This window comes from Heloderma suspectum, chromosome 1, assembly GCF_057233095.1.
Source record: "Heloderma suspectum isolate Gila_16-S chromosome 1, 16-S_ref, whole genome shotgun sequence".
NCBI lineage: Eukaryota > Metazoa > Chordata > Lepidosauria > Squamata > Helodermatidae > Heloderma > Heloderma suspectum.
In genome coordinates this window covers 305,762,131-305,901,443 of record NC_139458.1, presented here as the reverse complement: position 1 = coordinate 305,901,443, position 139,313 = coordinate 305,762,131, and the positions used below count along the sequence as shown (strand labels likewise).

Sequence of the window (139,313 nt, the reverse complement as noted above, 5' to 3'; positions counted from 1 at the left end):
AGTGGATTCTGTTGTCAACCAGGCCAATTCCCCATCTGGCCTGGAACTCTTTATAGCCCTTCAAGGTCAGGCAAACTCAATGGCTGTTCTGGGTGGCAGGATAACTCTGGAGTCAAGGAACATGCCAACCCAATAGCTTGATGACTAACAGTCATCTCCTCTGACTTTAGACCAGCCATTAAAGTCATTGATTGACACTTCCTACATGGACATATTCATAATAAAGGTTTCTAAATACACACACATGCGTGCACATAAGAATTTTTTTTGTCCTGAACTAAAAATCTATCAGCGTCACGAGAGCACAATGATTACACATGTTGAGAGGGAGGCGAGACATTTATCACCCTCCATTACGTCTCTCCCCCTTCATGGATCACTGCCTTGTTGTGGCGAAGGTGCTTGTGTAACTCAGTGAAGCCATAAGCTATGCCGTGCAGGGCCACCTAAGACGGACAGGTCATGGCAGAGTTCTGACAAATGTGGTCCACTGGAGAAGGAAATGGCAACCCACTCCAGTATTCTTGCCAAGAAAACCCGATGGAACGTATCACAAGGCTAAAAGATATGACGCCGGAAGATGAGCCCCTCAGGTTGGAAGGCGTCCAATATACTACTGGGGAACAGCAGAGGGAATTTCCAAGTAGCACCAGAAAGAGTGAAGTGGCTGGGCCAAAGCCGAAAAGACACTCAACTGTGGATGTGTCTGGTGGTGAAAAGAAAATCCGATGCTGTAAAGAACAATATTGTTAGGAACCTGGAATGTAAGATCAATTAATCAAGGTAAGCTGGAGGTGGTCAACCATGAGATGGCAAGATTGAACTTCGACATCTTGGGAATCAGCGAACTAAAATGGACAGGCATGCGCAAATTTAATTCAGGTGACCATAGGGATGTACAAAAGTCACCTTTTTGCGGATTGTGTTCGCTGTGGGGGGGGAGGTGCTCCGTCCCTCCCCCCGGAATCCTCGATGAGGGGGGACACGATCCAGTCCTCCCCCCCCCGGAATCCTGCCCGGCCGGCTCCGCTCCACAGCCAGCCAGGCTCGTCCGCAGCTGAAGTTCTGGCCGCAGACGGGCTGCTGCAGGCACAATTTGCATCCTGCCAGGCAGCTGTGATAGGCTATGTAAGTATTTATGTAGCCTATCACGGCTGGGCAAAAAAACCAAAAACCAAAAACAGCATATGCAAATGGCGGCGGCTACGGCGGCCACCATTTGCACTCCCTATCTTTCACTGTTTTAGCCTACGTAAATATTTACGTAGGCTATTACGGCGAAAAAAAGGGGAATGCAAATAGCGTAGTGGGCGCTACTTGCGTTCCTTTTTTTTTCACCCTAATAGCTTACATAAATATTTACGTAGGCTAAAACGGCGAAAAATAGGGAACACAAATGGCGGCCACTGTAGCCGCCGCCATTTGCGTGCGCCTTTTTTTTTTTTTGCTTGGCTTGCCGTGATAGGCTACGTAAATACTTATGTAACCTATCACGGCAAAGACCAGGACGACAATGGCGGCAATGGCAGCCTGTCGAAAGACCAGCCGCCGCCGCCATCCGGAACATCCGCCCCAGGTAAGCTTCGTCCTGGGGGGAATCCGCGGTGGGGCAGGCCGTTCCACCACGGATTTTGGGGGGCCGAATGCCAGTGCATTTGGCCTCACTGACATCCATGGCAGAATTCTCCGCCATCCCTAGGTGACCATTATATTTACTACTGTGGTCAAGAATCCCTTAGAAGAAATGGAGTAGCACTCATAGTCAACAAAAGGGTGGGAATAGCAGTACTGGGGTACAATCTCAAGAACGATAGAATGATTTCAGTACGAATCCAAGGCAAACCATTCAACATCACAGTAATTCAAGTCTATGCCCCAACCACTGAGGCCGAAGAAGCTGAGGTTGATCGGTTCTATGAAGACCTACCACACCTTCTAGAACTAACACCAAAAAAAGATGTCCTCTTCATCATAGGGGATTGGAATGCTAAAGTAGGAAGTCAAGAAATCACCAGGATAACAGGCAAGCATAGCCTTGGTGTACAAAATGAAGCAGGACAAAGGCTAATTGAGTTGTGCCAAGAGAACACGCTGATCATAGCAAACACTCTTTTCCAACAGCACAAGAGGCAACTCTACACATGGACATCACCAGATGGTCAATATCGAAATCAGATTGATTATGTACTTTGCAGCCAAAGATGGAGAAGCTCTATACAGTCAGTCAAAACAAGACCTGGAGCTGACTATGGCTCAGATCATGAGCTTCTTATTGCAAAATTTTGGCTTAAATTGAAGAATGTAGGGAAAACCACTAAACCATTCAGGTACGAGCAAATTCATATCCCTTCTGAATATACAGTGGAGGTGAGGAATAGATTTCAGGGATTAGACCTGATAGACAGAGTGCCTGAGGAACTATGGACAGAGGTCCGTAACATTGTTCAGGAGGCAGCAACTCAATCCATCCCAAAGAAAAAGAAATGCAAGAAAGCCAAGTGGCTGTCTGATGAGGCTTTACAAGTAGCTGATGAAAGAAGGGAAGCGAAAAGCAAGGGAGAAAGGGGAAGATATATCCAACTGAATGCAGAGTTCCAGAGAACAGCAAGGAGAGACAAGAAGGCCTTCTTAAATGAACAATGCAAAGAAATCAAGGAAAACAATAGAATGGGAAAGACTAGAAATCGTTTCAAGAAAATTGGAGATCTCAAGGGAACGTTTTGTGCAAAGACGGGTATGATAAAGGACAAAGAAGGCAGGGACCTAACAGAAGCAGATGAGATTAAGAAGAGGTGGAAAGAATACACAGAAGAACTATACAGGAAAGATCTGAATGTCCCTGATAGCCATGATAGTGCGGTCACTGAACTTGAGCCGGACATCCTAGAGAGTGAAGTCAAGTGGGCCTTAGGAAGCATTAGTAACAACAAAGCTAGCAGAGATGACAGTATTCCAGCTGAGCTATTTAAAATCCTAAAAGATGATGCTGTTAAAGTGCTGCACTCAATATGCCAACAAATTTGGAACACTCAACAGTGGCCACAAGCCTGGAAACGGTCAGTTTACATTCCAATTCCAAAGAAGGGCAATGCCAAAGAGTGTTCAAACTACCGCACAATTGCGCTCATTTCACATGCCAGCAAGGTGATGCTCAAAATCCTACAAGCTAGGCTTCAGCAGCATGTGAACCGAGAACTACTGGAAGTACAAGCGGGGTTTCGAAGAGGCAGAGGAACTAGAGATCAAATTGCCAACATTCGCTGGATCATGGAGAAAGCAAGAGAATTACAGAAAAACGTCTATTTCTGCTTCATTGACTACGCTAAAGCCTTTGATTGTGTGGATCACAACAAACTGTGGCAAATTCTGAAAGTGATGGGAGTACCAGACCACCTTACCTGTCTCCTGAGAAACCAGTATGAGGGTCAAGAAGCAACAATAAGAACCGGATATGGAACAACTGATTGGTTCAAAATTGGGAAAGGAGTACGACAAGGCTGTATATTGTCGCCCTGCTTATTTAATTTATATGCAGAGTACATCATGAGAAACGCCGGGTTGGATGAATCACAGATCAGAATTAAGATTGCCGGGAGAATTATAAACAACCTCAGATACGCAGACGATACCACCCTAATGGCAGAAAGCAAAGAGGATCTAAAGAGCCTCTTGTTGAGGGTGAAAGTGGAGAGTGCAAAAGCTGGTTTGAAATTCAACATTAAAAAAAGTAAGATCATGGCATCTGGCCCCATCACTTCCTGGCATATAGAAGGGGAAGAAATGGAAGCAGTGACAGATTTTACTTTCTTGGGCTCCAAGATCACCGCAGACGGTGACTGTAGCCATGACATTAAAAGACGCTTGCTCCTTGGGAGGAAAGCTATGGCAAACCTAGACAGCATAGTAAGAAGCAGAGACATCACCTTGCCGACAAAGGTTCGTATAATCAAAGCTATGGTTTTCCCAGTAGTAATGTATGGCTGTGAGAGCTGGACTATAAGGAAGGCTGAGCGCTGAAGAAATGATGCTTTCGAACTGTGGTGCTAGAGAAGACTCTTACGAGTCCCCTGGACTGCAAGGAGGTCAAATCAGTCCATCCTAAAGGAAATCAACCCTGAGTGCTCATTGGAAGGACAGATACTGAAGCTGAAGCTCCAATATTTTGGCCACCTAATGCAAAGAGAAAACTCCCTGGAAAAGACCCTGATGCTGGGAAAGATTGAAGGCAAAAGGAGAAGGGGATGGCAGAGGATGAGATGGCTAGACAGCATCACCGATGCAATGAATATGAACTTGAGCACACTCCGGGAGAGAGCGGAGGACAGGAAGGCCTGGCGTGCTACGGTCCATGGGGTCACGAAGAGTCGGACATGACTTAACGACTGAACAACAATTACGTCTCTCACTTTTTCACCATTTTTGTGAGCTAAAAGCCCATCCTCCAATTGACTGTTTCCATAACAAAGGTAGTCTTTTCCCTAATCATGCTCATAGGGTTTCCCCCCACCCCAGTATGTTATCCAGTTTTACTCTATCCTGTTTTAAGGAGGGATAACTAGAATGCAAACACTTGTATGTACAGATACTGGTTTTATTGTCAGCTTTTATTGTTGCTTTTATTGCTATTTTACTGTGTTTTTTATAATTTTTAATATTTTAAGGGTGCAATCCAATGAGGATAGTCAGCTGCCTCTGAACTCAGAGGTGACTGACTATCCAAAGCAGGGCGGGCGGATCTTCTCCTCCACGCTCCAGCCCCCCTGCATTAGTGGCTAGACGGCGGAGTTTGGCTGTCTAGCCAGAGCAGGTCAGCACGTGCAGGGGTGGCCGCTTCCACCATGCACACCCCCAGGAACATCCCCCTTTCCCCCCACTCCGTGCTGCTCTTGTGTGTGGAGCCAGGGATGAACCATGCCTTCTATGAGGCGGCGGGGGCACTGGCTCTGAGGTGAGTTCCCAAAACCCAGATAAACTTATGGCTGTCTAGCCTCTGTTCTCATCTACACATGCCTTTTAGTCCAGGTTGGCTGCGAGTCAAGGTCCCTCAGACAGATGACACAGGCACCACCTCGCAGCCATCCGTGGTTTTCTCCTGGAAAATGCGGATTTCCAAGGAGGCATTTGGCTGCAATGTTTTTGGTTTGCTGCGGGTTTCCCGCGGTTGCGAGCCATCTGTCCCTTCCCCAAACCAACTTCACATTTTGCAGTGGCATGTTGTAGGCGTGCGTAGTGCTTGCGTCACTCTGTGATGCCCCTTTATCCCCCTGTCCCTTCACAGCTGCACAGTTAGAGACACAGAGAGGCGTTTTCAGTTACTTAATCACACTTTCGCACATTTTTGCAGCTTTGCATCTTTGCAACGGTTGCTTTTGGACACAGTGCCCAAGGGCGGGGGGAGGGGGTATTGCAGGAGGACCATCTTCGCTCCAGCCACCATTTCGGAGTGATGGGTAGGTACGTACCGCTCATGCTTGTGAGTACAACCCATGGCGAGAGTCTCAGGCCGGGGATCTGACAAACTGATGGTGTGGAAAGGAAGGGGCACAGAACCTCCTCTTTTTACTTAACAAGGGATGGAAAGACACAACAGAACCCCTACAATACAAAACAGCCACTGAAGTGTCGCACTCTCATGGCACAACTGTGCATTGAAGTATAATGGGCAAAAAAGGGCACGGCGGAGTCTGTTAGAGAAGCCCGCAGTAAATCACGAGTGTATCCCAGCAGAAGCCAATTCGAAGCTGAAATGCTGTGCGGTTGTGACAAGAGTGAAGGGTGAAAGCGGTGCCATGTAGACGGGGCCTCTGTCTAGCTGTCACAGGATTCTGCCCTGTTTTTATGCGTTTTATTGCTGTGAGCTGCCTCGGGAGGGCTTCTGCCCTGAAAGGTGGCCAAGAAATTTCTTAAATAAAAATTAAATAAATAAAAATACACTTTACATCAGCCATTGGAGCATAAGATACATGGATCTTTGTTGCGGATAGGCACAAATAATCTAGGAGACTAACTTACCCAGTATATCTTTGTGCGTATAATATCGAGTTTTGTAAGGCTTATATTCCCTGATCCGCTCAAAGGTTTCTCGTGTTGGAGGCGGTGGGATTAGCTTTGAACAAACAGCACAACAAACAAACGTGTCAAAATCTGGATTCCTAATCATGATTGTATTGAAGACTTCTCCTGCTCTGCAGATAAGGAAACCTTGTAACTGTGGTGTAGATGAGGAAGCAAAACCTTAGTTCTTGCAGCCAAAATTGAATTAATCTGATGTCTCCTTCAAATCTGTGCATGTCAGTGGAAGAGAGAGGAAGGTTTCACCATTGTATGGTTAGATGGTGTCTAAAGTATCTGCCTGTTTCTTTGGCAGCTCTGATGTTAAGGAGCTCTCCATATCATGTGGCCGTGAGGGAGTCTGAAGATGTAGCCTAGCTTCTCACCTGGTAACCGTTGCTAGGCAAGGTAAGCTTTGCTCACAAAAGCATTTCAGAGACCAGTTAGCATTAAACAGCATGCCGGAATACATTATAAATCAATAACTTTAAAGGGTTTCATCTGCTTTTCTAAAGCAGTTTATATAGGCTATTTAAGGACTTAGTAATGGCAAAGTATTTGTTTTCTTTAAACGAGTTTTGCCACAGCTGCTAAGCGGACTTGGTATACTTTCTAAGTAGTACTTATTCCAGCCTTCTCCAACATGGTTCCCTCCAGATGTGTTGGCCAGGGATGATGGGAGTTATTTTATTTATTTATTTATTTATTTATTTATTTATTTAATATTGATATACCACTTAATATTAAAAAACTCCAAGCAGTTCACATATTAAAAATCACATTTAAATACAATATTAAAACAAGATTAAAAGCAATTTCAACTAAAATAAAATGTATTTAAAATAACACTATTAAAAACAGTTTAAAAACTACAACAAAACAATACAAAAAGGAGTAAGATGGAGTAGCATATGATCAATTGCTGTTATTTACAAGTCAGAGATGGCTGGTGAACAAGTGCGTCTTCCAGAGGCATTTGAAACACATCATACAACCACAGTTGTATCTCCCCAACCTGGTGCCCTCCAGATGTGTTGAAGGCTGCCTTATTTCTTAAAAAATAGTTGTACAATATTGTTCTGCTGGAGATTACTAACACATGCTGAACACAAATATGGCTAGCAGACTATACTTTGTAAGAGGGAAAAGGAAAAATGCTTCCCCAGTTTGGCACACCGATGCTCTGAAAAGAGAACTAACTCTTCCAATTCACAAAAACTTTCATACTCTACCACTTGGAAATGGTTCTTACTTGCTACAGATGTACAGGGCTGCACCTACACAGGTGACTCTGTGGTGACTAAAATGCATTTGGGATGCAGTCAGAATGAGGAACCCCCAATCCCCACTCTGCTGAAACCCTTTTAACTCCCACCTCGTTGTCACATGTGCCATGCAACCATTTTGCTAGATGGCACCATAGCACTTTGGGCAACAATGATAAGAGTAGGGGCATCAATCTCACTAGGCAAGGGCCACAGATCAGTGGCAGAGCATTTTCTTTGCAAGCAGAAGGTCCCAGGTTCAATTGCCAGCACCATCTATTAAAAGGATCTGAGGTAGCAGGACTGGGAAAGTTCTCCACCTCAAAGCCACCGCCAATAGAAGAACCAATGGTCTGATTCGGCGTATGGCAGTTTTATATGTACTACGTGGCTGTGACCTCCTGACGTGGCTCGCAAAGCCAGTGCCCTATTTACACAAAGGACAAAGCTTGTTGGTACATTCTGCAAGTAGGAGGACAAAACTAGGTTTTAAAACATGGTCAAAAATTATTACTAAATATTTTGACTTAGGAAGCTACCTTATATTTGTCCATCTAGCCAATACAGGCCTCTCCAGGGTCTCAAGCAGAAGTCTCTCTCACCTGATACCTCATCCTTTTAACTGGAGATGCCAGGGATTGAACCTAGGACCTTCTGAATGCAAAGCAAGCACCCTACCTCTATGCTCCCTTGCTCTGTTTTTGCATACGCAAAAGCTGTAATGCCAGAATTCTGGGGTCTGCACCCTTATCAAACAACAGAACACTAGTTTTAAACTGGTTTATCAAGAAAGAGAGGTAGCAGAAGCTGAGCATCCGCCTGGTCACGAGTTACAACAGACTCCCCATCCACAATGCTGTTTTCTGATATTATAATCAGCCCCTTCCTAATCTGTCACACTGAGTCATCAACAGGCTGATGAGCTAGGACAGAAATTCTGAAGGCGCTTATTACCACAGTGTCTGCCACACAGAAAGTTACACATATTACAATACTTTCCTTAATAATGCTAGCTTTTATTCAGAATATGTACTGGCAATAGCATTTTATATTGGTGACTAAATTAGCGTTTAAAGAAAAACATCCATTATTACATAGAAAAATGTTGGCTCTCCACAAAAAATCCTGAAAGTCACAATTCAGAAAACCAACTAAGGGAGCAATCCTACAGACAGCGGCTAGACAGGCATAGGATATCGTGTTATCTGGGAACTGACTGCCCCTCACTTCCACGCTGCCTCGGAGGCACCGTGGAACAGCCCCATTCTCCACGCTCACAAGAGGAGCACGGAGCAGCCGAAAAGGGGCGTGGCTGGAGGTGTTCTGGGGCGGGGAGGGTGGAAATGCTTGTACAACACATCCTATGTGGCATGCAGCAGCCTCCTTCCCTGCTCCATCCTTCTGCGGCTAGACAGCCGCAATTGGCTGTCTAGCCAAAAATGCAGGGCAGGAGAAACACGGAGGGCACGATCCCCTCCATGCTTCTCCTGCCCTGCTTTAAATAGGCAGTCACCTCCGAGTTCGGCGGCAGCCACCTATCTGGATAGGATTGTGCCCTAAACCAATTATTTGTGTCTCCTTCCATGTTGGTACATACACACCCTGTGTTAGCCATCAGTTTCCTTAGTCCCATTTAGAAGTCTTCCGCGTCATATGTCTGTTTCCTTCACTGTCAATAGCTTCATAGAGATCCTTTTTATTCTCCTCTTGTGCATGCAAGTATCCAATATAGGCTATACAAAGAGTAACAGTTGCAAGCCCAAATGCCATAACTGCTTTGTTCTGTGAAGATAAAAAGGTACATATATGCTTTTAAATCCAAAATATTTTACTTAATCCATGCCATATACGATGCATCCCCACTTGCCAAAGACTCCTTGCCACGGCTCTTTTATTTTCTTATCCATCTTTATTTAGATTTCAGTGTAGGGAAATGAAAGAAGAATTAAGGCTGCAATCCTGTACACACTTACTTGGGATCAAGACACAGTGAACTCAGTAGGGCTTACTTCTGAGTAGACATGTACCTAGGATTGCACTGTAAACTGCTAAGAGTGCAATCCTATCCATGTTTAGACAGAGTAAAGGCCTACAACTCCCAGCATGCCCCAGCTGGCATAGGCTGGCTGGGGTATGCTGGGAATTGTAGGCCTTTTCTCTGTCTAAACATGCATAGGATTGCTACATCACTTTAGAATTAGCAGCCACCATGAGTATTAGGAAAAGGTTTATACAAGATTACAGTGTTACTCTTTGGAATGCGGCAAGTCAATAGTGTATATATTCTGCATTTAAGTTGTACTGTATGTATCCCATCCTAAAACGTTGATTGTTTGATGATTGCTGTTCAGATGGAAGTTTGCAAACTGTATTAAAATTGACTATGTATATAGAATGTGAACATTTTTACTGATTTGGCCTCTTTTATTCCCCAAGCCCTATAATTACTCTGACTGCATGCTACTTGAGGACAAAGTGTTTGCATTTGGGAAATACTGCTGTAACCTGTTCTGATGCCATAAAAATGAGATATAGAGCTAACAATCAGTCACTGGAAGCTATATTCCCCTTAATAGCACTCATTTTACAACTCTTTATATTATCTAGAAGTGGCTGGTTCCGTTACGCATATTACAATACATTAAGGCTGCAACCCTATATGAATGTAACTGGAAATAAGGTCCACTGAGCTCAACAGGGCTTACTTCTAAGTACACGTGTAGAGAATTGCAGTGTAAATTACATAAATATTTCAGCCACAATCCAAGTTAGCTAGATGCACTCAAGCTAGATGCACTTAACCTATATATTTGAAATAGAAGTGCTGAATTCTTCCCCCACCCCTTTTCTTCTTCTTTTCTTTCTTTAACAGTGTTGTGAATGGTTATTGTGAATATACTTTGTCATGTGCTTTCTTATTTCTTTTTATTCTGTTGCTGTTATGTTTTGTTTTCCCCCCTTTCCCTTTTTGTTTTTGTTATAATTGCGCATATAAGCCCATTGCTATTCTTTAACAAGCCTCTTACAGGTTTAATGAAAAGTTCTGGGTTCACAGCACGGAACAGGGTGGTGGTTTGAGCACTTCGAAGACCTGGAATTCGATAACCTTTCTCTTTGGGTGCTTCATGTTGTAAATCTGGAGGCTGAGGCGTCGAAGACATCTTACTGCGGCATAAAACATTTGGGTTAAGTAAGTGGATACTTAGGGGCTCTTCTGGAAAGAAGGTGCTCTAAAGAAAACATGTACATACACACAGTATATCAACAGTGGGACCCTACACTGGAGGAAGAGGATACCACACCACCTGAAAGTAGGACTTTATTCCGGCCATTCATCCCCTCCATTAGATAAATCTACCCAATTTTGCTTCTATTGACTTTTTCCCTAGCGCAGCATCTAAATCATCTCCAACTTAGTTAATATAAAAAGGTAAAGGTGTCCCCAACCAGTCGTGTCCGACTCTAGGGTGTGGTGCTCATCTCCATTTCTACGCTGAAGAGCCAGCGCTGTCCGAAGCCGCTTCCGTGGTCATGTGGCCGGCATGACTGAACACTGAGGTGCACGGAGCGCTGTTACCTTTCCCGCCAAAGCGGTACCTATTTATCTACTTGCAATTCCTTGCTTTCCAACTGCTAGGTTGGCAGAAGCTGGGACTGAAGACGGGAGCTCACTCCATCACGCAGCACTCGGGTCTCAAACTGCTGTCCTGCCGACCTTCCGGTCTGCAGTTCAGCGTCTTAACCACTAAGCCACCGCGGCCTATTTCGTCTGTTTTCACTGTGGACAAGCCTGTGTACTTCACCCCAGTGATGTTTCTGAGTAACCAGCTCGATTTTATATCAAGCTCTCCCCCCCACCCCCGCGACTTTTTTTTTTTTTAATGACATCTTGACTGCTGAAGAGATCTCAAAAGCTCGCACATTTTCGGTGAATTTTTGTTTGGCTTAATAAAGGTACGACACCAGTACGGGTTTCAGAGTTTTGCTTACGACCAACATGCCGGGCTTTCCTTTTGATATACGGAGCAGAATGCCCAAAGCAGCTGAAACTGCTAGGTGGTACAGAAAGCAGGGGATGGGGAAAAGAAATAGAGAAGTCCAAAAATTAAGCCAGATGTTGTGGCCATGAGGTCTGGGAAGGAAGTGATCAGTATAACGAAGCAAACATCGAGAGAGAAGGCGCTGGAAACAACGGAGGCGCTTCTTCCAAGACCGAGCGAAAGCAAAGCCGCTGCGCCTTTGTCGCACCGGAAGAAGGGGGCGCGCTCCGGGGGGCGCCCGCTCCCTTCGCTCACCTCCCTCGACGCTCCGCGGCAAACTGGGCTCCTCCTCGAGGGTTCCTGCTGCGCCGCGAACGAGCACGCAGGAAGGGAGACGCAACTTCGGGAGGCCCGCCCCCAGCGAAGCTCGCGTGCGCCCCCTGCCGCGCGGAGGCTACGGCGCTCGGGCTCTAGGCTGCCGCTCCCCTGATATAGTTCGCGTGGCTGTGCGTTTTAGGGCGCAGTCCTATGCAGGGTTAGACAGGAACAAAGTCTCACAACTCCCAGCATGGTTGGGGGGTTTCCCCCCCTGTCTAAACCTGCACCCTTAAATCTTCTGCTCTTCTGTTAACTGGCTGCTGCTAGGCTACAGGCGCTACTTACTGTTGCAGGGTTTTCTGGCAACAGTCTAGGCGGGCTTTCCCCGACTTGGTGCCCTGCAGCTGTTTTGGACTTCCACCTCCAGTCCGTCCGAACTAGCGCGGCCAATGGTCAGGAATCCAACACTTCTGGAGGCCCCCGCCCCCAGGTTGGGGAAGGCTGGCCTAGGCAACTTCGTCTGAATTTGATGAGGGGTCTGCAACTCCGGGAGAAAATTAAGGCCACAAGCCTCTGTACACTCACTGAGGGGCAAGTCCTATTGAAAACATCTGGATTTACTTCTGAGCAAGGATTGCGCTGTGAAAGTACTGAGTTTTAGAAAAACAAACAAAACCAAGATTGCTGGGCTGGTCCCTGAGGTGGGGAAAATAGGGCCAGCCAAAATGCCACAGAAGTGTATGTGTTTGAGTTCTCCAGAAGTCTTCATCAGGCTAGGTGGTACAAAAAGCAGGGGATGGGGAAAAGAAATAGAGAAGTCCAAAAATTAAGCCAGATGTTGTGGCCATGAGGTGTGCAGTTTAGACCCTGTCTCAACATGGGTTTGTTATCAGTGTGAAAGGTCTCTCTTTCAAGCCTGAAGTTAATGGGGGATACATAGTACAGTCTTCTTGTTGTTTTAGTTCCTCTCATTTTTAGAAAAAGTCAATTTAGGGCACAGTCCTATTACAATGATTCTAAGCCTCCGAACCCAGAGGCTTATAGTTATCCTATGTAGAGGGGCTGAGGCAATCTTTCTCTCCCTGTCCTGCTCTGCATTTTTGCTAGATGGGCTTTTTTGCCCGCCTACCTGGGGTATTTTTTTGGGGGGGGGGAGAAGCTGGAGGGTCCTCAGGATAGTACCTATCCTGGTGCCTCCAGTCTCTTCCCTTCTCCCCCCAGCAAAATGCCCCTTTTCCTCATCCTCCAAGGTTGAGTTGCGACCTCAGAGAGCAGCTGGTGTGGTTTTTCTGAACCAGCTGTGGAGGGGTGGTTCGAGTTCCAATTCCCCCTTCCAAGATCTGGGAATCCAAAATATCCTATGGCCGCTCAGACATTGTCTAAGGGCCATAGGATTGCTCCCCCCTTTTTAAAAAGGGGCTGTGGTAAAGGCCCACACATGCTGAACAAAGTACTGTACCAATGATGACTAAAAAGAATGTTCTTTCTCCCACAAAAGTTGTAGCAACATATAAGTCATTAAGAGCTGAAACCTAGGAGATACTTGACAGGAATTCTAGATGCACATGGGGGCATCTACGTGTTTATATATACATATCATAAGGTGGACTTTTATAGCAATTCAGCTCATCTTTTCATCTCATTTCTTTTCAAAGGAAACCGTTCAGCTGTAAATCACTGAGTACTGAATAATCCAGGGTGCTTCCAAATGGAGGGCTTTTAGCACTACTAATTAGAAGGCATTGTGCAGTTATTTCATCTGTTCTTTCTTCCATGGATTTTATGCAGTAAGAGAAAAGACTGAAAAAGCGGTGGAAAAACAGGAGGGTTGTGAGCTGAAGACAATGACATCCTGACTGCCCTCACAGGGCTTTTTTTAAAAAAGAATTTCCAGGGCAGGGGTGGGGATAAACTCAAAAGGGCATTTTAAAATAATGTGAATGGGCATTTTTAATCTTAATTTTAAATAATTAAACACATTTATTTAAATTAAAAATGTCTTGAAACGTATTTTAATAGTGAATGACTGCAATTTAAAGAAACTTGGCATTTAAAAATTAACGAAAAATGACAAGAACTACAAAATGATTTTTTTTTTTTTTTACAGATTCTCACTTAGCATAAATCTCTGGAACAGGCTGACATTGTCATCTGTCTCTGGCTGAAAGAAAATGGACAACAGAAGGTCGGGGTCATAATAGGCTATAGCAATCCCATTCAGAGCTATGTTTAGCCATGCAATAACTGTGTGCTGTCATACTTGTTCGTGTGTCATCCACTATAAGATTATGGAGGGACACAATTCTTTCAGTTTATACTGAGTGTAGTGAGAGAGTTGCACTTGCTGTCAGAAGTTTTTGCACCATGCCAGGAGTTACCCTGCACTAGGTTCCTTCCATGCTTTCCCTATGGGCAAGTACTATGTCTGGTATGATGCTTAATCAGCCCTTGTATGGTCTGTTAAGTAGAGTGGCTGGCCTCCACTCGCACTGTGCCTGATTGGGCTTCCAGTTGCCTAGGCTTGGACTGTACAAAAAGTGGCAACCCTACCCGGAATCAAAGTTTCAAGCATCCTTCAATGCAGACTTTTAAAGCTCTAACTAGACAGTCCAGAATGACAGCAGACTTCCCCAAGCCAAAGCCTTCTTCCGGCCATTCTTCTTCCATTTGCTTCTCCAAACCTCCTACCTCAAAAGCCAGGACTACTGGGAAAGGCGAAGAGTCCCAGCAGGGCAGCCTTATGGGAAATGGTGTTCCTGACTCACAGTTCTGTTATATTCTAGAGCCAAAAGTTATAACTAAAAACACTCACAAATTTCTTTTAAGTATGCTCCTCCCTCCATATGGATTTGAGAGACCCCAAGATAATAACTAGGTAAGTAAGAGCTCATCCTTTAAAATAACTAGGTAGGCCAGGCCTGACCTGGGAGCAATCTACACGAGCGATCTGGTGTGAAGGGAGAGCAGTTCGAGGTCCTTTGCAATACGTGATGTTGTGGCCAATCTGCAGCCAATCAGCCACATCCCTATTAAAAAGCCACATTTTCTAAAAGTCCTTTTACTCCATCTTTTTTTTACTTAAAGTGGCTCCCAGGCGGTTCTGCTGCCATATGCCCTGTCCCTCCACATTAATTCCTGGGCATGCGTCTGTGAGGTGGCTGTGACCTGGCACTGATGTAGTCAAGGTGTAGTAGCAATGTAGAGGGTCAGACGAAGTAGCCTCATGCCTCATGTTCTTGCTGAGCTCTTGCTCTCTTAAATATATGTTTGTAAGCTGACGAGACACAGGAATTTCTTGTCAACAAGGCTAAGGTCAACATAGAGTTGTATATCATGTTCCCTGCTTATCATGTCCTATAACCCATTTCCTGGGATATAAACAATGGTGCTAGGAGAGGAAATGTTGAGGACTGCAACCCCACACGGGAGGGAGAGGAGGAGCCGTTTCCTATGTGTCACAATATCTATAAAAACAATCCGCTGATGTAAATCAGGGCTTTTGGCGCTTTGGAAGTGATTCCAGCCATAAAGCCGGTGCGTTAATAAAGAAAAACTCTTTTTCCTTCACTCCGTGGTCTCTCTGACTCTGCCTTCTGCAACAAAGGGGTGCCCCCCCTTCATTCTTTCCCCCTATACGCATTACTGCCACCAGCCAGAGTAACTGCCCTGCCTTCCCCATTCATAAAAGTGCTGCAGCTTTAGCCAACCAGAGTAACTAGCCTGCCTTTTCCATTCATAAAAGCACCACAGTGGTGATGTTATGAATGGAAGAAGCAGGTAAGCTATCCTTCTAAAGCAGTAAGTGCGCTATTTCGAAGGGGAGTAAAATCGCTATAGCACTTTTATGAATGGGAAAGATGGGCTAGTTACTCCCACTGCCTTTTCCATTCATAAATGCGCTATAGCAATTTTACTTCCTATCAAAATTGCGATGGAGAGTAAAATCGCTATAGCGCGTTTATGAATGGAAAAGGCAGTGGGAGTAACTAGCTTGCCCTCCCCATTCATAAAAGCACTATAGCTGGCAGACGCAGAGAGAGTGAAGCTAGAGAGGTGCTGGGCTGCCAAAGGACCCTCACATGGCCAGACAAGGATGTGAGAGGGGGAGCCTGGGCAGCTGCTGCTGCCACCACCGCCACCCACCCCTCCATCCATGCTCGGATCACGGTGGAGCTCTTGCGCTTATCCTTGTGGAGGGCTGCGCTTGGAAGCTGCTTGTGGTGGATGCGGGGCCGGGGATGGGGCAGCCTGTGTTAATTTCTCCTGACTGCCCCTTGCTGAGAAGTGGTTCTGAGCTCCACTTTCTGCTTGCTGGAATTGGGTGAAATTGTGCTGGTGGGGTGCTCTCAGGGGGAGCTTTCAGATGCTGTACTGGATAATTGGGGGTTTCATCTTCTTCATTGAAAAGTGAGCATATTTGGAAAAAGGGTGGAAGCTATAACTCCCTGATTGTAACTCCCTGAAATGTAAACCAGGGAGAAGCAGAATTAAAAGGGCACTTCAGGGGTGGGGGCGGGGAATTCTGAGTCCACTGGAGGGGAATTCATGAGGGGTGGGTGGGGGATTTCCCCTGAACTTTATATGTTAAAAAAAGTGCCCTGTGCTCTCATGAATGAAGCAGAGTGATGGCACCATAAAAGTCTCATCTGGAAGCACCCTCAGTGAAGAGGTGAAGAACTAATGTGATACCTGTACGTGTATGAACCATCACTGTGTATATCTGAGATAGGCTGTGTTTTTGTATGTAGTAGTAGGATAGGTAAGTAATAGTAGGATTTCTTTTACCAAGAAGAGAGCTTTATGTATCTGGTAGAAGTAGCTAGCCTTTTCCGACCTCCAAATGTCCTGAATTCTTTGATTCACAATTTTGGCCTTCCTATCAGTATTGTATTCAGGTACAACGATTTAACGGTGCACTGTACATAGCCTTAGGCTTCCCCTGCTCTTTCTTCCCTTGTCTTGGGGAAGTCTTGCTGCAAAGCCCTACCAAGGAACTGTACAGAACTCTGTGTGATAAATCTGTTCCAGGGCCTGAATTCAGAGATCAAAGATTGACTGGTAGGGTTAGGTCAGTAGTAAACTGCCTCACCCTAATTTAAATGAAAGACACTTAGCCAGCGTGAATGCAGCTAACATGTGTTACTAGTCTGCAAATATCAGAGAGTGGAAAATGCCAAGGATCTACTTTGGTACCAGAGGATTCAATGGGCCATCTGTGTTTTGTGTCAATATTTAACTCACAACACATCATCTGCTTCACTAGTAGCTATTGTGGCAACAGCTTTTCTGTTGAATCCGCAGAGAAGAAAACAAAGAAATAGAATTAGCTGAGTTCCATTCTCTTTCTTATAACTTGAAAAGCTCCCATACGTAGCACCAGAGGAGTTGTTTCTGTTGAGGTGTGAGCTAGTGGGGAAGAGAGACCTTTATATAGTATCCCAGTGGGTGGGGTGTGATGAAGTTCAAGACCTTCTAACCAAAATGGCACAGTACTACAGGTGCATTCGGTACTGCAGGCACAGCTTTGCTAGGGCTCATGATTTTGGTGAGATCTGGGTATCCCTTTCGTAGACCAAGTGGATACAAAATGGGCATGGCATTATAGGGTTCATCACATTTGTTTATTTGCCAAAAAAAATGGGCGCTTTGATCATATCAATAGGCAGCTGTTGCAGCACAAATGGTAGCTTATATAGCTAAACCTGCATGAACATCCATCTCTGCCCCACCTTTCTTTCAGACCTGTTTCCAGTAAACAATTTTTTTTTAACAGAAGCTTGTTCGCCTTTCAGCTTACTCCCAGGCAGCCAGCCAAGCACCACCCATCTGTGCCACAGGGCAACACAGAAAACTCTTTGCATGCAGTTGTGTGCACGCAGTCTGCTCTTGCTGAATAGGATCTGGAGGATCCTGCACTGATCCAGCACTGGCATTAGACGTGGAATACATAATGACATATCTGCTTCCCTTCTAAAACAAGACAGAGAAAACACTAACACACAAACACACTTTTTAAAAAGTTTATTATTACATTTCCATTCTGCCTTTTTCCCTCTTGCAAGGAACCCAAGGCAGCTTACATTATCCTCCTCCTCTCCATATTATCCTCACAACAATCCTGTGAGGTAGGTTAGGCTGAGAGAGTGACTGCATCCCTTCTCAAATCAGGTTGGGAGCAAGGGTCCCCAATCTTTATGGGTCAGTGGGCAGATTGGGAATTAGTGTTGTGGGCACTCTCACAAAATGGCTGTCATGGGGGACTTGCCCATTCATGAAATAGTTGCCATGGTGGGCATGGCTGGTCACAAAACACTCATTTCCCAGAAGGCAGACTGGTGAGACTAAAAGAAAAATGTGTCCAAAAACTTAAATACATGGCAGAGGTGGAGTCTGAGCTCCAAAACACAAAATCTCTTTTAAACCGAAATAAAGATGACACTGGAGGGCAGCCCTTCACTTTGCAGCATGCCAGACTCCAAGTTAATTTTTTTTTACCAAAAAATCTTAAGACATAAAATGAAAATCAGGATGGTCAGGGAGCCTGGTGGGCATCAAGAGAGGTGTCTGTGGGCACATTGGTGCCCACGGGCAGTGTTGGAGACCCCGGGGTTAACGAGTCAGTGGAAGGTCAGGCTCAAGGGACATGATGGTGCTAGGTCCATCTTTTTAAACCAGAGGTGGACGACTGTGGGAGGTCTGGGGGCCATTTTTGCCCCCCAGATCGCCCCCTCAGCCACAGTTTGTGGAGCACCCCCAAAAGTTTTGTTTTTAAAGGAAAAACCTGCTCTGTTGAGCTACAGAGAACTCCAAGTGTTAAATTTAGCTTGTTTCCAAGCTAAATTTAACCCTTCTAGTGCCCTGTAGTGGCCATGGAGCACCACGTTTTCCATAATTTTTTTAATGGGGGGAGGAGGGGCAACAGGTTACCCACCTTGGTTTAAACCTAGATCTGCCTAGATAAACCTCTAGGCCTGACCTTTTTCTTTTCCTTGCCTCTGTAGGCCTCAAACCTTCACAGAGATATACAATACCATCCTATACTTGTCTACTCAGGAGGAGTAAGTCCCACTGAGTTCAATAGAACTTACTCTCAGGTAAGTGGTTATAGGACTGGAGCCTAAGGGAGTAATCCTATCAAGATCGACGGTCACCTCAGACTGCCGGGTGACCGCCTATCCAGTGCAGGGTGGAAGGAGCGGAGAGGAGTGAATCTCCTCCTCGCTTCCCCAGCCTTGCTTTTGTGGCTAGATAGCTGATTTCAGTTGTCTAGCCACGGGACCTCGGAGCATGGGAAGTGGCAGCCGATGACACACATAGGATGTATCATACCAGATTTCCGACTTCCCCGTCCCCAGGAACGCCCCGTTTTCACCGCTCCACACTGCTCTTACAAGCACAGAGCGTGGGAGCCAATCAGAGGGAGTGGGGGTCAGTTCTTCAGGAACCAACCTAGCCTGTGGCCATCTAGCCACTGACTAGTGGCCATAGGATTGCGCCCTATGTTTATTTTAAAAATAAATTAAGCCAGGAGCTTCTTGCTACATATAACAGATTTTTAGACAGCGAGATACTTTTTATCTATTGAGTTCATGTATCTGGCCCATCTCAAAAAACTTGACTGCTTTCTCATCGTATCTCTCCATTATCAAGAGTTTTGATATACAAAAGGACTAAGCTTTAAATATGTATTTTGAGGTCCAGGTGTTGTTGTTAAAAAGCTATTTTAGTGAATACTTACATTTTAAAATTAAAGATCTTATCAGAAATAAACCCCTGCTGTTTCCATGTTATTATCTGTTGTGAGAAGCAGTGGATTAAATTGCTAGGTCTTGCCTTTGCAAACAAAGATTAAAGCAATTGTTCACCTTAAAATACTGAACAAGCCGATAAATGAATCATTTCAGATGGGTAGAACATGTAAGGCAAACAGTGTTTTGTTCCATTCAGTGATGCCCAACAATGCTACTGAGTAGTGGGTGCACACCAAAGCCAAAAAGCTTCCTTAGAGCAGACTCAGATTTCTTTCAAACATGGGAAGCTGAGAGAGAGAGAGAGGGAGAGATGTTTTCACTGTATTCTCTGCAACAAGAATACAGCCACTCCTACATATCAGGGTTGGTACAGGATCCCATTTTGATGTTTTAAGGCACAAGGTCTGGATAGCTTTCAGCAATAGAGTTAGATCCAGACTTAGTCATACTTAGAATAGACCCAATTAAATCAATGACTTGGTTCACACAACACAACAGCCCACTATGTCTCAATTTACTCGTGGTGGCTGTTGCATTGTGCCGGGCGCCTGTGGGTGCCAGTTTTGCATGGCAACTGTTGAACCCTGGCTTACCATTGCTTGTCTTGTGAACCCAGGCATAAGTGGTTGTTGAAGGGTTAGACAGCCCTCGAATAACCCATGGCTCGTTTTAGGGTTGTTTGATGTCTAACCCTCAAACAACCCCTGCTGCCTGGGTTCACATGACACAACAGGCCATGGCAAGCTGGGCACCCTGCACAATACAACAGCCCCCACAAGTAAATTAAACCACGGAGGGCTGTCGTGTCCTGCAAACCAGGTCAATGGATCCAACCCATCATCTTCAACTTTTTCAGACCCAGCACCCGTTCTTTACCCTCCTTGCTACATGAGACTTATTTTTACTTTTCTTTAAAACCATGTATTTCTGTCTTCCTGCTATTTTCTTCTCCCTCCCTCCTCCCTTCTTATCTCTCTCCATGGCCTTCTAATTTTTCTGCTTTGCCCTCTCGTTCCCCTTCTCTTAACCCCACCCCACCCCATTAACGGAATGGAAAGAAAATGGTAATTGTGCTCCTGGTGTGACTCCCCTTGGTTTGGCTTGTATCGCTTTTGGCTCCTGACTCATTAGCTGAAGACCCATGGCTTGCAGCAGGATGTATAAATTGTGCATTGGTGAGGCCAGGGAGCATCTTGACTTATTTCTCCACTACTGTCTCCCAATCCTGGAGAGCTTATAAATACGGCAAACTCTACCAAACTTCTGTTAGTCTGTTGTGGGTATCAGCTTTCTCTTCAGAGTGTCTTGGTGAGGTAAATTAGGCAAAAGAGAGTGACTGGGCCAAGCTCACCGAGGGTATTTCCAGGTGAGGCTTTTATCATTGCTCTGCCTCGTTCACAGAATTTTACTGGGAGGGGGGCAGGGAGTCCAGACGATGGCATCTTCCACTTGTAACCCTCCCATGTTTTCCCACCACTTCTTCCTTCTTTCCACAAAAAAACCATTAAGGAAGGAAAGACGGAATAGCTGCACAATCTCTTTTAACTGGTAGCACTCGGCGGAGCCCTCCGTCTAGAAGCGGCCTTGCAAGTGAGCTCCACTGGAGACCAGGCATTGGCATGCAGGACTCTTAGATTCCAAGCCTAACACACTATCCACTAATAACCCTGGAGCTCAACTTGCCCTCTACCACAAGAGTTTCCAGATTATGCTTCGGCACTGGACATCCGGGTGTATTGCATACCAGACTTTTTAAAACAAAAAGAGAAAGTTCAGCAGTGATGTATGCCTTGAAACATTTGCTCTGAGTTTCTGTTTACCCTGATACTCCTCTGGACATCAGGAGACATGCTGTGTTTCTCATTTGAATAGTACACCAGAACAAATGATCAGGTTACACCTGTTTGGGTTACACTGCCTAGGAAACGGTTGGACTCCATTTTCAAGGCTTGACGCTGCAAAACTCCCTTTCTGGGAAAACGAATCATTAATTTTTAATGGTACCAGAAGCCTGCTTGTGTTCTTTGACAACCATCTGCTGCTTTGCAGGTAAGTCTACTTTCTATTTATGATAAAGAACATGTAGATGCATTTTTAAAAAAATAACATGGAAGTAAAATAACTTTTAAAATCGAACTACATCAACAGCAATGAAAAACAGCCTTGTGAAAGTGGTTTGCTAGAAAATGTACGCATTCTCATGAAATACAAGTGAAGCGAAAAGGGCTGGCTGTGGAAATGGGAGAATGCCATGCCATAGTAGAGGATACAAGTGGGCTATCTCTAATGGTTGTTGATGTGGGACTTTTAAGTTGGGACACCCCTGCCCCCGGTGTATTATATTTTTCTGCAATGGCTGTTTAAAAATGTTTTAGCACTTGTCCAAATGACACATTAGCACTTGTTCATCTGTCATCCCAGGGATCCTCTTAAATCTGACCAAAAGAGCACATCTTTCTGATCCAAGCAAACCAGAACATGTGGTGTGAAATAGGGATGACTAAACATATTTTTCCTGTTTGTAGAGCTGTATAACCAGACAATGTTGATGTTATAAAGGTGAATGTATTGCAGGGGGTTAAGCCTGCTAGCTTTAATATGGCCTTGGTCTTCATCTGGTGGGTCATTCACAATTACAACTGCATGGCCAACAACCTTACCTAGGATGAATCACCATGCCAATCTTTTGGAAGAAGGTGAAAGAGATATAATGGGAAAGAACAGGTAAAGGGATAGGAAAGAAGGAAAGAAAGAAAACTATCTAGGATGCATCCAGACAAGGCATTTATCATGCCATTACCCTGCCTCATTCACAGAGTTTTATGGGGGGGGGGTGTGGAGGGGGTCCAGATGTCATCGTCTTCCATTTGTAACCATCCTGTATTTTCCCACCACTTCTTCAGTCCTCTTGCTGCAGAAATTAAGAAAGAAAAAACAGAATGCCTGCACAACTGCCTTCTGATTGGTAGCACTAGGAGCCTTCCATCTGGAAGCACCCTAAAATAAGGGGAGGTGCCATAGTTCAGTGATAGAGCACCTGCTTTGCACACAGAAGGTCCCTGGTTCGATCCCCAGCATCTCCAGATAGGGCAGGAAATATTCATGCCTGAATTCCCGGAGAGCCGCTGCTAGTCAGGGTCAACAGTACTGGGCCAGATGGGCCCATGATCTGACTCAGTATAAGGCAGCTTCCCAAAATAAACAGTTTGAAGTGGGCCCCATATTGCCAGCTGGTGTGAAATGTGGGTCCTTCTGGTTCTGGCCATTGCAATATGGGGCAGAGCTTTTGTGCCTTTAGTAGTGGGTTAGAAGGGAATATTGTGGAAGGTGTCACTTCTCCTGTCAATACTGCATTATGACAGGAATAGTTGCATCTACTGGAATTCTCTTTATTATGAACCTACTAAAGATGCAGTGAACCAATGCAAGGGTGTAGATGCCTTAACACGAACAAGCCCTGACAACATGATTGTTAAAGCAACTAGAAAGATGTACAGACAATTAGTGCCTGACAAGACATTATACTGAACACCTGCTAAGTGATTAAGCCGTGCCTGTATCTTCTCAAATGGAAGTATGGTAGATTAGCGGGCTGGAACATCACCATTGGTAACTATAAAAAGATTGCCGAGGAAATGGTTAAGGTTATCACACATGTGAACATGTTTGGGGATTATGCTCTCTGAAACTTCAGCTACACAGGGCACTTTTGGTGGGGAAGGGCAGGGGGTATAGGCGAGGAAGGGTTTATATGTGATGGTTTATACCAGCTTTTCCCAGCTTGGTCCCCTCCAGTTGTTTTGGATTACAACCCCCACCATCTCTGACCTTTGGGAATTCTGGCTGGGGCTAATGGAAGTTGTAATCCAAAACATCTGGAGGGGACCAGGCTGGGGAAGGCTACTTTGTATTATAAACTTTATAAGGGAAAAATAGATCTCTCAGTGTTACAGGGCAGTGACATTAACATTTTAGGGGATGGAGGCCCGTGAGCAGAATTCTGTCATAAGCTGATACATAAACTCATAGCCAGTGTGGTGCAGTGGTTAGAGTGTTGGACTGGGACTTGGGAAATCTGGGTTCTAGTGCCCAGTTGGCCATGAGGCTCATGGGGTGACTTTGGGCCAGTCACCAACTCTCAGCCTAACCTACCTCACAGGGTTGTTGTGAGGATAAAATGAAGCAGAGCAGGGTGCTGTAAGCCGCCTTGAGTTCCTTGCAAGAGGGAAAAACCTGGGATATAAATGTAACAAGTGAATGAATAAATAAAAATAATAAATAGCGTTGGTCAGTATATCCTTAGCGCTCTAATGAAGGCATTTTACCTCCCTGTCAGACTTTTCCAACACTTCAGCCTTTCACCGCTGTGCCAGCCTGGTGCAGAAGTAGCAGCCGCTCCCTCACTTGCAATGTTGCTTTGCCGAGAAAGCAAAATGCCCACTGCACGTCCTGCTCTGACTCTCGCCCCCCTCTGGAACGTGGCTCAGCATTCCACAGCTTGCACTGCAAGTTGCAGTGGCAAATACGATTGCCCATAAAGCCGAGGGCAGCGGTCTGAATCGCCACCACCTGGCATATCTCCACTTCCCCACTTGATGGCAGTGGTAGCTCTTGTGGAACATTCATGGCTTAATTCATTCTACGCCACCCATCAATATTTCCCTTTTCCCCCTTTTCCTTAACATATGTTACATAGGCAGTGTTGTTTTTGATTCACAGTTTCAAGGAGACCCAGGTAGTAGTTAGCTGAACACCCCTCAAGTGATCCTGAACAACTTGGGGGGAAGTTTGCCTTCTCTAAGTTGGAGCAGTTTGGTCCAAGTTCCATCCACACTGTCCGTTTAGTCATCATGATCACACAGGCAGTATCGTGTAGTGGTTAGAGTGTCAGCCTAGAACAGCAGAGGACATGGTTCAAACCCCTGCTCTGCTAGAAGTCTCACCGGGTGACTTTGGGTAATTCACAATCTCTCAGCCTAACCTATCCCATTTGGTTCTTGTGCGGTAGCAGTGGCAGGGAGAAGAATCATGAATGCTACCTGGAGCTTCTTGGAGGAGGGGCATGCTAAAAATCTAATAAGTAAACAAATACATACATACATGACCTTTGATAGAAAAGCATCCAAAGAGGTCTGTACTGCCTTCCACAAACAGTCTGTTTTATGTGGAAACTTGTGGTTTATTAAAGAGGTACAAACCTTGCAATGGGTTGAAACAGGTCCGGTACCGTCCTGCTTCCTGACTGTTCTGCAGCACCTTTTGCATCATTGGAGATATTTTTTAAAGAGATTTTAAAGAATGTATGCAGAGATCTAGTCCCTGATAACCTTGCAATCCCCCCCCCCCCCCGGCTAATTTTTCTTAGCAGAAGATAAGCTCTGGCTACTACACTGTGCTGAGACCCAGTAATTTCATCAGGTACCTTTTTTGGTACACTTAATCAAAGTATTAGGTACATGGACACAATTGTGCAAAAGGAGCTATATATAAGAAAAGAAACACAAACTACAGAACTCAAGCTGAATTCCGGATGGAGGAAGTATGAAGATTTGGGGTACATCCGACAATGAATACTGGAGCAGTAAGGAGCAAAACTAAAATGAAATGCAGCATGACAAGGAAGCTGATCTGTCCACATAGGGTGGCTAGCTGTCCAGCTTTACAGAAGACGGTCCTCTATTTTGGAGAGCTGGCACAGGACAGTGCACTCATTGGAGTCCAAGTCTACATATGCACAGAAGTGTAAGACACTGGTCTCTAGTCTACTTCAATTGTGCAATGTTGGTGTAGACCAGGGGTGCGGGCCGTGAGGCCTGGAGTCCAAATCTGGCCCTTTGGAGTTCTCCAGATGGCTGCATCCCCGTGCCCCTTCCCGTTATCATCATCATCATCATCACATTTATATCCCACCTTTCTTCCATTGTGGAAGTCAAGGTGGCTCCCAGGTGTTCTCCCCTCCAAGCACTGACCAGACCCAGACCTGCTTAGCTTCAGCAAGGCAGCTGCCTCATGTGCCTTCAGGCCATGCCCTGGGCCTTTCCCCTAACCACCGATCATTTGGTGGTTTCCCAGCTTTTGTGCAGTTTTTTCCCCATTCTAAAAAGTTGAAATACTTCTCCTAAAGCTTACTGGCAGGAAGAACCTTCAGCAAACATATGCTGGTATTCTTGGCCCTTTTGTCTTCAGCCCCACCCACCACTGGAATGTGCCCCCCCCTGCATCTCTGAAATGGAAAATCTTGGCTGAAAGAGAATCAACACCCCTCGTATAAACATTCAGATCCACTACATCTAAAAGGGCCCCTGACCCCAGCACTAGCTTTGGTTCACTGGCACAGAGCCAGGGTAATTAATAGTAGGAAAGTATAGGGTGGAGGAAAGGCTTCGTATCCTCCCGCCAAGGGACTCTTACGAACTGTGGTGCAGTTAGGCAACTTTAGACTCTGGACCCAATGGTCTCCCCCCCGCCCCCAATGGTAATGTGTATTACTTCACATACTTCAAAATGGGATACTGGGGTTGTGGCGCCTTCCGCTCTTTATGCCAAGCTGGACCCTTGACAACTGCTGCAAAGTCCTGCCCAGAATGCACCACTGCAATCACAGCATGGCTTTCCTTATAATAAGGCCCACATTTCCCTGGCAGAAAAGTAGAGCTAGATTAGGATTAAGGCCCACAGGACCATCCTACCTCTCATTGCTGTCTCTAGCATAAATTATTCATTTTTGTCTGGTATAAAACAGCTGCCTGTACCATGAATATACACTCCAGAAGCAGTATGCATGGAATTTAATAAGTAAAGGTAATTGGGTGGAATCCAAACCACCCTGTGCACTAATTGAAAGCACACCCATGCATGCACAGTGTGGGTCAATTTCTTCCCCCCAGCTGCATCACCTCCTGCATCTCCGTGTGTGTGTGTGTGTGTGTGTGTATATAACTATGGCAAGATGGGGGGGGCTGGAAAAGCTGTAGATGCATGTAGCATTCTGTGTATGACTTTTTGAACTTCGGACAATGTCTTTAAAGCTGTAGGACAGCATCTCCTACACAAGTGTGTGTGTGTGTTTTTAAAGTATCCATACTTTGGAGCGCATGTAAAAAAATAAAGATTAACTTAATGAGTAACCAGAACATAAATGGTTCCTGAACTTAATTAAGTTCTTAGGCTGTGCTTGACTGGTTATATATCCAGTTCTCTATCTATGCGTGATGCTTATTGTGTAACTAAGATTTAGAAAGTTCCACTCCATTGGTGCAAGAACCTCCGTGTGCTCTGGGCTTTACGCAACCCACCACTGTAATGTCTCTCCTCATGCTTGATGCCCCCTTTATTATTTGGAGCAGTATGTCATAGATCAAGGATATGACTGCACAGTACATGATTGGGCAGGAGTGTTGGAATGGTGCTATGGCATAGATTTCTAACACTCACATCTCATTTATTCTGCCATCAAATGCCGAGAACCTGTATATCCTACAGGAGAGATGGGCAACCCTGGTGTTCTCCAGATATCTTGGACTACAACCCATCTGCCCCAGCCAGCATGGCAAAAGGTCAGGGATGATGGGAGTTGCAGTTCAAAACATCTGGAAGGACCCCGGTTGGTTACCCCTGTCTTACAGGAATTACCCACAAAGATAGTGGATGCTCTCATCAGAGTTCATGTACAAATGCACATAGAACATGCTGTGGAATCAGCTGCAGACATGGGTGAAGCTCTAGCTGGTCAATTATATGCTCATACAGTATAAGGAATTTATATAAGGAATTATATGGAATTAAGGAATTATATGCTCATATAAGGAATTTCCTAGCTAAACTGCCGTTTGGGGCTGCTTCCAGTCAGGATTGGCAGGAGTGACTGTAGGTCTGACCGATTATGCAATCCAGCCAATTTCCCTATGTGCCAAGGCAAGTATGTACTTTGATTCTTTTCTATCCAGTCCTTAATTTCTAAATTAAGAGGTGCAAGTGCCTGGAAAGCCCATCTTCTAACCTGCAACCCCTTCCTTCTAATCCCAGAAGCTTGGAGGCTGCTTGCAGTGATTCAGCTGGGAGAGAAGAGACTCCCACATTCCCCTGCTCCACATAACATTAAAACATGCATTTGAGCCTTTCTCATGCTCTCTGTGCCTCATGTGGCTGTTGTTAATGTGCAGTAGAACACAGAACAGTAAATGAACATTATTCTAGCTAGTGCCAGTCTTATATTTGTGCTATAGACTGATTTATGCCCTCAAATAAAAATGACCAAAGGCCGTCTCCTCTTCACGTTTCCCTGGGTGAAACTGCTGGCACTGGAGCAACTTAAGTTTGGGATCAAATTAAGCCCTTTTTCTCTCTGATTCTCCAATAGTATCTGACACCTTTGAACACCTGAATCCTGGGTCAATTTCACCACATAGAGCAGGGTTGGGAAATGTGTAGCCCTCCTGAGGTTAGACTGTAACTCCCATCATCCTTCATCATTGGCTATACTGGTTAGGGCTGATGGGAGTTGTAGGCTAAAACATCTGGAGGGCCACAGGTTCCCCACCCCTGACATAGAGGCATGACATTTTGCATCCTAGCATAATCCCTTTGCTTCACCTCATACCACCAGAATGGTTTAGCAATATATAAAGCCATGAAGCCAAACATTTTAAATAGTTTAAAGCCACTCAGATACTTTAAAAAAGTAGGATTGTAATTGGTAAATTGCATTTCATGATATCAGCAGAAGAGATACTCGAATACTTTTATTGTGATGCAAGGAGAGCACTATAGAGTAGTGAGTGATGAAGTTCTGTCTGTTGAGAAAACAGTGCCACCTACCAGCAAAAAAGTTGAATTGAAAGTTGGTCTCCTTTGTAGGATTACAGTGTAATCCTTGGCATGTATTGTTGGAAGTTCTACTGAGTTCCGTGGAACCTACTCCAAGCCAGTTTTTCATAGGATTGCAGCCCAAGGAAACCACTGTGAGTGTGATCTAGGCCCATAATCATCCACAGAAGGTTTCGTTTTACTCTATGAAGCAGATGCTTCAATGTGATATGAATTTCACCCCACTAGTATTATTATTTGGTAAATTATTTGACTGTCTAGTATTCTTTCATAAATAATACTTTTCAGACACTTGGATGTTTTAATCTGTATTTATATAAGAGTAAGTACTTTAGGACATTTAAGACTTAAGAAGTCCAGTATGTATGGATTCCGATTAGTACTGTATGTACCTACTATATTGAACACTGTCATATCTGCTCTGTTCTGAGCATTGCTGTAGGATTGCAGTGGACAACTTGTGACCCTCCAGATGTTTTGGCCTACAACTTCCATCAGCCCTAGTCAGCATAGCCACAAGTAGCCCACCCCTGCACCAGGAGCTAAATCAAAAGATTTTCATTCTCAGTCTATAACCTCCAAAGCTAAAGAATTGGATTTTGCTACTACAGTGCAAACAGCAAAGTTCTTAGAATGCCATATAAGGAGCTATCTCAACCGTTCTCCTGTCTCAGCCCTTGCTCTCTTCCTGTCTGCCTTGAAAAATATCCCTGTGTGGCAATGCTAGGGATGGAAGAGAGCGGCCATGGCACTTTCAATGACTGGTTCTAAGTCCCGTGCTTGGTCTAGGTCAGCCTTTCTCAACTACCTCTGCCCCCCATGTGCCCTCAAAATCTGCGTTGGAGGGCTGGGAGCAGATGGGGGCTGCAAGCAGGAGGAGAAAGTCCCATTGCACGAGTGGAAGTCTGCTCATTTGACATTCGATGTAGCCCAGAATGATTATGATTAAACTCCAGAAGAAACAGCTATGGGTACAAAGTGAACATCGGAAGCTGCCTTATACCGAGTCAGACCATGGGTCCATCTAGCCCAGTCCTGTCTACGCTGACTGGAAGCAGCTCTCCAGGGTTTCAGGCAGGGATTTTTCTAGCTCTACCTGGAGATGATGGGGATTGAGGCTGGAACCATCTGCATGCCAAGCAGGTGCCCTGGCCCTGAGCCACAGCCCCTCCTCCCCATGGAATAGCATAGCATCATCATACCTTCAGCACTCAGCACCCCCGGCAGCTGCTGGGGCTCCAGCAACCTGGCTGGGTCCACTTGCACTGATACCTGCCAGAAGACCCTTGTATAAGGGGAGCGGCAAGCAGCCATTTTAATTTCTCAGCATGCCCCCAGTGGAGCCATCCTGCCAGGGCACTGTGGGGGATTAGAATGGCTGCCCACCACTATTGGTGCTAGGTAAGCCTGCAGCCAGGGTCCCATCGATATAGGAAGGGGCCCACGTGAGGGCATTATGCTGAAGGCACCGTCAAACCTGCAGCTCGCCCTGCATGCCATTGTAACCCTCGGTAAACCCAACTGTAACCCTTGGTGAGCCCAATCGTTAGATTGTGTGTCCGATCTAAGCAAATACTGGGAAACTGTTTGATACAGTTTGGTTTGGAAATGTGTTTCAAGCAATCACAAGAACAGGTTACTATACTGGCTAAATTTAGAATGAACAAAGGGTGAGGGATAGCACCTGAAGAGTTAGGGGTAGGACTAAGTGATAACTGCACCCCATTTTATTCATTCAAATTGCCCCTCACACAAAGAGATACTTCATGCATGACAAGAGTGGTATGGCTGCTGCTTCCTGAGGCCCCATCCCACCTTAGCCCAACTAAGGCTTTTCCCATGTGATCCCACATAGTTAACTTCCCATGCTAGGACCATCTATCCTAACTTCAAGCATTACAGAAAGTGTAGGATAGACGGTGCTCCTGTTGGGGCTGGACCTTCGTGCAGGCTGGTCACATTTGAATCATCATCATCATAAAAAAAGAGAAGAAAATGCATCATTAGATGAGGACAAAAGAGGGCACCAAATGGCATAAAATTCGCACATACTAATATGTATGTATAGATGGAAATTTAGAATTCTTATAATTTCCCTAGAAATACATCCCTCCATACTGCGGAAGCCTGTGACCCGGTGCCCTGTGTGCTTTGCTCAGCCTGCTGTCCCGGTGCAGTTGATTGGCAGCTTCAAGGCCCAGCTCTGCCTTCTGATGGGTCTTTATCTTTATACCAGACTTGGACTGGACAGCCCTTCAAGGAGAGGGGGCCTTCAAAACGGAGGACTGTCCTCTGTAAAAGAGGTCACATAGCCAGCCTAGCAGCAGCAGGAGATAGAGGCACTAACAGGCCCCACATGTGCACCTGGGTCAGCGCGGGCATGAAGGGGCCCACCAGGCCGGACGCTGCTTGCCACAGAATATTCTAAAAATCGTATTAGAGTTGGGGGGTAGCTGACTGGGCTTGTGCATGGTTACAGATGCTTATTTTATTATTTTTCTTTAAAATATATATATTAGCCGTTTCTACAACAAATAAGTGCTTACTCACACATAAACATGTTTAGTGCCAGGATAACAGAAGCAAACTCCATTTTATTCTTGTAGTCGTGGTGTTTTTGTTTCTTTGCTCTAACATATCAGGAACGTAGATAGTTGTGAAGCATGGAATGGTGGGAAGGGGATAAATGTTAGCTGTGCGCTTCACAACTGAAGTGATACATATGGCTATCTAAAGGATCCACTCATAAGACCATTATGTCCAAGGTCTAGGATTACCTAGCTGCACTACTGAGGACAGAGCCATGATGGAGGAGCTCCCCACACAGTTCCTGTACTGTAAGAGCTGGCAGGGCTATTTCGGGCCCTTTTTGGTATATATGTTTTCTTACACTGAATAAAAAAGAACTGTCCCCAGTGACTAAGAATATCCATTGGTATCCTAATTTCCAAGGCATCTGAATGAGCTAATGGGAAGAAAGGTTCTATTATTTCTAGCTTACAAATAGGATGAAAATAATTTGAATTTAAAACCAACACTCTGTCCCATTGGAAAAGACACTTATTGTGAGAATGATTCAATTGTCACTTTATGATCCAACCTGTAATGTAATTCAATCTGGATGTCCTATGTCTCATGTTTAAAAAGGGCATTATATTGTATATTTGTTTTGTTATAGCTCCTCACCCTTCCTGAAGCAATGAGTTGGGGATTCCTCCGAGATCTCCTAAGTGGAGTGAATAAATATTCAACTGGACTTGGCAGAATCTGGCTGGCTATTGTATTCATATTCCGCCTGCTTGTGTATGTTGTGGCTGCAGAACATGTCTGGAAAGATGAACAGAAGGAGTTTGAATGTAATATTAAGCAACCTGGCTGTGAAAATGTCTGCTTTGATCACTTCTTCCCAGTTTCCCAGGTGAGGCTTTGGGCCTTGCAACTGATTATGGTCTCCACCCCATCACTTCTTGTTGTTCTCCATGTCGCCTATCGAGAAAACAGGGAAAAGAGACACAGAACGAAGCTGTATAAGGACCCAGGAAGCATGGATGGTGGATTGCTATGCACCTATCTCATCAGTCTCCTTTCCAAAACAGGGTTTGAAATTGGTTTTCTCTTCTTGTTTTACAAGCTGTACGGTGGATTCAACGTGCCTCGCCTTGTGAAATGTGACATGAGTCCATGCCCCAACACTGTTGATTGCTACATATCCAAGCCTACTGAGAAGAAAGTCTTCTTGTATATTGTGTTGGTGACATCCTGCTTGTGCATAGTCTTAAATGTCATTGAATTCAGCTATTTGATTTTCAAATACTCCATCAAATGCTGTTTCAGGAGTTATATCAGGAAAGTTCAAGACTCCAAACGTGAACACAAAAAGTTGAATTCTATGGATCACAATAGAACAGCCTTTGAACTTGGTAATGATTCAGCCAGTGTCTTTATCCAAGGAGATGAAAGAAACCTGCCCACCAGCCAAGATGAATGATAAAAGCACACACTATTAAATAAAATGCATTTTAATGACTTTAAAGATGTTTCTTTAGATAAGCGGGAGGCAGCTTGAGTTTAACAAGCAGGCTGTGTATTTATATTTTTCCACATGTCAAATTTAAGGTTCACCAAGATGTAAAAACTGACATTTCCCCTAAGTTGATATATAAACATTGAGAGTTATGATGGTGAATATTGAACAGTATCTTAAATAGCAACTTCAAATGTTCTGACATACTTTACAAATACAATTTTACTGTCTTGAAGACTTTTAAAGCAGAAGAGCCAAGTCACGACCCCATTACAATGACCCGGCCACTGATTGGTCACAGTAACAAAAAGCTGTAGTCATCCAGTGGCTGCTTACTGGCTTTTGTGTTATAGAGGGGTGATTCTGTGGTAATGATTCACAGGTCCATCCAGATGCCCACATTTAACTTTTGTGACACTGACTCCTGTAGGGGCCCATCTACACAAAAATGCTTTCCAAGCGATTCAGTTAAAAATCATGTTTTCATAAAATTGGATTTGCCTCTCCCATGGTACACACAGCCAATTAAAGCAGTGTATACAAAGAAAGGAAGGAAACACTTTTGCATGGCAGACTGCATGAAAAATGACATTAATTCAGGCATATGTGGATGGAGTTTCACAGCATCAAGTTTCCTTTTTAAAAAACCTCTGCTCCGTGTTGAGAAAGTGCAGCAGAAGTCAATGGGAATTACTTCTGAGTAAACCTGTTTAGTGGGCTGTTTTCAGGGCAGAGGTGGAGATTTCAGAAGTCATCCCAAAGCAATATGCTGCCTTAAGGCAAGTGGTCTGAGGGAGTGCAGCCCTGAGCTCTCCTGTGAGAAGGGAGATGGTTCAATATCCACCCTTCTTCTCTGAAGGGTCCACCCTTCACTAGAGGCAACCTTTAAAACATTTTTCCCCCACCTCACCTCTGCAGCTGGGAAGGGTGAGGTGAATAAAAAGAAAAGGGTTGCCTCCAGCGAATGGTGGACCCTTCAGAGAGGTTAACCCCTTCCTCATAGAGTTCACCTTCTGCTGACCAAGATAACATTGTACAAAGGTTCTATATCTACCCCTTCGCAGCTTCGCATAATGGTGGCTGCAGATTCAGTTAGCAAGGGCTGCAGTGTTTGTGTTGGGGCACAGACATACCCCATGTCCACGAACATGCGTTTTCTTCGGGGATATAGGGCACACTGAAACAGAACTGTATGGAAGCAATGTTAAAGGGAAAATCCGTCATAAACCATCTTTCTGAAAATGTGGCTTTTATCGCAGGAAAACCCACAGTTGCTGCAGAGAGGGGTAAATGTCATGTGTAGGGCCAATGTGTGAGGAGCAGTTGCACTGCAATAAATCCCGTGTAAATTGGGTACTGCACTCTCCACTTCCCACAAAAGTGACAGTGGCTCCTGTTGACTTCTGTAAGAGATGTGGCTAGTTTTATTGACAGGATCAAAAGATGTCCCCCTCTTCTAGGAGCATCAGTGAATGGGCAGACTCACGGTGGTCAGCTTTGCCACTTCCTCCACCTCCACCTCCACCACTGTGTTTGTAGTTACAGATCCTTTGCATTCTCCAGCAGAAATCACAGGGAATCACTTGCTCTTTTAGACAAGAGTAGCTATAATCCATCATTTTGACAGGCACTATATTAGCTATTATAGGGGCCGCGGTGGCTTAGTGGTTAAGACGCTGAACTGCAGACTGGAAGGTCGGCAGGTCAGCAGTTCGAGACTAGAGTGCTGCGTGACGGAGTGAGCTCCCGTCTTCAGTCCCAGCTTCTGCCAACCTAGCAGTTCGAAAGCAAGAAATTGCAAGTAGATAAATAGGTACCGCCTCGGCGGGAAAGGTAACAGCGTTCCATGCACCTCGGTGTTCAGTCATGCCGGCCACATGACCACGGAAGGGTCTTCGGACAGCGCTGGCTCTTCGGCTTAGAAATGGGGATGAGCACCGCACCCTAGAGTCGGACACGACTGGTTGGGGACACCTTTACCTTTTTATATTAGCTATTATTAGTAATTATTATTTACAGTACATCTGGGTACAGAAGAAATAGTAGTAGAAATCCTTATCCAGGTTTTGGAGGCTATGATTGCTGAATGTGGCCCAAGAAGCTGAGACTTAATCCAGACAAGACAGATTTGTTTTTAGTCAGCAGGAACACCAGTCTTGAGAATGGCTGTTCAGCCTGTTCTGGATAGAAATGAGGTGTGCAGGCTGGGAGCGCTCCTCCATCCAGCTTTGCTCAATCAGCAGTGCCATGCATCCTTTGGTCACATCCAGTTTAGACTACCGCACTCAGTGGGGGCTGCCTTTGAAGTTTTCAGAAACATGTAATTGGTGCAGAATGCTGCTAGGGCTCGCTATAGAGAGCATATTTACATTTTAGGTCACTTTCACTGGCTTTTACATCCCACTGCTGAGGTCTGGGTGGTAGCGGTATATCTAATGTTAGTCCAACACAGAGAAGAGCTATTGAAATGAATGGGACTTTAGGCACAACTAACTCAAGTCTCATTCATTGGACTAACATTAGATCCTAACCACTGTCTGCAATGCCTTTACCATGTGGAGGCTCTGGAACACCTCAGGAAACCTACATGGTCTCTTGCCTGTTTCTTGACCATCTGATTTCAACACATTTATGACTGACATGGCCCCATCCTGTTACTGGATTGTGAAAGCTGGTTCCTGTTACAATTTTGTAAATGGTTATTGCTTCTTGTCATTCATTTTTATTTTGTTGCATTTGAATTGTATTTTGTTTTTAAATTGTTTTGTGAGCTGCTTCGGACAGAAAAGTAGCATACATATGCTAAGAGAGATAATTTGCTAAAGTCTTCTGATACGTTTGGCTTCAAAATCCAAAATGAAGCGGTTGGAATCAAACAAGGTGGCTTAGCCTTGTGTCCTGCTGTATGTAGAACTTATGTAGTTGAACATTCATAGGCCTCTCTCTTCTTAGCTCAAGATCTACAAAGCGTTTACCTCTGATTTGGGGAATCCACGGCGCTCTGTATGTTGTTGGACTCCCATCAGGCCCAGCCAGCATGGCCAATTGTCAGGGATGATGGATATCTAACAATATCTAGGGGACCATAGGTTTCCCATCCCAGCTTTAGCTTAACCCATTGCTCCTTATCCCAAATTGAAATGAAACTGAAGTAAATTTAACTGGATTTACTTGCCTGTTCCTCCCATCCCTAGCCTGGCTAAATTTAGATTGTGAGCTGGTTCACACTTAACACTAAACCACAGTTTAGCATTACATGGTGAAGCCTCAGACACAAGTACTCCCATTCTCTTGCCCTCTTGCATCTGTGTAGAGGAGGCTGGAAGCTTTCATTTCTATTTTCAATTAACTAGAATTAGTCAGTGTGTCCAAACCAACACAAACTATGGTTAGTGTTAACTATGGCTTAGTAAAACAAGCCAACTTCACACTGTGGTTAACAATTCACTAACCATAGTTAACACTAGCCACAGTTCTTGGTCCAGATGGAACAAGTAACTACGGCTAGTGGAAAATGAAAGCTTCTGATCTCATTGCAGCTGTGCTAGGGGGGAATGCACAAGCCTGAGGTTTGTACATGTAACACTAAACTATGTGGTTTAGTACTATGTGCAAATACTGCCATTGTTTCTCAGGGCAGGACTCTCTTTTGCTTATGTTATTTGATAAAGAGCTATGTGTACTGATGGTGGTAATTATATATGATAAAACCATCCCAGATTTCTACAGCAAAACACCTGACTTCAGTAGAGCTTGACAATCTTTAAACTTGAAAAGCTTTGTGCAAACAGAATTTTAGAGAGATATCTCAGAATGTACTGGGAGAGCACAGAGATATTTAAGTGCCGTATGCTCACAATCCTAAATACATAGATTTATACATTTGATTTATTTAAATGTTCAGTATGAAAAGACAAGGTTTCCAACTACATAATCACAGGATGCAGCACTTGCTAGGCTGTACTACTTCAGACATGAAGAAATCATATTTGAATGTCACCCTATATAAAACAAACACTCCCAGCTCATAGAATTCTATCATGCCAGCAAGAAATATGGAGCATTCAAATATGCAACTACCATGAGGTTATTCAGTCCAGCAAGAGCTAGAACTCATAGAATCATAGAATCATAGAATAGTAGGGTTGGAAGGGGCCTACAAGGCCATCGAGTCCAACCCCCTGCTCAATGCAGGAATCCAAGTCAGAGCATCCCTGACAAATGGCTGTCCAGCCTCGTCTTGAAGGCCTCCAGTGTGGGAGAGCCCACCACCTCCCCAGGTAATTGGTTCCATTGCCGTATTGCTCTGACACTCAGGAAGTTTTTCCTGATGTTCAGTCGGAATCTGGCTTCCTGTAACTTGAGCCCATTATTCCGTGTCCTGCACTCTGGGATGATCAAGAAGAGATCCTGGCCTTCTTCTCTGTGACAACCTTTCAAGTACTTGAAGAGTGCTATCATATCTCCCCTCAGTCTTCTCTTCTCAAGGCTAAACATGCCCAGTTCTTTCAGTCTCTCTTCATAGGGCTTTGTTTCCAGTCCCCTGATCATCTTTGTTGCCCTCCTTTGAACCCTCTCCAGCTTGTCTGCATCCTTCTTAAAGTGTGGTGCCCAGAACTGGACACAGTACTCCAGATGAGGCCTAACCAGTGCTGAGTAGAGGGGAACTAGTACTTCCCGGGATTTGGAAGCGATGCTTCTATGAATGCAGCCCAAAATAGCATTTGCCTTTTTTGCAGCCACATCACATTGTTGGCTCATATTCAGCTTGTGATCGACGACAATTCCAAGATCCTTCTCGCTCGTAGTGTGGTTGAGCCACGTATCCCCCATCTTGTAACTGTGCATTTGGTTTCTTTTTCCTAGGTGCAGAACTTGGCATTTGTCCCTATTAAATGCCATTCTGTTGTTTTCTGCCCAGCACTCCAGTCTATCCAGATCACTTTGAATTTTGTTTCTGTCTTCCAAAGTATTAGCTATCCCTCCCAATTTTGTGTCATCTGCAAATTTGATCAGCATTCCCTGCACCTCCTCCTCCAAGTCATTAATAAAAATATTGAAGAGCACTGGGCCCAGGACTGAGCCCTGCGGTACCCCACTCGTTACCTCTCCCCAGCTTGAGAAGGTCCCATTGATAAGCACTCTTTGAGTCCGATTCTGTAGCCAACTGTGGATCCACATGATCGTTGTTTCATCTAGCCCAGTTTGAGCTAGTTTGCTCATCAGGATATCATGGGGCACTTTGTCGAAAGCTTTGCTGAAGTCGAGGTATATGATGTCTACAGCATTCCCACGGTCTACAAGGGAGGTGACTTGATCAAAAAATGAGATCAGATTTGTCTGGCAGGACTTGTTTTTGACAAATCCATGTTGGCTTCGAACTCATACCACTACTTATTGTAAAGCTGACCTACAAGTGGCTTATCCAAGGGCAAGAGCAGGGCTCTCCTTAAACTACTCTGAAAGCACTTTACGAGGATTTGACATGGGAAAAAAGACACATAACAAATGCAAAGGTCCCAGTTGAAGGCTGTTCTAGGCAAAATCAAGTCAGATTACCTTTTTGTTACAAGGCATAAATTATAAATTAAATTATCATAACATGTCTTTTACAGAAACAAGCTTTACACCAAAAAAAAGAGAAGCTAAAAGCTAGCTGTTAAGTTGTAAGTTGTCTACACTTTGAGTAACAGTGTGATTTCAGGAAGTTTGCATCAATGTACTTTTGGTTGCAATAAAAATAATACAAATTAAGTAGCCACATTTATGTTTCCATGCTAAAATACTGTTGTATCCAAATGCTTGTGAAAGCAGAAGACAGCTTACACAGCCTATTGATTCCACACTGCCATTGCAGCCCTGTACAGCATAGTTCCCACAGTTCAGGAGAGCCCCAGGATCCTCTGGAGAGGGTTTGTGAGGGCTACAGGAGAGGAAGATCTGAAATATCATCACAGCTGTTGGATACAAACCATAGACTTTGTGTACTAAAAGAGAGCTATTTCCTGAACTAGAATAAGTGTTGTTGCAGCTATATTTACAACTCTACTCCAACTGTATTTAAATATATTTAAATGTTTCAGGTAGTTGAGTGCCCGAGTGGGTTTAGAGGTCACATCCACCTAGTTTCCCAACAAGTCAGGTTTTCCATCACCCTAAGTTCCTGCCTGGGACAGATTATTGCGAAGGCTAAGGGCTCTCTCGGCTAGGAGTGTGCAACTTGTGGCCCTCCAGATATTTTGGCCTACAACTTTCATCAGCCCTAGCCAGCATAGCCAATGATGGAGGATAATGGGAGTTGTTGTCTGAAGGGGGGACATAAGTTGCCCATTCCTGCTCTAGGCTTTATTAACTAGTACTTATCTGCCCTTGAATTTTGTTTTTATTCACCACCTTAAAACTTCAGCAGTGGCCAAATACTTCCAGTGCCTAAATGCTTACTTTTGCAACAGACTGTGATAATTAATTGATCAACCACTGAGTCAGAGGTGGGGAACATGTGGCCCTCCAGATGTTGCTGGACTGCAACTTCCAGCAGCCCTAGCCAGTATAGCCAAATGGTGAGGGATGACAGGAGTTGCAAACAAATATCTTCTGGAGAGTCACACATTTCCCATCCCTGCACTAAGTAACGCTATCCGATCTTTTTTTTATACTGAGTATACCACCTAAAACATCAGTTGCTAATATAAAGACTGTCATGTTTCTCTTTACTTTTCTCTGCCTCACAAGGAACATGTGTGTTTGCTTAATGCTGGGGCCAGAGCCAAGGGACTGGATTTCAATTTTTTTAGCTATTTGCTTTTTCAGTCACAGTAACTCTGGGCGCAACTGGAGATCTCTAGTTGAGCCTAATCCAATTAAGGCTACAATCCTATACCCACTTACTTGGGAAGATGTGTCACTGAGCTTGACAGGACATCTAAGTAAACCTGTGTAGATTACTGTGCTATCAGTTTACAATCTCCTCCTACATTCCATCTTAACTGTGACTAAATGCAGACTTTGTGGCTTCAACATCAAGCCAGATTTCCCTCACCCCCTGCCCGCCTCCAGCTTCCTTTAGCTTAACCAGCCTGGTTGGTCCTAATAAAGGCATTGACTGATTGGATTTCACTAATAGGCCAACACGACTGCCTTTCTGTAGTTAAGCTTTTTTCTTATTCAGTAAGAACTATTCTTTTACTTTACAGTTCTGTATGCTTTTAATTCATGATGGGGTTATCCTCAACAATAGCACTGCTACAAACTGTAGTTGGGGAGGAAGAGGCAGGGAGAGGAAGAACTGAAAGAGAAAGTTAATGGGCAGAGGAAGGACTAACTACCCTTCCTCCACCAGACGATCTCCTTTGCAGAGAAGCAGCCGTCAGCATTCTTTTTAAGCTGCTGGCTGCTACTCATTAAGCTAAAACTGAAGTTATATGAAATTATATCTTTTTTTAAAAACCTGCATAAACATTTAAGACATGTATATTTTCAATTATGAGCACATTCCACTCCCCATATGCCTATTAACCCTAGCCAGCAAGTCATCTTCTAGCAGGATGAGATGAAAAGTAGTTGCCCAGGCCTCTTCCCCTCACCTGAAAGTGGACTGCCAGCAAGTCTCCTTGAACAACTTGAGGAGTAAGGAGAACTGGTATTCCGTCAAATGCCAGATTTGGCCCTGCGGCCTCTAGCTGCCACTCTATATTTTCATGGTTTGGTTTTTAAAAAATCCCTTTTGGCACCAAAGGAGCTCTCAATAGAGGTTGTAAATAATCCATGGAAAAGCAGGATTCAACTCCACCATCCACTCCAACACCCCTCACTTCTATAAATATATAAAAAAGTGCCTCTGCATGAAAACATTCCAATCTCCTCCAATAGTTAAAGTATGAGACCCCCTCAATCCCTGAACAGTCAACTCTTTCCGATGCTGGAAGCTGCTGTTAGTGGCTGTACTCCAGGAATCTGAGCTGAGGCTGGACTATATCTGGGCTAGTTCTATTCCACTGGGGTGGCCTGAGCTCCATTCTTTGTGGAAGGAATGCATGATTCTCAGCATTCAAACATTTGTAATTGTCCCCAAATCCAGCGCTTCTCCAATACTGCATAGTCCAGAGGCACATACAGAATACTGAAAACATTTCTCAATCACTCCCTCACCCCTTATGAAACTGTCCATAAGGGGTCATATGTTTTGGGGGGCATGTTCCCCCCCTCACTTCCCAGCCTGTGGCTTTCGTACTGAATTTCCCCAGCTTCATTGCAAAACCTAGGGAAAACTAAAAGTCTAGGAGCTGTGGCTGCTGCTACAGGAAAATAGAATTGTTACCTAACAATTTGTATCACTGCATGTACATCCCCCTGGGTTGCATCCCATTCATTCTGGAATCATGGCCACACTAGATATAGCAGACAGGCAGATGAATCTTATGCAAGCAGCAGCTAAATTTCACATCATCCTTTCTCTTTTTCAGACAGCCTTCATGGTAGCCGTGAAGATTTAAATGAGGTGTTCATTTGGTTTCTGACTGCTAAATGACCACTGAAACAGTTTCAACAACGCTTTCAAAGGAGCAGACCGTCCCCCTACAGAATCCGCTCTTCCCCGCACTTTGTTTTGATACCTTTCATGTATGCATGTCTTCTGTACTAATTGAGATGCTGTAAAACAGTAGTGGTACAAAGATGATGAATCAGAAGACTGAAAATACATTTTCTTTTCTTCACAATGGTTGGTTGGTTGATCAATCCACATTGTAGGCACAATTCTGAGGGGATCCCCATCAGCATTCTACTAAACCAGTTCTACTCCCCTTGCCCATTCTCAACTGGGCTGGTCTGCTACAGCATATCTAGCCATTTCGCAACAATATCATCCCCAGATCTCAAATGCCCACTCCTCCAGGGACTCACTTCTTTCTAAGTCCCTGGTACACATGTATCTTGTTCTTTTCTAGAAGAGCCTGTATGAAAGGAACTGGGAGAGGAGAGGGCTGCTGAATAAACATACATGACCTGGAGATGAACTTCGGGTTGAGTAGGGACAGATGCTAGGGCATTGTAGGGAGAGCAGTGTTCAGAAGACCACTCACTTAAATTCCAAGCTGCAGATGAAGCACAGGGAGCCATGCCCTATTTTTTACTTCCAAAGTGACATATGTTTGGGGTCTATAGCTGTACCACTGTGAAATGGAGGAAAGCCCAAATTTCCATTGACAAGTGGTCTGTAAGCAAGTCCAGCCATTGCCCCCCACCCCACATGTAGAGGGGACCCAGGGAGAGAAACATGTAAATTAAATATATTGCAGTGTGTTAACTTTAAGTGAAATCTACTTCTAAGGCAAGAGGAAACCTAGTCTCCCACTGAAACTGGGAATGAGGTGACTCATCTGTTATGAGAGCCATGTACACACTCTCACTTTCTATTCAAAAACCACTCTATTGTGTTCCTAATGCTATTGCGAACGTTATATATTTTACAAATGGATACCAAGATGGTATAATCAAAATAAGTAGTTTAAAAATACATTCATTACAAAAGGTTGCTGCTAAAGCAATGTTGTAGAAATTATCCTATACACCAATCTAAAATTTCAAAAACAAAAAGGACCTTTATAAGATAACATGTATAAAACAAGAAATGAAATGTGATTTTATTTAAGGCAATACTGGGCTACTTCACAAATCACCACCTCAAATATATACACTGCTCCACACTACTAATTATCTATCACATTCACGATGGGTTATTCAATACCAAAATGGTTTTAAAATCTTCAATGTCAGCAAACTATTTAAAATTTACATTTCCATTATATTATGGAAGTGGAAGAGTTTTCAATCCAATTAAAAGCAATGTAAATGCAATTGTAGGAAAACGTTTTGAAAACTACATATGGATACCATCCAAAGACATTGGATGTTTCAGATTACAAATACAACTGTGTCAGTATGTATTTTAACCACCAGTTAAGTGTGATCTGATCAAGCTCCTCTCCTGGACACATAAGTTTATGCAAAACAAACAGGATCTGGTAGACTTACCTAGCTTTTACTTCAAAAAGTTTTAAGTTTAAAAGAACATTTTTAAAAACTGGATCACTTAGTTACAAATTAAAATTCTGAATATAAATGTGTCATTTAATATTTCAGACTTACAGACTGCTCGTTGCAGCAAATGATTTACAATAATAAATATATACAAAAACGTATCTACAAATAAAAAGTACTGTTATATATGAGCAGTGACCCAGTGAAAGATACCACAGACAATTCACAAAGATTTCAGTCATGGAAAAGGACATTTGATAAAAAAATTGAGGTTTGATCAATTATTTACAAAACTGAAACAATGATTCTGTTCCAAGTCCCATAGGGATAAAAACAAAGAAATTTACATGACAACTGTCATGATTTTGCTAGGTTAAATCACTTCAAAAGAAAACCTTAAGAAATAGTATCATGCTCAATGGCTTCCTACTCAAAATTAAAAAATGCAGTACAGGTCATGTTTAAACATTAATCATCATAACAAGGAGTCCACTCATATTACCTGATTATTTTGTAACCTCTGGATTTGCCTCCCAATGTCCATCAAGTCTTATCAGACTGACGATAGGTTTCATTTCCTGAAGCTGCTTCAACACATGCTCAGTGCAATCTTTAAAAGTCTTATCTAAAACTATTTTTACAGTACCACCACACTGAAACTGTGAAGGATTCGCAAACTGTACATATGTTTCACTTTCAGAACATGACCGTGTTCTTGCAAAAGAGTTTTTGTCATTAGATTTTCTAGAGTTTGAATGAGAACCTTTTCTGTTTCCACAGTTATAGCCCCTCTCTGAATTTTTCTTTTGCTTCACCGCAGATTCTTCAAGGAACTTGAGAAAAGATACTTCAAACCCCATAGGCTTAAATGAACTCCAGTCAAAACCTGAAGACTGTTCTTCAGCAGTTTGAATAGCAACAGCAGTTTCCTCCTCTCTGCGCACACTACTTAATTCAACAGCCAAGATTTCTTCCTGCTTCTCAACTTTTCTCTTTTTACTTTGAGAAGGATTTTTTTCTTTGCTTGCTCTTTTTAAATTACCATTTATGCTTTGCTTTTCTGAAAGACAAGAACTAGCTTCTTGACAGTCACTATTTACATCAGAAGAGGTCTTTGCATGGTTCTCTGAACTTGTGAGGTCCTCATTAATAAGTTTGGTAATGAAAAGTTCTGCAAGCTCATCCACTTCATCCTTCTCATCCTTTTCAGGTTCTTTCTGAGCCACTGGTGGAGAGGGTCTTAAGTCCTCACAGGTCTCTGACAAATGGGGTTGCAATTCTTTTACGTCACATGTTTTATCTTCAGTTGCCTCATTTTGTGAAGATGCTTCTTTCTCTGATGGATCTGAATGCTTGTTTGAAACAATTAGGAGATTCCTGTGTTGTGAAGTAAATGCTTTAGACAACTTGTGACATTTATAATGCCTAATTATATTATTCTCACTTGTGACAACTGATGAACAGCCTTTTATCATACATGGATACTGTATAACAAATCTGCTTGTGCATTCAGATAAGGCATCATCTATAGCTTTTATTGAATACACATACTTTCCACATTTCAAAGAATATGCTTTGTTTTCATGAATCTGCCCCATTTTTGAGTTCTTTTCTACAGTAATACCTCTCTTCCGCTTGGTCCTAATTGGTATTTTGTTTCCATTCTTTCCTGTCCTATATTTTAAACCTTTATGTTTAATTTTCATGTTTTTTTCTTGATTAGCCTTGCTTGAAATATTTTCCTGGCCTGGTGTCAGAAACCGTCTAGGTCTTATTAGATGATCTTTATGCCTGTCATTATGCTTATTAAAAATGTGCCGTAAAAGATTAGACCTTGTTGCATAAATTCGATCACAGCCTTCACAATCACACTTGTACATGCCATCTTCTGTTTTGGTTTGCTTTACCTTTATTCCATGATCTGTTTCAAGATGAATAATATAATTAACATATGCTGTAAAGGATGATTTACATTCAGACTGATCACAGGGGAATCTTCCAATATCCGGGCATGACTTCATGCTCCCAATTTCCTCAGGAGTCATCTCATGAAGCTTCATGTAGTGCTGAATAAGACTAGTGACTTCTTGAAATATTCTAGAGCAATTTCTCACCTCACATCTGAATTCTTTTATCGTTGTTTCAGTTTCATCACAATCTTCTTCTTTAGCAATATCATCTTCTCTACCTGGCTCACTTTCTTCTTCTGCCTCCAGAGAAAATGATGGCAGATCAGATTTATGCACAGCTTGATAATGAAGAATCAAATTCTGCTGTATCGTAAAAGCTGCAAAACAACCTTGGTGCACACATCTGTATGGTCTATAGGGACTATAACTAGTAGGGAATTCCAAAGATTTGTGTACTGGTTTTTTGTGTTTCCTTTCTTCTTTTTCTTTCCTATGTCTTCTAATCTTACGTACTTTTGGTTGTACTTGAGTATTACTAAGCATGGCTATACTATGAATTTCTAGAGGAACTGGAACTACTTCAGGAGGCTTTTCTAATTTTTCAGGAGCACTGGGAGTACTTTCTGGCATCACCCTTACTGGCATCTCTGCTTCTGGAACTTTCACAGATTGTATGCACATTTCTTCCTTTATTTCGGGTTCTTTAGTCAACTGTGGTTCATTTCTATTTTCCGTTAACACATATGGTATGTTTTTTAATTCAACAAGCCTTGGTGTTAAGCCTGCAGTTTTGTTTTGGGATCTTCTTCCATATGGCCTTTTTAGTTTTAACTTTACCATTTCCTCTGTTGTAAAATGATGTACCAGCTGACAGTGGGCCCTGAGGTTAGAATTTCTTGTAAATGTCTTTGGACAGGTAGCTACAACGCATTTGAATGGAGCATATTTCAACTGGTGTTTCTTGATTTCTAATATCATTTCTGCAGTGTACTGATGTATTTTGCTGTAGTGTTTAAATAATGCATCCTTTGTCATAGCACTGTAATTACAGCCTGGGGCCTGACACATAAAAGGCTTATGGACTTTTTCAAATGGAGGATGTGTTTCTGAAGATGGCTGGACAAGAGATGTGCTCTCAGTTGTTACAACTGGAACAAGAATCTGTGGCAATAGTGCATCTGCTGGAAGACAATGAATTATACTGTCTAATTCTTGACTCGATGTTTCACTTTCTAACTTCAGCTTTTTCAAACCTTCTAAAATTTCCATGATCTGAACGTCATCTTTGTGAGAGGTTTCAGACTGAGAAGGGCTAGTTTTGGCAAGGGAGATATTCTGTATCTGTGCTATGCGTTGAGGAGGGTCACATGTTTTAACATTTTGAGAAGGGTTTTCAGAAGCACGCCGAACAGAACTGATTTGTGGACTCTGTAATGATTCAATTGACACCTCCTGGATTTCAGTTTTAACTTCAACCATCTGGGAATTCATAGCTGTTTTAATGATTTCAAGAGTTTTTTCAAAATTCTGAATAACATTATCCTCTGAAATCTCCAAACTGGAATTTTCTTGAATGCAGGAACTTAGAGTGACCCGAGAGTCACTATTTTCAGTTTTCACTGATAAAGGGACTATTTCTGTATGTGTTTCATGACTCGTTTTGAAGTTCTCTTTGACACTGGCTGTCAATTCATTGTCCACACTACTCAGCTTCTGTGTAAGGTTTTCCATTAACACTTGTGCCTCACAGTTTGCCAATACATCCGACTGAAAGTTCTCTGTGGATATTTGCACACTTCCTTCAATGTTTCTGGCTAGAAGCCCTAATGCAGTTAAATCATTAACTACTAATTTCTGTGAAACATTAGATGCAGCTAAAGGAGCAGCTGTCTTCTTCTTTTTCTTTGTACCACTGGTCCCTTTTTTATTCAAGCCACACAATTCTGAACTTTTGATGCTACTTATGACTGAAACACGTGAAGCGTTATTTCCGAAATTATGTGCATTTACAGCAGAATTAGAAACCACATTGGAACTGAAGCCATTTTCAATAGTCTTAAGTATTAAATCATCTGGAAATACTGGTAAATTGCTGCATTCCTCTACTGAGGAAATTTTGGTGTTAAGTGTTCTATTTTGGTCTGTTAGCAAGGTAGTTGGGTTGCAGACTGTTGGTAGCAAGGGTGACATGCCTGGATTTGGCAAAACTGTTGCATTTATTTGAGTAGTACCAGTGATACAACTAGTTGTAATTATATGCGGTAATATTTCTGTAGAGTCAAAGGTGCTTGGAATGCCGGCAGTTTCCAAGGCCTGTTTGATAATTTCATTTCCTTCCTCATTCTCACTTGAATTGAAGCTAGTCATATTGGTCCGTGGAAACAAATTTTGCAAAAAAGCTGCCGACCGATTTTCAGTAGCAAGCAGTTGCAAGAATGATGGCTCTTTAAAACATGCTTCAGGATTAAAAGTTGACTCCTGCTGCTGCTGCAAGGTTAAAGCACTTGAAGAAAGAATCATACTGGCAAGTAGAGAGGATTGTCCATTAAGCTGTAGAGCTTCAGGAGAAATTTCGGATTCATCCAGGGGTTTACAGTAGGACCGTTTAGACAGATGACCCCCAAGTGATCTGGGATTGGAAAAAACTCTGTAACATCTACTACAAATAAATTTGCCATCCCTGATAATTGCTGGCCATTTTGCCCGCTTATTATGCTTTGGCTTTTTGTCTTTTCCATCTGGACCTCGCCTACGATCCTTTTTTGCTTTTTCTAATACCAGAGGCTGTGGAGTGGTTTCACTGAAGTTATTCCCATTATTCACTTGTGAAGAAAACAGCACATCAACACTTTCGTCTTTTGGAAAAGATGAATTAGTATTTCCTTCCAGTTGGGAGGAAAAGTGATTGGTGGTATTCTCCATTTGTGAGAAAACAGAACTTGGACCATTGTCTGCTGGGGAAGGAAAGAGAGAAATTGGACCATTTTCTGCAGGTAAAGGAAGAAAAGGATCTGAACCACTGTCAATGTTCAGAGGCGTAACTGGTTTTTCTAAATCATCCAATTGTGAAGGTAAAGTTGCATTAGACAGACCTCCCATTTGGGAGCTTAATGTATTTTCTGGTTCACTTTTAATATGGGAAGAGAGACCTGTATTTATAACATTTTCCACATTAGGTAATAATGAATTAGTCATACTTTCCAGACGTGTTGGAAAAAGAGCATTAGATAGTTGCTGCAGCTGGCTTGTACAAGTGGGATTTAAGCTGGTTTGGGCTTGTGGAAAAACATCAGCAGTGGGAGTACCTTGTGATGGTAAAAAATACACTATTTTGCTATCATTTGGCAAATGTTGCGAACTACTTGTTTTCCGACTTTTCTTACTTTTACGTTGCATCTTAAATGCGGCATATTGATCAGGATGTGCCGTTTTCATATGTTTGCCAATGCTCTGAGAAGAATTGTAGATTCGAGTACATCCCTCAACTTGGCAAGTGAACTTCTGAACTGGAGCTGCCAATGGTATGATTGGAACAAAAGGAGTGTCTATGCTGTTCTGGGCTGGAGCAAGTGTAAACCCTTCCAAAGTCTTCAGAGGCAGATTATGGAGATCAGTAGCAGTCTTAATGCTCTCTTCAAGCTGAGGTTTTGGAGAGATTAAGTTTTGAAAACCTATTTGATTCTGCATGCTAAAAGGCATGTGGCTTCTCCTTTTTTCTGGACTTTTTGATGCAAAGACTTCAGGTTCAAATTTAACTGAATTCATGGAAAGGGCCCGGGACTGGCTGACATAGTCATCCTCCTTCCCTTGCTGGAAAACCGCAAGGTCACTGCAAGTATCTTCAACTGTTGAGCATAACTGCTGGATTACAGGTGCACCAATATCTATTTTAGTAGTCATCGTAGGTAGTTTACCCTTTCTTGCCATGTTCTCTCGAATTTTTTGGCCCAGGAGAGGCATCAAAACATTGCTGGCTAGAACTAGCGATTCTGCTTTTGCTGGGGCAGGTGTAGGTTGCACCACACTTTCAATAGAGACTGAATTAGTCTGTTCCAGTAGACTAGCTGGTATTTTTGTTCTCTCAGTCTCAAGTGATTCATGTTTAACCTGATCTGTAATATAATTTTCTGTTTTGGCACAATTATTAATGCTATTGTCAGGTGGCAGTGCCAATGCATCTTTTGGATGGATTTCTTCAGCATTCTCATTATCTTCTAAAGATTGAGAAAAAATATTATCACCACTGGAGTGTAGTACCTTTTCAGATTTAGTGTGATCTTCAATATGCTTTTCTAATTCATTCTGAGAACGGTAAACTTTTCCACAACCTGCAAATTTGCAGGTGAAGGTATTATAATGCTGAGCTTCATGATCATAAAGCAAATATGCTTCTGAAAACACTCTTCCACATTTAGGAAACATGCACTTTGCCTTGAAGACGGTGTGCTCTTTTCTGTGACTCAGAAGTTCAGCATAACTGTTAAAGCTGGCCTTACATTTCATCTGTATACAGATATAGGGTTTGCTGCCACAGTGCATTTGTAAATGATCATTGAGGTGGGTAACACTTACAAAATGTCGCCTACAGTACTGGCAAATCACTTTTTTGCTTTGCATTTCAAGAAAACGTTTAGCTTCTTCATTGTCTTTATGACCTTTTGCATGCGCAATCAAATTTTTAAAGTATTTAAAGCCTTTTTTACACAAGGTTACAGGGCAGGTAAACTCATTGACAGGCAATGGCTTTTGGACCGGCATTATCGCTGGAATGTAAGGTTTGTCTTTTTCATAATTTTCATCATCAGAACCATCATTATCATTAAAAACAATGAAATCTGCTGCATAAAGACTGTTCTTTTTTATGTGTCGTTGCTCCTGCTTTACTACAGTATTATTCTTCTTGTTCATACCAGTGGTTGCTGATTTGGGTGGTCGTCCTAATTTTCTCAGTGGTTTCATTGCAGCTAATCTCTCTTTACTGGACTTCTTAACATGTAGTGTTACATGAGGAACAAAAGTTTCTTTAGAATTAAAATTTTGTGCACATATTGGGCAACTATAAATTCCATCCTTGTAGTGTTTCTGCGCATGCCTGACTATTCTATGTCCAAGGAATTCCTTGTCACAGAGTACACAATATTGCATATATGCTTGCCAGTTCCTGAACCTAGCAGAGATGAATCCCCGCTCTCTCAACTTCTTTATTTCTCTGTTTTTCTGTTTTTTATCTCTAATTCCTCTAAGCAAGTTTGTAGCTTCATCAAAACATCCAGAAAGTCCATTCATTGACGTTTCTTTGCTCTCATCTTGGCAATCCTCTACTTTTTCATGCATTTCAGTGTCATTTAGCTCATCTATTGAAGACACGATTGATGCCTCCTCTCCCATCAACGCAAGACACTGACGTTTTAGCATTTTCCAGTCCCAAAATTCTGGATCAAAAGGCCAATGGGTTTTTAAAACAAGTAAGAGCTCACAACGTAATGAATTTGGTATTGGAAGATTTTCTTCATCATATTTCTGGTCAGGCTGATTATACAGCATTTCTACAGCATAGTATGCATCCACAGTAGGTTCAAGAAGAAATTCACTCAGTTGACAAGCACGTTTAACCTCCAAATCATCAGGCAATAAGCAAGATATAGTCTTGCAAATGGAAATCTTGACATCTGTATTCTCACTAGCTTCCAAACGCAACGCTTTCACACAAAGTTCAATGCAGGTTGCGAGTCCAGCAGCATCAATCTGTAAAGCAAGGAATAGATTCAACAGTAATTTCATTATGAGATTTCAGCATTTATAAATATTATGTAATCCTTAATGTGGATTTCAGTAAATTCTACAATAATTATATTTGATGTATTTTAAAATGCAAATATCAGAATCCTTTCCTTACAGCTGAACATTAATCGAACTATTTAACACAGTTAAAGTTACTTCCTTTCTTGCAGTAAATTTTGCCTACATCAATCAATCAACTCACCCAGAAGGGCAAACTGTATAATTCAGTTATTAATTTACTACTGCTGCCAAATCTGGAAAATATACAGCATTCCTATGTGAAACTGCTAATTGTCTTGTGATACACAAAAGTACTAATATATAAAACTTTGAAAATGACTGTGAAAATTTAAGAATTCAACAATTCTTTTTGGATTTTCCACATATGAACTAATGACAGTAAGCTAATAGTAGTGTTGGGGGAAAAGCAACACATTTGTCCTTGATCCAGCTTTGTCCTGATAGAGCAACATTTATCAGAGATGTTTACTGTAAATAGCTCCTAATGTCTGGATGGGGGTGGCTGCAGTGGGAAGGGGAAATCAGATGAAATCAGGCAGAAGCATCTTGCAGCTTTGCAGGGGGTGCATGGGGCTGCAGTGGGGAGCAGGTATGGGAAAGTCCATTTGTGAGTGTGTCCTTAACCTTATGTTTCTCTGGATCCAACTCAGAATCTTTAGAGGCTCTTGGGCAGAAATCTCCACTAAATTTAAGGTAGAGACAAACAATGCAAGACTCTATGGGCTACAACTGGCCCACCGAGCCTGCTTCCCTAAAAACGGTTCCCCTCCCCACATTCTCCTGGAACGCTCAGTCTGCGGGTGTGTTGCACACAATGAAAGCACCGAGATGTATGGGTTGAGAAAAAGCCTTGAGAGAAGTAGTAGGGGCAGATATAACTTGTAGATTGTCCAAGTCCTGATTTAAAATATAGCTGCTTCAAAAAGACTACAAAGGAGGACCAATTGGTACCTATAGAAAAGCTTCCCCTTACATAAATTCATGGGGAAAGATTCTCTAGATATCTTGGTACATATATGCTAGGCGCAAATGTTCTTTACACTGGATCCAAACCCTCTCCTCTCATTCCTCTTCTCAGATGAACAAAATCAACTCAGCACAATACTTCCCACCATAGCCCTGCAGACTGTTCTAAACCAGTATTTTGTCAAATTAGAGTATAACAGGGCTGCTTACCTGCTACAATTCTTTAAATGGTTTTCTGTACAGTGACACATAGGAGATCAACATTTCTGCAGGACAACAACCAGAACTTTCTGGAAAAATTAAAATCCCACAGGTGATGGCTGGCTGGAGCCCTCAGAGAATGCTAGTCATGTTCTGGGCATACCTAAATGGGCAGTGCCAGCACTTCCTGTTCAGCTCTATTCTGGCCACAATGAGGGCAAAGCACCTTAGATGGTGATGGATGTGTGACTGCACAGAAACTACTCAAAGTTACAGGTAAGGACCCCTGCTTTCTTTGTGGTGTCTGTGCAGTTCTATTTATAGGAATTGAGTAAGACAACAGTACCTGGTCATGAGATGTAAGTGGGAAAATGTATGTCAACACATACATACTGATGAACTTAAATAGTGGAAACCTAATGCTTGCTGTAAAGAAGTTGCCTTATACCAAATCTGAGCTGCTTGGCAGAAGTAATTGTGGGCTCTCCAGAAGAGGTCTTTCCCAGCTGTGTCCCTCCCCAATGATGCAAACCAGGTAGCTACTCTTCCTAATCTCTGTTCTTCTAAGGTTGTCTAGCCTTCTATTGACATAGGAAACTATGTGCTGGATATTGATATATAGATATATTTATATGGAGGAGCATTCCATCATGTGAGCCCCCACCTGCAGTCTGAAGTCGTACAGCCCAGACACAAGTTTACCACCTCAGTGAGACAGAGGTCACCTTAGGATTCTGCTGAGTGCACAATAACTGAAGTAAGCACTGTAACCAAGCTCATTCATGACACCCACTTTCAGTCGCCTCAATGTAGCCTGTCAAGACACACAAAAATCTTTTGGGTCTTTTGGAAATCTTTACTTCCATCAATGCAGAACATCAAAGTTTGAGACACATCTAATGCTTGCAGTTGTCCTAAGGAGTTCAAAGAATATCAGTAGGATACCATGATTAACATAAAATACTCTGATCAACGTAGCTGCAAGATCCAGAGGACACTGGGGCTCTACCTTGTCATTATGAAAATTTCAGAAATCAGGGATATTAACTGAGGCCACTAGCTCACTGACTCATATGGATCTGGCAATCATGAAGGAAATATCTTAAGGGACAGCATCTGGAATAGATAGATGGTCAGAAGACTGGGGAGTTTATGCATAAACTGTTAAAATAAGCAAGAGCCTCTGCTAAAGGAATAGGTGCAATGGGAAAAATTAAGTCCTAATAGGAACCATATTGCTTCTGACTACAGCAGTCTTCCATCAATGTGAGAGGCTGAGATTACCACCAAAACCATCTTAAAATAGGGCAAAATAGTATTCAAGTGCTCAGGTAAGGCTGTAGCTAAGTGCCTTTGAACAGCTTCAGCTGGTACACCAGCTGCATCCTTTCCTACAGGAGGCAGATCTGGTGACCGTCATCTATCTTGTATTCATATCCAGAATGGACTACTGTTAAGATGCTCTATATGTGACTGCCTCTGAAAAGTGTTCAGAAACTACAGCTGGTGCTAAATGCTGTGGCCAGAATGCTTTTGGGTGCCCATTAAAGGGATCATACTACTCTCTTGCTGTTTGACCTACAATGGCTTCCAATTCATTTATTAGCACAATTCAACGTGCAAATTATTACCTTTAATGAAGTCATATATATCTTCTCCATATTAACTTGCCTGATGGTTGAGATCTTCAGCATAGGCCTTGCTTTGTGTCTTGCCACCATCAGAGATGTGCTGGTGGCAACACAGGACAGGGTCTTTTTGGTAGCAATGCCTATGTTGTGGAACTCCCTCCTCGCCCAGCACACCACTATGGGGATGAAAATTGGATCCCCTTTGCTGTTTAGATGAGGAGCAGAGGAGCCCTGACCTTTACCCCCATCATGGCAGAATGACATAGAGGATAAAGATCAGAGTACAGAAGAGGAAAGCTCTTTATCTCCGATCAGCAGCTGATTAGAGATAAAGAGCTTTTCCCTGCCTGAGGAGAGGGGATGAGACCTGGAAAAAAGGCTGGTGGGCTGGATGGGAAACCTTCTCAGGCTATATCTGACCCATGGGCTAAAGGTTCCCATGCCTGCTCTAGAGAAATGTATGGCTACGCTATAGGCTTTTACATGTTCTGTCTAACTGTTTTGTTTGTCCTTCTGTCTTGCTTGATTTATTCCTGCCCTGGTTTTCTGCGGAATTTTTTTGGAAGGGGGGAGGTGGGTTTTTTTTTTTTTTTTTTTTACACAATTGGTGGTTGTTTTGCTGCTCCTCTGTGATTTATGTTTTTTATTTATGTTCTTTGATAGATGACTTTTGGCTTTCATGAGGGTTTTTTAAAAAATTATAAGCTGCTTTGCATGCCTTTGGGTAGGAGAGAAGCCTAGAAATATAAAATAAATACTCTAATGAAGATGGTATTGAAACACTTCTTCAATTGAGCAAGATCTGCCTGTATACAAAGTATACTTCTTACATTTTACTTCTTAACACAGATGGTAGAGCTAAAGCCAGCTGGTCATCTGGATTGGTCAAACACAGCTGAGGGCTCACTCCCACCACTGGCTCATTCTTTTATTCCTGTCTTGAAAGTTCCTAAAATGTTGACATAGACATTTTGAGCAGTCAGAGAAACTATCCTCTGAGGAGAGGGACAATTATGCTTTCCAGAAAGTTCTGATTGCTGTCTTATGCAGGCACAGATAACATATATGGGACTGCACAGAACTAATGCAGTAGGCTCACTGTACTTGATGGTGACTTACTCAGTTCAATTCACAGTTTTATTTTCAATTCATACCATCATGAGAAGTAATCCTCTTGCACATCCTTACCTCTGAATTTATTACTTTAATTAGGAAGAAAATGTGGTATACTGTCTTTGTTAACACAGACAGTTGGCGACATCTCTCCAGGTATATTTGTACAGAAGGCTCTACCCTTTGTTGTAGTTTGCTCCAGAAGAGGGTTAGTTCCCTGAAAATAAAGTTTTACAATGTTAAACTATGCTAACACTGAAACACTATAGCCACTATACTTCATCAAATCAGTTTTCAGCTCTGGTGTCAGAAAGGGAGATGCTAACTTCCACTTCATAATCATATCCCATATATTAATGTACAAGATCACTAGTATGATAACTCTTGGAAGTGCAATGCAACTTCTACTCCTTAGCAAAGTTGGGAAAGTTTACAACAGGAAGATAAAGCACAGCAGTAGAGGCAGCCTACATACCTTACATTTCAGCAGAAACACATACCCCCTTAAAACACAGTATATTTCTATTTAAATAGAGAACTGTTTTATCCAGACTATCTTAACCAAGGCTAAACATGAGAAGAAGATTATTCTTTCATATTTGTTAAGGAGATGAGAAGATTGTGTTGTTTAATTCATCTTGAGTAGGGTAAAATTAAGACCAGCTTACAAGCCATCATTCTGGAACCTGCATTCAAAGCCTTATTTTAACTGCAATTCTCAGTTTAAAGAGGAAAAAAGCATCCCTGAACTTTAAATGTGCTAACATTTCCAAGCATAGCTTACCATTTCTAAATATTGAGGATAATGTATATCTTGTCTATTTTATTTCAGAGGAGTACGCAATTCTCAGCATTAACTATGTCTAGTATAGGTTTACATTCACAAGGAACAGTCTATTGGTCATATCAATAGATGCTACATGGAAATATACTGGGGCAATAAGACTTCACAGGGACAAGACTAGACTAGAAAGGGAGAAGAAATGTCTTAACAGGCTCACAGAATTAAAATAAAACAAGTTCTATACATATTAAAATGAACTCTAATTTCTATTCAATCAGTCTGCTAAAAGTTGTAGAATTAGGTTCCTACACAGATACCCAGAAATTTTTGTTTAAAAAAGATAAAACCATGGTTGCTTTGTAATGTTTGATCTATTACATGATCCTTAATTCAGAAAAATAGACACCAGTGACATTAGTATCGTATGTTATGACAAAATCCTTCATTTTATAATATGCCAGTTTCTTTGTTCAATATACTAGCTATAGTATAGCTCAAAGGGAAAGAGATTTCAACTTACCATGCACAATACATCTCTCCTTGCTGCAGTTGCCGAGATAAAAATGCTGCACATAAAATTAGAGCACTCTTTTCATCTCCTTCAGATTCTAGATTACAGATCATTTCTAAAGCATCTTTGCAGTCTATGTCTGCTATCTGAAGGGAGAGAAAAACCATGACAAAAATTGAATACTTGTTTTCAGGTAAAAGATAACTTAACAGAACAAAATAAGCCTTCAGATAAACAGTCAGGGCCAGAAATATTGGAACAAGGATAACTGTTTTGGCAGTTGGCCTCTGTACACCACCACATCGAAGTTGAAAGGAAACACACCCAGATGGGAGCGAAGTCAGGACTTTCAGTTGTAATTCAAGGGGTTTGACAAAAGTGGGGCACTAACCATTCAGGAAGGACAGCCAGAGGCATACATACCCCCCCATCATTGGTGGCTCATAAGTAATGGAACAAACCAACATCATTTCAAACGTAAGGATCGCCTTTAATACCTGGATGAAAATCCTTTGCAGTCAATGACTGCCTGGAGTCTGGAACCCATGCACATGACCAAATGCTGAATTTCCTCCCTCAAGATGCTTTGCCAGGCCTTCACTGCAGCTGCCTTCAGCTGCTGTTTGTTTGTGGGTCTTTCTGCCTTCAGTCTTGTCTTCAGTAAATGAAAAGCATGCTCTATTGGGGTAAGATCAGGTGACCGACTTGGCCATTGAAGAACATCCCACTTCTTTGCCTTCAGAAACTCTTGGGTAGCTTTTGCTGTATGTTTTGGGTCATTATCCAACTGCAATAGGAAGCGGTGTCCTATCAGTTTGGCAGCATTTGGCTGAATCTGAGCAAAAAGTATAGCCCTATACACTTCAGAATTCATCCTGCTGCTTTTATCAGCAGTCAGGTCATCAATAAACACCAGTGACCTGGCTCCATTGGCAGCCATACATGCCCATGCCATAACACTGCCTCCACCATGTTTGACAGATGATGTGGTATGCTTTGGATCATGAGCCGTTCCTTTCCTTTCCATACTTTTCTCTTCCCATCATTCTGGTACAAATTAATCTTGGTTTCATCAGTCCAGAGAATCTTATTCCAGAACTAGGCAGGCTTTTTTAGGCGTTTGCTGGCAAAGGCTAATTTGGCCTTTTGGTTCTTGAGCATTACCAGTGGTTTGCACCTTGTTGTGAAGCCTCTATATTTACATTCATAAAGCTGTCTCTTGACTGTAGATGTTGACAATGACATGCCTACCTCCACAAGAGCGTTCTTGACCTGGCTAGATGTTGTGAAAGGGTTCCTCTTTACCATGAGCAGAATTCTGCGGTCATCCACTTTAGTTGTCTTCTGTGGTCTTCCAGGCCTTTTGCTGTTGCTGAGCTTGCCAGTTAAGTCCTTCTTTTTCAGGATGTTCCAAACTGTTGTGTTGGCCACTCCCAATGTTTTTGCTATCTCTCTGATGGGTTTGTTTCCTCAGCCTAATGATGGCCTCCTTCACTCGCATGGACACCTCTTTGGACTTCATGTTGGGAGTTCCAATGAACAGCTACTAAATGCAAATGTAACACTCAGAAACACCTCCAGGCCTTTTATCTGCTTGATTGGTCATGGGGTACCCAGGAAACAGGCCACACCTGGCCATGCAGCTGCTTGTCAGCCATTCATTCCATTACTTATGAGCCACCAACGATGGGGGGGGGGGTGTATGCCACTGGCTGTCCTTCCTGAATGGTTAGTGCCCCACTTTTGTCAAACCCCTTGAATTACAGCTGAAAGTCTTGACTTCGCTCCCATCTGGGTGTGTTTCCTTTCAACTTCAATGTGGTGGTGTATGGAGGCAAACTGCCAAAACAGTTATCCTTGTTCCAATATCTCTGGCCCTGACTGTATGTTCTACAATAGCTTACACTTAAAAAGATTTGGATTAGGTATTCCCAAGTTTAAATGATCAAACTGAAAGGTTCAAACTGGAAGGACTCTAAGAACCAATGAACTTTCTGTAATGTGTAAAGAAGCATGTGCTGCAAGGAACATACAAATGCTCACTCCAGATATAGCTTTAGGAGCAGTCTCTGGGCATGTGCAGACTCACAAGGTGTAGTCTTTTCTCTTTTTTAATTCTTCTCTTTTCACAACAGTAGCCATGCTGTAGCACTGCATCTACACAAAGGTTAATGCTAACCAGGGTTAGCTTTAAACCAGTGTTTGAAGGTGGCACATTTTGGTACAGATGTGAAGATGTTGCATGGTTAATGATGAAAAGGGAAGGAGGAAGGAATTAACACAGGAGAGAAGTCAGGAGTCTGTTGGACACTCTCTCCACCTGCACCAAGCCACTGAGGGAATGCTACTCCAAGTCTCTACCCTCAGAACCATAAAGGTGACGGAATATCATTGTCAGCAAGCTACCACTATGTTATCTGACAATGTGCGCGCACATTCCCATGGAAGACTCGTACTCCTCTGAAAGCTAGGAAGCTGTCTGCTGTCCTTACATATGTTTTAAAGTCTAGCAGCTTATAATAGGAGACAGTGCACTTTTCCACTAGTCACTACAGGTGTATTTACATATTACAATGAAGCAGGATGGAAAGAGAGGAAGTACAAATTGGTTATACTTCTTACTTGTGCTTCCAGAGAAATGTACAGAAAGGAACTTACAGGAGATGTGAAAACTTATTTTACATTTTGGAGCATGTGCCTTTTGATCCTGTGAATTACTTTTCACATTATACCAGAAGAGTGCTAAGAGGAATCAAAATGCACCCCCCACTACATTTTGTTGGACAGTACAAAGTAGTCATCAAACAGATGTGTGGAGGGAGCAGGGAGAGCCTAACAGCCATTGCCATTATTATTTTAGTAATTCAGAAAGTGAAAAAGGAAAATGATAGGATTCAGGTAGGTACCCAATACGAACTTATACACACTGGAAAGGGAAGGTTGCGGAGAGGAAGGCACAAAGAAGAACAGTCAGGTCTAGGTTTAAAATTCAAGGTTCAACTCGCTCTGTATAGTTGACTGGCCTCTGCACAATGGGCCTCGGGATATTAAAGAGTTCTACACACCAATTTGGTCCAATAGTCAATTCTAGACAGGGGCTGAAATTGCCTTAGCCTATATTTTTACTTGATGGCTGTGGATGTAAACTATGATTTTTTTTCTCTCGCAATGTACTTGTGAGGATGAGAAAATATATAACATTTTAAGATTGGAAAGTGGTTTACAAATGAATATCAGCCTGCCAGTGGAGACTCATTCTTGAATGTTCCTCCATACAAAAAAAATTCCTCCATAGGGAAAATGAGATGGCTGTACTAGAACTCTCTGATTCTAGGCTGACTAGAACTCTCCTTCTCTCCAATATGCTAGTTTGCTATGTGTAGGAATTTCTTTTCTTTTTTGCTGAGGGAAGGATTTATTTATGTATATTTTTCTATTACAATACTTCTAGACCACTTAATATATTAAAGTCCCTAAGCTGTTTACATTAAAATACAACATAACATTATAAAAGCAAGATAAAAATATTACGTAATTTAAATCAGTTAAGAACATTTTAAACAACATTACATTATCATAACAATAAAATGGGTGGTAACAATGTCTCGCTGGTCAGGGAAAGCACTGTAAATAGGTGTGTCTTAAAGGTGATTAAAATTTCCCACCATTTCTGCCTCTTTGATCACATGGTGGAGAGTGTTCCAAAGTGCCACCACTGAGAAGGCCCGCTTGTGTACATGTGACATTCCTGTGGAATTGGCTGTGGAATGACCAGTAAGGGCTCTACAGCGGATCTCAAGGGACAACTGGGTATGTATATGGGAAGATGGTCAAGCCAGATATCCTGGTCCCAGGTCATTTTGGGCTTTGTATGTCAGCAACAAACATTAAACATGGCTCGGTAGCTAATAGACAGCCAGTGCAGCTCTTTTAACACAAGTGTAACGTGTGTATGTCTAGGTGCTCCACTAAGCATCCTAGCTGCTGCATTCCGCACTAGCTGCAGCTTCCGAACCAGGCACAAGGGCAGCCCCATGCTGAATGCATAACAGTAGTCTAACTGTGAGGTTACCAGTGCATGGATCACACTGGCTAGACTATCTGTATCCAGGAATGGGCATAGCTGGTGTACCAGCCAAAGCTGATAATGGGCACAGTTTCCAAATTAATATAATTTTAAAACTGCATAATTAATGCCAACTAGTTTAGTTTTGTAATTTCTCTTCAAAAGCTCAAATGAAGTTGTCTGATCCTTTCTGATTACCACTAAGGAATGATATGCATATCTCAAAGACTTGCCACACAGAGCTCAATGAGCCCACAATTCTCTTAAGTATGTTCTATGCTTACTTGTTCTAATCTGTAGCACAGGCTACGCAAAGAGCTCGCTGATGATCATAAGTACTTTACATTAACCAACAGCAGTCTCCTACATAAGAGAAATAGAATTCTTTCCTGAAAAATAGTCAACATATCAATATGATACGTTCTTGAAGTGTCAAGGAGTTTTATCTTTTATTTTGTGCACTGATTCAAGCTTAGCTATTCAGAAAGTATTGTGCACACATAATTCTTTTCTCAGACACCCCAATATGCACCCTTAAACTGTGTTTCTGATACTCTCTCCCCTTCACAGGAATGGACTTCCAACACTGATGTTTTGAGAAATATTCACATAAAGCATACCCACCTCCTGCATTAGCTTTTCGTTTGGTGATCCAGAACACAGACAGACTAGATAAGTTTGTTTAAAATTGCCTTTGCTGCTGATTTCTTGGTGGTTAGAGCACAGTTTTGCTAGGGCAGTTGCTTGACTTAATTGCTTGGATTTCATCAAATGCTTAATGCGCATATCCAGTAGCATAGGGCCTTCAAGGGCTAAAAATTCATCCACTGAAAGACAGATCATTAAACATATTGTCATTTCCCAATGCAATAGGCATAACATAAATCTATATAATAATATTTACATGAAATGCCAACTTACAGAATGGTTTTGAGAGAGCCTGACTTTAAATACAAAACCATCTCTCTCACTTTAAGTATGACTCCCGGTAATGGATTAACTACAGATAGTCCAATAAGCCAAATGGCCTGGATTAGACTACAGTCAATCTGTTTCCAAGTCAGTAATGAAAGAACAAGAGCCTCAGTTCTTCACTATCAGTTCTTCACTATCATCATCGATGTAGTTTTACAGTTACATAAAGTTACAAGCTGAAACTAGGCCCTAGCACCTGGCACCTTTGGACAAATGCCAGGGCCCCAGCAACCTGGCAAGACTTACTCATACTGACACCTATAGGCTCTCCACACAGGGCATCTGAGTCTGGAATATGCCATCTAAGTTTCCCACAATGCTCTGGAGCAACACTATGGCAGGAGCATAGTGGAAAATACAAATGGCAGTGGCTGCTTGATACTGCTGCCATTCCCCACGGGGTAAGCCTATAAAGGCCCACCAATGTAGGAGGAATCAACCAGAAGGCACTTTGCTGAGTGTCCCTTCAAATCTGGAGACACCTCCAGATGAAATACTCACCGAAGATCACTTCAGGCAGAAAGTGTTAAAAATATATGAAATGAAACGGTTAAAATATTCTTACAAACTGGGCAATATAGCTTTACTATTTTTCTCTTTATAAGAGTATTTGACAGCACAGGAAATAACTCAACACTTAAGTCAATTCTTGCCACATGTTAGTTACCACTTCCACTAACTACAAAAAATATGCAAAAGACTAACAAATAAGATTGTATACAGAGGGTTTGTTTGGATATGATTAGATCCTTGTGCGCTCCTTCCTCAGCCCCTCTCTCAGCATAAGGGTACGGGAGTGACCGGTTCATTATTCTACTTCAGAGAAGCAGGAGAAGAATGGAAAAGAGTGCACAAACCCAAGGCCTACTCTTGAACTCTTCTCAGAGACAACTTCTGAACAGGCTCTTCTATTTTGAACCCAAGCATGGGAAATAAGTACAATTACAACTTTTTTGAGGAATATTTTAATTTCAACATAACTTTTTCCACACACCATACATTACAAAGGAAAAAAAGCTGAAGAACCTTCAAAATAAACGATTTATTTTGGATGCTGTAATTATAGGCTTTATTAGGGGTGCAATTGTGGAACTAAATGAGTTGAAGGGTTGTTAAGATGATCAATCAATATATCATTATATATATTATATAAATATATAATAAAAGCTAGCTCCCAAGATTCCATAAAACAGTGCCTTTGATCTAAGAAACAGAACCCAGGAGAGGGCCATGATGATGGGGACTGGCTATTCCTATTAATGGCCCCAACTTAGTTTTAGGAGAGAGTAATTTTGAAACATTTTTGGGGAATGTTTCAGGGAAGGCACGTAACCTGTCCCTTCCCTGAAATTAGGGGAAATCTGTTGCACTCCTGTCCTGCTTGTAAGCTTCCCATTCACATCTGGTTGGCCACTATGGGAACGGAATGCTAGACTAGATAGGCATTTGGTCTGATCTAGCACAGCTTTTCTAATTTTCTTATGCAGTAGGGGCAAGTTAAGCCTCCTCCCCAAATGCTGTTCCTATGCAAGTGAATGGCTGCCATTCACACCTATAGGAACAACTGCTACATTTGGGCACACCACTGCAGTGGGGGCGAAACCTGCCCTGTCTCGACACTGGCTGTATTAATCTTGGCTAACAGGGAGGCCCCAAAGAGATTTTACGTTGCAAATAAATGAAGCAAATTTAAAATTCTTGCAAATTTTGCTTTGAGCAGTCGAACGTTATAAAATATAAGGAAAACAGTAGAGAAAAGTCTTTGGGAGAAAGGTAAACTGAGAAATTGGAGAAGAATCCAGATGGTTTTATACATAAAGTTACAACTCATCTATAGAGATTCTAAAGATACTACAGAATATATCAACAAAGCTAAGATGCCAAAGTTATTTTTTTTTAATCAATTAAAAGGGTTAAGAAAATAAATTAAAATCAGTGCCACTACAGAGTTCCTCCAGACGGGCTGGATTAAGTAGTTTTATAATATGAAAACAGATATTCCTGTAGGTAAATTAATCACTCTAATTACTTTTCAGAGAACAAGGCGATGAAATGGGATGAATGGAGCAAATTCAGTATTATTACTAAGGCAACAAAAAGACAATCCTTGTATGATTCACAGACCACTCTCATCTGAATTCAGAGATAAAAACATTACTAACAAAGATTCTTGCCGGAAGAATATAACTATTCTTTTCTCAAGTAATACACTGATTAAACCAGACTTCATAAGTAATATCTGTTGAATGATGATAATATGGGGCAAGTCACAAGAATACTTTCTAATACAAAAAGCAAGAACATTTTATACTATCTTAGGTATTAGAAACATTGATACATGATTGTATATTTATTAAAATGACTGCTCTTTAAGACATATTGATGTCAATGAATGCTTAATGTATAATTACTGGCTACCCCATGGTTCAAATTTCAGAAGTCAGAATAATGCGTATTCAGTGACAGAAAAGCTTGTCTCTTGTTTGTCCTGTACTGAATCTGTGGCACAAAAATGCACCTCAATAACAAAACCAAGTGGTAGCATCAACCCACGCTACACAAAACCACCATCTAATGCAACTAATAATTGGCTTACTTACAGTCTAAAATGTTACTTCATTAAAATGGCTGAAATTTTTACTCTATAATGTGAAATGCACATAGGGAGGTAAAGCAATTTATGATCCAGCAGCTGCCTTTTAAATATTTAACATCAATACCCTTGCACTGGCAAGTCGAACAGATACAAGAGTGGAAACTAGTCTTGAAATTGCTCTTGAGGGGAGGAATGCAACTCTATTCTGGATCATAACCTTTGAAAAGTAAAAATACATTTGTGTTAATTTGACTGAAGAATGTGTCTTTATTTAGTGAAAGCTAAGATGCTCAGTGTTTCATTAAATAGTTCAGGTAAAAGTTACACATCCTTTCAAATCCAGTATAAAGAAATCCAATATAAAGGAGACAATTCTAAGGTATCTAAAACACAATCTAAAAATGAATCAAACCTGATTCAGTCTTAGGAGCCTTGATATCAGGAGATGATCCAATGTGTTCTGTGCTATCTAAAGTAGGGGTGGCTAACTGCAAGAGCTCTGGGGGCCATTTTCAAGCTAGTTTTGACCCTTCTGATGATCTGTAACCACTATGGACACCATTCCCCCCACCCTTTAAAAAAATAAATAAAATTGGGGACAGAAGACAACAGGGGCAGCATGCAACCCATGCTCCACATGTTGCCCACCCCCTGGCTCTGAAAAATCTTCTGTACGGATTACAGTAGTCAGAGCATGTATGGAACAGAAGCTATGCATGATGGTTTCCATGTCCGAAAAAAGGTCAGATTTCTCACCGGTGTATGTACCAGATAGATAATTGTAAGAAAAGGAAAACACACACACACAAGCACCAAATTGTTGTCATAATTAGAGTGGAAAGATCTGAAAATGGGGAAGAAATGGCATCTTGTATTTACAGTGCCACATTTTAATGAGAGTAAGAAATAAAAGGAAATCAGTTTAAAGTGACTAGCTGATAATTTTAAGTAGGATTTCTAATCTAACCAGCTACTAGTCACTTTGTTATAATGCCATCATAATTAATACAGCAAAGACTATTGTGGCATCTTAAAGACATTTATTCTGGCATAAGTTTTCATAGACAAATGTCCACTTCATCGGATGCGTGATTAACCTCAAACTGGCAGATTTATATACACATGCTGGGGAGTAGGGGAGTTGTAAACTGCATTGTCGGAGGGAACTGAAATGCAAAAATTACGGACAGTGATAATTACATTAACAGTTGTCATTCACAAAACCTTGGTAGGTGAAAACTCATGCCAGAATAAATGTATTAGGGCAGAATCCAATGGGGTGCTTATGTTCCCGTTGATTCTGTTACACACTGCCAATTCCGCACCGCTTGTGCAACAGCAATTTAGCACTTCCAGGGCAACCTGACAAGCACGGATATGCTCATTTCTGGAAGGAAGCAGGTCAGTGGAGCTCACATAAGGGAGCTCCGCTAACCTGCCTCCTTCCAGAAATGAATGTTTCTGCTCGTTTTAGGGCTCCCTCTAGGAAATATTAATCTCCCTTGTGTAAGCGGTGGGTCCTGTTTGCTCAATGGAATTGGTGGGACCCACTGCTTGTGGAAGGGAATTGACAGGGCGGAAATGAACTAGTGGGGGCATAAGTGCCCCCTTCGATTCTGCCTTTAGTCTTTAAGGTTCCACAAGATTCTTTGTTGTTTTTGCTCCATCAGACTAACACAGCTACTCCTCTGGAATTTTTTATAATTAATCATAATTAACGGGTTGCATATGTACACTCATAGAAGGCTCTGTGACACAGCAGAGGCTTCCCTGAATGAAAGGGGGGTGGGGAAGGCCGTGTTTGCTATTTCCCTTCTCTCTACAGCACCCTGCACACACACGTATGCGCACATGCACACAATTTAGTCCACAGAATTGCTGGATACAGGAGCCTGCAGTGTAGGTGGCACACAAGGCTGGTGGAGAAGGGGGGAATTTGTGGAAATCGCCTCCTTCTCCCTTCAGTTCATGGAAGCCTCTGCTAGAACAAATGGCCTCTGTGAGTGGAAGGATACAACTGGAGACAACCTACTGTTTTTAAATTTCATGAATTAAAATCTTCACATTTTCAGCAAATCTCTAACTTCATGCATTTGAAAAGTACAGGAGAATTTAAGTATGTGGACTTGGTATTTTTCCAAACTACATAAGAACGGTGACTCCTTAAATAACAATTTAAAGAAAATTAAACCTTGTAGCTTTGCATGGATCTTATAGAAATATGACAGGAGAAAACAAGCCCTCCACATCATTAATAATATTCTTCAAGAAGTACGATATCCTATACTGAATCAAAATGTTCTTGATGGTATTGCTTCCCAAAACCAACTGTCACTGATTAAGAATACTTAGGGCATAATTCGAGTGATATATCTCCATGAAGATGGTAGGAGAACCACATATACAGCCAGAATTTTGATGTTTGGCACAGCAACTCTCACTGGCTAAGGAGAAATGTCTTCTTAAACTGAACTTCACTATAGTAGTGAATACACGTAATCATACTCTGGCTATATGTGCAGCTTTTCCTGGCAATAATATATTGCTTCCTTGATTTGCAGCCTTAATTTTTTGGGTTAACTTCTCGTTTATATTAAAAAAATTAATACAGTGAATATGAGCTAAACATAGCCTCCAGAAATGAAGGAAAATACAAACGCAAACAATTCATTTAGGATACATAGAATACAGAATCAAGAAACCTTCCAGCTGTAAATATTTTATCTAAGTAGGTCAGTAAAACCTTGTAATGCCACTTATTTTTGCCCCTAGTCTTAAGCTTTAAAAATCCCTACTTTATAACCAACTAACAAAAACCAGTCATTTGTTTTTCTCATACTCTACTACGACTGTGTATGTCAGAAGTTCTAAAAAACAGCTAATGGTACCAACTACAGTCTGCCTTCAAAAGACAATTTCAAACTTTGGTTTCAGCCCCTTGTTTGCAGGCCAACTATGGTTAGTGATAGTCACAGGTGGCCCAATTCAGACACCATGACAAAATACAATTATCTCAAACTTGGGTTCACAGAGGTGCTCCTCATCACCAAATCATGCTTTGGCACAACTGGTTCTGTGACATCTGTACTGAGCCCTAGACTAGTAAATTTGCATCCTTAATTGATCGCTTGGGGGGTTGATATAATAAATTAGCTTAAATTTTAAAAGAACAAGGTAAGGAAGTATCCACAAAAGCAATTAAAATAATTTGAGTGCAATTCTAAAAAGATTTTCCTAAACTGATATAATGTATAGTTCACAAAAGAACATAGGTATGCTTTCTTCACAAGAAATACACACTCAGGTCTTTGTGAAATCTGGGACCCAGCCATCTTATAAGTGATGGATTCAGAATATGCAAAAGGTTTATACTTTCTAACTGTGACATGTTCACTGTTAAAAGTAAAATGCTGAATTTGTTCAATACGCATTTTCTATATCTAATCAAAAACGTTCATAGTCTTGTTCCCCCTAAGAATGATCCAGTGACTAATTACATTTGTTACTTTTTAACCTTGCTCTTCCACCCACAGGCCCTAATAATCCTTTAACCACAGTGTTTACCATTTGTCTTGTATTAACAGAGGAACATTCTCTGCTGTCATTGAAATAAGATACAGACGGACCTTGAGATTTTAAAAAAATGTATTCTATCTCATGAATAGAAACTACAGGTCACATTAATATTATTAACATTTACCATTTTAATGTCAAGGTTTAATTTTCTTCTTGCAAATACATGGCAGTCTCTAATTCCATGGTATACTTAACTTGTGAGCCAGGAACACCGAGGACTAATTTACATGTTAAGGTACCACAAACTTCACTCCGCTCAGCCTTCAACGCTAGAAACAATGAGTTTTTTAAAAAACATTTTTCCAACACACCCAAACTTAATTGCTGTCCTTTATAAGAATAAACCTTCAAAAATTATTTTCCCCATAGGGAATTCTTTCCTTTCCCCTGAATTTCTCCCCCTTTAAAGTTACTTTTAACTGGGTCTACTATAGCTTTACTATAGTTCTATTATAATCTTATATAAAGCACCTGACATCCAAGCAGTATTTGGCAAATGGTCTTATACAAGATTAATATTTTGCCAAAAGTTTCTAGTGGTTTATGAATCGTTCTAAGTGCAAGCATATCATAAAGTTATATAATTCATATGTAAATAGTAGTTAACAGTAGTATGGAAATTCATGTGAACAGTATTCAGATCAATCGAACTAAGGAAACTCTTAAGCTAGTTAACATCAAGAAAGCTCCTGTAGCCCTTAAAACATCAAGGAAAACATCCCAAACTCTGCGTCAGCCTTCCATTACATTCCCAAATCTCCATACATTAAAACAGATCTGCAACTAATTACTGAGGGTGTGAGCTGCAGGTCCAAGAGATTCATAAAATCCAGTTCTTTGCACATCTTCCTATCATGGAAGATAAGCACAGAAACCAATTTCCAACCACTGCTTTCTTTTTCTCAAGATCCCAATGGCTGTCCTTATGTCTCTGCAATGTGTGTTGCTCAGTCTTCATACTCATTTAAAGGCTGTAAGAAAGATGGAAAGAAGAGCTGCCTCTGTAGCCTGAGAGGCAGTGGCAGCCCACCCTGCATTCAGAAACACAACAAGGTCTCTCTCTTTTAGCATCAAAGAGGAAAGAGAAATCCTGATCCATGCTTGCAACCACTTGACCCAGCTGAATGCATGGGTCAGGACCCTCCTTCTCTTTCTCTCTCCAAGCACTGAAGGGCTACTAGCCCTTTAAGACTAAGGAGACACAGAATACGCTAGATATGATGTCATAACAGCTATGTAGTTTGCTATTTGGATGTGTGACAGGAAACAAATTACAAAATTGCACCGGACGTGAACTTTTGATCATTCTTCAGCATGCAGTTACAAATACAGATGGCCACATGGAGACACTTTCACAAGAAAGAATAGAACAGGGGTAGGCATTGTTTTTGAGGCCGTGGACACATTTGGCAATTTGAAAAACTGTCCGGGCACAACCACAAAATGGTTGTCAAGGGAGGCATGGCTAGTCATGAAGGACAAACAACCTGCCCAAAAGATTAAGTTCAAGGTAGAGGTGGTGTCTGAGCCCCAACCCACTGAACAACTCCTCTGAACTGACAGTTTTCAGCACCAACAGAAACTAATTTCACAGAAGGAAAACTCTTTTTCTCCCCTGCCCCTCTGCCAATCAACTCATTTCCCCCTATCTTTCTCTCTCTCACCCTGGCTCACCACCCAGACTCTCTCTCTCTCTCACACACACACACACACACACACACACACCATTGTATCCATAAGGCCTGCATACTCACACAGTCCCCACTCATTCAGACATACAAGCTCACAACTCTCCCAAGCCCCTCTGAAACCCCAATGGTTTCCTGATCTTCTCTCTCTGCTTCCCTGACCTCCCCAGAGCTAGCTTACCACTGCCCTTCCTAGCCCTGCACTGCTCTCCCTAGCCTCCCATTGCTCTCTTAAACTAATAGGAGGGCCCCCTTTCTTTTCCCCTTCTTTTTCTTAGTGGCTGTGTGTGCTGTAGAGGAAAGCATTGGCCTGCAGTCACCCACCATCTTAATTTCCGAAGACTGTCTCCAAGTCCCATGTGTGCTCTGAGACATGCATGGGAAATGAAGAAGGCAGTTGCTGGAGGCTTTTACTTTGTTTTGAAGCAATCTCAGCTGCTGTAAGAATATTCTTTAAAAGTGGGAGTGGTAGGTCACCTCACTGGGTGCCAAGGAAGGTTTCCATGGGCACACTGGTGCCTGAGCGCTCCAAGTTGCCTACCCCTACCAGAGAAGAACAACAGCCGAAAGTGACTACATTATTCTTTTTCTCTGTCATAAATGATAACCAAACAAATCCATTAGCCATGGTAATTATTGCAAAAGGCTTTTCCTGCTCTGGAAAGTGAATGAGGTGATAATGAAGCTTTTAAGTTATACTACTGTTTGTGAGGATTTACTCACAAAAGATGTGAAGATGCAGGAAGTAGAGCCATTCACTCTGTAGGAGAAAACTGTTCTGCTATCTTAACTATGCTAATCAATCAAATTCCAACTTAAAAACAAGTCTGGGACCTTTCTGCAGTCAAGTCCATTCTAACCTTCCAAACTACTAGCTTGAAGTCCAAGGAACTAAATATCAAAAATAAAGAGTTAAATTCAATGGAGTATTTCCACTGACAGAACTGCTTCCATTAGCAGAACCAGGACAGAGACAATTCTGCCCCCTCCCATATCCTTCAAAATCTGCTCCAGAGTTCTGGGAAACCCACCGAGGCAGATTTCCAGGTGGCACGGTGGGTTGGAGCAGGGAAGAGAGATGGAGAAAGTCCCTCTGCGCTAGTGGATTTCTGCTAGCATGGCATTGGATTTAACCCACAGAACAGAAATAACAGGGAAGCTGGATATTGCTCTCCTTTTCTTTGATAGGATTCCTACTTCAGACTAACAGTTAATTTTGTAAGATGGTTTGCTTTTTTAATTAAAAATTAAAGCTTCAGCTGCCTGAAAAAGAACCTTTGTTAAACACATGTTCACTCAATAAACTGAGTTGACTTCTGAAATAAACTGCATGCAGTAAACTGTGTTCAATGACCAGGTTCAGCCGACACATTGTGGCTCACTGTGGGTTATTTAACCCATGATGAGTCACAGCACCTATGGGCGCCAAACTGCATATCCTACACCCACATGGAGGTTACTGTGTCATGCCAATCCAGTGAGCATGGGTTTTGTCAGGGTTAAACAACCCTGACATAAGGTTGTTTAACCATACACAACGTAACTCCTGAGTGGGGGTTGCATATTCAAAATGGCAGCTATACATGCTCCACATGCGCTGCAGACTTACTGTGGGTTAAATAACAGTGGGCTGTCATGATGTGTGAACAAGCCGAATGAATGGGGCTAACCCTCACGTAAGTATGCATGAGACTGCAGTTTGAGATTCAAAGTATGTAGCTGGGAACTGTTGGAAGCTAGGCAGTATATTAATATCCCACCGGGGTTGAACACCCGGAAGAACCAATTCTGTAGGACCCTCATCCTCAAATGTGCAAAAGGCACTACCGCAGCAGTAGCTGCCATCAGTCCCAATTGGACGTGTACTGTATGGGTTACCTTCTGAGTGGATAACTTTCCTGCATAGTATGTTAATGCTGATGCATTAATGTTGATCCTAGAAGAGGAATGCTTGCCTCACCATAGAGTCCAAAACTGCCCCAATGAATAAGCACCTTGAAAACACTGCAATGATTACTCAAAGCCAACATGGATTTATCAAGAATGAATCCTGCCAGACGAAACTGATCTCATTTTTTGATCAAGTAACCTCCCTTGTGGACTGTGGGAATGCTGTGGACATCATATACCTCGACTTCAGCAAAGCTTTCGACAAAGTGCCCCATGGTATCCTGATAAGCAAACTAGCTCAAAGTGGGCTAGTTGAAACAACGATCAGGTGGATCCACAGTTGGCTACAGGATCGGACTCAAAGAGTGCTTATCAATGGGATCTTCCCAAACTGGGGAGAGGTAATGAGTGGAGTACCACAGGGCTCAGTCCTGGGTCCAGTGCTCTTCAATGTTTTTATTAATGACTTGGAGGAGGAGGTGCAGGGAATGCTGATCAAATTTGCAGATGACACAAAATTGGGCGGGATAGCTAATGCCCTGGAAGACAGATACAAAATTCAAAGTGATGTTGATCGGCTGGAGTGCTGGGCAGAAAACAACAGAATGACATTTAATAAGGATAAATGCCAAGTTCTGCACCTAGGAAAAAGAAACCAAATGCACAGGTACAAGATGGGGGAGACTTGGATCAACAATACAATAAGCGAGAAGGATCTTGGAATTGTTGTCGATCACAAGCTGAATATGAGCCAACAACGTGATGTGGCTGCAAAAAAGGCAAATGCTATTTTGTGCTGCATTAATAGAAGTATAGCTTCCAAATCCCAGGAAGTACTAGTTCCCCTGTACTTAGCACTGGTTAGGCCTCATCTGGAGTACTGTGTCCAGTTCTGGGCACCACACTGAAGAAGGATGCAGACAAACTGGAAAGGGTTCAGAGGAGGGCAATGAAGATGATCGGGGGACTGGAAACAAAGCCCTATGAGGAAAGACTGAAAGAACTGGGCATGTTTAGCCTTGAGAAGACTGAGGGGAGATATGATAGCACTCTTCAAGCACTTGAAAAGCTGTCACAGAGAGGAAGGCCAAGATCTCTTCCTGATCACTCCAGTATGCAGGACACAGAAAAATGGGCTAAAGTTACAGGAAGCCAGACTCCGGCTGAACATCAGGAGAAACTTCCCGACTTTTCGAGCAATACAACAATGGAACCAATTACCTAGGGAGGTAGTGGGCTCTCCCATACTGGAGGCATTCAAGATGAAGCTGGACAGCCACTTGTCAGGGAGGTTTTGACTTGGATTCCTGCACTGCGCAGGGACTGGACTTGATGGTCTTGTAGGCCCCGTCCAACCCTTCTATTCTATGATTCTATGAATTGGATTCTCTGTGTCAGTTTCAAGTAGCATTTCTCTCCGCTGAGGTAGAGGCCGAGGTCCTGCAGAAGGTGACACACCACGGAGTTAGCTCACATGATCCCCTTCCTTGTCAATGCCACCACTACCCCTTGGACTCGAAGGTGAGCTCCCACCACAGCCATGCACTTGGTGAAGACCCTAATTGCAGTGGCAAGCAACACATGAAAGGTAACATGAAATTAGTAGGTGTCAGGCCCAATGGCGAATCGAAGGAAGTGTTGGTATTTCTGATTGATGGCAATATGGAAAGACATGTCTTTCAGATCCACAGTGCAAACAAGTCTCCTTCCCACAGGAAAAGGAGAGTCAATGCTAGTGTGACCATCCAGAACTGCTTGGGGGTGATTAAAGCGTTCATGTCCCTGAGATCCAGGATGGGTCAAAGCACTCCATCCTTCTTCAGAACAGTGAGGTATTGGCAGTAGAAACTGTTGTGAAGCTGATGTGCTGGGATGCACTCTATGGGAACCTTCACTAGGAGGATCTATACTTCGGTCCGCAACATCGGTGATGGGGCTGTAGCTTTGATGGAGCCGATAGGAGGAAGGGTGTCAAACTTGATCCTGTAACCCTTTTGTATGATGGAAAGGATCCACGCGTGCAATGTGATATTTGCTCAAGCTGATAGAAACAGAGCCAGGCGAGTTCCAAAAGTAGGGCAGGAAGGAGGACAATGAAGGAAGTGGGGGTAGTCAAAAACGCCATTTCCTATTGTTGTCCTGCTTTCTGCAGGGACCGCAGAACTTGGAAGATAGATACTGCCGTGTCAGTACCGAGGCTGATGGCTGGCGAAAGGACTGACCAGCCGGGGACTGAGATTACTGCTAGGAAAGTTGGTAAAACCACCTACATTGTTTGTAGGAAGCAGGCTGTTGTCCCAATCTCATACGCTGAGCAGTATTTTTAGCTTTCTGCATGGAGTCCATGACGTGATCTGTTTTTGAGTTAAACAGACCCTCCCCATTGAAGGGAAAGTACTTGATGTGGGACCTGGCCTCTGGCAATAGACCGGTGGAACAGAGCCAAGCATGTCGTCTTAAGGCCACAGATCCGACAGTCAGTCTGATGCCTAGCCTTGTTTATTTGCTGGCGGAAGAGCTCCATGGCCTCACTTTAGAAAACATTTGCCAATTCTGTCTTGTCCTCAGGGAGGTGCTCAAAGAGACCTTCCCAAAAGAAGGGTTGATAATGCAACAATGCTGCTTGATAATTAGAGACACATAAGCCCAGGCCGCTGAGGAGTAAATCCGACAGCCCATGAGATCCAGGCAACTGCTCTCCTTATCCATGGGGGAAGAGTGAGCTTTTTGCGACTTCCCTTGAGAAGCCTCCGTTATGATAAGAGTTAGGAGGCAGGTGTATAAATAGAAAACCAGCATCTTTCTCTTGCACCCTATACATATTCTCCAGTCTTTTCGATGATGGAGCCATAGAAGATAGAGCCTTCAAGGATCGTTGGATGATCTGTAGTAAGGTTGTTAGAAGTGGGACTGCAACAGGAACCAATGCTTCAGTATGAACATAGGGTCTTTCACCCTCACAACTGGTTGCTGTGCTTCCAGGCTGAGAGGCTGTGCCATACAGAATACCTGCTCTGAAAGCAGAACCATATCCTCTGATGAGGAAGCTGGGTCTTGATTGCCCACTGCCGCATCTGGCGATGAACTGGATGGCACCAGAGAAGAATAGGACATTGAGTCCAATTGATAAACATCTGTCCCTGATTGCAGGGACATCTCTGGAAGCAGTCAGGGATGTACATAGGCAGATTTTGCTGACACCTCAGGCACCTGAACCAACGAGGTGGTCAGAGTGGTGGCTAAGCATGAGTTTGGGAACAGCGTGGAGAGTGGCTTAATGGATGACACTGCAGTCTGTATCTGCTATGGCAGCACATTGGAGGATGGTGCAACAAACGTTATCACCCACGGAAGAGATGCCCCCATAGGTGATCGCGGAGATCACGAACACAAACCCCCCCCAAATAAAATGTAAAACAGTAGTAATAGGACAAAAAACAAGACGACAGAATGATAAGGTAGAAGAAAACACCTCAGCAGGTGTAATATGAACAGCAAACAATACGACAAGTTCCCTATGAGGCTACCACAATTCCCTCAGAATTGAGGGAATAGGCGGGAAACTGCCAGGGACATGTGCACGGGGAGGATTCCTGCCAAAAATTCCTAAGCTACAGAGGCTCCTGAATAGGGCTCCGCACAGGCACAGAACCCATATGTGTGATGCACAGAGACCATGAAAAAGAACCCTGAGTTAGATAGAAAGTCATTTTCCCTACCAGCAAACAACTTGGTGAACTGAGCCACAATGGATTTGTAGAAGTGATTGCTCCCTTCACTATCCCATGATTCGAACACGACCCTACAGTAAAGGAGCTCTGGATGAGCTGCTTTGTTCTTATGAAGTTCCCCTGATGTGATTTTAGGGAAAGGTCAGAGACCTCCTGATCTATTTCTCTTTAAATGCTCATGTTCAATAGCGCCTCCATTCATAAGTCTTTATATGCAGCTGCAGCCTCATGACTGTTTGTGCAAGGATCTCTGCAAGCTTACCTGAGAAACTGATGATTGGGCTGGGTTGGGAGATGGGGCTAAAACTGAAGTGTAGAAGCAGCCCCTTCAAAACATTTGAGAAACACTGCTATAAAAAGAGTGCTCTCTTTGAAATACTTTTAATATAAAGGTGACAGAAATTTACCCCCCCCCCCCCCGACAATATGAACTTACCCTTATCCTGATCCAGTAATTCTTGGGAAAGAATACTGCAAAGAACTGGATTCTTCCATGTCCCGTTCTCTTGGGCAAGAAGAGATAAAAAATGTAGTTGGCAGCTGCCATTTTGCATCAACTTTGCATGTGCCATCTGAGAAAAATTACAGATATAATAAAAAAATTAGAGACCATTTTTTACAAATATGTTAACTCTTTATTCCTAAAACTCCAATGCTAAGAGAGCACTTAGCATCTGGGGATGCAGAAAGGACACCCCTTTTTGGCATACTACCTTTTGGACTTGAGACAGCTTAAAATAAAACAGTTTAATCTGGCATTGGGAATTATTTAGTGATACCAAGAGGTTGGGGGGACAGTCATTGGAGTACTAGAAGTTGACAGTTTGACATTCAATAGGTATTTAAAGGCTTGTTGGGTTTGCTAGTTTTATTAGTTTAATAATGTTCTGAGGTACTGTTAAGGCAAGATTATTTTAGTTACCCTTCTTGATTTTATGACAGTTAAGAATATTTTATTAGGAGCTTAGCTATTAGAATTGTAATTGTTAAGTCTTTTATTTGCTTTAAATTAGTGTCTTTTCAAAAATTCTTGCTGGTACCACTGCATTTTGTTTTTTATTTATTTCACACCTCCCCTGCCCCAATTCCTCTGGCAAATGCAGAGAACTTGGGGAAAGGAGCCTGCACCAAGCAGAGATTAAAAATTAAGCTTTACATACAAATCAGACTTATAGTTCTGATGAGAATGCTCCATATTTTGGGCAAGAGTACAGAAATCAGTATAAAAAAACTGAATGAAACGAGGCAGGGTTAAAAGCGCTCTTTCATTGTGGTCCTTTAAAATAAGGATATTCTCTGCCACACACAGTACTTTTGCTCACTGGGTAATCATATTCCTTCACTGGCTGTTGGCATAAAACTCTTCAGGGTTTTAGTCCCAGTTCAGATTATTTGATTTACCAGAGAAACAGACAGGAGAGACTCAAACTGGGCAGTTAGAAGAAACAGTAAAAAGAGAAAGGATTACTTGGCCTGAAAATGACAAGGGGACTGTTGCGCTTTATAATCTTTAAAAAATCATTCATGTATGAAGTCAGCACCCTATCTAACTAAAGTAAAGGTTTTATACAAGTGTGCAAAGTCCCATTGACAGTAGCCTGGAATATACTTTGACTGGAGCCCCAACTGGAGAAAACAACCTGTGTCTTTAAAAGGCTGCAGATCAGGCAGAAATTCAACAGGTGCAGCATTACCACACAACAGTACCTCCATGCTGGTGGGAGAGCTGAATCTCTTGAATTCACACCTGTCACACAGCTTTAAAAATGTGTGATCCCTTCCCTCTTCCCCCCTCCCAATGTTTTACCATGTGTAGTTTATTTTGGATAGAGGACACAATGCTTTCAAAGCACTAGATTAGAAGAAGGGGTTTTAAGTTGCATTTCTGTGCCTTTAAAACTTAGATGACATGGCTGGGAAGACCTCCAAATATACCTAGGATCACACCCTAATTCAGAGATAGTGTATATAACTAGATATAGATAATAATTCCTATCTCTTTAAGGCTATCAAAATAGTTAAGGAACTTTAGCAACAGACAGAAAGCTGAAATATGGTACACATATAGCCAACACATCTTGATCAGTAGAAAAGTCTAAAAATGGGATATTTATTTCCTCTTTGGAATATAGTTAGCAAGGCTCAGATTTCATTACAGCCTTGTTGTTGTTGTTGTTATTGTTATTATTATTATTTTCATTTCTATACCAAACAACTTAATATAGAAACAAGAAAAATTATAAATTAAAAACATTTAAAAACATTACATCATAATGATAAAATAGAGTGGTAACAGAGTCCCTCACAGATCAGGGAAAGTCTGTGTAAATAGGTGCACTCTCAAGAGGCATTTTTACCTCTTGAGTTACAAAGTTGCAATTAATGTTTTTCAGGTGATTATGCCTAGCAAGTGAGAGAACACATATATGGCACTGAAGCATAGATAGGTAGATAGATAGATCTCAGTGTGAAATGGAACTAATAAGAAGTGACAGTGAAACTGAATGCCCCAACAGCATTAGTGGAAGAGAGCTGAATTCTTTGAAACAGATGAGTGACTTTATCTCCCTGTGACGTCTGAATCAGGAGAGGCTGTGCAAGTCCTGGATCAGTAACTAGACTCAGTAATGGGCTGGATGAGGGCCAATAAACTGAAGCTGAATCCTGGCAAGGCAGAAGCCCTGTGGGTGAGTGGTTCCTGGGTCCAGGAGATAAGACTCATTGCTTGTTCTGGATGGGGTTGCACTCCCGCTGAAAGATCAGGTTTGTAGTCTGGGGGTACTCCTAGATTCATCACTGTTGCTGGAGGCCCAAGTGGCCTCTGTGGATTGGAGTGCCTTTTACCAGCTTTGGCTGGTTTGCCAACTACGGCCTCTCCTGGACAGGGATAGCTTGGCCACGGTGGTACAGGCATTAGTAACCTCAAGACTGGATTACTGCAACGCACTCTATGTGGGGCTGCCCTTACAGCTAGTCCGGAAGCTGGAGCTAGTGCAGAATGCAGCTGCTTAGCTGTTGTCAGGAGCTGCCCCTTTTCAGCATGTAATTCCTTTGCTGAGGGAACTGCACTGGCTGCCTCTTCACTACTGGGCCAGGTTTAAAGTATTAGTACTAGCGTACAAAGCCCTAAACAACTTGGGACCAGGATACCTGAGAGAGCGCCTTCTTTACCAACCTGCCTGGTCACTGAGACCATCATAGGGCACGTCCCTAGTGGTTCCACATGGACCCATGGCCTGGATGGAGTCCACCAGGAAAAGAGCCTTCAGTGTAGTGGCCCCCTTCCTGTGGAACTCCCTGCCTTTGGGACAGATAGGTGCCAATGTTGTGTTGCTTTTGGAGCCTCCTAAAGACATTGTTATTTCGAGAGACCTTCCTTGAGCGACCAGCTGCAGTTTATTAAGTTCAGAATCTGTTTCTTTTAAAAAGTTTTAATTGTTTTAATATGGTGTTTTATTCTTTTATCTTGTTGTTCATCACTCTGAAATCTTTGATGTGGAGTGGCATATAAGTATTGTGAATGAATGAATGAATGAGTGGCTGTCAGCATATCATGGAGTTCTTTGGGTTGTTAAAATGACTGTGTCAACAGTTTACAGTTTCTTCTTCTTATTATATTTAAAGAGTGCAAGGGAAGTACTTGCAATTGACCAGGTCCACATATAACAGCTAACTATGGGCTAAACAATCCACAGTTAGCTGTGGCTGCACTGGAGTGGGCGCGCTGCTTCCCACACACCCACCACTTCTGCTTTCTTTCTGGGTCCGCAACCAAGCCAGAAACACTTGTTCTTTGGGTTAATGAGGGTTGTTTAGCTCACAGTTAGCCATAATGTGCAAAGTGGGTCACCGTCTTTACATTTTTACAAGCATTCTAATAAAAAATTCAACATAATATAACATTTAAATCACATTAAGTGTGCTTTAATTTCCCCCCTCAAATATTTCAAGTTAAATACTCGATGTGTCTTGGGATAAAAAATTAGCAGAGGGTACTTTGTGGTTTACTAAAGACAAATAAAATAAACATGCTAAATTAGATCACTTTCTAGAACACCTGAAACTTTTCCGATGCAAATGACCCTATGCAAATAACCCTAATTTGCATGTGAAAATTTTCCAGAACATTTTTCAGTTCAAAATTTTCTAGAAAACCTACATCACTGTTTAGGATTAACTATGACACCAAATGTGTAGGATAGCTACAAAACAAAGACACCCACCTGAATAAAGGACTGAAACTCTTTCCATTTATTTTCAGGCAGTTCAGGAGGCAGGGATAGCAAAAGTTCAACATAGCTTCTGAAAAAGCAAATGGTTAAGTCAAAGTCAAAGGTCAAAAAGAAATTTAAGTTCTCATTTACTGTCTAGAAAAAACATCCACCACTATTCTTAATGTACGAAGTATAAAGTCGATTGAAAACAAAAAAGAAATGTACATAAAGCTAATAAAAAAAAAATATACTCACAGTGCTAAGCGTTCAAGCACAAAGGCTACATTTTCACAGTCAGAGGTGAGGTAAGGTCGTGCTTTAACATAACTGTGGATAGCTTCTGTGTATACCTCCAGCAACGGCATGGGATCATCAGATGTCTTCCACTTTTCTGCATATTCAAGAAGTGTCTGTTTAGAAAATACAAACACAGATTACCAACCCAAGGCCAGACTCCTGTTTTTCCACTTAAGTCATAAATATGAGATGTAGTACAACCACCATTATTTTCTCAGTACAACACATCTACATTCTTAGAACCTGTCATGTGAACAAGACTTTTTCCCTCCAAAGTCTTAGCAAGGAGTGTAGGTATCTCAGGATGGAGGATTTAGGTGCTCCGAATCCTGACCCACAATCTCAGTACGTTGTGAAACACACAGGCCCAGCAACCCCAAGGTATACTTGGGGTTGGGAGACTACAACTGCTGTGCAACAATAAGCAATTCTGCTGTGGCTGGTGGAAGTAGTCACAACAGCTCCAACAAAAGAACCGCACACATGTGGTGTCTTCTTCTCTGGCTGGTAGCTGTTGAAATTGCTTCAATCAGCCAGAAGTATCACTAGTTGTTGTACATTAACTAGGCTGCATGGTTTCTTGATCTCCAGCTAGGTCTATGGTTCCAGGTATTGAAATGCACTTGTATATTTAAAAAGCATAATACAGAATTTTCAGAGGATGTACTGAATTTTCTGTTCTATAAAGGATTGTATTTTGTGTACCAAAAAACTATAAAGAAATCTGTTTCAAAATGGTCAAAAAGTAGCATTCCATTGTCCAGAAAATGAAAAATATACATAGTGAAGGGGAGGAAAAGCGCTGGATATGTCAACATATTAAGGGAGATTTTTTTTCCACATGTAGTGGGAACAAGGCAGTAGAATATTTGAGAATGCTGTTGCAGATAATTAAACTTTGTAGCTTGATTGGGTAAATCTTAGATTTTGTTAAAGAGCTACTATCTGTGGATAAGCAAGTACAACTGCCAAAACTCAAAATGCAAAATCTTAAAAAATAACCAAAAAAAGAATAAGCTTTTAAGGAAATTATAGGAGAAAGTGGAAATGGTTGAATTAATGGTACATTTGAGAAACCCACAAAAATATAAACAGATCTTGAGAAGTTGAGATCCAGTGATAAAGTTACTGCTTTAAATCCAATGTCACACTAGTGGAAATCTATTAGCAAAACAGGACCTTTCCCTTCTCTGCCCTGCAGCCCTCCGAGCTGCCCAAAAATCTGCCCTGTGCTGCCCTGCACTTTGGAGAGATTTTGCAGGCATGCGTGAGAAGGTGATGGCCCCTCTCCTGGTTACACTGATGGAACTGCTTCAGTCACTGAAATAACACAATTGGATTCAACCCTTTGATAGCCAAGTTAGATTTTGATAATAAGAATGAAATTGTGGTGTCACAAATCACAATACAGGTGATTTGTATTATGAGAGGGACCATAGCTCAGTGGTAGAGCGCATGCTATACATGCAGAAGATCTGAGGTTCAATCCCTGGCATCTTCTGGTATGGCTGGAAAAAATCCTGCCTGAAATTCTCAAGAGCCGCTGACAGTCAGTGGGTCACTTTGCATAGCATGGTTTGTTGCAGGGTTATGCAAGAGTTGTTTAGCCCTCAAATAACCTCCACCAGCCAGATTTACATGACACAACAAGTGGCTGGGGATGCATATTCATAACGGTAGGAAGGGTGAATTAACCCTCGATGGGCTGTCGGGCAAACAAGATCACTGTCAATAATACTGAGCTAGATGGACCAATGATCTGACTTGGTAAAAGGCAGCTTCCTATGTTCCAGGTTAATTACAACTGGAGAGGTTTGGAGATAACTTTTTTATAATACTTTTTTTGTAATAAGCATTTTTAAATGATGTGTAAAAATATGTGATAGAAGTACTATGTAGAATGTAATTTTATATATAAATTACACAGACATTTTCTTAAAAGAATGAACAATATGTTCAGGTCCCAGCTTCTTTGGGACAGGAATTCTTTGTTAGCAGAACTGGCCAAACAAAGCAGTGGAGGAAGAAGTTCATGGAGAAGAACCTTTTTCAGTCCAAGGGCTGAATTGCCACCCAAGAAACTTCCCAGGCATGCCAGCAGAAGCCATAGCGGCCATAGCCAGTGTGTTTGGCAGGGAAAAGTTTTTCTCTGCTCAGCACTGGGAAAAGGAAACTCAGTAGTTGGTTTTGGGACATGTTTTCCAGTAGCTGAAATAAGTAAGATAATGCCCACTTCTTGAGATCTCTGTAAGGCAAGAACAGAATGGTTCTCTGATCTAGTTTCACAACTGTGCAGGAATTTCCTCTGGACTCATACAGGTTAACTCAGGGCCAAAAGGCATATGACTTTAAAGACATAGCTAGCAGCTACATCTTTTTTTCATTTTTACTCTAAAGTAGGAGCAGGGGTCCAATCTGAATAGGAACCCTGGCATGGGGGTAGGGTGCTTTAAACCTTTCTCCCACCTTGCCATGGGCTCAATATGGATTAGGTTCCTGCTTCTACTTTAGAGTAAAAATTAAGAGACATAGCGGCTAGCTCCGTCTTTAAAGTAATGTCTGGGTTGGCCCTCAGGGAACGGGGGAGAGGAAAGGAGCGATACGAAAAGTCCCTCTTCCAGGGAGTTTCTCTATTTTTGGACAAGACCAATATATAAGCGGTGTTTAAATGCACTTTATCATTGTACAGCCATTATTATTTTCTTATTTTGTATGTAATTCAGCCTCTATTAGCCACCGGAAGGCATATGGAGTAATGCAGAGCACAGAAATGCTTTCTTGGAGAAAGGGATAAGTTCTGAGGACCATGGTATTTTCATTTTTAAGCTAAGCATGCCTATATGTGAACCCCACAGCCCACTCAGTGAGATACAAATGCAACAGATAAACACTACATCATTGTATGTCCTGTCCCTCTTTAGCTTCTGAGATTTTCTAGGCACTGTCCACATGCTTAAACTTATCTCTATACAAGCTAAAAATCTGTCCTGCTCTTTTACAAAGCAAAAGGCTAAAGACTTTAAAGATTTGTGAACTGCAACCTTATATACTGAAAAGCAAGTCCCACTGAGTTCAATGGAACTTATCCCAAGTAAGGGTGCATAAAAAAGAAGCCATAAACAGGTAATTGTGCACCAGGTCTAACAATTTAACTGTGGATGGGGAGAATCCACAGTAAATATTGGCTATTGATTGAATACTGTGCCATGAATAAGTAATATTTTTAATATAAAATTAAAAATATAGTACTGATCATATAGAATTTATTACCTAATCCCCAAAATCAGAAGATTTTTTTGGCTTTTCCTTTAATACTCATAGGATAGTGGGTAAGCCAAGAGACTGGCAAATAAATCACAAAGGATTCTCCAATGAAGCATCATTGCTATCAATTAGCTATCTGCCAATGAAGCACATTGAAATGGAAATCTTAATTACTAGGCTTGAAATCCAACTTTCCCCATCTCTCCTCCCACCACTGCAGTCTCCCTCCAAAAATCTGCTCCGGAGGGTCCCCCAATGCTAAGCAGATTTTGAGAGCATGCAGGATGCTGCAAAGGGAAGGTGAATCACCCCCACCCTACTCCACTGACAGAAGCTATTCTGCTGAAGTGTTAATTGGATACCACCCTAGATTTCTGTGACTTTTCTTTGCAAGACCAATATGGTTTATCACAAAGCACAACATGCAGTCAATTGGACTTACATGAATTCTGGGTAAATTTTGTCACTTGCATAATTGGTGGAATCATGTAGCCCTACAGAACTGCAGTTTCTTTGTTGGAAATAACCTTTATGAAAGCTTTTACAGATAGAATAGTGTCACGGAAGTGAGGCTTTAATTAGAAAGAAGATAGTAGCAACCCAACCAAGCCAAGCACATATTCAGAGTGAGCATTCGTTCATATGTGCTCCAAGGACGTTGAGTACATTTTGACATGCCCTAAGACTGCAAGTGGAAGGACACACTGACCTTTGCCACTGGCCAGAGGATAAGGCTGCACCACTTCCATCCACACAAGAAAACTAGCAAGGAAAAATAATTAAATCTGTAAACATATGCTAAAAATGAAGTGACAGCTTCAGTTCCAGGAATCATTTTTTCATTGTAGTGAAGGGCTAAGCAGGAAGGTTGGATGAAGATTCCCTGGCACCTCTCTCCAGGGGTGGGTGGGTGGTGCCTGCAATACACCATGGCAGACATAGCACTGACTCAAGAAGCTACAGAGGATATGAAAGGAAAGCCCTCACTCTGCCACTATACCAGGGATGAGGAGCTTCCAGTCTGTGGGCCAAATCTGGCCTGCCAGGCTGGCCTATCCAGCATGCGTGGCCTCAGGCAAACCCCTCCCTCTCCCTGTAGCTCCACTTCATGAGGACTAGGGGGGAGGGGAATCCCTGCCATTATCTCCGATCAGGCACTGCTCCCCCTCCCAACTGGGTCCCCAACTGAGGTGCAGGCTTCTCTGTCTGGCACCACAGCCAGGGCAGCTTTGCAGCACACAGGCTTTCCCAGGCTAGGGAAAGCCTACATGCAGCAAAGCTGGAGCTCTAGTCAGTGCTTTGGCTGGGGACCAAATGGTATCAGGGAGTGTGGCCTCATCTTCCGATGTCATTCAGCCCACAGAGGGCTTGGTGGTGGATAATCCAACTCCCCCGACCGCTACACACACAAACTGATCCCCATCCCTGCTCTATACTTTACAGTTCTTTATCCAAGCTGATATGTGAATCAAGGAATAAAGATAGGTCTAATGACACCACTCTTCCACATTTCTTCTATTGTTAACAGCAACATGACTTGAAGCCAGGAACAGCTTTTAATTAGGTATAACACCCATCACAAAATATATTTAAGAACTGAAGGAGGAATTAGGAGCCCTAAATTATGTTGAACATATAACCACTAACATGATCAGATATGGCACTTCAAGTGAAGTATTTTGCCAAGTAGTATGAGGACAGTTCACAAGGTTATCTTACACTTCAGTTAGCAGGAAGACTTCCAAGCCTTCTCATAACCAAGTAACAAGATTATAGTGTCCAGTCCTGTTTATATACTGAATGGTACCTACAAGTTAATAAGCCCATATCAAATAAAGACTCCCTTTCTCTTAATAAATTATACCTACAAAATCCAGTATGATGTAGTGGTTCGAGCAGGCAACATCCAATCTGGCACCAGCCAATCTTCTTCTAGACTGCAGAGCCAGATCCAAATCCCTCTGCCAAGGCTGACCTTAGGCTGCTCACTCTCTCCCTGCCTAACCTATCTCTCGAGGTTGTTGTCAGGATTAAACCATGTATACCTTAGAGGTGAACCTTGGGCTCCTTGAAGGAAGGGCAGGATAGAAATGTTATGTAAAAAATAGACTCAACTTGAAACTTGGTTAAAAATTGAAAGAAATCTGTATAACCCTGAAGCCTAAAATCAAAGCAGTCCTAATTTTCTTTTCACACCAACTGTGCTTTATTTGCTTTTTTAATGCAAGTTTTAAAAATGAAGTTTTTATTACATTTTTTGAATACAAAGTAACGTTCAAACAACAAATAAAAAGGGAAAATTAAAAGAGGGAAGATGAAACTGGGTTGATGTGTTTTGGACAGATACACTGAAAATACAAAAAACTGGACTGCCAATACAATGTGTCTGAAAAAAACTGAAGGTTTCACCTTCATCTTTACTATACATTCTTATATTTATCTTCGCACATGTCAATACACTGCCAGTTCAAATAAGAACAAATAATTAGTCCACTATATGGAAAGTGACTTCTCCTTTCAGTGTCCAGCATCATGCATTTGACAGACAGTGGTGCATGCATGACATAATAGTTCACAGGCCGGTGACTGATTCCAAATAGAAGGATGTTATTCAATGAACCATGCATATCTTTGAAATGTACTGAGGTTTCTGGGACTAAATTAACTATTACCAAGATTTCACTCCAAAAGAGGCTTACAACTGGGCAGCTCCACATCAAGTAATTAAGGGACCCTATTTCTGCCCTACATCACCAAGACCTAGAGATGTAAAAGCCCAGAAAATTCAGAAAGAAGAGGTCCCCCCACCTCCAAGGGCCATTTTTCTTTTTTCTCTGAAAAATTCAACAGCTTTAGATTATGAAATATTTTCTGAGAATGATGAATAAACATTTAAGACAAGGTGTTTATATATTGCTCCCCATCTGTTGCTCCCCACAAGTGATTTCTAAAAACTATGTAATAAAGCTTTTACAGAAAGACTAGAGATGTAAAATTTGCGGAAATAATGAAGCCATTGGGGGCATGGTTTTTTTCATCCTTTCTGTTAAATTCTCAGCATACTTATTTCTTCCATTCCTTATTGATCTAATGTATCTTTTACTAAAAGTTTGAGGTTCATTTAGGGATGCTTCATGTCATGCTCAGTTTTCCAACTTATGAGTAGAGTCATATATGGAAGAAAGTGTACATTCTTGACAATTTTGAGTTTTGTTCTATAGGGTCCTGTGTTTCTGGTTAGATTCTGTAGCAGTCAATTAATGTAGTTCTAATTTAAAACCCACATGTGAAAGAAACACTGTAGGTTATCCTGTCATTGCCACCAGATGTAACAAAACAGCATGTGGATTATCCCACCAATGTTTCTTTTTTTAAAATTAACTTTGAGGTTTGGGTCTATGGAATTCACTACCACAGTGTTTAATAAAGTTCCCAATTTGACCTCACTGCTAGGGAATGTTAACTCAGCTATAAAATCTTTAGCTGCTACTACTAGAATTAACCCTCTCTAAAAGAAACACAGTAGCCTGGGTCCTTATGGTGTAGGCATGGAAATGACACCACCACTAGAGACAACCTTTCAAAATGAGCAAAATGTAAATGCTTATTAGTGGAAATTACTTACAAAGAGAATAAAATGTCACTCTTCAAATAATAGGTTTAAATTGCTTAAAGCTTCTTAAATTAAATATGGTTGCTTACCATTCCTAATAGGAGAAAGCGTCTTTCTCAGCTAAATAAAACTGCAATAGTTTTTTTCCTTCAGACCAGAATTGCTGAAATTCCATCCCACAAACGGAACAGGTTTAAGAATTTCGGTAATCTTCCTTACAAACAGGAACAGATGCTGTACACCAGTCTTCCTCTGCCTCCAATTCTTCCTGCTTCTTCTGGCTTCTAGGATGATTCAGATGTTTCAGGGACTACTTTCTGAAGTCCCCTCTGGTCAGACATAAAATAGGAACCTAAAAGATATTATATGCATAACTTGGTTTGCTCATAAAATTATCATGATTAAGATAACAAATGTAAAATTATAGTTTTACTATAATTACAAATTTACCGAGCTTACTTTTTTAAAAATTATAACGATAATTTTATGAGCAAACCAAATTGTACATATTATCTGTTATGTTCCTAAAGCAGCCTTCCTCAACCTTGTGCCCTCCAGATGTTTTGGACTACAACTCTCAGAACTCCTGACCACTGGCCATGCTGCCTGGGGCTGATGCTACCTGAAGTCCAAAACATTGGGAGGGCACCGGGTTGGGGATGCAACACAGTGACTCTAGACTTGTAAAGAGCCAAAAAATAAGTATTGCATATTTTTCCATTTTTCCAAACATTTACATTTTTTCCTGAAAAAACGACAACAGGAGAACCCCACCCCACCCTGTTTCAAAATTTCTGGAAATTATACAGCCCTACCAACACCTCAGGTATTGAGAGAACAATATGTGCTGGAGCCTCTGTGGCATTCATTAAATTAGTTTTTGTTGGATGTGACGTACCCTCAGTCAAGAGGAGTCCTTTTGATAGATGAGTGTGCTATGGACCACTACATGGGTTGAATGGGGCATTTCAATGCCTTATCCCACTCCTCGCAGAGGTATAATAAAACCATCTTAAACCGATGCAAAAAAGAGACCCCTATAAACAGGACACTGATTTTGGCAAGCTAAAATTGTCAAATCAGACCAAATCAGACATTCTAGGAGCTCTGGAGGCATAGTTGCTGCACAAGCAGAAAGTCCAAAAATGGATGTAAGAAGTGTTTAAGTTAGAGAAACTGCCAATTAGTTGCATTTGGTAAGCCAAATTCCTCTTGTAATGCATGAAAGGATTTGAATTCACCCTACTTATCCAAAGTCATAACCAACCTGGCAAGATGTCCAGGTCTTCTATACAAGGTTTCTCCACCTATTTTCAAGTCAGTGCTGTGCCATAAAGTTTGTCTGGCATGTGCATACAGATCAGCTCTGACTCCAGTAATAAGCACCTTCCAGGTAAGCCGAGTAGCATGAATGGTACACACTTTATAACTAGAGACCTAGATAGATGGATCCAAGCACCTGCGACCCAGTAATGGGGCCAGATAAAATGTTTTCAGTTCAGCCCAAGCACGAAACAGGGGTCTGGTTGCATGTTGCCACTACTCATTCAACTTCTTGTCCTCCACTGGCTTTCCCCTATGTCACATGTTTTAAAATTAGTATTTTAAACTAGAATACTCAATCATAATAATGACTTAATATGCAAATTATTTCTTGCAATACATATTTACACATTTCTACTGTTCATATTCTCAAGCATCATTATAAAGAAATGAGGTTGAGGGAAAAGAAATTAAGCACCCAATTCCCTCAATGTAACAATATGCAGCATTTAAAATTAATTCCATTTTCTTCTGACTGTCCTTACTTGTGTTATCAAATCTCTGTTTCAATTCAGGTAAAATTTCTATTTTATTTATTTCTATGTTAAGGATCGACCAGGTAGGGTACTACACATGGCATCTTATTTATCGTGACTTTTTCTAAAAAAAATAAAACAAAGTCGGGGTGGGTTCAGAAAACCAAGATTAAACTTCCATTAAAAAAAGTCCTCAACAAGGTCCAACTTTCAATACACTGCTGTGAAGGAGCTTCTTTGCTACATACAAAACCCATGAACAAGCACCAAGTTACACAAAAATGTGCAGAATGCTATGGGCAAGATGCATCCCTTTTGTGCAATGAGCTAAGGGTTGTGTGCAATGTTACGGTAGCAGGAAAATTACAAGAGTTGGTGTTGTTCTACTTGCAGTTACACAAGCATTAGCACAATTAATGCAAGCAAATCCTAGTCTAATGAAGCAGTAGTGATGTGGTGCAAAGCCTGGGACAATTGCCTAACCCAGGCCAGGTCTCCTAGGAAGGAACACACATATATGAAATGCATTCATTCTGGCTTCCTGCTATATTTCAGACACGATTCAAGATGTTGCTTATGATTTATTGAGCCCTAGAATGCCTAGCTCATCTTTTGTTGGAATTTTCTACCATTATATGTGGGATTAGGCTAACACACATGTAAATCATACCCTTCTCTGGCACTAATCCTGTCAAGCTCTCCTCACAGAGAGCAACTCTTGTGCGTGAAATGAATTAGTCTTCATTTAGTTCACTGTATTAAGCTTGTTCACAGTGGCCAGGATCCTGGGTTTGCTCCTGCTGGTGAGAGTGTCCTCTGAGTGGAGTTTCACTCATAGATGCTCCTGCCAGATGAAGCGGGTGGCTGAGGAAGAGGTGAATTTCACCTATTCCCCTCCCCATGCAGCTTCTTGTGCCTCTGAAAATCAATTTCGAAGGACTGGGGGATCCTGGACCTCGGTCCCATCAATACACAGAAGGGCTCTTTCCATTCACAGATGACTAGTTAGGATCCAAACTATTACCCGTTATATTTAAGTCAACCTGAGCAAAGGATTTTTTAGAAAGGTCACTGACAAATTAAAAAAGGCTATGGCTAGTTTACATGAATAAGACCTTGCACTGGATTTAAGAATACATGAAATGAAGCCCTCAAAGGCTTTTAATGGAGCTGCAGATGTGTGTCAGCACTCTTAACTCAAAAGCAGGAGTGTCAGTGTGTTTCTCTCTCTCTCTCTCTCACACACACACACAGTTTTCAAATCTCAGTCATTAAAACCTATAACCCAGAGGCACCCATTTTATACATGTGATCTGAGCCATACCACAGCTTCTATTCACCCCAGCTTTCAGGAGTTACCAGGTGATAGAAGTGAACTTTCCTCTGTACAATGTCACAAAACACAAAGATGGAGTTTATATTACTGCCCTGATTTACCTTGATCTGTGAACCCTACATCCTAGAAAAGTAGCAGAGCACTAGCCCATATATATCCCCCCCCCCCGAGTCTCCTCTAGCAGTGTTGTTTGCTGTTTTAAGGTGGGGGGTGTTTCTTGCTGCCGCCACCACTTACTTTGGACTAGGAGAGACCCCCCAATCCATGGTTTTGTGTTTAGTATCAGGATTCTGCACATACCATGGCTGACGAAGAATCCTAATTTGAATTAACTGTTGCTTGCGCCTGTGCCAATGCAATAGGAAGCCATGGTTTATGATGGGAAAGGAAAGTTGAGGGAGTGAGAAATTGCTTTGTAGAGTTGAGGAGTTCAGGGGAAGGAGCATGCAACCCTGAGGCTGACTCCCAATTTGCAAGGAGTCAGTGCTGTGTCTGGAAAGTAAATAGTGGGGGCCCCACAGGGATCTGTATTAGGACCAATGCCTTTCAACCTGTTCATAAATGATCTGGAATTAGGAGTGAGCAATGAAGTGGCCAAGTTTGCAGATGACACCAAATTATTTAGGGTGGTTAAAACAAAAAGGGATTGTGAAGAGCTCCAAAAGGATCTCTCCAAACTGGGAGAATGGGCACCTAAAAGGCAAATGCGGTTCAATGTAAGAAAGTGTAAAGTGATGCATGTTGGGGCAAAAAATTCAGACTTCAAGTATAACCTGATGGGATCTGAGCTAGTGGTGACCGAACAGGAAAGAGATCTTGGGGTTGTGCTGGACAGCTCAATGAAGATGTCGACCCAGTATGCGGCCACTGTAAAAAAGGCAAACTCCATGGTGCAACCACACTTGGAATACTGTGTACAGGCCTGGTCACCGCACCTAAAAAAGGATACAGTAGAGTTGGAAAAGGGGTAGAAAAGGGCCACCAAAGTGATCAAGGGGCTGGAGCAACTCCCCTACGAGGAAAGGTTACAACATCTGGGACTGTTTAGCTTAGAAAAATGGCGAGTGAGGGGTGTCATGATAGAGGTGTACAAAATTATGCATGGTGTGGAGAAAGTGGATAGGGAGACATTTTTCTCCCACTCAGAATACTAGAACCTGGGGTCATCCTATGAAGCAGATTCAGGGCAGCTAAAAGGAAGTACTTCTTCACACAGCGCATAGTAAAACTATGGCATTTGCTACCACAGGATGTAGTGATGGCCACCAATTTGGATAGCTTTAAAGGGGGTTGGACAAATTCCTGGAGGAAAAGGCTATCAATGGCTCCTAGTCTTAATGGCTATGCGCTGTGTCCACTACCAGAGGCAGTGAGCCTATATACATTAGTTGCTAGGGAACATGGGCGGGAGGGTGCTATTGCACTCGTATCTTGCTTATGGGTTCCTAGTCGACAGCTGGTTGGCCAGTGTGTGAACAGAATGCTGGACTAGATAGACCCTTGGTCTGATCCAGCATGGCTCCTCTTCAGTTATGTCTGCACTGACTCCAAGATAAACAAATGTGGCTTTGAAACAGTTCCTATTATCCTAGGCCTAGAGAAAGAAACTGTATCTTGACCCAGAAATAGTAACAAAAAGTGAAAACATGGCTGCAATCCTATTCACAGTGAGTCTTACTTCTGAACAAACATTCTTAGAAATAAAAAGCTCCCTTACACCAAATCAGACCATTGGTCCATTTAGCTCAGAATTGCCTACACTGAGGCAGTTTTATGATCATATGAAGAGGTTTTTTGCCCATACACACTGCCCCTTCACTGCATAAACAACCCCAAAAGTCTCTAATTAACCACAGTTTCCCATTGTGTCTGAACTGGGAAACTATCACTACCAGCTTCAGAGCAAGTCAGGCTATTAAATCATGGTTTTACGTTAACTTAATATCCTGGCTTATTCTAAAGCTGGTTGCTAAAGTTTCCCATTTTGTCAAAACTGGGAAACTATGGTTAATTAGAGGCTTCCTGGTTTGTTTCCTTACACCGCCAATGGTGGAGCAAAGGAGCACCGTGTACGAGCAAAACACACCTTCATATCTGTTTCTCAAGCTGAGAATAATTGTCTGAACACAGCCATTGACTGGCAGTGGTACTCAAGGAGTCTTTTGCAGCCCTACCTGGAAATGCCAAAGATTAAGTTTAGGAACTTTTGTATTCAAAGCCCCTCATCATAAGACCTGAGCTAAACCTTCTCTTTCAGATACAATGTATTGCACACTTCGGCATCCATCTATGAAAATTTTGTAGCAGGATATGCTCCAGTTCTTAAAACCTGTAACCATACATATGCTTGAATTTCTTTTAGTGAAAACACGCCAGTACTTGTACTTATGTTAGTTATTCTATCATGGTTAATGCAATCCTTTTAATCTTCACACATCAGTGGAACCAACCAAGACAGCACAGTGTCTGATATATATCACATCCATAATCCACATATTGGTTTAAAAATCCCATAGGACTCCTCTAGAACAAATGTTTGCAATTGAAATCTCCATGTTTAGCTACATCAGGCTAACCAAAAAAAAGTGAAACCAAAGACACTTCTTTTTGACAGAATCATACAGAACTCCCATCCAAATTTCAGTTCAAAAGTACACTCTGGAATGGATTTCAAAAATTAGTTTCCATCACCAACAAAATAACTGCTGCTAGGCAATGTAAGCTACAAAATATACACTACTGCTTCAAATTCTCTTTTTAAAGGATAGTTATGAACGACAGAATACCAACATCAGTAGTTGAAATTGAGTATTCCTGGATGAAAATTTTGATTCATTTCCATTTTCTAGATTAAAGAAGTAATACTACAATAATGGAGTGTTCAACACTTTGAAATCATGCTGTTCACCTGTTTTTATCTACCTCCTGCTGCACAGTGACATAGATCTTTTCTGTAAGCCTACATGGTGAAGTGTCTGACAATTTTACCATGTTTCTCATTGCTTTTTAAGTCAATTCTAAAGCAGAAATGCAAGATGGAATTAGAAAGCAAAATCTGATCACATTCTATCATTTTTACAGCACAGAGATTAACTCTTTTGGGCTTTCACAAATACCTGGTGACTTGATGGCTATGAAAAGTTGAATCACTGTCTGCTCAATTTCACGTTTGTGCTAATTTCCATTATATAGATTTGAGAACACTGTCCAGCTGAATAATTTTTATCAGTTGAAATTACTTAATATGATGATGATGCCTTCATGACTGAAAGTGACTATAAACCTCAGTGTTTATATGAACTGTCAGAGAAATAAGACTGCAAACTTGAAAGTCAGCTAAGAAATGCATTAAATAATAAACAGATGCTTAAGAAACTGGGGCTTTATCACTAAGCTCTTTTTGTAATACCTTCTCAATCAATGTAGGAATTCAAGCACAGATTTTCTTTGTATCATTATTACCTGCCTCTTATGACAGCTTGGTAAACTGGTTTAGCACAATGCAAACATCTGGAATTCTTGCAATGTTTCAGAGAACTAGTCTTGATTGCAGGCTAAAACACCCATCTGCAGGCAACTCATCTATGCTGGTGGAAAGACTAGTAGGTTGTATACTGAGCAAGCACTGCAAATATAATGTGTGGTTCTGATTCTTTTGGACTGTGAAGTGTATGAGAGGAACATTCAGCAGACTATCCAACAATCAAGTAAGGTCATTTATTTAATTCGGAAGACCCAAGGACAGTCTGAGATGACCTACAACGAAAACAATAGGGAGCCCAACCTGATTACTGAACTGACTCTTCGAATGCGTGTCTACGGGGGATATGAAGGGCGTCTCATAGCAGTCATTAGCCTACCCTATTACGGGGCAGATGCACGCTCCTCCTTAGTGCAGAGGGGCAAATGATCACGGCATCAGCGGAAAGAAAAGCAAGACCTCATCCTCTCACCTGGAGCGCACATCCCCGAGATACAATAGGGTGGATGAGGAAGCCCGCATCCAGCACCTCTCCCCAACTCTTTCCCCGGAGAATAAGCAACCCTTCCCCTCCCCTTCTTCACGCTTCTGCTATGACTGGGCCAGGGATACGAGCTCGCCGCCGCCATCAGCAGACAAAGGCCCCTCCAGAGCCGAGGCGCCACCAACACAACAAAGGGGCCGAGTCAAGAGGCGAGCGCGAGAGAACCCAGGGCGGTTGAGGGGGGCAGTGAAGGCGGGGGGGGCGGCTGTTCTCAGGCTGGGGGAGGGGGCCCCGGGCCCGTGAGAGGCTCCCCTCCCGGCGTAGGGGGGCGGGCCACCCGCCTGCTTCGCTTCGAGCCAGTTTCAATGAGCGGCGGCGGCGCGTTAGCAGGAGCGCGGCCCGGTTACTAACACCGTCCTCCTTCCTCGCCTCTGCCCAAGCGGGGGCGCGGGGGCGGGGGCTCCCGGGCTCCCTCCCCAACAGCGACCAGGCCCGTCCTGACCTGGCAGAGCTGCTGACAGTACTCGGTGGCCGCTTCCACGGCCGGCTCGTCGCTTTCCCTCAGCGCCGTCTCTAGCTCCAGCAGCCGCTCTTTCAAGCTCTGCATATCCAGGAGGCCGCTCTCGCCGCCGCCAACGCCGAGACTACCGCTGTCCTGCTCGGCCTCCTCGTCCGCCATCTTCGCACCCAGCTCCGTCGCGTACGCAGCCCCCCCCTCCCCCCTACTCCTCCGGAACGGCCCACCTTCTTTCTCGCACGCCCCGTACGGGTCACGTGATTACACAATGCCACGTTCCGGGGAGGGGGTCACGTGCGGGACTAGGGAGGAGAGTTCGAAAAAGCGGTTCGATCGCGCTCCCTCGTCCCCCTCCCCCTCCCGCGCTCTCTTTTCGCAGAGGGGCGGGGTAACGCGTCTAACGTTGTCACGTGCAGGAGCCGGCGCGCGCCGACTGGCACTTGCTGCCTCGTGACGTGTCTCGAGGACTTTTGGCGGCAGGGAAGCAACCGTCAAACTAGAATCCTTTCAGTTTCGTTCGTCGGGTTTTTTCTTTTCAGTAGTGAGGTGAATAGGGCGACGGGCTTGCTGTGCTGCTGGCAGGAATAGGTGACAAAAGCCCTAACTGACACGCCCCACACACTCCCCCCCCCTTCAAGCAAAGTTTGACTGCTGTAACTTTTTTTTCTCTAAATAAACAGTCAAGGTTTCCCCCATTTCCTCGTGTGTTTTGCTAAGAAATCAGGTGCTAATGTGACTGGAAATTCAGATATTTATGTACATTCTTCGAAAAACAAAAAAAAGCAAGCATTTGTGTCAGAAGCTTTATCTATTTGATTTGAGCAATAAACAACGTAGGTTATGTATGACAATAAAGGTAGCCGTGCTGCAAGCTTTTAAGTTCTCCAGAATGCTATCTGAGGAAGAGTCTTGAAGAACACAAAAGCTTGAACAATTTTATGGAATTTTGGTTGGTCTTAATAAATGTATATTATGTAAGTGTTAAATAAAGCATTTATTTAATCCTTCAGGAAATCTAAATATTTAAAAGACAAATTTGCCCTTGTCGAAGAAGAAAGTTATTCTCTAGAATTAAAATGTATGTATCATTTCTTCACAGGAATCAAAGTAATTTGCACTGGGTGGCAGGAAAGCGATGCTTTTCCATACTTCAGTTGCCATCTCTAGGCTACAACTATTATATGGTAAAATATTTTGGCGTGCAAGATTCACTAACTGAGGAACTATAGGATTGGTGGAAACCCCACTAAGCCAGCAGAATGCCAGAAGTGCCGCCCCCTTGACAGATACACAAGCAGAACTTCCTGAATACGCATGCAGAACAATGCCACCAAAGCTGTTCCACTGACCAAGATAAACTGACAGAACGGCTGAAATGGGATGGAGTGAATTTACCCCAAGTGAATTTGTTACTTAGAAAGTAACGAATTCGTCCGTGCCAGCTTGGACAAGAGTTCTTTAATACGAACTCTCATTTTGTGTATATGAGTTTTTGCGCATGTACAGTATCAAGGTGTACCTTAGAAGCTGTAATTTGGAATCTGGTTTCTGTTTGGTTGTTGTCATGTGACCTGTCTGTGTGGTGATACGATGTTTACTCGCTTTTGCCAATTGCTGGTATAAGGATGGAACCTGCAGAGTCCTCCTTGTGATGCCAGAGCCGCAGCAGCAGTTGCAAGAGAAGCACCTAAGCAAACTACTTGAAGTAGGTTTTCAGCAGATCTAAGTGGTATGATGACTGAAAATGGGAGGGGGGAATCTGTGTACTACTTCACTGCGCATGCTCTGATGTTCGCAATCAGTTCCAAATTTAATAATGAATTTGCAATACATCGATTCAGACTGGCTACAAAGATGATAATGAATTTGAGGGTTACAGACAGATGGATTTCAATCAGCCGAGTAATGACGAAACTTGGTGGCATCACTAGATAAAACTAATTTCACAACATGGTAAAAATACATGATGTATAAATTGTTGTTCAGTCATTAAGTCGTGTCTGACTCTTCGTGACCCCATGGACCATAGCACGCCAGGCCTTCCTGTCCTCCGCTCTCTCCCGGAGTGTGCTCAAGTTCATGATGTATAAATAGTGGGTTACAATTAAAAACTTGGAGGGAGCAATCCTATGGCCGCTAGATAGCAGCTAGACGGCCATAGGATATGCTGTTTTCCAGGAACCAACCTTGAAGCCCGCGCTCCAAGGTCTGTTCCTGGAAAACCAACCTCCTCCCACGTCCGAGAATCCCCGTCCTCCACGCTCAGAAGAGGAGCACGGAGTAGCTGAAAAGGGGCAGGGCTGGAGGCATTCCGGGGCGGGGAGAGCGGATCTGCCTGTATGGCACATCGTCATACAGCAGCCTCTTCTCCTGCTCGGCCCCCCTGTGGCTAGACAGCTAAAAATAGATGTGTAGCAGAAAAAGGAGGGCAGGAGAGGCATGGAGGGAATGATCCCCCCGTGCTTTTCCTGCCTTGTTTTGGATAGACGGTCGCCTCCGAGTTCGGAGGCAGCTGCCTATCTAGATAGGATTGTGCCCTAAATCACAGATTTTAAAAGGCCTGGGAAAATAAACATATTTTCATTTCCCTTGGTAGCAGCTGGAGCAGGGCCTCTGAAGAAGATCTCAAAGTTCAGGTAGGTATATGTGGGAGAAGACAACCTTTCAGGTGCCCTAAGCCCCAACATTCAAGGCTCTAAAGGTCAGAACTAGCACTTTGAATTGGTCCTGGAATAGACTGGGAGCCATTGCAGTTGATAAAACACTGTGTAATATGATCAAATCTTCCAGTGATTTAATGTGATCAAATCACTCCATTCATTTGAATATGGGAGGAAAAGCTGCTCTACCCAAAAAATGTGGAGGGGACTCCTACCCCTATCAAGGACACTTGAGGTAACAGAATCCTTGGCATCCCTCTCCAGCTATTTTTTTTTGGCATGGCTGCTTGTTTTTCCCTGTTCAAGTGAAGGGAGAAATCACTCCATTCACTTACATAGGAAAAAAAGCCACGTGCAGGCAGCAATCACCTGGTGGTCACCTCAGTGCAGCCTAGCAGGCACAGTGGCACCTACGGGCACCAAGTTGGGGATCCAAGTTGTATAGTGTTTGGAGAGATCAGCTCCATTGGGCTTCTCCCTCCCTCCGCTGTCGCCTAGCAGGAACCATTCCATCAGGCTGCAGCAGAGGGAGAGCCAGGAAGCAGGGCCTGCTCCATAGGCTCTGCTTACAGTCCAGCTCCATTTGGCTGTTCCTCTCCTGTTTCCATTCCACCTGGTCTTATAAGAACTACTATGTAACTTCAAGAAGTGGTGCCTGAGTTTGCTTGTTTTCCTCTTTCCTCCTCATCCCCTTTTCTTTTTGTGTCATGTCTTTTCAACTGTCTTGTTATTATTGATCTTATATAAGCTGCTCTGCGAGCCTTTTTGGCTGAAGAGCAGGGTAAAAATGCTTTAAATAAATAAAGTAGGACAGACTCAGTACAGGTCAGCTGCTTATACGCTTGCCTGGCTCTCAGTCCAGTGCATTCACTTTTCATCATGTCCTCTTGGTCAATTGCCAATAATAAATGTCTGTATCACCATACTTATACCTGGCAAATATTTCCAAAAATGTAATGCTTTGTTTCGTAAATCCTTTTGGGGTTCCTTTCCACCAAGAATATCATTGAAAAGGGTGCAACTTCCAATTAATGAAGGTGGGTTTGGTTTTCCGGATCTTGCTACATACCATCGGGCTTATTTGCTGACCTGTACTAAATTTTGGTCTTTTCCACTCAGATTTGATTTTCCATCTTGGTCAGTGTTGGAATCTTCTTATTTGGAGCCTCTCTCTAAATGGATGGCATTAGGTTCTCAGCATAGTAAGGCAGTCAGAGCTCCTCCCACAATTTGTCAGTTACAGATGTATGGCGTATAATGTCACGCCAATTACAGTTTGACCCATTTTCCCATGCCAAATTGACTTGATGGGGAAATCCAGATTTAAGATTTGGACAAAAAAGTGTTTTTATGGCGGACCTAGACAGTTAAAATGTTCTTTACCCTGGATCGATTATTGGGTGTTGATGAGTTTTTGCTATTTTCAACTTTGTGAGATAAATTTTATTTGCCCGCTACAGCAGAACGGCAGTATTTGCAATTGGAATATTTGTTAGTATCTAGATTCGGTCCTGTTGCTTTTACTGCTTCGGAGTCTCCTTTGCTGTTGGAAACACTAATTGAAGCTGACCTGATATATCAACCTACAATTCATGTTTACAAATACTTATTATCAATGAATAAATATGATACATGTGGTCTACAGCAGGAATGGAACAGGGAATTAGAATGTCCTATTTTGTCTAATCAATGGCCCGGCATTTTGGCATCTGTATCGGCTATCTCCATGGATCTTCAGTTACATCGTATTGAGCAAAAACTTTTGTTTCAGGCCTATTGGATGCCACAGCGTCTTTTTAATAAAGCTTTGTCAAACTTGGCTAATTGTTGGAGGTGTAATGCAGTTAGCACTATTCATATGTTTTAGAAATGCCCAATAGTTGCCTCCTTTTGGGAGGAAATTATACAGATAAATTTTGTACTGATGTAAATGTTCTTTTAAATTACTTACCTGCTTTTTGGAATGTAACACATGGTCAGTGTAAATGGATCCTTCGTGCCCTTTTGGTTGCTAAAAGACTGATACTATGTTACTGGAAGGATAAAAGCTCACCACCTATAATGCAATGGAGTGAAGACTTAACAACGTTAGCAACATTTGAAAGAGTGGTATATAGACATAATTTGCAGATGGACTTATATTTGGATCTCTGGTCTGCTTTTACTGAAGTTTACATGTAACCTATTCTTTTCTTTTTTCTCTCCCTAGAATATTGTAATATTTGAAACTGGGGATTTTAGAATTTGTTGTTATATTTGTAATTTGTTTTATGTTTGTTTGTTTTGTTAAAACTCAATAAAAATTGATAAAAAATAAATACCTGTCACCTTCTTATCTAAGGCATACATATGTCTCTGAATGGTGCTGCTGAGTGTGCAACAGTACTGCATGGGTTGCTGTTATTTACTTATGAGCCACATGCCAATCAGAATCAAGGGAAGGAGATAAAATGTGGGGACCTACCTGTCCATTCTTTGACACAAGCTGTGGGGAAGATACTACACCATACTAGTGGACCACAGAAGGTACCCAGTGTTGACTCCAGCTTCTATAGAAAATGTGGACACACAAAAATGTGATCAGTTGAGGGGAGGAGCTTCCTTCCAACTACCATAAAGATAAGAGGCCTAGTACAGAGCTTCTCTGTACAAAAATTTCCCTGACAGAAAACATAGATGTCAAGTGGAAGGGTTCTAGCCCCTGTAATGTCAGCTTTATATATGAAGAAGCATGAAATCCTGTGAACCCCTACCTGCAGTCTCAAATGGTACAGCCTAGTAAGAATTACGTCAAGAGAGACAGGTGAGCCACAAGGAGAAGTGGTAATGTTATAGCCAGTAGATACTGGTAATAGGACCTTTCTTTGGCAAAGTTTTGCCATTTACACTGGTGGACCCTGATGGGATGTTTTCAAATGTCAGCAGCATTGCATGCCTTGCTGCCTACTCTCTCTGGGGTAGCCCCACCCCCCTCTCCACATGAGCTTTTTCATTTCAACTTCTTTGCCTCCCCTTTTCATTTCTGCTGTCTCCAATCCTTACCCTGGCCACTGTATTCCACAGTACTTTCGCAACGTGATCCCCACCTCCCAAGCAAGCAATTACACTTCTCTCATTTCTGTGTACATGGGGATTGAATAGAAACACTTAAAAGTTTTCCGGGCAGCACTTGCAGAGCAGAGCGATCCCCTGATCCCATTGTGAAGCTCTGAAACTTTTGAAATCTGCCCCCCACACACACGTGCACAAGTCAGTATTGTTCTTGTAAAAGCCAGCAGTAACACTTGATTGTGTATACACTGGGAGAGGGGGTTGAATGGAAAGGGGTTACACTTCTCTCATTTGTGTGTACATAGGGATTGACTAGAAAGGGTTAAAGGTTTTCCAGGCAGCGCTTGCAGACCAGTCCCCTGATCCCCTGATCCTGTGGTAAATGCTGCTGGGATGGTGGTGGGAGCAGGAAAGAAGGAGAAATGGAGGAGAGGCAGCAAAGCCGCTCTGCCAGGCTTACGGACTCCCATCATGTTGTGCTGTGCAGGCAGCCAATAGTGGAATGGCAAAGAGACAAAAGGGCGCAGCCATGGCTGGATGACACTCCCACCCCACATGATAACCATGCCCCCAACAACCGCCCACACAAAAGCGTCTCATTGCGCCACAGCAGAAGTACACGGGCAGGAGGTGGTGGTTTGATGGTGCTGCCTGAAAAAATACTGCATTTTCCCCATTAAGAAATAACACGGGGGAACAGCGGCTGGGGAGGAGAGGCAGGACAACTGCTGCAGGGCAATGATGCTGATGCTGTAATACGTGTGGGATAAACCATGACTGAAGAATGACAATCTCTGTGTGAAGGAACTGATAGACCTTTTGATGCTCTATAGTTCTGTATTGCCGCTCCTTTGGGGCTGTTTTATTGACTTTGAGTGCAATCCTCTGCATGTTTAGACAGAAAAAAGCCCTGCACTTCCCAGCATTCTTCTTCATGGTCATCGTGCATCACAAATATGGGCTCTGTGCCTGTGCTGAGTCTCTGTCTAAAGCTGAGGAACGTTTTGGCGGGAGCCCTCCCTCACCGTCCACTGTGAATGTCCCAGTGGGTTCTCACCCATTCCCTCAGTTCTCTTTCAACCACCTAGCGGTAGCTTCTTCAAGAGCTTCTTCTGTTCATAGATAATTTTTGACAATGTTTTACACACTTTCTTTTTCTGTCCTCATTAGTCTTGTCTTATTTTTGGTCGTTGCCTAAAAAAATAAACATAACATTCTGTCATCTGTCTTTTTTGTTTTTTTGGTCGTTCATCATGGCTGTAGTCTTCTTATGGCCACAAAGGTGTCTTTTTGAAAATGCATCAAATCTGGGAGTAAGTTGCCCCCCACTAACCCCCACTCTCTTTGCTTTTTTTGCTTGGGTGAGGGTTATTTACCTGACACCTGTTCTTTGTGCAGTCATTCAGCAAACAGACTCAGAAAAACATCTCAGATAGACTCAAGGCAGAGCTGTGGAGGAGGGCGTTGTTGGCTACAGATTCAAGAAGCTTGGCTGACTCCGGTGTAAAGGAAAAGACAGTGACTACTATGTCGCTGTCAAAGCCATTGTCTCCTTGTTCCTCAGGTTCTGTTGAGCAGATTGACCCTCCAACTCTGGGGTGCTTCTTGGCACTCTCAGTCGCAAGGAATATTTTTAAAAAGGCTAAGATTCCAAAGTTGGGATTTGATAGCCTGAAGAAACAAAATAAGAAGTGGGTTGATGCTAAGCCTCTAAACTGAAGATTCCAACCCCTCCGCCTTTACTGGACCTTATTCGGATGTTGCCAGCGGTACTGACTGCTCCTGTAATCGAGCTAATTTCTATGGCATCATAAGGTGAAATATTAGAGCTGTCTCCTCCACAGTCAGTTTCTCAGGACCGAGAAACCACTCTGTTGGAGGATCGCCAGTGTAGTCTCCAGTGAGGGAAGAGGTTTCTCGACAGCAATTACTGTCTCTTTCTAGGGATTGAGGACATCGCTTTCCTCCTCCTGGGGCATTTAAATCTCCTTATGGCGATTGTCGTCATGACTATTCCTATAGAGAGAGAGGTCCAGGTCTCCTCATGGAGATTGGAATAGGAGCTCTGAGTGGTCTTATCCACTGTTGCGGTGCTATGTTTTTGAGGATTGGCATTATTCTCAGGATTGAGACTATTATTCTGATTGGGCAAAATACTTTGGAGCCCCTTCGCCTCAGTACCATCCTCAGCCGTTGGTGACTCATTCTTGTCCTCCTGTGGTAGACAACTTAATTCCACCACCGCCTGTGCCACCTCGCTCATTGCCCCTACTTTGAAGCCAGGCTGCTTCAGCCAAACTAATTTAGCTGCCACCTGCACCTGTGGGACAGCCTGATCCTCACCTTGTTCTGGCTCCTCAACTGTCCTCCTCATAATTCCACAGATGATTACCAGTCTGACACTTCTTCGTATTCTTCCATCTCACTATTGATCCCTTCTCCGGATAATGTTGCAAGAGTGCAGGAGGAGCTTCCCCTTCAGAGGATATGTCTAATTTTGCTGAGCAAGTTAGCAAGATTCGCTCAGTATTGATATGCAACAACCGAAGCAGCATGTTCAGGACTTGGGTTTTGACATAGTTCATACGGAATCCTCAAAACCAGTAGCAGTCCCCTTCCTTCCGGCCCTTCTTCAGACGGTGCAACAATTAGATGGCGCCAATGTCTAAGCAACTTGAATCCTTGTACTGCGTACAAGAAAAAGACACAGCATTTTTATATTCCCATCCACGGCTGAATTCTATTATTGTTGAATCAGCACAAGGGAGGTTGCAGAAAGTTCATGCTTCCCCTGTCAACAAGGAGAGTAGGAAACTGGATCTGTTGAGGAGATGGTACTCTTCTGCTGCCCTTGGTCTCTGTGTGATGAACTATCAGGCCATGTTGGCCAGATACCAACTGTTCCTTTGGCATAAAATGGACTCTCTTTGCGCTCATCTCCCAGAGGACCAAAGGGGTCTCACTGGAGTTTTTCACATGGAAGTTGTCAAGTTGTCCAGGCAGCAGATTAATAGTTCCTGGCATGAAGTTCCTACAGCCTGATTGTAGCGCCAAGTCAATGGTGGATGCTATTGTGCTCTGGGGGCATACTTGGTTGCAGTCCGTGGGTTTAACCCCTGAGGCTCAATCACAAATTGAGGATTTGCCCTTTGATTGTGAAGGGCTCTTTAATGCCAAAACTGATGAACAAATAGACTCTGTTCAAAAGGCAAAGACAACCGCCCCCAAAATAGTCTTGGGTTCTCAGCCTCTCCAGCAACAATACAAGTTGTGGTTCCACCATCAACCATATATGACCAAGCAGCAGTTTGATCATTATCCTTGTTACCAGCCTCCTCAGCAGCAGCAGAAGAAGCAATCTTCTTCTTCTTCTTCTTCTTCTTCTTCTTCTTCTTCTTCTTCTTCTTCTTCTTCTTCTTCTTCATATCATCAGGGCTGTGGAAGGCCTGACCCTTCTAAGTGGTGCCTTTGACACTCTGGTGCTCACCGTTCCCTGTCTTCTCAGCCAACCTTTCTTCGGGTCCATCTTGACTCGATAACAGTCTATCTGGAAAAGAATAACTGAGGACAGCTGTTTGTTAAGTATAATCAGTTGGGGTTACATGATCGAATTTCATACCTTTCCTCAATTGGGTGTTGTTTGCATCACCCCTCCGTTGCCGGCTATCCTTTTAGAAATGGCCACCTTGCCCCAGAAGTGAGGAATTCTAAAAGTTCTTCTATACCAGCCAGAGGACGGTTGCTTCTCCTGGTATTTCACTGAACCAAAAATAGGACGGAAGCCTCTGTCCCATCATGGATTTGAGGAATTAGAATAAGTTTATCACTCCCAGAAAATTCAGAATGATCACATTGGCTTCGATCCCCCCTCTCCTTTGGGAGAATGCTTGGTTTGCTGCTATAGACCTGAAGGATGAATAGTTCCATATTGTGATCACAGAGGCTCACTAGAGGTACCTGCGTTTCATCATCAGTAGCAATATGTTCCAGTTTGGGGTCCTGCCTATCCTGCCCCTGTCATGGGGCAGTTGCTAGACTGAAGGTCTAGCAACTGCCCCATGAGTTTTTATGAAGTGTGTGGCGGTTGTGTGTGTGTATCTTCAGCTTCAGGGCACCAAAGTCTACCCTTACCTGAACAATTGGCTCCTCATCTAGGATTCTGAAGATTCCCTCTGTTGTGCCATCATGATTGTTCTGAACCTTCTGGGAGCATTGGGCCAGTATTTCAACAGGGAGAAGTCAACTTTGAAGCCAACACAGTGGCTCCAGTTCATAGGGGCACTGCTGGATTCGACAGTTGCACATAGGGATGGCGGATAATTCTGCCACCGACTCCAGTGAGGCCGGATTCTTTAGAATCCAGCCCCCTGGAGTCCGTGGTGGAATGGAGCAATCCCCCCTGCACGCGAAGTCCCCACGGACTGAATCCTACCTGCTTCCGGCGGTCCGGATCCAGCCGCTGCTGGCTGCTGCTCCGGTGTGCAGCCGTGAATGGCATCCTGCATAGGGGATGCCATTTGCGTCGCTGCTTTAGCCGTGATAGGCTACGTAAATATTTATGTAGCCTATCACAGCTAAAGCAGCGACACAAATGGCATCCCCTATGCAGGACGCCATTTGCGTCCGCAGCAGCCTGGCTGCGGATCAGCCTGGCCAGCAGCTCCGCAGACACGCAGTGGAGCAGAGCCGGCCGGGGAGGATTCCAGGGGGGAGGAACGGATCGCCTCCCCCCCTGCGGACCCCAGTGGAGCAAGGTAAGTGGGGTTTTATACACCCCTAGTTGCACGTGCTTGTCTGCCTCAGAATCGACAACTTCAGTTGCTTGCATTTGTGAAGACCATTCACTTTCAGCGGTGGGTTAGTGCTCACAGCCTTTAAACATATGGCAGCAACGGTCACTGTTGTTCGATGGGCAAGACTTTGGATGTGACCACTACAAAACTGACTGCTCCGAAATTTCGATTCCACCACCAACACTCAGCACTATCATTTGAGGGTTCCGGACAAAACAGCAGACTCCTTCCTGTGGTGGATGCAGCCATACAACCTATGTCGGGACGTTTCCTTCATCCAAGCATCTCCTACACAGATATTGTTGACATACACTTCTCTTTCAGGATGGGGAGCTCACTGTGGTCCACTGCAGATTCAGGGAACCTGGTCTGCAGTGGAAAAGAAACATCACATAAATTTCCTGGAATTTTTCACCGTTTGGAAGGCGATGCATGCTTTTGAGACTTACCTTTGAGGAAGGCATGTGCAGAGCCTGACCGACAATATGGCAGTGTTGTGGCACATAAAAAGCAAGGGGGCACACATTCATTCAAGGCTGTGAGTCTCACAATGGCCGTGTTCCAGTGGGCAATCTATCGGGACATTCTGTTGAATGCTCTTCATGTTGCCGGAGAAGACAGTGTTTTGGCGGGCAACCTGAGCTGGTCCCATGAGTGGCAGATGTCTACCTCCATCCTGTATCATCTCTTCCTGAAGTGGGGTTGGCCTATGATGGACTTGTCCGTGACCCTGTTGAATGCAATAAGCAAGAGATTCTGCATGACAGCAGGGATTGGTCGATCATCCTTGGGCAATGCTTTTCAAATACACTGGCATGTGGAACTGTTTTACCTCTTCCCTCTGTTTCCCCTTCTCTCGAGGGTGCTCCAAAAGTTAGCACACGACGGGACGGACTACATTTTGATCACTGTTTCGTGGCCATGGCAGCCATGGTTTGCAGCCCTGCTGCATCTGTCCAAAAGGCAGTTCCTGCATCTTCCGCAATTCTCGGATCTGATCTCTCGAGATTGAGGCAGGATCCAACACTCAGATCTCGACACCCTGAAATTAACAGCCTGGAGGATTTGGCAGTGAGTACTGGTACCTGACTCCTGTGCAAAGTTCAGGCAGTTTTAGGCATGGCTCAGAAACCAACTATGTGTCGGTCCTATGAGGCTAAGTGGTCATCATTTTTGAAGTTTGAAAATCTCTGTGGTTTCAATCCACTTAGGGGATCGATTGAAAATGTTCTTTCGTTTCTGCATCATTTGTGTCAGGATTCCTTTTACCCACACTGAACTTCAAATGCTGAATCAAACACAGACGAGGCTTCAGTCTACAGCTTTTAATCCATTACCAAAAAGAGTAATACGGATGCAAATTCTCAGTGACTCTCAGTCTGCAAGGAAATGCCTTCAGTGGGTTCAAGAGGTAGCTACAAAAGTTGCCCACCATTTGAAAGAAAGGCGGTCTCACTAGCCTAACTTAAGGGGTAGGGAGAGGTCTCTCCCTGTCTCATGAGGCTTCTAAGCACCGCTGTTCACACAGGGCCAATCGGGTAGACCTTCTAAGTTCAGCCCTGGCCTTCTCCCTCTTCGCTCTGCGTCTGGCATCTATTAATCCAGACTCCCGAAACCCCGCCTCTCCATGTTCACTGTCTCTCATAGGGTGTGTGTTAAGAGGGACGTTCCTCCTCCAGCTGGACCTTTGAAACCTAAGGAGCCTACCTAGCCATGTCTGGACTAGCCTGGCAACATACCTCCCCCATGTCTGGTGGTTCTTCAGAATCTGAAGTACGCTCCCGCTCCCTGCGCTCAGAAGCGCTCCTGACAATTTGTTTCAGAAAGGTTTTAAACCGTCATCCATAAGAGTTTATCTGGTAGCTCTTTCTTTTTATAGAGGGCAAGCTCAAGGTTTTTCCCTATTCACTCACCCTACTACTCATCAGTTTCTGTGGGACTTAAAGAATTTGGCACCTCCAGTAAGAACTCTAGGACCTCAGTGGAATCTCTGTCATGTTGCACACCCCTCTTTCCTTTGAACCTCTAGCCAGTATGGACCTTTGGTTGTTAGTGTGGAAAGTGGCCTTTTTGCTTGCCATCATGTCCTCCAGATGTGTTAGGGAACTTTGTGCCTTATGGGTGGATCATCCCTACATGATCTTTCATAAGGACAAGGTTGATCTGAGACCAGCCATTGACTCCTTACTGAAGGTGGTCTCTGATTTCCATGTCAACCAATCCATATCACTGCCGACCTTTTTTCCAGACCCATCTTCTGACCTGGAACGGAAGTTGCATGCTCTGGATGTAAAGAGAGCATTGGCTTTTTTAAAGTCATGGACAGCATCATTCTGTAACAAGCAATGGCTTTTGTTTACTATGGCGGTCCCCCAAAAGGCCTACCTGTTTCGTCTCAAAGGCTGGCCTCCTGGATTGTGCAAACTATTGGTTTAGCCTATGACTTGGAGTATCCGTCTCACATCCAGGCACATTCCATGTGAGGGGTAGCCACATACAGCCTTTGGCAAAGGTGTGCCACTGTTGGACTTACGTAAAGCGGCAACGTGGTCGAAACCCTTGACATTTGTAAAGCATTACAAACTGGATGTCAAGGCACGTTCTGACTCTGCTTTGTAAAAGCCATTGCTTGTTACAGAATGATGCTGTCCATGACTTTAAAAAAGCCAATGCTCTCTTTACATCCAGAGCATGCAACTTCCATTCCAGGTCAGAAGATGGGTCTGGAAAAAGGGTGGGCTGTGCTCTCATCGCTCTTGTCGTGAGACGCCCAACCACCACCAGTAAGTGAACTTGTTAATCACCCATATGTGTGATGCACAGAGACCATGAAGAAGAAGTGCAGGTTGCTTACCTGTAACTGTGGTTCTTCGAGTGGTCATCTGTGCATTCACACAACCCACCCACCATCCCCACTTTGGTGTCAATGTCAATTTTGAAGTTGGTACTGAGGTGTGATTTTTCCTTCGAATCTGAGGCCACACTAGGCAGACTCAAGGAACTGAGTGAATGGGCGGGAGCCTGCTGGGACATGCACAGTGGACAGTGGGGGAGGGTTCCCACCAAAATGTTCTTCAGCTTTAGAAGTTTCCTAACAGAGGCTCAGAGCAGGCGCAGAGCCTGAATGCACAGATGACCACTCGAAGAACCACAGTTACAGGTAAGCAACCTGCATTTCTTCAGACAACATAGCCTGGGAGTTGTAGGACTTTTTTCATTCTAAACATGCATAGGATTGTGCCCTTAATGACTCTACATAGAAGGACAACTTCACTTCTGATGTCCGGTTCTGACAGGGACCTTTAAATGATGCCACATTTGTACTGAATCCTCTGCGCACGTGTAGCTTGTTACAAGATATGCTTCAGGTAGCTGTGGCTGAAAAGCCTCGTTCCAAGCTTCTTCTTGTCCCGTAACTGCACTCTTATGAAGGAGAAAGATGCCACTGTTGCTCACATTCACCTGGCAGGTGGAGGAAGGTGGTACATTTTAATAGCATTGTCCAATTATTTACTGTTCTCAGTGCCTTGCAAGAGGAAAAAAAGCAGGATATAAATGCAATAAATAAATACATAAATACATAATGCCCAATGTTCTCTTCTCCAAGACTCATTGGTGGGCAGGGTGTGCATAACTCATTCTGAGTGCTTTTACTTGTGTGTATCTCTCCCTGTCACAAAGTCTGGCACACATGCCTACTACTACTCCCATCAAATGCATATTCACCATGTCTTCTCCTCAAGCATCTTGCCTTCTAGACGTTCTGTTTGATTGTGAGAGCCAAAACAGACATGAAGGGAGCAATCCTACTGGGATAGGCAGCTTCCTCTGAACTTGGAGGTCACTGCCCTATCCAATGCAGGGCAGGAGAAGTGCGGAGGGCATCGTCCCTTCCACACTTCAGCCACTCTGCATTTGTGGCTAGACAGCCGATTTTGGCTGTCTAGCCACGGGAAGTCGGAGCGTGGGAAGTGGCAGCCGGATGTCACATTGGATGTGTCATACCAGATTTCCGACTTCCCCACCCCGGCACGCCCCCAGGAATGCCCCATTTTCGCCACTCTGTGCTCCTCTCCCGAGCGTGGTGCGCAGGGCCGTTCTGTGCTGCCTGCAAGGCAGCGCGGGAGGGGGTGACGGTCAGTTCTCATGGAAACTGAGGTTGGCTCCCAGGAACCGACCTATCCTGTGGCCATCTAGCCACTGACTAGTGGCCATAGGATTGTGCACTAAGTCCATATCTAGCAGCTACGTCTGTTGTCATGTTTACTCTAGAGTAGACGCAGGGCCCCCAATCCAAATCTGAACCCTAGTATGAGGATAGGGGGGCTTTTATGATCCAGAACAGGCTCCCTGCACCTACTCTAGAATAAACATGAAAAGAAGATGCTAGATATACAGTCAGGGCCACTGTGTGTATGCCACTGGCTGTACTCCCTGAATGGGTAGTGCCCCACTTTTGTCAAATGCCTTGAATTACAGCTGAAAGTCCTGACTTCGCTCCCATCTGGGTGTGTTTCCTTTCAACTTCAATGTGGTGGTGTACAGAGGGCAACTGCCAAAACTGTTATCCTTGTTCCAATATTTCTGGCCCTGACTATATATTTAAAGTAATGTCTGTTTTAGCCTTCAGCATATCACAGACAAGGTTTTGTGAGGTTTTGTTCCCTATTGGGGAACAGGGCTATTAAGGAGACTATGTTCACCTTTCTGCTGGTGCTTGTTGCCTTGTCACCTATCTCTCAATGGTCCTTGCTCTGGTCTTTGCCTGTCTGAGTGTGCTATTCTCTGAAATGTCTCCTTAGGGCTTAACTACACATTATGCGCAAGCACAAGTAACAAAAGCCAGGATGGCAGTTTTTTGTCTTGAACTGCATGGATTCTCTACACATCTGCCTGAATATTCATGGTGGCATTTGGCATGGAAAATCTCATTGTAATTTGGGGAATCCATATGATAAGAATCACTACTTCATACGCCCCGTTCATGGAGTCATATCTAAATGGATGTGCTTCCCACTTTGTTCCTCATGATTGTTGTTGTTGTTGTTGTTGTTCAGTCGTTAAGTCGTGTCCGACTCTTCGTGACCCCATGGACCATAGCACGCCAGGCCTTCCTGTCCTCTGCTCTCTCCCGGAGTGTGCTCAAGGCTCCCAGAGTGTGCTCAAGTGAGTGTGCTCAAGAGGAAAGGTTCCTCCTGTGCAAGCACCGAGCCATTGCTGACTCCTAGAGGGATGCTGCTTGTGCTGGCGTTTTCATGACAGACTATAGTGGGGTGGTTTGCCATTGCCTTCCCCACAGTCATGACTACCTTTCCCCCAGCAAGCTGGGTACTCATTTTACTGACCTCGGAAGGATGGAAGGCTGAGTCGACCTGAACCGGCTACCTGGGACCCAGCTTCCGCTGGGATCGAACTCAGGTCGTGGGGAGAGTTTCGGTTGCAATACTGTCATTTAAACAGACATTCATCCATTTTTTCATGAACCCTCTGAAGTAGCTCATCTTTCCTCCCATTTTACAAGTATGGAAAGTGAGGCTGAAGCTGAAAGTTGACTCTCCTCTTGTGATCTCGAAGCAGCCCTGGGATTGCAGCACTCTGCTTCTTGGACCACAGCTTTCCATGGCCTATTAAAATTGCTAAAAATACTTGATGGTAAACTGTCAGTAGAAATAGACTGTCTTGTAATATTATTTCTTTACTCCAGATGTCTTTTATTTGTCTTTTCTTGAATAATCTTTCACCAGTAAAACATTAAAATACACAGGGACCATAAAAATAGCCTCTGCTCTGGTATTTTTACAGCAGCATTATTTGTTCACAGCAATATTCCCTTGTATTTTCTACTTAACTAATATTACAAGCTCGAAGTCCTGAGAGGGAGGTGAAATCCTATTCTATCATTGATTGCAAATTACTGGTATAGTGCCTGTTACAAGAATATTGATTTGAATATGGTATAATATACATGGAATAGGGAAAAACAAAATCACTAGGAGTGCACATCGAAAGCTAGATATATAATAACATTCTTGATTCATAAATAGATTTTTGGAATAAAATGAAGAAATGAAGAAAAGAATAAATCCTTCTAAAATTAAATTCTTAAGTTCTTCTAGCTAAGAGAGTAACAAAATATTAAGAATCTAACCAGTAGGTACTCTTCACTCAAAATTAAGCACTTTTGAGTACATTAGATTTCTAAGGGAGAATATTAAGCATGTGCTAACTCTTTCCTAATGAAATCTATGGAACTTTAAACTACTTAACTTTGACTGAATTGTTCTCAATGTATATCTAACCAATGCTTGGTATAATCATTTCTTATGCTCCAAATGCACTTCATTATTTACAAGAAATAATGCATGCAACTGAGTATTCCCCATTTATAGCTTCCTATGGCATTCATTACACCTTGACTTACAGCCTACTATTAATTAATTTTAAAATTGTGTTAAAATACTGCTGTCAAATCTTCTATTGCTAGGTAAAGAGACTGACATGGAGCACTGAGACAGACTGAATCATAGAATAGTAAGGTTGGAAGGGGCCTATAAGAAGACCATCAAGTCCAACCCCCTGCTCAATGCAGGACTGTTCCTTTTCCTTTAAATCCTAGGCTCATTCCCCATGGTGCTTTCTTGTTGATAGAATATATACCCAAAGCTACCCAAGATAGGTGGCTCAGTTAAGCTCTCATGAGTTCTTATAAACTGTCATGGTCTCCTGCCCCCTTATATGATGTCACTGATTCCTATTCCTCTTTGCCTTGCTTCTTCTTGTTCTTGGCTGATAGCCCAATTGGTTTGCTTATTTATATGGCATGTGCAATTAAGATATTATTGTAGTTTGAAACAGAGAACCAATTTCTTTGAATCTGATACTGACCCACAGGGAGAACTCCCATCTAGCTCCTTGAGTGAGACTACCATCACATTCTGTAATTCAGAATTCAAATTCTGAATTTGTGGCCAGGACATTGCGAGAGGTCCTGAACTGTCACAGGAATGGCTGGGGCCTCTCGTGACTCCCGGGAGCCCCACGCCTGGGGCAGAAGGTGGGAACGGTCGGCCAGCTGGCGAGCAGGGAGGCAGGGTCGGCCAGCTGCCTACCCAGAAGCGTCAGGGCGGGGGCTGTGGTGGCTGTGCTGCTGCTGCCACTGCCATTGCCAGCATCAGGGGCAGCAGTGCCACTTCGCTTGCGGCGGCAACATGGCTTGGGCTGGAGCTGCCTCCTTTAGACAGGCTTAGGGCTGATCTAGTGTAAAAAAGCAACAGGAGCACGGAGAGGCAAAATTTGCCTCCGTTGCTCCTCATGTTCTGCCAGCAGTAGCCTGGCAGGGCATTGGATCCACAGAAGCTTCCAAGTTTGGAGGCTTCCATCTAAGGGCACAACCCATAGGATTACACTCTTAATTCTGCTGTGGCATATTCTAGTGCAGAAGATGCTAGCTGGGGGATGCTGAGAATTGTAATGCAGCACATCCGGAGGACACCAGGGGGGTGTCTCCATGAGTGCTTTACTCGGAGCTGGCTGCGTTTGAAGGTTGTTAAAGATATATGACATCCAGCAGCCACCCTGGAGCTTATCACGGAAAAAACGGATTTCCTGAGACTGCTTAAAGTCTGATTCTTTTCCTTAAGTCAGGTTCTCCCCAGTATAGTTGTTGTGTGTCCGAACCCCCACATTGACCTCAGGTATGCTAGCCCTGCCCAGGGGTGTGCCTTTCACCATGACCCCAGTCAAGGGGTGTTTCTGGTCCCTCTGTTTCCCAGCACAAACCAATTAGTGTCCACTCAGAAGTAACTCCCATTGTGGTCAACGAGGCTTGTCCCCTGAATGCTCACACCAGCACTTACAGAGACCTCCCTCAATTGAAATAGCAGGTTTTAAAGCACTAATTCCCTAAAGGCTGTAAAGCGCTTTCACAAAGCTGTGTTTGGTTTATTGCCATTTGGTTTATTTCCATTCGGTAGTACAACTACTTCCATCTTCCATCACCGGATCCTGCACAGCATAGGGTTAGAAAGGGGGCTGATTTCTAGTCCTTTCATTTCCCCTTTGTCTTTCCCTGCACAAACATGTGTGTGTGTACAGGAAGTAACTCCCATTGTGGTCAGTGAGGCTTGTCCCCAAAATGTGCACACCCAGAGTTACTAGATTCTCATGAATTGAAATAATGCATTTAGGAGCCTTAATGTCAAAGCTTGGAAGCTTGGAAGCTTTGATTGATCACTTCTTCAGCTTATCAGGGCAGAAAGAACACATTGTTCCTTTAGTGATTGTTCTTTAAGGGAGTAAATAACACTGGGGGGGGGGAGAAGGAGATTGTTCCCAGCATTGTCACTTTTGGGGAAGGGGCACACTGTGTTCCTTTAGTAATTGTTCTTTAATGGAGTAAATAATACTGGGGGGGTGGAGAGGGAGAGAGAGAGAGAGAGAGAGAGAGAGAGAGAGAAGGAAAGTGATTTATGAAGCGACACAGGAGGAAACCTCCTGGGATTTTATCAAAGGCAAAAGGGGAGGGGGAGCCTGGAGGGGGGGAAACCTCTCTTATTGGTAGAGCAGCCCCTGCCTGGAAGATGACGTTCACTCCAACACCCTCTCCTCCTACCTGGAAGTATGTTCTGTGAAGCGACTTTTACTGGTGCTATACACTTGCTCGTGGAGCCCTGCCCAGAGCAAAGCCAGCTCCTTAAAAAATTCAGGTAAGCCATGATTGGCTTCTCTTTCTGTCTCCTTCCATTGTCATGGAGAAACCCTCTAGGTTGGGGAAGGCTGAACTAAGGTCTTCAAAAACTTGGCTGACTACAGAAAACTAAGCTGTATATCATAGGCAACAATGGCTCTATCATACCACCTTCAGCATTCCTTAAAAACTGTTGCCTTACATTGCATCTAAATCTGTGGGATGCTGTGTGTACCTACATGTGTGTAGGATTACGTCCTAAATATAGAGAGGTTTTTCCTGACTGAATAACCTAGATGAATAATTAACTGTATTACTGACATGATGTTTCATATAGATTATGGGTTGCATCCAGAGAGCCCATGGGTGGAGTTCCACTTAAGAAATGTCTCATTCACGGAAGTGTGGGGGAGGCAATTTTCACATATTCCCCTTGAAGTTCCTCAAAATCTGCTGCAGAGGGTGGTGGTGGTGGGGCCCTGGAACAGTGTTGGAGATAGTGTGCAGGAGGCTTTAGGGGTAGGGAGAATCCATGAATATCAGTTCCACTTCTGTGACAGACAAGCTCTGCTGGATCACCAGCCCTTCTGCAAATCAGCCAATAAAGGCATTAACTGAATGACAGACGCGCATCGATAATTTATAAATATCACTAGTGCTGAACATCTTTTCACAAGAGACCATTTAATCCAGTCTGGTTAAATATCTACACTTTAATCTGTGGTTGATGAAATAATTACAGTGACATCATGATCATGTGGTTGGATCAACTCTAATAGAAACTAGTAACAAATTGTTTTGCTTTAAAAGATGCACACCATTGATTCGATCTCTAATTTGCGGGGGGGGGGGATATGCAGAAGAAATAGCTTGACATATCTTTACATGTATAGATTGTTCCAAAAACACATGTTGATCCAGAGCTTTTCAAGGGATCCATTGACTACATGGAGTTATATTAATTTCAATGAAGAGAGTGTTTTGGCATATGCTAAAGAATGCACACAGAAATCTGTTCTGTTCCCTCCATTGGAAATAATGGATCAGCCCACTGGATCAGCTTGGGCTTGAAATAAAAAGAAATGCTGTTTATGGTCAACTGTATATTCATTTTTCAGTCAATCCACTATCCGTAAAATGGGATTAGTTTGTTCTTTGCACTGCACCATGTGTTCTGTTTCAATGACTCCTTTCTTCTCTGTGGGCTTTTGTGCGTGTGCAGGCTTTAGTTCTTTAAACAGGTACAAAGTGTGGTTTTGCCCTAACTTATCAGCTGCATGCATACCTCATTGCATTATTAGTTGCATCACTCTTTGGCATCCGCCCCTCCTCTGCTCCTTCCCTACAATTTCTTCCATTTTTTTCTAGTCAGTGTGCAGGCAAGGAAGTCTGCTGTTTCTATGCTACCAAATTACTCTTTGCTTATATTAAAAAAAGTTTTAGTTTGTACAAGAATATAATTTAACCAGGACATTATAACTCCTGAATGGACCACCTTGATACAAAACCAACCAGCAGATACCTATTTTCACTTGGATGCTTTATTGCAATGGTGACTTAGGGCCGATCTACATTGCGCCCGCCATCATAATGAATTTGGTGTCTCGTTGGGTTAAACGCTCTCGCATTAAAACGTGATTATTCACACTCACCCATTTTCCCCGTTGCAGTGCTTCATCGAATGCGCAAGCTCGGTTCACACTCGAGCGCTGTGCTGTTTTCCCGCTGTTTTCCTGCGTGCGCTTGTCTGATCTCGGATGCTAAGCGGGGTCGGCCCTGGTCAGTAGTTGGATGAGCAACCGCCTGGGAATCAGGCTTCCTGCATTGAGCAGGGGGTTGTTGTTCACAACTTCGAAGCTTCGAAGATCATGCCTCAATTAGAAAAAGAAACATCGCAGAGAAGCCCCGAATCTGCGAGGATAACGCCTGAATTTAAAAACAAACAAACATCCAGAGCGGGGGATAGGAGGGGGTAAAACTTAATCTCATTTGAAGGGATAGAACAACCCCCTGCTCAGTGCAGGAAGCCTGATACCCAGACAGTCTCCCATCCAAGCACTGACCAGGACCGACCCCGCTTAGCTTCCGAGATCAGACAAGCACACGCACATCCAGCCCTTTGTTTGTTGCTGAGGAAATGGGGGCTGCTGAGGAAGCTATGCGATCAGTAGCCAGAAGAAGACATGGGGCCGTCGAGAGCTGTGATTGGACAGGAGGGAAATACAAACACCGCTGTATATGGACAGGCGGGGGAGGGGACTACGATTAGATACGGTAGCGAAGGCGGAAAATCAGAGAACATTAAAGGGAAATACCGGGATAATAGGGTATTGAAAGCGGGAGCACGGAAGTGGGAAATTCCGGTTCCAATTTGAGGCAACTACTGCGTAGTGTGAAAGGCAGGCGGTGAAACCTCATTGGAAGCGAAAAAAGGCGGTAAGTGTAGATCCAGCCCAAGTGAAAATACACTATTTTTTTTAATGGTAGAATGAGAATTTGTAATAGTTTAAATAGGGATTTTCCTTTGAGGTAGGCAGAATATGGCCACAGTCTCTTGGTTGGTTGGTTGGTTGGTTGGTTTATTGAATTTATATCCTGCCTTTCTGCCAAAAATGACACTCAAGGTGGGTAACAATAGTAAAAAAAAAAATAAAAACCCCCACCCCATAAATACAATTAAAACATAAAAACAGATTAAAAACACAATTAAAGCACCTCGATACAAAGAAATAACAGCACCCAACCAATTAGGTTAGGAGATCAGAAGTGAGCTGACCATATCCTCCTCTCTTATCCAGAGCAAATGACCTGTCCTTTCTCTTCCTGGCCTTAACAATGGTTTCCAGTTACATGTGCATTGTCGTTAACCTGGTTAATGCTGACAAGAATTCATGTTATAACCAAGGTTTGAAATCAGGGTTCAAGGCTGGAAATTGAAGGGAAGGAGAAATCACAATGGGTGGGGTTGGGGGGGGAGGTGGAGGAAGGGAGCACACAAATACACAGGCCAGTCCCGATCTCTTAACCACAATAAGGAGCTTGGGAGCATTGCTTTGCTCTGGTCCATTGTGTCATATAGCCTATTTACTGAGGGGTACTTGGCCATGCACTGCAAACTCAAGCCCCTTTGAATTGTGGGTCATTCCACAATGAAAAAGGTTTAGTGCAAATGAACATGGAAAGAAAATGTTGGAGTATAAGCAGAAATAATGTGAACATAAATGGAATGGTGTGAAATAGTATTGTATTTAATAATTTTACTATGGGGACTGAAAATAAAATTCTCTTATTTCCTTTAAAAAGCTGTAGGAAATCTAATCAAGGCACTGTAGTCTTCGTTGTTGTTTTTAATGGCTGCAATTACTGAAAATGGCAGTAAACTGTAGATGACAATGCAAGAGAAACCTTCATGCTAAACATCACTGATCCATGTGCCCACTATCTGGCCTTTCTTTAATATTACAATGCAAAAAGTGATCTGTGTAAGAGTCAAGGAAGAGATAACATCAGTATGATGGAACAGTAATTACATCAAGCAATAGTTAGCCAATGAGCAGAAATTACAGTTGATCCTTTGGCTTAAATCTAGGTGGAAGATAGACTAATTTTGCTGGTATAAAAGAAAAGTGCAGGGTTTATTCCTTGCCAGCATTGACAGACAACTACAGCTCAGTTTCAAAACCCTCTTTCAGACCCTTAATCAACTGGCCTTACTTGGAAAAAAGAAGGGTAATATTATTTATTAAAATTGTGTAGATCTGTTGATGATTTGAAATCTCATATATAATCTGTTTTCTTTAAAGCTGAACCTGCGTAAAAGAACAAAATGCTGTTATTCTCTTGCTAGACTTAAGATGCATTGGGGATCACAGCTGAAGGCACCTTTGTGTTAGCCAACCAATCTTTCCCCTACCCCCCCCCCCCGGTCCCATGTCAATAGTTTTAATACTTTTTTTGCATGTATTGTCTCTCCACCTCTAAAATGAAAGTAAGATTTAGATAACAACTTTAAGCTGATCGTTCTTGCTTTTTTAATCCCACATTTTGTATTTTTGTGCATTGTTGCAGGGGTGTAATGTGTTACTGTTTCGGGGGGGGGCTTCCTCCAAGGACATGTGTTTCCCCATTTGGATCCCCATGTGCAGCTTATTCCATGTAAACTGAATACACTGGTGGGTGTGCAGTCTTCTCTTGCTCTCATTGGCTTGGATCCAAAGAGCCCCTTATGCAAACAGATCTGCTTACCAAAGGAGGGGGCTCTGATTTCTGCTGATTCTCCTTTCCCAGTGGTAGCCCCTGTGCTGCATTGCCTGTAATTCTGTTGGGTTCCCTGGCTCTTTTGGGGAGGTACAAAATGCTGCATTGAGAAGGGGATGAGAAAGCCCTGTTGCACGGGCTGAGCTCCACCCGCTGTTCTTTGGACACAAGCCATGGTTCTCTGGATCAGGACGAATGTGTTTGGGATCGGGAAAACGTCAGCAATTTCTGATGGATAATGGCCCATAACCCCTATGTCTGTTGATATTTTAGGGATGCTTCACACATTTCATTTTAGGTGTACACTTAAATTTGTGAAGTGTGAATGCAACAAGCCACCTGTCAGGGACTGGTCAGAGATGGGTTGCAACTACAAGTCAAATCGATTTTTGATGGCAAATCCAGATTTGCTTCTATATACTATGTGAAATGGCCCTATTTAAAAGTGAGCATTTAGGTAAGAAAACCATATGTATATACAGTATATTCTTATAAAAAATTATCCAATTTTGATCTTTCGTAATACATGCATAAAATTAAGGGAAAAGGATAGTTTTTACCATAAATACAATTATTTTAAATAAATATACTTGTTCATGGATCATTTCTGCAAGGACTTACAGTACAATTCTATACATGTCTTCTCAGAATTAAGTCCCATTGGGTTCAATGGGGCTTAAACCACAGTAAGTGTGCATAGGGTTGCAGCATAAATTAGTTAATTTACATGTTTCTACTTGGTTGTAACACAACTGGTTGCTAAAAAAAGGCAAAGAAAACCTCTCCTTTTTAATGCTGATTTTCTTAAAAAAAATGTTGCATACCAATGACTGATAGTGGGTACATCTGGTTTATTATTTATTTATTTATTTATATTCAATTTATGTCCCGCCAATATACAAAATACTCTAGGCAGCATACAAAGTTAAAAACAAATTAAACAATTTGTTTGTTTACATTAACATTTTTATACCACTTCCCCCCATACAGAGGCACTTAAAACAGCTAACAACTATCCAACAAATAATCAAAATAATAGTAATCCACATCATTAAATTAATAAAATACATAACACTCTAAAAACTACAGTGCCCCATAGAAAACTAGTCAATAAATAATACTTAATAACTTAAAGAACAATAGAATTAAAGTTTGCTAGATCAGAGAAGTCTTCAAGCTCCAGCAGAACACCAGTAAAGAAGATAATCTAAGTTCTTGGGATAGGGAATTCCATATGCCGGACACTGTCAATGCTTGTATATCAACTTTACACAAGGTATTCCTGAGAAAACATGAAAAACATACTTATCCCTTTTTATAGTTATAGGCACACGGCAGGGTACACAGTGCACAGATATGTGCCTCCTAATTTCTGTAATATGCGAATTGGCACTTACTGATCATCAGTTCCATATCAAATTTTATTTTATTTTGTTTTATTCAGTTTGTTAATTAATTTTCCAAATACAAAGACAAACAAGCAAACAAAAGAAAAGAAAGAAAAGGAAAGAGAATTACATCAAGATTAAGTCCAGTTGTTCACAGAGGATAGTACATTTAACATATTTTCCCCTTCACTTTACAAGTAAACATATGGGTGGAATCTGTTGGCTGCTTGGAGGCTGTCTTTATGGTTCTTCATAAATATAATAGCAAAATCTCTTTTCAATAATTTGAGGAAAGGATTTGATAGCTGTTCCTGCATATGACCCCAGGTTGAATATGAGTTTCACACCAACTTTAAAGATTTCAATTTAGTCTTTTTTGTTTTGGAATCTGTTTGGCTGGTATAGGCAAAAGTCAAGGTTAGGAGAAAGCCACTTCTAACTGCATCTCTGAAGACAGTGGTTTAATATTATTCTCACACTAGGTGGATAATTGGCCCCTATGCAATTAATAGCAACCATTAGGCTAGGCAGGCAGGCATCGTGCTAGCCATAGCAATCTGTAGCGCCCCAGTGGCAACAGAAACTATTGTACATATCTGAACCAATAGGATGGTTGGGTTTGCATAGGTTTACAAAAGCCTCTACACACACATAGACGTTTTGGCCAAAGTGACACCACTGTTATTATACGTCTCGTCTTGGTAACCACAAACTGCCTCAGGAGGTGATGGCCTCTCTTTTCCTGGAAGTTATTTAAGCAGAGGCAGCTACAGCATCTGTCAGAGATGCTGTAGCTGCATCCTGCAATGTACATCTTGGGCAGTATCCACTGCCAGCAATCCGCCAGCTCCAAACATGTTGTGCTAGTAGGGAATGAAAGTGGTGCTTGCTAGCATAACCCAAGAAACTACCCCAAGCTACTGTTTCCAGAATGGGACATGTTAGTGGAGCTGCCTTCCACAACCTCCACCAACTTGTCCCATTCTAGAAGTGGTTGTTTTGGGTAGTTTTGAGTTGCTCTAGTTAGCGCTACTTTCCCATTGTACTAGCTGTCATTTCCACTTTCACAGCAGCAGTATTGGATACTGCCCCTTGCACTGAACAGGGGTCTGGACTTGATGACCTCTAATAGCATACTCCTAGGCATGTCTATGCAGAAGTCTGATCCATTCAGTTCGATGAGACTTACTATCAGGTAAGTATGTTTGGAATTGCAGCTTATCGTCACCTCCGACTCTGCGTTTCTACCTTAAAACAGCATTGCAATTTTGAAACAGTGTCCATGGTTCTAGCCAAGACCATATTCTGAAACCAGAATTCAAATATATCAGATTAAAGCTGTGATCCTAAGACACTTCCACTGAAAACAACTGGGCTTCTTTCCACATAAACCTGCTTAGGATTGGAGAGGGGAATCCTTTGTTTTCTCTCTTTTGCAGGAAGGCCATGGATTACTATGGAAAGTATGCAGCTGTCACTTTTGCCATGTTGTCTGTATCTCTGAATATTCTTCATTCATTGCCAGATGGAGAATTTATCATGCAGGGTGAGATTCCTTACATTAATATCTGAAATAAAAGAGAACACAGGGTGGTTTGAATATTCCTTACAATTAGTGTTATTGCTGGTTCGTGTTATGTATTAATTTTATTCTTATAATATTTTATGGATTTTAATGTATTATTGTGATTGGATTATTGTATACTGTATAACTGTGTATACATTGGATTATTGTATATTTTGAATTTATATGCTGGAAGCTGCCTTGAGGGAATTTGACCCTAGAAGGCAGCCAATAAATATTTTAAATGAATTAATTAAAAAATGGGATCAATAAAATGTACCAGTGAAATCTTCACCGTCTGTGTACCATGATAATAAAGTAAATTGGTCAGATAACATTTCCTGGCATTGTAAATGGTGAAATCAAAAGAAAAGAAAAGTGTATAGGTAGTGTCATCATTTTTTTCTTTAACAGAAATGGCAAAATATATTTCTTGGAAAGTTGTTTGTATGTGATTCTTTCAGGTAAATTCAGTTCGGGGGCTTTCTAGGCCACATTACTACATTAAAAAATTAACTTGTCACCAACATTGGCTTCTGTACCAGAGGACTGGAAAGCAGGCATCCATCTCAGGACTGCCTCTGTGATACCAATGTGTAAAAAGGGATCCAGAATGCTACAGGCCATTTAGTTTAACGTCTGTTCCAGATAAGTGGGTGGGAAGCATGATTAAAGTTAAAATGATTAAGTGTACAAGATATAAGTGGAACCTAGAACAGGACTAACATATTCATATATTGTGTGTGTGTGTCTCCTAGGTTGTCCTGAATGTAAACTAAGCCTGAACACACACATGACAAGACTGTTCAATGGGCGGCCTGTGTACCAATGTGTAGGATGTTGTTTCTCAAGGGCATATCCCACTCCCATGAGGTCAAAGAAGACCATGCCAGTCCCAAAGAACATTACCTCAGAAGCAACGTGCTGTGTAGCGAGATCATTCAAAGAGGTGAGGGGCCTATAGTGGGGTAAGCAACCCAGTGCCCTCCAGATATTTTGGACTACAACTCCCATAGGTTTTGACCATTGCCCATGCTGTATGGGGCTGATAAGATTTATAGTCGAAAACACCTGGAGGGCAGCAGGTGGTGCCACTACTGTTTTCTACAGTTTGTTTCTGTTTTTATGGTATTTCTGTGTTATTTTACTTGTATGTTATTGCAGGAAAAGTCAGTTGCGGGTGGGTGGGGTATATCTGACATTGGGTGGAACCACAGCCCAAGGTGAATGGAGCCACCTCCCTCTTGCTGCAACTGCCTTTTCTCACTTTTGCTCTTTCTGCCACCCTTCTCTCTGCCTGTCATTCGCTCTCCACTACCATTTCTCTCCTCTCCCTCTCCCACACTGGGTGAGACCCATGCTGTTAAAACACTCTGCCCTGCTTAGGTGGCTGGGTGTGTGTGTGTGACCCCTCCTAACCTGGGCAGGGATGCCTTTTGAAAGTGCAGATCTAGGGCATCTCTACACCAGCCTAAAATCCCGGGGCTTTCTGCTTCCATTTTAAATGCAGGATCACGACGACTCCCTTTTTCACGTGCTTCCCTTCCCTTCCCCCCTCCCTTCCCCCCCTCCTTCTCCCCGTATCTGAGTTTTCCAATATCTTTAATTGATCTCACTCCTCTTCTTGCCGCTTTTCCTCTTTTCATGGAGGGAACTCAAGCGGAACACAGCAGGGTAATTTGGTAGCTCATTATCTGCGATATATTTAAAAACGGAACAAAGGGCATTTAGTGCAGGAGACGCCCTGGAGGGTCATGGCATCATGTAAAAAGCCCGCAAACCTCCATGAGGAAGCAATCTCAATTGTAGGGTCAAAGCTCCATGTGAAGGAGCCTAGCTGGTTCCAACTTTTCAGAGTGGGAAGGGGCCATTGTGTCCCTGCCTAGACAAAGACACCGTTGCAGATTGGGATGACTGGATGCGTGGAACTAATTGTACTTTTGGAGTCCTCTTGTCCTTAGGTTTCAGTCTACTTACATCTGCAGTAATTGTGCAACGGTTCCAAGCTATTGATTCTATAATAATTCATATGAAAATAACTGCAGAGTTGGCATAGGTAATCATCCTCAGTGTTGCCCGATCTACATTCAGAAGTATGAAGGGAAGTTTTACTTTGAGAAATCAAAGCCTTGAGGTCATATTTAATTGAAAGGTCTGGATTTTGCAATGTGCTTAAATATAATTTTATTGTGTTTTTTTTCCCCTAAGGCTCCCATTCCGTATTATGAAAACACAAAGATAGAGAACCACACAGATTGTCACTGCAGTACCTGCTACTATCATAAATCTTAAAACTTCTACAAGTAGACCACAGATGGCACAGAATGGAGTTTTATTTTCTTTGATTTTGTAGCAATATTGTGTAAAATGTTAACTATTCTGAAAGAAAAAACGCTTTTGGGGTAGAATCCTATGAACTACCCTGCTCTTTTATTTCCTCTTTACTTCACCACACATTGGGATAAGCAGATAAATATGCGTTAACATTTCATCTAGGAACCAAATATAGAATTATGCATGATATCCAAAGCCTTGTTTATTTTGTATGTAAGGTGTGAATTAATGCATAAATATTTCTCCAGAAACAAGGACAGTATAATAGTTGGAAATAATTTTTCACCCCAAGGTTATTTCCAGGTTACTGTGGGGCAATATGTTGCATGCTTTTTAAAAAAAACAACACATCACCACCAAACAAGCTATTACATTTGTTAGGATTTGTGAATTCTCTTTTTCTTCTTTTTAAGAATCAAATGACACAATTTCAGTGGTAGACAAAAGAATGATTCTAATTCCAAGGGGGGAAAGTCAATTAAAAGGAAACTTCCTTCAATATTTTTCAGGTTTCTCTTGGTTTTAGAACTAATTATTCTTAGCGTTTGGGCTTGGGTGGTGGTGTTATAGAAGCATCTTTTTCTCTCTTTAACAGAAACCCAAGCCTTGCACCTGATGAAGTAGGCTGTTATTATGAAAGCTCATGCCACAAATTCCCTGCCCAGCAAATGCCCATGGCTACACTCCCAGATGTCAATACACTGGGCTTGCTAAAGGCACTGGCCCAGAAAATGACCGAATTGTGTTGAGCACTGTAGGGTTCCATGGGCATTATTGGGAATCTCAGGGCATGATAATGCCCCCAGGGCTTGATGTTTGATACTCTTTTGCTAGGATGCTACAGCACTCTAGTTTTTGTTAACTCTTTCTGAGAGCCGATTGCATGAACATATCCTCAGATCAGTTTAGGAGCCCCCTTGTGTTCTTCCCTTGTCACATATTACATCCTCTGCACTGGAACATCTCCATTGATCTAGTTTATCCATATATGTAGCTGGGAATTCAAAGCTGATGACCTGCTGACATAATCTTGAAACTGAGATATGGGAATGGTATAAAGCCTCTGCCAAAGTATGTTTATAGAAAACAGTAAGAAAGAAGTAGGATTGCATTCACGTTACTATTTTAACTGGGATGAAACATCGGGTGTAATAAAATGCATGTGTGTGTGTGTGTTGTGTCTGTCATATCCACATCCAAAAGAAGATGTGTTCTTCTCACTAGCCTCCCTCTTTCATCTCTTTCTATCCCAGATTCCACTGCTAAAACTACTTGCTTCTGCCTTCACTCTCACTCTGTGGGTCCTACTGCAGATCTCTTCAGTGGCTTCCCATCTACTCCCATATTCAGCACAAATGCCTCAGCCTCATCTTTAGAGCTCTCCACTGTCTTGCTAGGGTGGCCATGTGTCCTGCTTTACAGAGGACAGTCTTTCCTTTGAAGAGCTGTTAGAGGACAGTCCTGTTTTTGAAGGCATCCTCTATTTGAAAGGCTGTCCAAGGCTACTTTAAAGGTAACCATAAGAAGGGAGAGCAGGAGAGGGGTCTTGAAGTTGCCTGTCAACAGTTACACCTGGACAACAAACTGAGTAGTCACGCAGGTCACCTGGTCAGAGTCTTCCCCACTACAGTGAGATGGATTGTATTTCTATTTAAATTATAGTAATTATTTCCAAGCTCCCTCTCTATAAATTGGCATATGCAAATGTTTATGTATTTCTGCCCTCTTTTCTCCTCTTTTTTGATGACATATAAGTGGCCACCCTAGGTCTTGCTCTGGCCTATTTCTCATTTCTTGTTTCTCACTATGACCTCTCATTATGACCTCCACTCCTCTATCTCTATCCACCCCTCAGCTGACCGAAGGTCTCCTGCTTTCTTAGACAACTCTGTGCATTGCCCCTGGTTTCCCCCTATTCTCTGAGCTCTCTCTCTGTGCTCCCTCTCTCCCTCCCTCAACTCTCACCTTTTCTGTGTAGCCATTGGCCTGTCCCCTTAATCTTCATTCCCAGCTGTATTAAAGCTTTAAATACACATAGTGACATTTGCCCACATTCACCTCTTCTGTTCTGACCCTGGTCTCTCCCTTCCCTTCATCCATGTCCAGTGCTAAGCTCCTTGGCAGCAGGAATCATAGAATCATAGAATCACAGAATAGCAGGGGTGGAAGGGGCCTATAAGACCATCGAGTCCAACCCCCTGCTCAGTGCAGGAATCCAAGTCAAAGCATCCCTGACAAGTGGCTGTCCAGCCTCGTCTTGAATGTGCCTCCAGTGTGGGAAAGCCCACCACCTCCCTAGGTAATTGGTTCCAGGAATCTGTCTATTTATGCCTGTTACTCTGGGAGGCACCGTGCACACTGCTGGTGCTGTATAAATGATGACACGAATGAGGATTGTTTGGAAATGATGGCTGGATCCAGAAGTGTCTTGTGTGCATGTAAAGGCCCTTCCTCTTGTGCAAGGTAGCCCACCAAATGCTCCCAGTTTCTCCATCCTGTTGCAGCCCCCTGTGCCCATCACATGTCATTCCAGATGGTCTCTGCACTCCCCAGAGTGGCTTTTGGGGGATGTGGGAGCCTGTAGGGGTGACCTGAGGAAGCCCCACTGTGGGAGATAAGTTCTGCTCATCTGTCTCTGGATCCCACTCAGGAAATAACCTGGAAATGGGGATTGAATGTGTCATGGGGTAGAGCTGAGTGGTGTTATAGAATGGGGCTTCTCTGTTTACCAGGAATGAACCTACAAATTGCATATTGGGACAGGCCTTGAGGATAAAATATATGAGGCCAGTTCATGAGGTAGCTGACATACTGCTTCAAGATGCTCCCAATATGCTTAATTCACCAAGAAGGGTACACTGTTGATAGTTGAGCTCTGGTGTTTGATTCAAGATGGCAAACTATCAGTATCAAGTGACACTTGCAGCTACCAAAACATATTACCTGTATTTATCCTGCCAGTGAACACTTAGTAGAAATCCTAGACTTTTCTTCTCTCAAAAAGTCACTGTATTCAAAACACTAAAACATAGCTCTCAAGTTCATAGGTGGCTTAGAACCGAGTCTCCAACATGGTGCCTGTGGCGCCTCTCTTGGCACCTGCCTGGCTCCCTGCCCCCCCAATTTTTATTTTATTTCTTGAAACTTTTAAAATTATGGATTAATTGGGGCATGGACTTGCTGCAAAGCAAAGTGCTGCCCTCAAGCACCATCTTTATTTGCGTCCAAAAGAGTGGTTTTATGTTTTGGAGCTCAGACCCCACCTCTGCCTTGTACTTAGGATCTTGATCAAGTTACTTTTTTTTTAGTCTCGCCAGTTTTCCTCCTGGAAATTGAGTTTTTTCTGTCTGGCAGCTATTTTGTGAGCGAGTTCATGACATGCTTTCAAAATTCCAAATGTGCTACTGACTCAGAAAGGTTGGGGACCCCTGGCTTAGAATAACCAGCAGGGAAATTTTGCCAATTAGAAATTTGGTAGATCGGGTACACTCACAGAGATAAAGAACTGATTCAACTAATATATTTAGGGCTGTGTTCTATGCTTGGTTCAGTTCAGTTTTCTTGTACTGTGACTGGCACACATAAAAACCAATAGTTTCATTGCCACAAATATATAGTATTTCCTGAGTTAATTACATAAAAACATTTAAGAACAACAACCTTAAAAACCATAACAAGTTAAAAATCCAAGTTTAAAAAATCTGTCTTAACCTCGTTCCTGAATGCAGTGAGATTGAGGACCAGGCGCAAATGCAAGGGGAGTGTGTTCCAGAGTTTGGGACCCATGCAGGAGAAAGCCCTTTCTCGCGTGCCTGACAAACAGGTCTGGAGCACTACACACAGGGTGTTTCCTTTCCTGCTTTTCCATAACATAACCTCTAGGTGGCACTGTGGCATAGGAGAATAGCACACACACACAAGTGAAAAAAGCATTTCCTGCTCTAAAAAAACTTGCCAAATGTGCTTGTTAGACACAGAAATGAAACGAGTGTCATGACATTGCCTAAACAACCCATAAACAACCATGATTAGGGAATGATGAGTGCATGATAAATGCCTCATGTCGAAAAGCCCCAGGCCTCTGCAAGTGAGGGCATCTTCAGAAGGACCTCTCTTAGTGATCTTAATAATTGAGCAAGTTCATACTTAGATAGCCAGGTCCTAAGCCAATTAGAGCTTTAAAGGTTAAAATCAACAGCTTAATTGAGCTCAGAAAACAACTGACAACCAGTGCAGATCTTTCAGTATCAGGATGATGTGATCACGACACCATACACTGGTTAGCAGCCTATCTGCTGCATTTATTATTATTATTATTGCTGCTGCTGCTACTGCTACATTCATATCCTGCTTTTTTCCTTTTGCAAGGAACCAAAGGCAACTTACATGGTCTTCCTCCTTTTTATCCTTCAACAGCCTTGTGAGGTAGGTTAGGCTGGGAGCCAGCGACTGATCCAAAGTGACCCAGTGAGCTTCATGGCCGAGTGAGGACTGGAACCTGAATCTCCCAAGTCCCAGTCCAACACTCTCGCCACTACACCACGCTGGCTCTCCATTTTGCACCAACTGAAGTTTCTAGACACTCTTCAAAGTGTCCTACATAGAGCACATTGCAATAGTCTAACTGTGATGTAACCAAGGCATGGATAATTGTTGCCAGATCAGACAGATTCCGGAACAGTTGCACAATACAGTGCCCCCAAGGCCCAGCCCTGCCAGGCAGTCCAGAAGGAAACCGTGGTTGATGATATCAAAAACTGCTGAGAGGACCAGAAGAACAAGTAGGGCTGCACTCCCTGCATCCAGTTCCTGGCGTAGGTCATCCACCAAGGCAACCAAAGCAGTCTCAGCCCCATATCCTGGCTGAAAGCCCAAATGAAATGGGCCCAGATAATCAATATCATCCAAATGTGGCTTTCTAGTGGGGGCTGGTGGCTCTGAAGTCAGTGGGGTGGTGAATCCACTCTGAGTTTCAGTCAGAAACATTCAGAACTGTAAAGGAGCTATGCAGTGTGCTTCCACACTTTGGTTAGCTCCTTTATCGTACTGATTGGTTCTGACTGAAACCTGGAGCGGATTCACTACTCCACTTCCATCAGAGCCACCAGCCCCTTCAGGGGCTTTCTTAGCTGCCTTTGCTACCACAGAGCAAGTCTTCACTTGGATTCCATTCTGTGTCTGATCAGATTCGTCCTGGGTTTTCCACCAGTGGCACTCTAGCCTCCCTTGCTCCTGTTTCATCGCCCTCAGCTCCCTGCCAAACCAGGGAGCTGACCTGGCTCTACCAGGGGGAAGAGGGCACTTAGGAACAAAAGCATCAGCCATGCAGGCCATTTCCATGATCCACAGATCATCCAGGGCTTCCACGGAGAGGTGAGGCAGGAAACTCCCCAAGCGCATTGAGGTTGACCATTCGGATCTATCATTGACCATTTGGATCTATCAGGCACCTGGGGCATGTATAGGATTGCCCTTCAGTTGCAGGGGCTGGGGGGGGGAGAAATAATATTCTATCATCTCTTTCTTTTATTCTGTCAACTATCAAAACCATTAGCAATACACTGTTGAATTTTGCCAGCTGAAACTTGTGGATGTGTGTGGGAAACACAACTTTCTATGGCAGCTCTACCAAGACCTGCTAGCTGGCACACATGCTTTAAATGAGGGTGTTTTTTTTACTTATTGATGCCTGAAATTTGATTTTATTTAAGTGCATTAATATATGGATAATACATTTAATTCCATTTAATATAACAACAACAACAACCATAAATCTACCCATCCCAACTTACACGAAGAAGGGCATTTTCTTGTATCTGCTGTATATGGTGATGTTCTATGACTACTGGTGACCAGGAGGGCTTCCAGATGAGGCCTGTATTGTGCAATTGCCCTGCCTCTCTAATGGAATTTTATGGGGGCTCCAGATGTCATTGTACTCTGTCAGTAAGCCTCCTGTGTTTTCCCACTGCTTCTTTCGTCTCTTGTCTGTTAAGAAGGAAAACATAAAATTGCAGCAGAATGTCTTTTGATTGGTAATGTCAGGGGCCCTCTGTCTGGAACCAAGCACCCCTAAAAAGCATTTGTATATCACTTTGAGAAGCAGTGTGGCGTAATGGTTAGTATGTGGAACTGGGCTGGGAAGGCTTAAGGCTCAAGTCCCTGCTGTGTTGTGAGAACATTTTCTCAGTTCTGCTGCACAATTCTAAGCATGGATACTCAAGGGAGAACCACATGTTAAGAGGGAAACACTGGGGTTGTGGGACATCGCAGAGGAGGGCTTTGTTGTTGTTGTTGTTCAGTCGTTCAGTCATGTCCGACTCTTCGTGACCCCATGGACCATAGCACGCCAGGCCTTCCTGTCCTGCGCTCTCTCCCGGAGCGTGCTCAAGTTCATATTCATTGCATCCGTGATGCTATCTAGCCATCTCATCCTCTGCCGTCCCCTTCTCCTTTTGCCTTCAGTCTTTCCCAGCATCAGGGTCTTTTCCAGGGAGTTTTCTCTTCGCATTAGGTGGCCAAAATATTGGAGCTTCAGCTTCATTATCTGTCCTTCCAATGAGCACTCAGGGTTGATTTCCTTTAGGATGGACTGATTTGACCTCCTTGCAGTCCAGGGCACTCGTAAGAGTCTTCTCCAGCACCACAGTTCAAAAGCATCAATTCTTCGGCGCTCAGCCTTCCTTATAGTCCAGCTCTCACAGCCATACATTACTACTGGGAAAACCATAGCTTTGATTAGACGGACCTTTGTCGGCAAGGTGATGTCTCTGCTTCTTACTATGCTGTCTAGGTTGGCCATAGCTTTCCTCCCAAGGAGCAAGCGTCTTTTAATTTCATGGCTACAGTCACCGTCTGCGGTGATCTTGGAGCCCAAGAAAGTAAAATCTGTCACTGCTTCCATTTCTTCCCCTTCTATATGCCAGGAAGTGATAGGGCCAGATGCCATGATCTTAGTTTTTTTAATGTTGAGTTTCAAACCAGCTTTTGCACTCTCCTCTTTCACCCTCAACAAGAGGCTCTTGAGATCCTCTTCGCTTTCTGCCATTAGGGTGGTATCATCTGCATATCGGAGGTTGTTGATAATTCTCCCGGCAATCTTAATTCCGACCTCTGATTCATCCAACCCGGCATTTCTCATGATGTACTCTGCATATAAGTTAAATAAGCAGGGCGACAATATGCAGCCTTGTCGTACTCCTTTCCCAATTTTGAACCAATCGGTTGTTCCATCTCTGGTTCTTACTGTTGCTTCTTGACCCTCGTACAGGTTTCTCAGGAGACAGGTTAGGTGGTCTGGTACTCCCATCACTTTAAGAATTTGCCACAGTTTGTTGTGATCCACACAATCAAAGGCTTTAGCATAGTCAATGAAGCAGAAATAGACGTTTTTCTGGAATTCTCTTGCTTTCTCCATGATGCAGCGAATGTTGGCAATTTGATCTCTAGTTCCTCTGCCTCTTCGAAACCCAGCTTGTACTTCCGGTAGTTCTCGGTTCGCATACTGCTGAAGCCTAGCTTGTAGGATTTTGAGCATCACCTTGCTGGCATGTGAAATGAGCGCAATTGTGCGGTAGTTTGAACACTCTTTGGCGTTGCCCTTCTTTGGAATTGGAATGTAAACTGACCTTTTCCAGTCTTGTGGCCACTGTTGAGTGTTCCAGATTTGTTGGCATATTGAATGCAGCACTTTAACAGCATCATCTTTTAGGATTTTAAATAGCTCGGCTGGAATACTGTCATCTCCGCTAGCCTTGTTGTTACTAATGCTTCCTAAGGCCCACTTGACTTCACTCTCTAGGATGTCCGGCTCAAGTTCAGTGACCGCACTCTCATGGCTATCAGGGACATTCAGATCTTTCCTGTATAGTTCTTCTGTGTATTCTTGCCACCTCTTCTTAATCTCATCTGCTTCTGTTAGGTCCCTGCCTTCTTTGTCCTTTATCATGCCCGTCTTTGCACAAAACGTTCCCTTGAGATCTCCGATTTTCTTGAAGAGATCTCTAGTCTTTCCCATTCTGTTGTTTTCCTCGATTTCTTTGCATTGTTCATTTAAGAAGGCCTTCTTGTCTCTCCTTGCTATTCTCTGGAACTCTGCATTCAGTTGGGTATATCTTCCCCTTTCTCCCTTGCTTTTCGCTTCCCTTCTTTCCTCAGCTACTTGTAAAGCCTCATCAGACAGCCACTTGGCTTTCTTGCATTTCTTTTTCTTTGGGATGGATTTCGTTGCTGCCTCCTGAACAATGTGACGGACCTCCATCCATAGTTCCTCAGGCACTCTGTCTATCAGGTCTAATCCCTTAAATCTATTCCTCACCTCCACTGTATATTCATCAGGGATATGATTTAGGTCATACCTGAAAGGTTTAGTGGTTTTCCCTACGTTCTTCAATTTAAGCCGAAATTTTGCAAGAAGCAGCTCATGATCTGAGCCACAGTCAGCTCCAGGTCTTGTTTTTACTGACTGTATGGAGCTTCTCCATCTTTGGCTGCAAAGGACATAATCAATCTGATTTCGATATTGACCATCTGGTGACGTCCATGTGTACAGTCGCCTCTTGTGCTGTTGGAAAAGAGTGTTTGCTATGATCAGCATGTTCTCTTGGCAAAACTCTATTAGCTTTTGTCCTGCTTCATTTTGTACACCAAGGCCATGCCTGCCTGTTATCCCGGTGATTTCTTGACTTCCTACTTTAGCATTCCAATCCCCTATGATGAAGAGGACATCTTTTTTTGGTGTTAGTTCTAGAAGGTGTTGTAGGTCTTCATAGAACCGATCTACCTCAGCTTCTTCGGCCTCAGTGGTTGGGGCATAGACTTGAATTACTGTGATGTTGAATGGTTTGCCTTGGATTCGTACTGTGATCATTCTATCATTTTTAAGATTGTACCCCAGTACTGCTTTTCCCACCCTTTTGTTGACTATGAGTGCTACTCCATTTCTTCTAAGGGATTCTTGCCCACAATAGTAGATATGATGGTCACCTGAATTAAATTCGCCCATGCCTGTCCATTTGAGTTCGCTGATTCCCAAGATGTCGATGTTCAATCTTGTCATCTCATGTTTGACCACCTCCAGCTTACCTTGATTCATTGATCTGACATTCCAGGTTCCTAAACAATATTGTTCTTTACAGCATCGGATTTTCTTTTCACCGCCAGACACATCCACAGCTGAGTGTCCTTTCGAGTTTGGCCCAGCCGCTTCACTCTTTCTGGCGCTACTTGGAAATACCCTCTGCTCTTCCCCAGTAGCATATTGGACACCTTCCGACCTGAGGGGCTCATCTTCCGGCGTCATCTCTTTTAGCCTTGTGATACGTTCCATGGGGTTTTCTTGGCAAGAATACTGGAGTGGGTTGCCATTTCCTTCTCCAGTGGACCACATTTTGTCAGAACTCTCCGCCATGACCTGTCCGTCTTGGGTGGCCCTGCACGGCATAGCTTATGGCTTCACTGAGTTACGCAAGCCCCTTCGCCACAACAAGGCAGTGATCCATGCTATTTGTCGGTAATAACTTTCTTTGTTTTACAGAGGAGGGAGGCATTCTGCAGGCTCATTGATAGTTTTAGATCACCATCTAGTGGTAAAATTGATTATTGATTCTCCATTGAACTAACCTCTCTATAAAAAAGGAACGGAATTAAAAATGTGTACGTTTTGACAATCTGTCTCAGTCTTCTGGAACTGAGGGCCGTCTGGACGTGCTGGACCACAACTCCCATCATGATGGCTGGGGATGATGGGAGTTGTAGTTCAACACATCCAGATGGGCGCCAAATTGGAGAAGGATGTTCTGTTTGTAATAGAAGGAAGGTTCAAGAAGGGGGCATTTATTACCTCTGTCTACAATAAAGCCAGAAGCTAAGACAAATCTAAATGGTGCCTCTTTTTATTGTGAAAGCAGCTTTCATAAGATTCATGTTATGCTGTGAATGAATACTTTCTGTTTTTGAAACCATGGTGCATTTGAATACCCCATTACCCTGCTGTGGAGATGGTTTGGTCAGCCTTTATCTGGACAAGTATTTGGTCCCATACCTGCCCCCTATAAGGTCCTTGAATGGAAATGTACACTATGCTGAGGCTATCTGCTTGGAGGTGTTGCATCTGAATACCACTGCACCCCTTGTAGAATAGAGTAGAATAGAGATTGCCCTCATACTGAGAGCTGATCCAGATGTTGCAGGAACTGGGTTTCTGTGGCATTCAGTTGTTTAGTACAACTCACCATGTGAATCAGGTCCACCACATAGTTAGTTTCTCCAACCATGTCAATGGCAATTGATAGAAGGGATGGAGGGGAAAACGTCAAGAAAGATCTGAATAACTGGAGTAAAATGCCATTCTCACTTTCAAGTAGAATTTCTTTAATAAAAATGACGGTACTGCTGAAATTTACATATTTATTTTACGTACTTCCCATTGAAATCCCACCACAATGGTTCAAAATTTGGCAACAAAAATTGGAGTTTTTTATTTTTAAGAAGAAAAACCCTGAATAACTAAGACTCTTCAGTACAGACTTATTAGAAGGGGAGGTTGGGGGATCCCATCTTTAAAGTTTTATTATGAAGCATTCCAGATCTGCCATTTGCTCTCAATACTGGTGGTACGGAAAGAAAAAGCAAAACAATGGGTAAGAATAAAGCAATGTTTGTTACAAGGGGAAATTTTTTATACTATATCATATATTAAAAACACACACAGATAAAACAGAGTATGCAAATTCCTCATTTGAAGTTAAAACCAGTTTGGAAAGTATGGAAATTTCGGAAGGAAACATTGATCCTTGGATCTCTCCTCTTATACCCATCAGTGGACAGCCAGATTTTCATTCCAATGATAGATTATAAATTAAAGAAATTTTAGAAGCAGTAAATCTAGGGAAATTACAAGATCATTATGTAAACAGACAACGTCTCTCCTGGGATTATTGGAGGAATAATTTACAAAATAGCAGGATAACTTGGATGATGTGGTATCAGCTTAGTTCCTTTATTAGGCGAGAAAATATAAAATAGCAAGGATGTAGGGAACTAACAAATTTTGAAAAATTAATACAGAATATTTCAGGAGAGGAAATAAGTCTGGTTTCACAATTATATAAAATATTAATTGAGATCGATATGGGATCTAAAATAAATTTTAAAAGAGTATGGCAAATGGAATGGAATATAGATATTGAGGATGAACAGTGGAATAATATTTGGGATAAATTTCCTTATAAATCAATCTCAACCAAGTTTAGGGAGACAGCTTTAAAAATAATACAGAAGTGGTACCTGACTCTGGTCACAATAGCCTATATAAACAAATCACTCTCCACTAATTGTTGGAGGGGATGTGGTCAGAAAAGTACCTTTGTGCATATGTGGTGGGATTGTGAGTAAGTTGCAAAATTTGGGGAGAGGATATTTAATGAAATATCAATTATTTTGGGAAAAGAGATTTCTAAAACACCTGAGTTGTCTTTACTCAACCTATGCTATGGGGAAAATCAAAATATATTCAACAAAAACTTGGTAGGTTTTTTGTTAGCTGCAGCAAGATTGCTAATAGCCAGGAAATGGAAAGACGCAAAGGGTTTAACTATTGCATGTTGGTATAACATAACATGGGAAATTGCCCTTTTGAAAAAAATTACAGAAAAACGGAGAATTATAAAGGGTGTAAAAAAGAAGGAATCATTTCATGTGGACTGGCAACCTTTGATTATACATACAAATATATCTGCAATGAGGACTAAAGTACCCAGTGCATTTGAAACACTTTGGCAGAGTTGAAGAAATATATTTATGAAATGTATGTATTCATTATGTATTGGCTTTCATTGAGCACAATATATGTTTATTCTTAAGGACTCACCTTGCTGTTTGGGTTTGATAAAATTTTCCCAGCTGGTTGTTGTGGGGGGTGGGGGAGGGTTATTTTTTTTTTGTTTTTTAAATTGTTTTTCTTCATAGTAAGCAAAAATAAAAATAAAATTTAAAAACAGGAAGGAAGGAAGGATTGTTGAAATGAGAGAATGGGGATAGGAGGTAGGTATACAAATATATTTGCAAAGTAGTTGAAAGGAGGGAGGGAGGGAGATTGGTTGGTTAGAGAGAGAGAGAGAGAGAGAAGAAAGAAAGAAAGAAAGAAAGAAAGAAAGAGAAAGAAAGAAAGAAAGAAGCTGGAAGGGGAAGAAAAAAAGAAAAAAGGTGGGGGGAAGAAGAGATGGAGAAACTGACATGTTGGGTTCGACTCACACAGTAAGTTGAATGAAATGACTGGGAGATAAGGAATCTCAATGGATATGCCCATCTCTATGGCAGGTGGAAAGTATCGGTCAGCTCTGAGGGTTACATCCATGGCTATACTTGGCTTTATTTGAGGCATGTGCAGTTAACCTGGATCAACAATAGCACATAAATTTGTGAATTGTCTGTGGTTCTTGTAAATGGGAAAGAAACATTAGAATTGTGGCAACTGTTGGGGCATTAAAAATGTAAACATGTACACAGGTCAACCCCTCTGTGTTAGTTAAACCAGAAGAGCATCAACACCTCACTCAAGAAGAGTCCTGCTTCATATGTTAGATTCCCCATGTGGAAGACACTAAAATATTCTCCATATTGTGGCTGGTGGCCGGTGATATTTGTACTGTGCTTGATGCGTGAGCCAGTCTCTTTATTCTGGGAGGTCTCCATGCTAGTTCCAGCTGTGGCTGGGAACGTGTAATGCTGGGATGGAGAAGCTCCACATGATTGCTTGCTTTTGGTGCTGGATATTCACTGAATATCCTATATTCAAAAACAGTGGGCAGTATGCAATGGTGTCATTCCACAAACTCAGTAGTGTTAGAGGAGCTCTGCTGAATCTTTCTCTTGTGGAAGTAGTTGCCCATTATGCTTGTGCAACTGGCTTTTTGCATGCTGTAATTCTTCAGGAGAGTAGGAAAACCAATTCACATCACAGTGCAGTCTGGAATGTGGAATCCAGCTTCCCCAAAACTGAACTTTTTATTAAAGCAAGTTTTTAGCCCCTCTGGCTAAGAAGATATATTTAGGGGGTGCTAGCAATGTTTGCTGAAATCTCAGCAGCTAGAGAAGCAGCTAAAAAGATTCTGAGTGGTTCTAGATGGAGTTGCAGAGTGTCCTGCATAGCTCCTTCCCATTCTTGGTTACTATCAAAACTGGAATAAAATGGGCAAAATAGGGCTAATTTGCACAATAAACCACGCAAATTTGATCAAGTTCCATCACTGCTACAGGCTGCAGAATTCAGTGCAGAACTGGAATAGCTGGGAGCTGAATTTTATTTTATTTTTAGCTGCAGAATACACATATGACACAGTCTAGTTTTCTGCTGAAGAATGTATCTGCAACTGCCTTCCGAAAGTTATTCTTTCCATGGGAATTATGCTTTATCTGTGTTTTGGTTACCTTCCATTTAGATTCCTGCAATGCACTGTACATGGGGCTGCTTTGAAAATGGTCCAGTTAGTCCACAGTATGGGTGCAAGATTGTTAATGGAATCTGGATGATGGGGAGAACACTCCTATGGCACCTAGACAGCATCTGGGAGTTGATAGGATTTTTGGGGTTCCTGAATCCAAAGCTGCAGACAACGCTCCGACCGCAGACCCAGGAGTCTGACCTCCGCTCCCTTCCCCTCCTGGGGGTGCAGGGAGAACCAGGCTGGCTGCCTCTACAAGGTTGCAAAGGCGACCTTGGGGAGGAGGGAAAGAGGAAGTGCTGGTGGGCAGGGAAGGGAGGGAATGGCTTACGCCGCATCCCCAGCCCTCCCCAGACACCTTCCCTCCCCCTCCCTGATGCCAAAGCTAAATGGGTGAAAAAGCTTGTCTAGCTGAACTGCAGAGTGGGAGGTGCAGTGCACCTCCTGTCCTGCTTTGGATACTTGTAAGTAGGGCTGTGCATGGACCCCCTGCTTTGCTTCGGATGCCGCTTTGGACCTTCCGAAGTGGCCCCGCTTCACTTCAGACCAATTCGGACCTCATCCGCTTCGACTCAGATCTGAATCTGAAGCGAAACTTCGCACATCCAAATCACTTGTTTTTGGTGTTTTCCCATTGACTTGCATGGGAAAACGCAAACAGCCATAACTTTTTCAGTTTTCATGATCGGTACATGAAATTTTGGAAACTCTCATCCTCCCTGCAGGGTTGTCCACCTGCCAAATGTCAGGCAATTTGGCCCAGTAGTTTTTGTGCAAGGTGCAGGTGAAATTAGTTTTTTTCAAGGAAATCTCAAAGCAAAGAGCTATAACTTTTCACTGCTTGCACAGAAGTGCATGAACATTGGGGAAACACAGCTCCCCTGAGGGCATCCAATCCACCAAATCTCAGACAGTTTGGCCCACTAGTTTTTGTGCAAGGCGCAGGTAAAATGTGCTGTTCTCAGAAACTCAAACCAAAGTTCATAAAGGGATACTCAAGTTAGGTGTTGAAGCAGTGAGGAGGTCACTCTCCCTAAACTCTGCCTGTAGGTTTCTTTGAAGTGTAAATAGTACTACTCTCCTATTCACAGTCAATAACCTCAGGGTGTCTTTGGCTGAATTGCCTGGGGAAACACTGGCTGGTAGGCAGGAATCAAACAAAGACAGCGACCCTGCCAGGTGGGCACGTTGACTTGAATGAAGAGCAATGGCAGTTGTCTGCTGGACTGACAGAGGCAGCAAGCAACACAGCAACCCTGCAAGGAGGGCATGGCAGCACCTCGCCCACCTCTGCGCCTGCCAAGACCCTGCAGATGCCTCATATTGGGCTTGCTTGCTTTGCAACACACAGTGTAGTATTATATTATTTAAATAATAGCTGTTAAATGTGTGTGGTCCTTTGACCACTGTTTTTGGAAATGTGCACTGTGTGTACTCCTTTGACACACACTGTTTGCTTGTCCAGACAGCAGAAGCGTGCACGCGCGCACACACACACACACACACACACACGAGCAAAAGAAAAGCAAACACTAAACTATAAGCAAAGGGGTGTGTGTGACTAACTATAATAGTAACAGAAGAGAAAGGGGTTTTAGGTTTTCTTGTTGTTGTTTTTAAGGAAAAAGAGATAAAAAATGGGAAGGGAAGGAATACAGGAATTGAGAAGGGGAGGTGGAGGGGAGCCAAGAACAAGTAAAGTAAAGTTATATATATATGTATACACACACACACACAGAATCAAAGTAAGGGCAAACTAATGGTTGAAAGAGAATTGAAAAGGTGTGTGCGCGCGCATGTGTGTGTGTGTGGGGGAAGGTAAGCAACTACAATGAAAATTTCTGGATTTTTAAATGAATAAACAACAAGAATGATCGGTAAACCTATTACAGAAGGGTGGGGTGGGGAGACACTAATGTTGCTGTCATAGCACGCACTTTCTTCTTGGCTTTGTTCCGCTAACAGAGAGTGGGAAGAGTTAAGGCTTCCTCTGCCGTCTGCAGCAGGCTGCAGCAGGCAGGATAGGACTGGAGTGGAGAGAGAAATGCCATGGAGCTTCCCGCTCGGCTCCTGTCCCATCCTGCTGCCGCTGCTGCCGCCACCATCAGTGCACACAATGGCAGCTTGTCAGGGCAGTGGGAGGCTGCTCAATTATCAGGTGGCTTGTGCACCACAGTGGATTGTCTTGCGCCTCCCCCCTGGGGTGGGTGCACCCCACTTTGGAGACCACTGCTGTAGCTTCTATCCTTTTCTCTCCAGTAACACCACCATGCTCACAATGCGCAAACGGAGGCTGACTCAGAGCAAAGCTCCCTCCCTCCTCCTCCTCTCCCCTTCCCCCCTCCCTCTTCACCTTCTGCCCTTCCTGGTGGCCTGATCTCTCTCAAATTGATACATTTGGCACTTCCACCTCCTCTCCCCTTCCCTCCTCCATCTTTTTCCTCCTCCCCCTCCCTGTGATCTTTCAAAAGTTGATACATTTTGGAGACAGCCTGTCCAGGCTGCTCAGAAGGCATAAGAAGAGCTCCAAATATACGAGGTGAGCTGAGGCTCCTCATGGGTGACTTGCTTTGGTTCAGGGTGCCTCAGTGCTGTTCTGATCTGCTTCATAGCAAGATGAGGCACTTCCAAATCAGCCTGCTTCACCTTGTTATTCAGGCTTCACACTGAAGCGGTGCACAGCCCTACTCGTAAGCCTCTGAATTCAGAGGCTTACAGCCATCAAGGGCAGATCCAATAGGATTGCGCCTTTACATTGTGCCAGTGTTTTGTCACCTTCACTGGCTTATAGTCCATTTTTGGGGCCCAATTCACAGTGCTGCTTTAAGGCCCTTTCTGGTTCCTGACATCATCTTTAAAGGCCCTTCTCCATGTACTGCCTACCCCCAAATGAGGTGGCTATTAGAGAGAGGGCCTTTTCAGTGGTGGCACCCCAGTGTGGAATGCTCTTCCTAGAGAAGCTTGCCTGGCACTTACTTTGTGGTCCTTTGGGTCCTTTTTATTTCCCAGGCATTAAAAAACAACAACCTGCTTTTAAAGTTTGGGTCTGTTAAATCTGTGATTGCCTGATACTGTTTTGCTGAATTTTACTCTCTGTGGCTTGAGTTTTATGCTCATTGTGTTTTATTGTTATAATAGTGATTTAGTGATTATTGCTATAATTTACTTTTTGTTTTAATGTTGTAAGCCACCCAGATAACTTTTGTTATTGTGCAGCCTATAAATGATGTGAATAGATAAATATTTTCCCCAGGGGTTTGCGTGTTCTTCTCACAATTTTTGTCTAATGCCATTCTTGATGGTGTGCTTAGAAATGTAGTATTCAATAGGTAGATTCTTTGCTTTGTGCTTGTAATCATTTTTGCCTTTCTTCATTCCTGTGGGGACCACATTCTGTGTCCTTCAGCTTTGAACGTTAGATTGCATACAAAAACAGCAGGAATGTCAATGGGGAAAGGAGTGTGTTGCTGAGGCAAAAGCTGTCAATAAGCAAAATAAAAATAAACATCCCCTCTCTAGATGCAACCCCCCCAAAAAACACTGGTTTACTGTCTGTGTCATCCTTCAAATTCTTTTTTCTTTCTTTCTTTCTTTCATTTATTTATCTTCCTTCCTTCCTTCCTTCCTTCCTTCTTTCCTTTATTAAAAATATCTAACTCTAAAATGGCTTCCCCAAAAAGAACTTCTCAGATTTTAGATGGAGTCTCTCAAGGTTACCTTTTCTTTTCAAATGGTTTCTGTGAAACAAGTGATCACAGAAGGATTTTTGACAACCTGACATCTTTTCTTAGGGGATAACTGGATTATGAGCATGGAGATGAGCAAACACAATGGTACAGAATGTGACTCACTGCTACTTTTTGTTTCCATAAAGAACTATTTCTTTTTCATCGTAGGGTACTTTGGCAAGAGTTGCCGCCGCTGCTGCTTGTGTCCCATGGCTGGGCCAACGTACATTTGGTTCATGATCCAAGTTGTATTCAGTTCAAAGTGTGGCAGAGGTGGGCAGAAGCTAGAACTGGACGTACTGGTAGATCTCTGAGTGATTTGCAGTAGATCAGCAAGGATTTCTGACTCCCAGCTGTTATAGCAGCCACAGCATGACTCCCCCTCCCAAAATTATATTGCTGAAATGAAGAAAATTCTTGGGGTTCTAGTAAAAAACAAAGAAGATCCCACAAGCCAGAAGTCTGCCCACCCATGTCTTAGGGAATGGGTCCCAATGAACTCAGGGGGGGATTTACATCCAAGCAAACCTGCATTGGATTGGCCTGCACAGTAACTTTTCATCGAGCGAGGGATGAGGCCTCCTGCTTTTCCTAAGGTGTATGGGGAGACTGGATGATGAGTCACAAAGGAGGATAGAGCTGCTGTGCCTTTAACAGCCCTGTAGAAGAAGGAAGGTTGATATGGAAAGCTTCTTGAGCAGGAATGAGGAGA

General features: G+C 42.8%; 5 protein-coding genes across 8 annotated transcripts in view; 2 read left to right on the top strand and 3 right to left on the bottom strand.

Moving 5' to 3' along the window:
• C1H6orf163 (chromosome 1 C6orf163 homolog) overlaps positions 1-6,227 on the bottom strand; it is a 12,561-nt gene extending 6,334 nt beyond the window's left edge. The window contains exon 1 of the mRNA XM_084827061.1: positions 6,013-6,227. Within this exon, the coding sequence (XP_084683187.1) occupies positions 6,013-6,160 (148 nt within the window). The 5' untranslated portion in view covers positions 6,161-6,227. The remainder of the gene's footprint in view (positions 1-6,012) is intronic.
• A 545-nt stretch (positions 6,228-6,772) lies between these two features.
• On the bottom strand, positions 6,773-11,696 carry SMIM8 (small integral membrane protein 8). 2 transcript variants are annotated; one of them, XM_084827062.1, is made up of 3 exons: positions 11,612-11,696; positions 10,343-10,481; positions 6,773-9,098 (listed from the first exon to the last, which is right to left on the bottom strand). In XM_084827062.1, the coding sequence occupies exons 2-3, from the start codon at positions 10,475-10,477 to the stop codon at positions 8,940-8,942; spliced, it is 294 nt and encodes a 97-aa protein (XP_084683188.1). In that variant the 5' UTR covers positions 10,478-10,481; positions 11,612-11,696; the 3' UTR covers positions 6,773-8,939. The 2 variants fall into 2 exon arrangements, with proteins under 2 accessions (XP_084683188.1, XP_084683189.1); XM_084827063.1 differs by lacking the exon at positions 11,612-11,696 and adding an exon at positions 11,307-11,389 and having other exon boundaries at positions 6,870-9,098.
• Positions 11,697-31,390: 19,694 nt separating this feature from the next.
• GJB7 (gap junction protein beta 7) lies at positions 31,391-32,369 on the top strand. The gene has a single exon (XM_084827060.1). It carries the CDS (start codon positions 31,391-31,393, stop codon positions 32,177-32,179), a length of 789 nt encoding a protein of 262 aa, XP_084683186.1. The 3' UTR covers positions 32,180-32,369.
• Positions 32,370-42,233: 9,864 nt separating this feature from the next.
• On the bottom strand, positions 42,234-92,881 carry ZNF292 (zinc finger protein 292). 3 transcript variants are annotated; one of them, XM_084827058.1, is made up of 9 exons: positions 92,684-92,881; positions 85,171-85,433; positions 78,163-78,317; positions 77,917-77,995; positions 74,130-74,265; positions 59,862-60,064; positions 55,181-55,317; positions 53,952-54,093; positions 42,234-49,908 (listed from the first exon to the last, which is right to left on the bottom strand). In XM_084827058.1, exons 2-9 carry the CDS (start codon positions 85,171-85,173, stop codon positions 42,760-42,762), a joined length of 8,004 nt encoding a protein of 2,667 aa, XP_084683184.1. In that variant the 5' UTR covers positions 85,174-85,433; positions 92,684-92,881; the 3' UTR covers positions 42,234-42,759. The 3 variants fall into 3 exon arrangements, with proteins under 3 accessions (XP_084683184.1, XP_084683183.1, XP_084683185.1); XM_084827057.1 differs by lacking the exon at positions 85,171-85,433; XM_084827059.1 differs by lacking the exons at positions 53,952-54,093; positions 55,181-55,317; positions 59,862-60,064; ... (3 more) ...; positions 85,171-85,433; positions 92,684-92,881 and adding an exon at positions 51,797-51,946.
• A 26,098-nt stretch (positions 92,882-118,979) lies between these two features.
• On the top strand, positions 118,980-121,389 carry CGA (glycoprotein hormones, alpha polypeptide). The gene is made up of 3 exons (XM_084831156.1): positions 118,980-119,079; positions 119,856-120,046; positions 121,306-121,389. The coding sequence occupies exons 1-3, from the start codon at positions 118,980-118,982 to the stop codon at positions 121,387-121,389; spliced, it is 375 nt and encodes a 124-aa protein (XP_084687282.1).
• The last annotated feature ends 17,924 nt before the right edge of the window (positions 121,390-139,313 follow it).

Excerpts from the sequence above, each read along its gene's own strand:
- SMIM8 (XM_084827062.1), bottom strand. The coding sequence starts at position 10,477 with ATGTCTTCGACGCCTCAGCCTCCAGATTTACAACATGAAGCACCCAAA. Across the intron at positions 9,099-10,342 it reads CAGAACTTTTCATTAAACCT|AACAAAGCAGTTATGGCATT; the intron begins GTAAGAGGCTTG and ends TTATCTTCACAG.
- GJB7 (XM_084827060.1), top strand. The coding sequence starts at position 31,391 with ATGAGTTGGGGATTCCTCCGAGATCTCCTAAGTGGAGTGAATAAATAT.
- ZNF292 (XM_084827057.1), bottom strand. The coding sequence starts at position 92,860 with ATGGCGGACGAGGAGGCCGAGCAGGACAGCGGTAGTCTCGGCGTTGGC. Across the intron at positions 78,318-92,683 it reads ACTGTCAGCAGCTCTGCCAG|ACACTTCTTGAATATGCAGA; the intron begins GTCAGGACGGGC and ends TTTTCTAAACAG. Across the intron at positions 60,065-74,129 it reads ATTACTGGATCAGGATAAGG|TGGATGAATTTTTAGCCCTT; the intron begins GTAAGTTCATAT and ends TCTGTCTTTCAG.
- CGA (XM_084831156.1), top strand. The coding sequence starts at position 118,980 with ATGGATTACTATGGAAAGTATGCAGCTGTCACTTTTGCCATGTTGTCT. Across the intron at positions 119,080-119,855 it reads TGGAGAATTTATCATGCAGG|GTTGTCCTGAATGTAAACTA; the intron begins GTGAGATTCCTT and ends TGTGTCTCCTAG. Across the intron at positions 120,047-121,305 it reads TAGCGAGATCATTCAAAGAG|GCTCCCATTCCGTATTATGA; the intron begins GTGAGGGGCCTA and ends TTTTCCCCTAAG.